This window comes from Sorex fumeus, unplaced genomic scaffold (genome assembly GCF_029834395.1).
Source record: "Sorex fumeus unplaced genomic scaffold, SorFum_2.1 ptg000043l, whole genome shotgun sequence".
Taxonomy (NCBI): domain Eukaryota; kingdom Metazoa; phylum Chordata; class Mammalia; order Eulipotyphla; family Soricidae; genus Sorex; species Sorex fumeus.
The window spans coordinates 6,904,153-7,048,331 of record NW_026606100.1 but is presented as its reverse complement, the minus strand read 5'-3'; the positions used below and the strand labels follow the sequence as shown (position 1 = coordinate 7,048,331).

The 144,179-nt window shown below is 40.6% G+C and overlaps 4 protein-coding genes across 5 annotated transcripts; all 4 read left to right on the top strand.

The window, feature by feature from the left end:
* The first annotated feature begins 1,861 nt into the window (after positions 1-1,861).
* LOC130029789 (interferon-induced protein with tetratricopeptide repeats 2-like) lies at positions 1,862-3,154 on the top strand. The gene has a single exon (XM_056120816.1). The coding sequence runs from the start codon at positions 2,003-2,005 to the stop codon at positions 3,152-3,154; it is 1,152 nt and encodes a 383-aa protein (XP_055976791.1). The 5' UTR covers positions 1,862-2,002.
* A 15,780-nt stretch (positions 3,155-18,934) lies between these two features.
* Positions 18,935-29,885, top strand: LOC130029923 (interferon-induced protein with tetratricopeptide repeats 1-like). Its single transcript, XM_056121030.1, has 2 exons — positions 18,935-19,036; positions 27,998-29,885. The coding sequence occupies exons 1-2, from the start codon at positions 19,032-19,034 to the stop codon at positions 29,433-29,435; spliced, it is 1,443 nt and encodes a 480-aa protein (XP_055977005.1). The 5' UTR covers positions 18,935-19,031; the 3' UTR covers positions 29,436-29,885.
* A 21,733-nt stretch (positions 29,886-51,618) lies between these two features.
* LOC130029806 (interferon-induced protein with tetratricopeptide repeats 2-like) lies at positions 51,619-53,040 on the top strand. The gene has a single exon (XM_056120833.1). The coding sequence runs from the start codon at positions 51,759-51,761 to the stop codon at positions 52,908-52,910; it is 1,152 nt and encodes a 383-aa protein (XP_055976808.1). The 5' UTR covers positions 51,619-51,758; the 3' UTR covers positions 52,911-53,040.
* Positions 53,041-68,779: 15,739 nt separating this feature from the next.
* On the top strand, positions 68,780-127,863 carry LOC130029805 (interferon-induced protein with tetratricopeptide repeats 1-like). Of its 2 annotated transcripts, none has more exons than XM_056120832.1 (2): positions 68,780-68,803; positions 125,845-127,862. In XM_056120832.1, the coding sequence occupies exons 1-2, from the start codon at positions 68,799-68,801 to the stop codon at positions 127,280-127,282; spliced, it is 1,443 nt and encodes a 480-aa protein (XP_055976807.1). In that variant the 5' UTR covers positions 68,780-68,798; the 3' UTR covers positions 127,283-127,862. The 2 variants fall into 2 exon arrangements, with proteins under 2 accessions (XP_055976807.1, XP_055976806.1); XM_056120831.1 differs by lacking the exon at positions 68,780-68,803 and adding an exon at positions 95,436-95,496 and having other exon boundaries at positions 125,845-127,863.
* The last annotated feature ends 16,316 nt before the right edge of the window (positions 127,864-144,179 follow it).

Here is a 144,179-nt window from a genome sequence, read left to right as displayed (position 1 = left end):
TGGTTTGGCCAACATGTACCCTAGTAATTTATTTCTCTAGACTTCTTTATAATTCAGTCTTGGTAGGGTGAATGCTTATAGAAATTTATCCACTTGTTCTAGTTTGCTCAACTTAATAGGGTATTATTTTTTTAAAGTTATAAATAAGTCTGCTGAGTGTCATTTATGTATCCTAGCCTTAATTTGATTTCCTCATGATGGAATTCTTACTTTATATCTGTATACCTTTGTAAAAAGTGGATAGAATTATTAGGTCAGAACTAGTTGGTAAATCCTAACTGGAGAGTTAAAACATTAGCAGCGTGGTGGTCTATCCAAAGGACCAGGAAGAGAATAATAAGGACTTGCAAGACATATATAAAGAGAACAACAACCTTGGCAATAGTCCCGCTCTTCTCCCTGGCTTTAGGTTCATTCCCTTGTCTCTAAAACTGACACAAAGCACTGAGTTATGGTGGGTGGGGGATAGTGGAATCAGTTCTCAAGGGACCCAAGAGATATATCCAGGGATACTACGCCTATTGGCTAGAAAGTTTGATGCTTGACATGCGGTACTTGGGATATTCCTAGGTAATTCCCAGCCTTGGGGGAGGGGGGGAAATCTACGGTTGGAGCTTTGCACATTTTCATTGTTATTACTACAGCAGAAATAAAATTCTCTTTCCTATAGCTGTGCACTGTCTCAGGGCTCTCAACTCCACACACTCTGTCTCAGGATCCTCCTAACAATAGTCCTTTCTGGCAGCACTGACCTTGGCAGCTCACTGCACTCTCCCTTTCTCTCTGTTTCTTTCCGCCCCCTCTCTTTCTTAGTTGCATGTATGCTGATCCGTTGCTTTGCAATCTGCTCACACTCTCTCTCAGGGATTGGGGCTTCAAGCCACCATCTCTCCCTCCTGGCCTCTCTAGCATCATCTTGGTGTCCAGGGGCAGCAGAAGTGTGAAGAATCCCTTAGCTCACTGCTTTTCACTTCCTACTAGTTTGCTCCCTCAGGGGTACCTCCTGTTATACAGAACAGAACAAAGAATACTTACAGATGTGTGTATGTTTGGATTGGTGTATGAGCCAAGGCCTAGGCACGCACACAAGACTTCAAGTTCTCCCTATTTTGGTCCCATTCCCAAGGTCCCACTATTAGGCCTAAACTAAGACCTCATCATTTTGCGTGAGTCAAGAACTCATTCCAGTCCTCGACTCCCAAAACATGATATTGAGCACAGGTATGACTGTGCTAAGGGTGGAGAAAAGTCTAACACATCTATCAAAATCCCAGAAAGCCACCAGCCTCATTCATCCACCAACCTCACAGTGTGAGGGAGCTTCTTTTTGAGTCTTTGTACAGAGCATATCTCTAGGAAAGAGAAAAGAAATGCATCTTAATTGATCTTTTGGAAAATGTTGGTGTGTGTTGTAGGCAGAGTTAGCTAGAAGATTGCCAATAAAGAAATACATAGGTATACAATTTATGACTCAATAAGCCTGTATTATAGTCCCACAAAGTCAGAAGATGTAAACTTGAGCACTGTGCTTTAACTTCCTATTGAGTGAGAAGAAACTATGTTCCAGCATCAGCAGCCCAGCGGCACTGATCCAGCCTTTCTCTGCCTTTGATTCTGCTCAGCCCCTCAACAAGTATCTGATAGCTGCTTTCCTTTCTCCCTTTAGTCCATTTGGGAACTAAGGGAGTGAATTCCCTTTGGCAAACTCCTCAATATTTACCAGAACAAATGCTTGACTAGATATCTGGGCATCCCATGGCCCAGCAGATTTGACACCAAATTAACCTGGAATTTCATCACATGTTGCAGTGCTTGGCAAGCGCATCACAGTAACCATGTTTATTTTCTTCATAGTGTGGCCAACCGTTCTCTGCAACAAATCCTTCTCCAGCTGAAATGTCATTTCACGTGGAATTTATTTAAGGAAAAGGATGTCCCAGAGGATCTGGAAGAGAGAGTGCGTGAGCAGATTGAATCTTCATACTCTGAGTCCAAAGGCACAATGTACAACTTGTTGGCCTACATGAAACACTTAGATGGTCGGGACGAGGAGGCCCTGGAATGCTTACAGCAGGCTGAAGAGTCACTCCAGCAAGAGCACTCTGACCAGGCAGAAGTCAGGAACCTGGTGACCTGGGGAAACTATGCCTGGGTCTACTATCACCTGGGCAGACTCCCAGAAGCTCAGGCTTATGTTGACAAGGTGAAACGGGTGTGTGAGAAGTTTTCAAATCCTTTCAGTCTGGAGTGTCCTGAGCTGGACACTGAGGAAGGGTGGGCACGGCTTAAGTGTGGCAACAGCCAATTAAAAAGGGCCATAGTGTGCTTTGAGAAGGCTCTGGAAAAACATCCACATGACCCAGAATTTGCCAGTGGACTGGCCATTGCAAGGCACCGTGAAAGTGAGTGTCCAGCACCTGTGAATGTCATGAATCTTCTGCGTGAATCCGTTGAACTGAATCCTGATAACATGTATGTTAAATTACTCCTGGCTCTGACGCTTCAGAAGATGAATAATGCTGAAGGAGAGAAGTTAGTTGAAGAATTTTTGGAGAAAGGACCATATGAAGCAGGTATGCTTCAAAAAGCAGCCAAGTTTTTTCGAACTAGAGGAGACCTGGACAAAGCTATAGAGCTGCTTGAAATGGCTTCAGAAATGTTGCCAAACAATACTCGCATACACTACAATATTGGTTCTTGCTACAAAGAAAAAGTCTTCAAAAAAGTTTGCGGAAATAATGAAATGTGTCAAGAAAGTGACAAATTATTACAGTACCAAATAGAACAAGGTATATATCATCTTAAGAAAGGTGATAACCACAGAAATCCCTCACAGGTCAACCTTCATCTTGCTTTCCTCTGTAGAATAGCAGGTGAGTACAATGAAGCAGAACATTACTTCCAACAAGAATTCAAAAAAGAACTTCCTCCTTTAGCTAAGCAAAATCTCCATTTACTATATGGCAACTTCCAGCTCTATGAAATGAAGTGTGAATATGCTGCCATCCACCAGTACATGGAGGGCATAAAAATAAACATTGAATCAAAGGAAAGAACACAGATGAAGAAGAAATTGCATAAAATTGCCGAAAGAAGGATTTCTAAAAATAGAACAGATTCTCAGGCTTTGCAAATTATGGAATTCCTTCAGTAGCAAAATGAACAAATATAGTCAGCAAGTAAAAGCTCTGAGAAGTTTGGTCCTTCAGTATCTTTAACTGAGAAAAGAATATGTGGGATATGATATCTCCAGAATAGTTAGAAGATAACCGAACACCACCCGCTCTATTTGATACTTGATATCTAATAAAAAAAAATTCAGCAAAGTCATAGACTAAGAAAATGGCTGCAAACCTGCTCGAAGATTGTGTGTTTATTATTTCCTATAAACAAATAATGATAACTGTATTAAATTATAGATAAATCATAATACATAAAAATAGGGAGTCAACATATTATATACCTTAAATTTACAAAAGGCTATGTATGAATTATATTTCAATTCACTTTACTGTATACAAACCTTTTATTATATAAAGAAAACTCTATGGAACAATTTAGTTTTTAAAATTATTTAATCATAGATTCTATAAAATAAGTTTTGCTCTTTTTCTTCACTAATAAATTATGCACCTGGGGCTGGGCGATAGTACAATGGGCAAGGTTTGTTTTGCATGCGGCCAACTGGGTTCTAATCCCAACATCTCATATAGTCCTCCGAGTACTGCCAGGAGTAATTCCTGAGTGCATGAGCCATGAATAACCCTTTGCATTGCTGGCTGTGACCCAGAAAGAAAAAAAAATAAAGAAATTATGCACCTGAGATTAACAGTAATCGTGTCTAGATATCATAAACAAGCCAAAGAATTCATTCATAAATAACTACAATGTCATGGAACATAGAGGAGTGATCTTCCTTTGTTGACACTTTTCTATACCATAAATCTTTCAGTTTCAATTACCAGAATTTTTTGAGACCTTTAGCACCCAACCAATTGGTATCTCTATGCTAAATCTGATCACCAATACGTACCTTGTCCTCCAATGTTCTGTTTCCCAAACCTTCCTAGAAAGAAAAGGGTAAAAAGGGCAAAGGGAGATATCTATGCAGATTACACTTGATATTTTTAAGGACTCTCAGTAAATAATTAGAAATTAAAATTAATGTACCTAGCTCTTGTTTCATGAAATCTCACTATCCAAGAGACAACAAAAGGAGATACATGAAGAATGATTTGTGAGTCCCTGGCTCTTAAGCATATCTCCCAATCCAAAATATTTGACTCTCCTTACACATTCACAAAGATCAATAACAACTCCCCTAAAGGTGTCTCCTTGCTGTTGATGAACACAACCGCAAACATTAACTGATAACAACATTATGTGTATTAATACAGTGCCAATATCCATCAGTGCCCACAAACCACTCCAGTACATCCTACCATTCTCTATATTCATTGCCACTATGTTATTATGAATATCTCATTAAAAACGATCCCATATGTATTAGCACTTAAGGAGGAATAAGAAAATAATCCTCATCACTGTCTAAATTCCAAGTAATACTAATAATTTCTCAGTCTCAGAGTTGTCCATGAAAGATCGGATCAGCCCCATTTTCCCAAGGAGCTCAAAACCATTCCTCAGGCAGTAGATTCAGGGTCTATTTCAGTTTCTCTACCCAACTCTGGTCAGTTGGTTTATACAATCTGTAAGTAGAGTTTCTTTAAAGACTATGCTCCTTTTTTCTTGTTTTCATTATCATTTCCTTTATTGATTTTCAATGGGAGTACTTGTTTTGTCTAATAAGAAAATTCTATGGCAATACTCAACTGGGCACTGTTGGTCTTCTTCAGGTTCCAGTAGTCAATTCAGTCTGATAGCTTTTTGGGTCACAACCAGCAATGCTCAGGGGTTACTCCAGGCGGTTCTCAGAGGACCATATGGGATGCTGGGAATCATACCTGATTTGGCCACATGCAAGGCAAAACCCTACCCACTGTACTATCCCTCCTGCCCCAATTCAGCTCCATGCCACTCGTGGTCCTCAAGTCAATCGACCACTGAATCTGCTGAGTGGAGGAGCAGCTATATTACAAACTTCAGGTCCAAAACCTCCAGAGCCTAGATCCAGAAGATGGACATCACACATTCTAACACCTGTGAAATAAAATTTGAGCATATAGTTAAATTTTTCAGAGTCAGCCATAAAAGAAGTCATAAAAGTAGTCACTTCTCTTTTCTTCTGACTGAAATAGTCCTTGGTAACCATGAAACAAGGATATGGATCAGGAAAATGAGTTATAATTAAAGAATAAATGAAGAAAAACAACATACAAGTCTTTCATAATATATATGACATATATAATATATCATAGTAAGTGGCAGGTAGATAAATGAGGAGAAAGAAAGGGAGATGTTTAATAAGCGAAAATGATGGATGAAAGTGTCATAAGAAAACCCTCACAGTCAGAAAGACAGGGACAGACATAGAATGACTGCACTCATTTGTGGAATATAAACTAACATAAAAATATGAGACTGACATTTAAGGACAGTAGAGACTGGGCCAGGAATATCACTCCATGGTTGGCAGCCTGCCTCATGAGCTGGGGGAGAAGGCAGCTGGAAGAGAGAAAGGATCACTAAGTCAATGATGGTTGGAGGGATCATTCCGGATGGGACACGTGTGCTGAAAGTAGATAAAGGACTAAACGTGATAGCCTCTCAGAATCTGTATTGCAAACAATAATTCCCCAAAGTAGAGAGAGTTTATGGGGGAAAATGTCTGCCATAGACTCAGGGGAAGGGTTAGAATGTTGGGGGGGTATATTTGGGACATTGGTGGTGGAAAATGTGCACTGTGGAGGGATGGGTGTTCGATCATTGTATGACTGAAATTCAAATATGAACACTTTGTAACTGTATATAATTATTCAAATTTTTTAAACAGGAAGACAATAAAACCCTCATATATTAATAAATGTTAAACAGCACACTGATTCATCAAAAGGCTGATTAGTGCCTGAATGAATGAAGACCAAAATCAAGGGACTGGAGCAATAGCACAGCAGGTAGGGAGCTTTTGATGCACTTAGCTGACTGGGGTACAACCTTTGGTACACCATCTTGTCCCCAGAGTCCACCAGGATTAATCCTTGAGCATAGAGGCAGGAGTTAGCCCTGAGCACATCAAAATGTGGCCCCCAAACAAACACACACATAAAAATAGGAACAAAACCCCGGACAAACCTGTAAGGCAAGTAGATTGAGCTGCAGAAAAAATTGAAACCTCTGGGTTCAGGGTGGGCATATTTCTTCATTATTGGGTCAACAAGGAGATTCTGACTATGAGTTGAAGAAGAGTGATCCTACAAAACAGCATACCTATTTAGGGCATTCTGTTCGGTTCTTCCCAGATGCAGATGATACTCTCATCACTGAATCACATTCAAGAAACCCTTCAAGTTTCTTGTGACCAAACATCCACATACAATTGCAGAACTCATTCCCTAAACATTCTTTAAAGCTCAGGTTTCTTATGTCTCCCAAGAAACTTTCCATAACCACGTTCTTCATTCTGTGGTCCTTGAAGTATTCTACCCTTGCTCTCTTTTTTCACTTTAGTTTTTGAATCTGCTTATATGATGCAATTGTGATAGCATCCTTTTTAAAAGCAACAAGTTTTGAATCTTCTCATATTTTGTATCATCACAGGGAGGACACCTGGCTATCAGGGCATCACCACAACATTTCCAGGTGTTCTTGGTAGATGAGAAGTCTTAGTTCTTATGCATAATTAAGAGGATGACACAGACAGGCTTGGTAGCAATGAAGCAAGTGAGCTTCAAGCACTCCAAAAGAGTAGGAGTGGGTTGACAGCGTAAGTTATAACCAACCCTGTCTTGCCTATAGAGTTCTGCCTTTATACTGTAACTTTAGAGTAAAATAGGTGACTATGTCACTTTGTGGAGGAATTTTAGGTGAAACTGAGGTTATTGCCTGACAGGTGCATGTGCATAATCAAATTGTATATGTGCATGTGATTACCCATAATGCACACATAAAAGCCCACTAAGGAGGCAAAACCAAAATGCCACTTGTATTATAATGACCAGTTAATGAGATGAGTAAACTGAAGACATCAGTTGGTCATGTCTGCACATGCTTGGGGTTCAAAGAGACTTTATTGATCTTAGTAGCCATTCCCATAAGGGGTTTCCCCAGACTCAACTCCACTCTTACTGGACCCTAAATACACTCCTAACTCCTCCATGATGTCTAGATGTCACTTTTCTATCTCACTGTCAGTACCAAATCCCTTCACTATTGCAACCAAATTACTGCCAACTGAGTTGGATGAATAAACAAATTTAAAGTAAAGAATAAGCCCTAACCATATGCTCTATCAAGAAACTCACCTAAAAGTTATAAGGACAATTATAGAGCAAAAGTAAAGATACAGAGGAAAGGTACAGCAAGCCAATAGGGAAAATCTTAAAACAGAACAACTATATTTCTATGAGGTAAAAATAGACTTTCAGACTTTTAAACTTTCAGTTTATATAACAATAGAAAAAATAAGCTTTACATATATATATAAAAGAATTAAAACATTAAGCTAACATAATTACCATTAGTGTATACATGACCAGTATGGGAGTATAAAATAAATGTATTAATATCAACATATCTAAAGAGAGGAACTAATGGCAACTGAGTTCTAAAATCCCACTTACATCATTGGACAGATCATACAGACAGAAAATTATCAAAGACACAATGGAACTAAATGGCAAATTATATTAGATGAATTTACTAGATAAACATCTTTATCTTTTATCTCTAGAATTTACTAGATATAAATCTTTCCAACTCATTACACTAAAACACACATTCTTCTCAGATACACTGAAAATATTCTCATACGTAGACCTTACATTGGTAAACAAAACAAAGGTCAGGAAATTAAAAAATGCTATTGAGACAACGTGATACACTGTAACAAAACTTTCATGTTTAATATTCAGCCATACAATCATCAATCACCTATCCCTCCACCAGTGCAAACTCTCCACTACCAATATCCCCGTTATCCCCTCCATTTCCATCTTAGTCCTTACCCTGCCCCTACAGCAGAAAACTGTTCAGATACTCTCTCTCTATAGTTAGGGGCATTTTGCTTGGATAATCTCATCAACCTCCCGTTGTTCATCGATTTGCTCGAGTGGGCCCAGTAACGTCTCCATTGGAGAATTTATTGTTACTGTGTTTGGCATATCGAATACGTCACGGGGAGCTTGCCAGGCTCTGCTGTGCGGGCGAGATACTCTCGGTAGCTTGCTGGGCTCTCCGAAAGGGGCGGAGGAATCGAATTCTGGTCAGCCATGTTGGCTGCTTGTAAGGCAGACGCCCTACCGCTGAGGTATCGCTCATCAATGACCCGAGTTCGATTTCTCCACCCCTCTCGGAGAGCCCGGCAAGTTACCGAGAGTATCTCACCCGCATGGCAGAGCCTGGCTAGCTCCCCGGGACGAATTCGATATGCCAAGCACAGTAACAACAAAGTCTCAAATGGAGACTTTACTGGGCCCGCTCGAGCAAATGGATGAACAACGGGAGGGCCTAATCTCATCAACATTCAAGCCTGCCTTCTAGGGGCAGACACTAGATTCTTTTCTATTGCTCACTTTCAAATCAGGAAAGGAGGAATAGTTTGGAGGAATAATCCTGTCATCCACATACTGGAGCCATGCTTGTAGAAGCTCCTGGTCACCAGGATTCCATCTGGAGGAGGCGGGGAGACTGCACCTGCTCCATCAGTCAATAATTTTTGAAAACTGAAGTCGAAGTCACGTCAAGTATCTTTTCAGATCACAATGGTATGAAGCTGGAAATTAAAATAAGGGATAGAACACAAATGTATCAAGCTAAAAATATGCATAGAAAAAAATTAGATCAACTTCAACATGATGTGTAACAGAACTAGAAAGGAAATCAAAAGATAAAGGCAGTTGGGAGACAGTAATAATAAAACTTAGACTAGAAATAAACAAGACCTACCCCAAAAGAAAAGGTGAGAAGTCGGATGAAACAATAAATACAGATCAACGTTCTTTTCCATTTCATATATAAAAACCAAAAACTTTGGACTTTGTTTTTATTCCTATGATAAGGGCTAATGACATAATAGTATTTCTCTCTAAAACATGATTGCCTAATCTCTTTGCTAATAATAATGTCATAAAATTTTGATGAAAATTTCTAATCTCTGGATATCAAAAGAAAAGTGATAGTTATTTCGAAATTGTGGGGAATGGGATTGTGGTTGAAAATGAAAAGAAAACAGGAAACTCTTTGAAGATAATACAAAGAGTCTAGAAGTTTTAAATATATAGGTTCATATATATAATATATCTGTCTATCTGCACTATATAATCACAATAGTCCTTTTCTTCTTACTGAGTTAGCTATAAAATGAAATTATTCAATTTTCTGCTATGTGGGTGGATCTAGAGAATTTCATGCTGAGGGAAGTTAGTCTGGAGAGGAACAGATACAGAATGATCTCTCTCATATGTGAGATATAAAAAATTGTAAAGAAATAATAATTGCCCTAAGGCAGCAGAAACTGAAAATAGATCTTTACTAGAAAGATTGATTACCTTGTTGGCAGGGGCTTGGTCAGAAATAGAATGGAGAACATGTGACATAGTGTAGGGAAGTAGACACTAGATGTGGTGCTGGAACATTTTTTGGGTATGAAACCTGACCATTAGTAGTATTGAAAATCATGGGTTAAAATATATCATTGCTGAAACTTTTCAAGAGGTGCACAATGCAGGCATCCAGATTCAAGGAGGCTGAACGGTGCCACCTAAAAGAGACCCTAACAAAAACACTCCAAGACATATCATAGTTAGAATGATGGATGCCACTGATAGAGACACAATACCGCAAGCAGCAAGGTCAAAGAAGGAAATCACATACAAAGGAGAACCCCTTAGTTTCACGGCAGAACTATCAGAGGAAACCCTCCAAGCCCAAAGGCAATGGTGGGATATAGTGAAGAAACTCGCTGAAATGAATGCTTCAACAAGAATATTCTATCTGGGTAAACTCAAACTCAAACTCGAAGGAAGGGTACACTATTTTGTACTCAGGAACTTCATAGACTAAAAACCAAACCTAAAAGAAGAGCTAAAGGGGCTACAGTAGGACAAGACAAACCCCTACAAGCTCAACAAACCCTTACAGAAAGATGACACAAAACCCCGTGAAAATAATCTCTCTCAACGTCTTGGCCTAAATTCACCAATTAAGAAACAGAAGTGGCAAAATTCATTCAGAGACAGAACCCAACATTCTGCTGCCTTCGGGAAACACATCTAAACAATCAGAACAAACACAGACTCAAAGTCAAAGGGTAGAAAACAACCCTGCAAGCAAACAACCCCTCAAAAAAGCTGGAGAGGCCTTACTAGTATCCAACAACATAGATTTCAGGTTGAAAAAGATTAAAAGGGACAGTGAAGGCCATTTTTATTAATCAGAGGATATGTACAGCAGGAAGAAATCACACTCCTAAACTTATACGCACCCAGTGAGGGACCAGTCAAATACCTACAACAACTGCTAACAGACCTTAAGAAGGACATTACAAGCAACACAATAGTAGTTGGAGACTTCAACACTGCCTTATCACCCCTAGATAGATCAAGAAGATTAAAACTCAGCAAGGAAATAATGACTCTGAAGGAAGAAATAGAAGACAGAGGGCTGATAGATCTATATGGGACTTTATACCTCCCCCCAACCCTCAAAATACACGTTCTTTTCCAGTGCACATGGAACATTTTCCAGAATAGACCATGCTCTGGGCCACACAGCATGCTTCAAGGAATCAGTATCCGGAGTCAAAGACATTGTATCAACGATCTTCTCAGACCACAATGCCCTGAAGATAGAAGTTAATCATGTACAGATGCAGAAAACCAAATCATACACTGGAAATTGAACAACTCAATGTTGGACAACGAGTGGGTCAAAAAAGAAATCAAGGAAAGAATCAAAAGATACCTGGAAACCAATAAGAATGAAGACACGAGCTATAAGAACCTATGGGAAGCAGGTAAAGCTGTGCTAAGGGAGAAAAGTATAGCTCTGCAAGCATTTCTCATTAAGGAAGAAAGGGATCACATAACCAACTTGACTTCACACTCAGGATCTTAGAAAAGGACCAACAAAAGGGGCCCAAACCAGGCAGAAGGAAAGAGATCATAAAGCTTAGAGCAGTAATAAACGACACAAAACCCAAAAAACAATCCGAAAGATCAATGAAACCAAGAGCTGGTTCTTTGAGAAAATAAAAAAGATAGATAAAACCACTAGAAAGACTCACAAAGATAGGGAGAGAGAACCGTAATAAACAGAATCAGAAATGAGAAGGGGGATATCACAACAGAAACCAAAGAAATTCAGGAGATCATCAGAGACTACTTTGAAAGTCTGTATGCCAGGAAACAAGATAACCAAGAAGGAATAGATAAATTCCTGGATTTCTATAATCTCCAAAGGCTGAATCAAGAAGATCTAGAATACCTGAATAGTCCTATTAATATCAAGGAAAATGAAAATGTAACCAAAAGTCTTCCAAAAAACAAAAGCCCAGGTCCAGATGGATTCACTAGCGAATTTTCCCAAACATTTAAAGAGGACCTACTGCCAGTTCTTCTCAAGATTTTCCAGGAAATTGGAGAAATAGAAACTCTCCCAAACAGTTCCTATGAAGCTCACATCTCTCGAATACCAAAAGGAAACAAAGACACCACAAGGAATGCGAAGATTCTCAACAAAATACTTGAAAATAGAATTCAACAACTCATCAAAAAGATCATACACCAGGACCAAGTGGGATTCATTCCAGAGATGCAAGGATGGTTTAACATTAGGAAATCAATCAACATAATCCATCATAACAAGAAAAGAAAAGATAAAAACAATATGATCATATCAATAGATGCAGTGAAAGCATTTGACAAGATCCAGCACTTGTTTTGTGATGAAAACCCTTGTCAAAAATGGGTATAAAAGGGACTTTCCTCAATATAGTTAAAGCCATCTACCACAAGCCTGTGGCAAGCATCATCCTCAATGGGGAAAAACTGAGTGCCTTTCCTCTAAGATCAGGGAGAAGCAAGGATACCCACTCTCTCCACTACTGTTCAATATAGTACTGGAAGTACTTGCAATAGCAGTTAGGCAAGAAAAAGATATTAAGGGCATTCAGGTAGGAAAGGAAGAAATCAAGCTCTCACTATTTGCAGATGATATGATACTATACTTAGAGAACCCTAAAACCTCTACCAAGAAACTCCTAGAAACAATAGACTTGTATAGTAAAGTTGCAGGCTATAAAATAAGTACACAAAAATCCATGGCTTTCCTATATGCAAATAATGAGAGAGAAGAAAGTGACATGAAAAAAATCCCGTTAACATGTACCCCAGAAAATCAAGCACCTAGGAATCCACTTAACTCAGAACATAAAAGACCTGTACAAAGAAAATTAAAAAACGCTACTTCACAAAATAAAAGAGGACACGAAGAAATGGAAAGATATCCCCTGCTCATGAATAGGGAGAATTAACATTGTAAAAATGGCAATACTCCCCAAAGTATTGTACAAATTCAATGCGATCCCTGTAACAATACCCATGACATTCTTCAAAGAAATGGAGCAAACACTCCTGAAATTCATACGGAACAATAAGAACCCATGAATAGCTAAAGCAACTCTTGGGGAAAAGAAAATGGGAAGAACCAAACTCCCCAACGTCAAATTCTACTACAAAGCAGGAATAATTAAAACATCATGGTACTGGAACAAAGGCAGAGCCACAGACCAATGGAACAGGGTTCAGTAAACTGACACCTCCCTCCAAATCTATGATCAGCTAATCTTTGATAAGGGAGCAAGAAATGTGAAGTGGAGCAAGGAAAGCCTCTTTAACAAATTGTGCTGCCAAAACTGGACGGCTACATGCAAAAAAACTGGGCTCATATCTCTGCCTAACACTATGTTCAAAAGTAAGATCAAAATGGATTAAATACCTCAACATCAGACCAGAATTCATAAGGTACATTGAAGACAAAGTTGGCAAAATCCTCCATGAAATCAAAGCCAATGGTATCTTCAAAGACATCACGCCAAAGGCCAATCAAATGAAAACAGAGATAGACAAATGGGACCATATTAAACTAAGAAGCTTCTGCACCTCTAAAGAAACAAAATACAGAATGGGAAAGGATATTTGCCCAATAGCCATCTGAAAAGTGTTTGATATGAAGGATATACAAAGCAATGGTTGAACTCCACAAGAAGAAAACATCCAACGCCGTCAAAAATGGGGCGATGAAATGAACAGAAACTTTCTCAAAGAAGAAATCCAAATGGCAAAACGGCACATGAGAAAATGCTCCACATCACTAATCATCAGAGAGATGCAGATCAAAACAACAATAAGATATCATCTCACAACACAGAGATTGTCCCACATCCGAAAGAACAAAAGCAACCAGTGCTGGCGCAGATGTGGCTAGAAAGGGACCCTCCTTGATTGCTGGTGGGAATGCCGACTGGTTCAGCCATTTTGGAAAACAGTATGGACAATTCTCAAAAAATTAGAAATTGAGCTCCCATTTGACCCAGCAATACCAATCCTGGGAATATATCTTGGAGAGGCAAAAAAGTACAGTTGAAATGACATCTGCACTTCTATGTTCATTGCTGCACTGTTCACAATAGCCAAAATTTGGAAAAAACCTAGGTGCCCGAGAACAGATGACTGGTTAAAGAAACTTTGGTACATCTGCACAATGGAATAATATGCAGCTGTTAGAAAAGATGAAGTCATGAATTTTACATACAATTGGTACTACATGGAAAGTATCATGCTAAGTGAAATGAGCCAGAAAAAGAGGGACAGATAGAGAAAAACTGCACTCATCTGGGGAATATAAAGTAACAGAACAGAAATCGAACAATCAAGAATAGTTGAGATAAGTACCAGGCGGTCTGCTCCAGGGCTTGGAAGCCAGCACTATGTGCTGGGGGGAAAAGCAGCTCAGATAGAGAAATGGAACACCAGTTGAAGGATGTTTGAGAACTGACTCGGGTTGCGAGATGCGTGCTGAAACTAGAATATAGACTGAACACAATGGACAATCAATACCTCTATTGCAAACTACAAGACTTTGAAGGAAAGAGTGAGCAAAAGGGAATGCCCTGCAACAGAGGCGGTGTGTGGTGGGGGTTGGGGGAAGGTGAAAGGGCTACGGGATCATTAGTGGTGGAGAATGGGCAGTGGCGGAGGGATGAGTACTCGATCATTGTATAACTGAAACCAAAGCATGAAAGTTTGTAAATCTACAACTGTACTTCATGGTGTTTAAATTAAAAAAAATTTAAAAAAATAAATAAAAAATGTTGATCTATGAAAAAAAAAAAGAAAATCACGGTGCCTAAAATTAAAAACAAATCTTTTCACAGGAACTTTTAAAAAAATAAGCCAAAACCCACTACTATTTAAGTTGAACCACAGGAGGTCTAGAATCTGTACTCTGCAAATAGCCAGGAGATAGCTCAGTGAATAAAGCAAGAGTGAGGCTATGAGTTGGATCTCAGTACTGCCACGTGAACTGAGTGTAGTCCTGGCAGCTCTCCTGTCTAAAATCCCCAGCATCACACGTCACATGACCACCTGCACTGAACCCAGGTGAGGGTGAACGAATGCCACAGTCAGGATTTGTGTAGGCCCTGATGCTAGAAGTAAAATTCCCATTTGCATAAATACTATTGATGGGTCATTGGGACTATTCAGAGAAATTGCCTCAGCATACTCAGGACTCAGTATCTTCTTCTTTTCCTTAACAATGTAGAGGTACTGCTATTTGTTCAGCCATTGAGTAAGCTGATTGAATTGGGCATGAACTCCACATTACGTTTTTTTAATTGTATCACCATGAGATAGAATTACAAAGCTTTCCTGTCTGAGATTCAGCCATAAAATGATGGAACACCTATCCCTCCACCAGTGCACATATTCCACTTCCCAGATCCCAGTCCTCACCCTGCCTCCATGGCAGACAATTTCCCCAATACTCTCTCTCTAATTTTTGGCATTATGTTTTGCTCAAAATTTCCCAGCACCATTCAAGTACCTGCCAGGGGCAGACACTAGATAATTTATTTTCCATTTCTCATTTTGACTATCAAGAGAGCTCTCAAGGCCGTGTTTATAAATGTAAATTTCCAGATTGTAAATGATTGAGTTCCAGAGATATCTTGGTATGGTACTCAGTAACTTCTTCAATTTCCCATCAACTAGAAAATAAAAGCATCTCAACAAAAAGAAAAGACAACTATAAGGAGACAAAAGGATTACATGGATATGTATTCATCATAATTTTTTTTCCTTTTTGAGTCACACCCGGCGATGCACAGGTGTTACTCCTGGCTCTGCACTCAGGAATTACCCCTGGCGGTGCTCAGAGAACCATATGGGATGCTGGGAACCAAACCTGGGTCCGCTGCGTGCATGGGAAATGAACTACCTGCTGTGCTATTGCTCCAGCCCCTGTATTTGTCATAATTTACCAACTCAAAAATGTGTATAAAGCATGACCTTTGTGAATTCCAATTTTAAAAATTCACAGAGGAGGCTGGATTCCTCCGCAGCTCTTGGAGAGCCCGGAAAGTTACCGAGAGTATCTCGCCTACACAGCAAAGCCTGGCAAGTTACCCATGACGTAGTAAATATGCCAAACACAGTAGCAACAAGTCCTAAGATGGAGACCTTTCTGGGCACACTTGAGCAAATCAATGAAAAACTGGAGGACACTGCTACAGTGATATATATATATATATATATATATATATATATATATATACACACACACACACACAACACACACATATACACACCCACCTATACAATATATACATATATATGGGTTTCCCATAATTTTCCCATGGAAAGGGATTGCAGAATAATTGCCTATGGAAGAGGGAATTTTAGTGACCATTTAGCAAGTGAGGAAAGGAGGACCCCAGGCTGAACAAACACTCTGCAGGGGTTATTTGAGAGAGAAGGATCCTGAGAGGAATTCACTGCCAAGTGTCTCAGGTTACCTTTTCCTACAGAACAGACAAGAGTAGTGTTAATTGTGTATACTTGGGAGGGGTTGTATACTTGAGAGGCAACCTGTTCCTACAGAACAGAGGAGTAGTGTTAATCTTGTATATTTGACTTCAGAAAGTTAAGCCAGGCTCAGTCCAGGTCTTGGTGGTCAGTCTTTTTAACAGGTTTTATTATGGAGACACCTTAGTTTACCTTCTTTATTATTATGGTAATAAGGCCTCAGTGCTCAGCCTGTGGCTCCCCAACTCAGCATAATAGCCCCAGAAAAGAGAAGCTATCATCACCAGCTTTGTTTTCTAGGTAAACAAAATGAAGATCAGAAGGACAAACTACTTGGCAAGAGGCCTCTGAAAGAGCATGTGTCAGAGCAGGGTCCTCTAAGGTTCTCACCCTCCTCAGTTTACCTCCAGACAATGGCTGTGGAGACACCCCAACCTGTGCTTGCACATCTCCAGCATCACTGTCTAGAGGAAGACCAAGGAAGGCTTTCAGCACTTACTTACTCAAACTCAAGTCCCCTCAAGCTCAGCCATTGTTTCCAAGAGGCTCTAGGGACAGAGGCAGCTCTGACTGCTAAGGGACTGAACTAAGGGACAGTCTTCAGCCTGTGCACAAACGCCCCAAAGACAAACTTCTCTCATGCTTTTAACACCTCACTTCAGAGAGGAAGAACAAGGCTTGGCAGGACGAGCTTCTCAAGGTCCCAAGTGGAGTGAGGACTTCGCTGATGGCTGCCCACTCCTTAGAGTAACCCAAGTCACATCTTAGACGAAATAAGATTTGGACCTACCCAGAGGGAGGCTCCCTATACATTAGAAGGAAAGGAAAAGAAAAGTGAATCCAGGCCATTTTCAAGGTAAGAAAATGAGTCTCAGTCATGTGATTCAAAAAGCCCAAAGTAGATCAACAAAAGAATCAGAATCTCGGGGTACTGAGGTTATTTTCCTCTGTCCCAGCTTGTGTGGCTTAATATTTAGAAGAGCTTAATATTTAGAGTGCTTCCAGGGGAATGAGAAAAGAGCTTTTATTTAAAATAAAATTCATTTATATTTTTCCCCGCTTTTTTCACTATTCCATTTATAAAATACTGGAATAGTGAAAAAAGAGGGGAAAATGTAAATGAATTTTATAAATGGAATAGAGAGATTTAAAAACTTTTTCCTCATTGTCTTTTTTCCTAGAGTAAAAATTAAGAAATTATGTACTAAATCTATGCATACTGTTTTGCATTGCATAGAATAAAATTTTTAAATATTTCCAGATTATAAGATGAAAGACTCATAACTTTTCCCATTTTTTTCTTCCTTTATTAAGTGGGGATTTATATTCTGAAATATTTTCTTCTTTCTTGTGAGTGTATTTATCCAGAAAGTAGAGAGTTTGTCTGGTTTAAATTTTAAAATGGGAGATCTGAAAAACAGGTCTCCAGTCTAGATTTAGAACCTATAATTTTAAAGAATTTTGCATAGCATTTAAAAACCTGTACATACGGCACAGCCAACTTTGATCTGTGGTTCTCAGTGTTTTCTTTTCAGGACCAGTGAGCTAACAGTTGTGTTTTCAATATTAAATGGTTGGAAACAGTTTTTCAAGACACTGAAAATTAATAGGAAATTCAGTCTCCATAAATAGAGGTTTTTGGAACACTGCCACACATTGTTTATGGCTATTTTCGTGCTACTTTGACAGAGTTGAATAGTTACTACAGAGACGGTAGATTATGAAATCTTAAATTATTTCCTCTCTGACCCTTTATAAAATTTACCAGCCCCTGTTCTACGGTATAGTATGACTAGTGTTCAACACATTGATGTTGTAGTTGATGAATTGTCATGTGGTTTTGTTTGTTTTATGTTTTCACGGATTTTTGTTTAAGAATATTTGTCTTAAGAGGAAAGAGGTTAAATCACCAAGCTCTTAGCCTTATGGTGTTAGCAAGGAAAGTAATTTTTAGTTTCAAATTACATCATATGATTTAAAAAAACAAATCCAGATAGTAGGGCGTTTGCCTTGCACACAGCCAACATGGCCGACCCGAGTTCGATTCCTCCGCCCCTCTCGGAGAGCCCGGCAAGCTACCGAGATTATTCGATATGCCAGACACAGTAACAACAAAGTCTCCAATGGAGACGTTACTGGGCCCGCTTGAGCAAATCAATGATCAACAGGAGGGCCTTTACTTTACTTTACTTTACTTTACTTTAATTTTTCACTATGGTTGTGACAACCAAGGGTCACACACACTTGGTTGTGATACTAACGGGGTCTCAATGTTGGGCAGTGCCAAGGACCTCAAAAGGCAGTGCCACCAGAGTCACAGTTACTGAGAGTGGCGCCAGGGATTGAACTTGCAGTTTTAGACATTTTTGCCACTGACCTTTTCAGGACCCTGGGCAAAATGCTGAACAAGGAAGCTCTAGAACAGTGCCTTTCAAAATACATAAAGGGACACCTACAATAGAAATTCGAGAGTGCTGTACAAATGCTGATTCTTGAGCCCACTGCCAAATTAGCTGCACCAGAATCTCTGGAAGCAGGGTCTGGGATCTGTGTCTATGAACCATTTCTCAAGCACAGTGCTCAGAGTCTGTGTGGAACCTGACTGCCAGTGGAGGGGAGGGGAGCCTCTCTCACTTTCAGTTTCTATTTCCCTTCATTTGGAAACTTGCTATTGCATAGGAAGTTTTGGTTTCCTTCTCCTGTTCATAAAAGCACAGACAGAACAGCCAGCATCCAAATGCAAGCTCTTCAGTATTTTCTCGTGATCCACAAGCAAAAGGTGAAATCAGCCTGAACATCAGCCTTCAAAGCTGCAGAGAAATAGTCACCATGAGGTAAAGGTTTCCTGCTTCTCTGTGAAAGAGTCTGATTTTCTGATAAAACAATTGAATCTTATCTGTGCATACAATTTCCTGAATAAGGCTGAATCTGAGTATGCTTATAGATGAACCTATATTTATCTAATCAGATCAGACTGTTTTACTAATCCATGCCTTTGTTTCCACCTTCCCTTCCCTTCCCTCTGTTGATGCATTTGTATTACCAAAGGTCTCACACTTTTGATTGTGGTGTCAGCACATATGGTTGTCTTTCTCACTGAAGTTTTGTGGTTTTGTGGTTCTTTTTAGTTGTGGTGTTCACACATGTACTGTCTGGAAGCTTTCAGGCCTGACTGGTGCTAGAATGTCGTTTTACTTGTGGTGCTTCCCCAGACTCTCACCCTTCAGTTAAGATGCTCACACACACACCCACACACACACACACACACACACACACACACACACCAGGCTGCATGCAGTTATAAATAATCGCAGCATCAGGATCTTGTAGCTGTAGCTGCCAGAACCTTGCCTGGCACATGGACGTTGCACCAGGGATCAAACTTGTGGCTTTACACTTGCAAGGTAGAAACTATTAGCCACCAAGCCACCTCGCTGCCCCCAACTCATGTACATGAATTTCTGTGGCTCTTTCTCATTTAGAACGCAATGAATGAGACAGCCACTGAGGGCAGAACTTCCAGCAGAACAGGATGGTGGCATCTGGGGAGGAGAGGAGCTTGTTGAGAACCCAGAGGGAGGGCATGCTAAAGTTCTTGCAGAAAAAATCTGACCAATGTGATCTGGGGTTTGGAAGAAAGAAACCAAAAATCTGCTTCTTTTGTTTCTCATATTTGAAAAGTTTAAATCAGATCTGGGACTCTTATTGTGATGGTGTGGTCATTTTCAAAACTGTACGCTTTTAAATTTAATTTACCATGATGAGTTTTATTGAATCACTGTGAATGACAAAGATACCAAGTTATTCCTGATTGCATTTCAGGTGTACAAAGTTCCAATATCACCGCCTTCACCAATGTCCACTTCCCTCCCCTGCATTCCCAATTACCCTCCCGCTCCCCAGCCTGCCTCTGTGGTAAGCACTTTAAACCTTCTTTCAGCATTCTGGTCTCCAGAGTGACCCCCTTACCTTTGCTAATAATGTCATAGTGTTCCCTTCCCTGACCTTTCTCCTCCACCCCCACCCCAACTAGTGGCAAGCTTTCTATTGATGAGATATCTTCTTCCTTGCAATTTGCTATAAGATTCAGAAGGTACATTTATTTGGGACCTCATATTGACCTGCTACATTTTCCTGTGAAGTGTATATAGGGAAAAGAGTGTGTGCCAAATGCCCTGTAGCACACCCAACCTGTGTGTTCTGTGCAAACAACTAGATGCTGAATCCTGGTGAGAACTGAACCGATCAGAGATATACTTTAGAATTAAAAATATTTCACAAGAATCACATGTATTTCCAAGACACACCAAAGTCTTCCTGCGTGGTTGTGTGTAAAATGAGTGAATGAAATTTGAACTGTGTGGACAAATGGATACGTTGGAAGTGTGTTGACATAAAGTGAGGTTTGCTTATTTGCAGGATACTTTGGGGACAAGAAAGTGGTTATTTGGAAATCACTGACCCCAAACGAAGTCTCCTTGGAGCCTTGCTCTTCGTAGTGTGGTTTGTTTCAGTATCCCTGAGTGACTGTTAGGCAGTACCTCACTCAGGCCAGAGAGATAGTCCATTCTTAGGACCAGAGGGCTAGGACAGGACTTAAGGCCCTTACTTTGCACACTGCCAATTCTGTTTGAGCCCCAGCACTGCATAAAGACCCAAGCACTGCCAAAAGTGATCCCGGAACACAGGCAGGAGGTAAGTTCTGAACACAGCTGGTTGTGATCATTGTTCCCTACCCTTTCCCCCGAATGAAAGGCATTATCCCAAATTTGTAATTTTCCTTCTTAAAGCTTTATTGAAACAATATTGCCTTACAATATTTTATAATCTTCAGGTGTGCACCTTTGTAAACCAACATCTGTATATAACGGATTATCTTCAAGTCTCCATTTGACTAGACGTCCCAGTACTTAGTGCGCTATGCAGATTAGCATAGCTTAATAAGCACTGATCTGGAGACTTCCTGGGCCGGCTCATTTCTGAAGCAATGAATTCTTAAGATGCTGTCTACTCTGACCCATGAACCAAGCCTGAGATCAGCCAGGCCCTTCACAGAAGCAACTGGGGCATAACCAGGGTGCATCTGTGGCACCCTGAGACTTCCCTGGAAATGTCACTCTCCTATTGCAGAGGGTCTTTTGAAAACCCCAGGATTCAACTCTTGTCATCTCTTTGACTAGAAGTGTGGTACCTGTCCAGGTGTTTATGGCATTAGGGTCACACATGGAGGTGCTTAGGGCTGGGGGAGGGGCCTGACATGCTGGGGAATTAACTTGAAAACTGACGCATCCTCCAGTCCTTTTACTATTCCTTGGCATCTGTAATAAAACTGTAAAGGGGCTTCAATCAAAAAAAATTTAAAGAAATGTAAGCAATAGCCTAGATATCGTATATAAAAGAAATAGTAGGCTAGATGTCTTATATAAATTATTTTATATAAAATAATTCTTAGGTGTGACATTTGTATTTGATATGTTTTATAGATAGTTTTCTTTTACAGAGACATGCTTTAATACACATGAAGATAATTTTTAATGAAAAATTAAGATTTGATAGGGGAAAATAGAGTATTTCATGCATGTAAGGAAATAAAATAAAAAGTGATAATTTAGTAAGGTAACGTACACTACTTTTATCTAAATATAATTATGTTACCTAACTAATTTAATTGCATCTTTATTATGATATTTGACACAAAACTGTAAGATATTTAAAGTATGCCTCTGAAAAAGTATAGTCAAAGTGACATCTGCACTTGTTTGTTCATTGCAGCACTCTTTACAATTGCTAGAACCTGGAAAAAACCTGAGTGCCCGATTAACATTTAGCAGATGACTGGTTAAAGAATCTTTGGTACATCTACACAATGGAGAACTATGTGGCTGTTAGAACTACATGGAAAGTATCATCCTAAGTGAAATGAGTCAGAAACAGAGGAACAGACATAAAAAGACTGCATTCATCTGGGGAACATAAAGTAACAAAATAGGAGACTAACACCCAAGAATAGCCAAGATAAGTACCAGGAGGTTTACTCCATGGCTTGGAGGCCAGCTGTACATGCTAGGGTAAAAGGCAGCTCAGAGAGAGAAGGGAGCACCAAATAAACGGTGTTGGGAGGACCCTCCCAGGATGGGAGATGCATGGTGAAAGTAGACTATAGACCAAATATGATTGCCACTCAATGCCTCTTTTGCAAACCACAGCACCCAAAAGGAGAGAGAGAACAAAAGTGAATGTCCTGCCACAGAGGCAGGGTGGGATAGGGGGCATGGGGGGGTGGGAGGGATACTGGGATCAGTGGTGGTGGAGAATGAGAGGGATGGGCACTCGATCATTGTATAACTGAAACTCAAGCACAAAAATTTGTAAGTGTACAAATGTACCTCATGGTGTTTCACTAATAAAAAAAAAGTATGCCTCTGGTAATTTTAAATGCATGCATTCTATGACTTTTAGGGTTTTTTTGTTTGTTTGTTTTGGGGCCACACCTTGTAATGCCCAAGGGTCACTCCTGGCTCTGCACCTAGGGACCACTCCTGATGGTGGTCAGGAAACTATTTGGGATGCCATGCATCGAACTCATCTAGGCTAGGTGCAAAGCAAATGCCTCCCAGCTGTCCTATATCCCCAGCCCCCCATATAGCACTGTCTGTCCTCCCATTGTTCATCGATTTGCTCGAACGGACCCAGTATTGTCTCCATTTTGAGACCTGTTGTTACTGTGTTTGGCAGATTGAATACATCACGGGTAGCTTGCCAGGTTTTGCCGTGCAGGTGCGATACTCTCAGTAGCTTGCTGGGATCTCCGAGAGGGGCAGAGGAATCAAACTTGGGTTGGCCGTGTGGGACGTGTGCAAGGCAAATGCCCTACCTACCGTGCTATCGCTCCAGCCAGCCCCCCATGCATACATTCTAAATACACTCCTTCCTCTTTGGGCAATTAACACATCTATCACATAACTTACATACACGTATGCATTTTAATGAAAACATTTAAGTTCTAAAAGTCCAAGCAAGACATTGACTCTGTGGGGTTAATTTTGGTTCCTAAAGCAGAATGTTTCTGATATTCCAAGTCAGAGCCTTAGTAATACAAACTGTTTTCAAATTAACTATTATAGACAGAAAAGCTTTCTTTCTAGGTTTATGAAGACAAATAGATTACTGCGAAGTAACGTTGCCAGGGAGAGAAAGAAACAAACATTTAAATTTGACTTACAATTAGACGTAGTCTACCAGGTTGCTGTATGAACGTCACAGCTCATAGAGGAAACACTTTTTAAATCTGACAAAAGTAAGATGAGCAGTTTCACAAAATAAACAAAAAGAATTTAATGACTTTTCATCCTCAATATTTAATTTAATTTCAGGTAGAAAATTTTAGTCTCATGCTGTTTTGGCGAATCCAATTTTTTATCTTCAAGTTCCGTGGCAACTCTTCTTTTTCAAACCTTTCCTGTACTCTTGACTGGACAAAACACAGTAGAGCAGTTCTTTAAATGGCAAAAGGCATAGGATATTCACAAGAATTTTATTATAACACATTTGGTAAAGTGATGTTCTCAACTTTTTGACATATAAATACCTACAATAATACCCTGAATTGATGAGACCATATTCGATTTTCCGGAGTTTCACATAATATTAAGTAAAGGTAAAGGCCCTCCCATTGTTCTTCGATTTGCTTGAGCGAGCCCAGTAACGTCTCCATTGGAGACTTTGTTGTTACTGTGTTTGGCATATCGAATGCATCACGGGGAGCTTGCCAGGCTCTGCCGTGCGGGCGAGATACTCTCGGTAGCTTGCCAGGTTCTCCGAGAAGGGCGGAGGAATCGAACTCGGGTCGGCCATGTTGGCTGCGGGAAAGGCAAACGCCCTACCGCTGTGCTATCGTCTCATTATGTGACAACGCTCACGAAGCACCATCATATCTAGTCCATGTGTGTGAGTCAAGTGCATGACGCATTTGGTGGATGAGCGCCACCTACGAGGCCACTCCAGCAGAGGAACAGAGAGACAGGGGACACAGATAGTCAAAATGTCCTGTTTATTATCTCCAAACAAATACTCTATATTGAGAATCTGAGGGGGTTCGAGGTACAGGACTGACCGTAGGTATTTTTAATCATTTACAGAGGTAAATCAGAGGCAATTCTTTGTGGGAATTTACTCAAGGAGACATTCTGAGACTATACTGAGAAATTCGCACAGGGCAACAAGCATCTATATTGCTTTTCTCTTTCCCTTACTAGTACATATTAAACAATTACGTTTACTTCTTATTAATATTTTCAGTTACTTGGATAAGCACTGTGAGAGATATAGATTCCAAAACTCAGTTCTCTAGGCTCCAGGGGCAGAACCGGTTGACTTTTACTACAACTCCCGTTTAACTTTTCTTACCCCATGGGGTCCTGTCTCTTAGGTCATCATGGCTCGTATCATACCACATTTTATGCTTTCTGAATTGTTCCATCAATGCCAGGGTTGCATTGCTGCTTGCTCTGGGACGATCCAGAAGTCCCTCGAGAGAACCCAGCTTTTGGAGGTGCTAGGAACCATGGCGACTAAAACCAGAGTCAAGTAATTATGACAGATGCCCAGGAGTGAATAGATTTCAGAGTCAATTAACTCCCAAATATCAGTAGCATAGCATTAGTATTCTTTCTGTGTTTAAGCAAAGAGCATTACTCTATAGTAAAATATGAAAAGGGAACAAGGGAAAGAGAAATGCAAGTAATCCACTAATACTAAATCCAGAGCCAACACAAGGTTTAACTTCATAAGTAACCAAGCCCAATAGTAGCTAACAATGAGAAGGAAAGCACAAAGGAAAGGTTAAAGAGAACCTCAGGGGATTAGGGGTGCTCATAAGAGCACTGTAAGCATTTCTTGCGGGAGTAACAGGGGCAATTCACTGATGAAGCCTAAAAAGTTTAGGATTATTACTCAACACATGTGTGTTTCAGTTTCCACAACAGAAAACTAAAGTTGTGGATACCTTAAGAGCCCTTTAAGATCTCCATATTATTTTCATTTTAATCAATTAAGATTTTATTCTTGAGAGCAAAGTGGTAGTACAGGAGTAAAGAACTTGATTTGCATGCAAATAATGGTGAGAACCTGGTTCCCAATACCACATAGGGTCTACTAAGCACACAGCCAAGAGCAGGCCCTGAGCACCACTAGGCATGACCCAAATCAAAACGAAACAAAACAGGATTGGGCTCTTTTCATAAAACTTTTATTTTCAGGAACTTTAACTCACAGATATTAAAGACATCAAATAGAAGACTAGAGCGATCGTACAGTGGGTAGGGCATTTGCCTTCAATGCGCCCTACCTGGGTTTGAGCTGCAGCACCACACAGAGTCCCGCTAGCATGGTCAGGAGCAATTCCTGAGTGCAGAGCCAGCAGTAACCCAGGGGATCATCAGGTGTGACGCCCTCCTCAAAAAAGGCTTTAAATTGTTACACATTGTATCACTGTAGCACTGTCCACCCCTTGTTCATGGATTTGCTTGAGCAGGCCCAGTAACATCTCATTTTGAGACTTGTTGTTACGGTGTTTGGCATTAGAATACATCACAGGCATTTCGCCAGACTTTGCCATGTGGGCAAGACACTCTCGGTAGCTTGCCAGGCTCTCTGAGGGGGCAGAGGAATCGAACCCTGCTCGGCAGGGCTGGATGCGCGCAAGGCAAATGCCCTACCACTGTGCTATCGCTCCAACCCACAGTTGTGCTATCACTCCAGCCCACACTGTGCTATCGCTCCAGTCTCCAGTTACATATTACCATGAAACAATATTTGTCATTTAGCCCCGTTACAAAAGATTGCTCAACTACAAATAAAACTTAGCTCCATTGAAATCAAGATTAAGCTTACTTTAAAAAATGATTTGCATGTCCCAAACTAAATTATAAATTCCAATTTAATTTTCCATAGACTAAAAGCATCTGGGTTAGGTAAATCATCATAAGTTGTATAATTTGCTTGTTTGTTTTTGGGTCACATCCAGCTGTGCTCGGAGATCACTCCTGAACACAAGCTGGACAAGTGCACTTAAGATCCCGATCTATTGTACAGTAGGATCAATTTTAATTATGCGATCCATAGCACCCAGAGGACAAAATAAAATATAAAGGAGAGTCATTCAGACCTAAAGAGGTTATATTAACTCACTAAACTTTATATATAGGTATAAGCTCCTCAGAAATATTTGGACCATAAACATTTATAAAAATATAAGAATTACCATTGATTTACGATTAGTTTTTAATTTTGCCCTTCAAGGGAAGGTTCTTTAACCATATGCCACATCTTAGGTTCCCTCCATTAAGAGTTTCCCTGGAAAGTAGAAGACATGAAAAGGTCCACACGTGGATGAATTGGTTCATAGTTTTCAGGCAAAAGTCCTGCAACTATAACCACTTTAAGAGAACACCCAGATTTTGAACATGTGAGACAGACTGCTCCGTGTTTCATAGGGGAAAGGGTGTCCCAAGAAGGGGAAGCGAATTTCCAGGCATGAACTTCAAGGCAAGCAGCCTAGATCAACACATGACACACAGCAGGAATGAAAGACATTGAAAAACAAGAAGATAAAGTCATAAAGGAAGAACTGGAGAGCAGAGCATTGCATAAGGTGTCACTGATCTCCTGAGAACCACATATATTCAGATCCCTGAGTGACTGCTCTGAGACTCCTTCGTGTATGAGACACACACACACACACACACACACACACACACAAACACACACAGCGCTCTGGGCCAGAGCGGCTTCTGCAAAGCACAGCTGGGCACACGAGTCCCCAAGAGCTGGCGAGGAGCCACAGCGTGGTAATGGCAGTGAAAGGTAAAGCTGCGATTGACAACTTACATGTATGCAGGCGTGCAGGTGGGCTGCTTGCAGAAAGCCTCTTAGAGCTTGGCACTAACTCATAGCAAGAGAGGAGAAGGGGTGGCCCCAACCTGGACCCAGCCTCTTGTCTCTCTCACCTGAGCAAGGCATGAGGGTGCAAGATTGATCCTTGACACTGCTCACATGCTGAGTGCCGGCCCAACAGTAGTATTGCTGTTTGTGATCGTTGGTGTCACAACAAAAGTATATGATATCGAGCACCCTGAAATGAACTGGTCATCATAGAAACAACAGAAACAACAGAGGAAAAGGAAGTGGGGAAAATAAAAACTTGTATACCTATGTTACTGGTAAGAGTGTGTATGTGGAAAAAAAGTAATAGTTCATTAAATAACTGTCACTGTCACTCTCCTCCCATTGTTCATCGATTTGCTCGAGCAGGTCCAGTAACGTCTCCATAGGAGATTTTGTTGTTACTGTGTTTGGCATATCGAATACATCACGGGTGGCTTGCCAGGCTTTGCCGTGTGGGTGAGATACTCTCGGTAGCTTGCCAGGCTCTCTGAGAGGGGCGGAGGAATTGAACCCAGCTCGGCCATGCCAGCTGCATGCAAGGCAAGTGCCCTACCCTCTATGCTATTGCTCCAGCACATTAAATTACTAAGTTTTCAAAATAAAATAAGCCTCGCCTGTCCTACCTCCTGACTCTATGAATTAGCATTAGCTCAGGAATTTTTAAAATTTTTTTTGTCATTGTGCTCTCTGTCCTAATGATATGAATACTGGAGGCACCTAAGAGGCACCAGATAATAAAGGGAGGGAGCACAAAACAAGTGAGGTGAAATATAGGACTTTTCACAGTGATGATTCCATTTCATTGGACTGAGCCCTCCTTTAAAAATTCTAATTCTTGTCTCTTTTCACAGCGACAAACCCAACGAGGATCTCATGAAAGAGCACCTGCTCCAGCTGAGATGCCACTTTACGTGGGGCTTGCAAATTGACCACACTGAAATACTGGATTTAGAAAACAGGGTCTTTGATCAGATTGAGTTCCTACATGTCCAGAACAATGCGAGAATGTACAACCTGCTGGCCTACGTGAAACACCTGGCAGGCCAGAATCAGGAAGCCCTGGAGACTTTGAAAGAAGCTGAAGATTTCCTGCTGCAAGAATTCGCTGACCAATCAGATGTGAGAGGTCTGGTCACCTGGGGCAACTATGCCTGGCTGTACCACCACATGGGGAGGCTGGGAGAAGCCCAGACTTACCTGGACAAGGTAGAGAAGACGTGCAAGAAGTTGGAAAGTCCCTTCAGATACAGGATGGAGTGTCCAGAGCTCAACTCTGAGGAAGGATGGGCCTTGCTGAAATGTGGACAAAATAACTATGAACGAGCCAAGGTTTGCTTTCAAAAGGCTTTGGAAGTGGACCCTGAAAGCCCTGAATTCAGTGTTGGGTATGCAATTGTCACCTACCGCCTGAACAACATTAAGAGCGTAGAAAGTATAAATAGTCTGTACCCCCTAGAACAGGCCATCAGATTGAATCCAGAAAATGAATATGTGAAAGTTCTCCTAGCGCTGTGTCTTCAGGACTTAGGACGAGAAGATGAAGGAGAAAAGTACATTGAAGAAGCGCTGGCCAGCAAGATCTCGCACACGTACATCCTTCGGTACGCAGCCAAGTTCCACCGCAGAAAGGGCTCTCTGGATAAAGCTCTTCAGCTCTTAAAAAAGGCCTTGAAGGACACGCCCTCCTCTGCCTTAGTGCATCACCAGCTGGCACTTTGCTACACAGCACAAATCAGCCAAAATAAAAAGGTCACACACTGGCAGCCCAGAGGGCAGAACAGAGAAAATATTGAAAGACTGGCTAGATTAGCTATAGATCATTTGGAGTGTGCTTTGAAACACAAGCCCACTTTTGTGATTGCTTACCTAACCCTGGCAGAAATTTACATAGAAGTACGTGAGCACAGTAAAGCTGAGGACATCTACCAAAAAGTGTTTGGCATGAAATCACTCACAGAAGAAGACCTGCAACAATTACATCTTCACTATGGCAAATTTCAGGAATTTCAGAGGAAATCTGAAGTAGATGCAATTGTTCATTATTTGAAAGTGGTGAAAATAGAGAAACCATCTTTTTCAAGAGAGAAAAGTATCAGTGCTTTGGAGAAATGCGCCTTAAAGAAACTTCGGAAAAATAAATTGGACGTGGAAGGCTTGACCCTCCTTGGGTTCGCGCAGAAGCAGAGAGGAGAAATCACGAAGGCCCTGGAGAGCTATGAGCGAGCCCTGGAGCTGGCTGCCGGCCAGGAGACATCTGTGGGACACGAACTCAAAGGTCCAAAGCCATGATGCCACCATTTGGCATTTCACAGTCTATTCCATTTTAGAATCACTGGACTAATCCAACCCAAGAGATGGCTTTTGAAACATGTAATTGAGTAGCTACTTGTGGCTCTCAATACCATATCATGTAATTCCCTGCAATGGTGTACATTCAGATAATAATTCAAACCTGATATATAGCAGCAATATGTAGAAGACAGGAAACAGAATGTGCATGTTTCTGTGTCAGAAGAGAGACAAATCATTTCTTTGTGAAGTCTCTCTAGAAAATGTAATTTGTTGAGTAGATTTGTAGCAAAGAAAACACTGGACTTACCTAAATTAAAATGCCTAATTAATTCATTTTAATCAGCAAAGAGTTTTCAATGTTCAATACCCACAATAGGATGGTGATATAGGGGAGAAAAAAACAGTTTTCCTCCTTCCACAGTAGATTTGGGACTGTAGTGTCCTGGACTCCACTGAGGGACATTATGAATAAAAGACGATCCCCAAAAGTTAACATGACAGACATTTATTGAGACATGCATCACACACATACCTAGCCACACACGTGGAGTATTACCATGAGACAGCTAATTTTTGAGTGTTGGGTCCTTGAGTCATACATCTAAAATTAGCATGTGAAACTAGAATTAGTATGCAAACTACTATGCCCATTAACCTGTCCATGAACTTCTGTGCACCTCTAATATCTAAGCTCATCGGTGATGGGATATAGTCTCTCTACACTCAAATTGCCAGTATTGAAAATACCCTGCAAAATCCCTGTCCTTCAGGAACTCGAGATCTATACTGAGAGGTCAAAACCAGCATGGACACTAAATAGTGGAAAGAAATTTCAGGGTCTAGATAGAGTGCACATTGAATAGTGTCTTGCAGCAGATCAGTTTGATCCTTAGCATCCCAAATAGTCCTTTGAGCCCTGCTAGGAATAATTCCTTAGCACAGAGCCAGGAATAAGTCTTGAGCACTGATGGTGTGGACCACCCCCTACCCCACAACAAACGAGCAAACAAAAAGTCCCAGCTCATTCCCTAGAAGCAGACCTGATAGTACACTAGGGGGTAATAGAGGTGTTATCTTTAAAATACAGAGGTATGTTATCTTTAACTTATCTTTAGGCTGAACTGGGTTTGATCTGACATCCTACACATTCCCCTGAGTCCTGCCATGAGTAATCCTTGAGCAAAGAGCCAAGAGTAAGCCCTGAGCACCACTGAATATGACACCCCCCAAAAGGAAAGGAAAGAAAAGGAGCAAATCATATATTGAAAATTGAGGGGGTCAGAGTGATCGTATAGCGGGTAGGGCATTTGCCTTGCATGCAGCCAACCCAGGTTCGATTCCAGCATCCCAGGTGGTCACTCAAGCACCACCAGGAGTAATTTCTGAGTGAGGATCCTGAAGTAACCCATGAGTATCACTAGGTGTGACCCAAAAAGTCCAAAAATGAAAGAAAATCTACTGTGTGCTATAAGGAGCATTACAACGGAGCACCAGGCTGCCAGGTGAGGCTGCACTGAAGTGATGTTTACAGTTCCAAGAGCATGACAAGAGGGGCTTGACCACCATAGGTCTGGGACATTTGGTTTAGAGAAGGCACACAGACCCGAGACATGAGACTGATGGATTTGGCCATGGGAAAACAGAGGCCAGTGTGACTTCAGGGAGTCTGAGAGAAGAGGACATAGGGAAAGGGACAGACAGGCCAGACCTAGGGCCAGGAGACTGCTGGAATATTTGTGTCCACTGCTGCTGACAAACTATCCCAGACTCTCACTTCAGCAACAAACCTTTCTTGCCTCACTTTCTGTGCTCCACAAATCAAGCAGGACTCTACTAGATGCTGGTGCCTTGGTTCCCCAGAAGGTTGGTGTCGGAGAGGAGGCTGCTGGATCCAGCAGGTGGGGTTTGTGCTCAGGGTCTGAATTAACATCAGGACATTGGCAAATGCCTTGGCACTGATGGCCTGAGCTCTTTCTGTCTGTCAGTCTCATTCCGGGTGTCATCTAAAATGACTCAGATACTTTTTCTTCAGTGAAATGCAGTGCACAGGGCTTGAGGGATAGAACAGAGTTAAGACACTTGCCTTGTACACAGTCAATTCAAGCATGATCCCCAGCACTACCAGAAGTCATTCGTGAGCACAAAGCCAGGAGCAAGCCCAGAGAACTGGCAAGCTTGTCTAAAAATCCAAAATCACAACAGCAACAGTAGGACTTGATAGTATAAGGATTAAGGTGTTTACCTTGAACGTGGCCAACCTGGTCCGGGTCCTGTTCCATGCACCACTTAAGGCCCCTCAAGCACCACCAGGCATCCTGAGCACAGAGTAAGGAGTTAAGCCCTGAGTACTGCCAGACTTGGCCAAAGATAAATAAATAAATACATGTTTTATTGTTTTTCACCATATCAGTGTATCACTATCATCCCGTTGATCGTTGATATATTCGATCAGGTGCCAGTAATATCTCTGTTCCTCCCAGTCCTGAGATTTTATCAGTCTCTTCTTACTCACATTTTCCAACGATTGGCTTTCATGGTCAGGGAAATATTATTATTACCCAATGAATAAATTTAAAAGCATTTGTAGAAATCTGATGTACATATATTTACTATTACCTATATTTACTAAAATAATAAATTAAATATAAAATAAGAATTGGTCCTTTCACCAATAAGTGATTGCTCCTGGCAAGTGGTTTGTCTTCCCAGTTCCTTCCTTTTAAATAAATTGGGAGGGGGGGCAGAGAGATAGTACAGAGGGTAGGATGTTTGTCTTGCATGCAGCAGTCCCAGGTTTGATTCCTGGCATCCCATATTGTTCCCTGAGCTCCGCCAGGCATAATTCCTGAGTGCAGATGACCCACGAGCATCCCCTGAGCATCACCAGGTGTGACCCAAAGAGACAAAAAAGAATAATAAATAAATATAAATGCAGTGGGGTTCTGGAGGTCAGAGCATAGGTTGGAGGGGCTGTGCTCTTCTGTGGGCCAATGTCCCCACAGATGGACACTCTATCTCCTTGTGCATTCTTAGTGGCCACGTAGCATAGTTTACTCTCAGCAATAACCAGTGGGATTAGTTTGCCATTTTTCACTGGCATGATTGTTCTGAAAGGTACCTCCATATCAGTCCATACTGTTTTAGAACTGATGCCTATCGCTAGAGTTCCTGAAACTACATAAAGATGCTGTACATAAAAATGGATGTAGTTTCTTGTGTCTGTGGTCCCACTGACAAATTTAAATGCATTGGGATAAAAGAGACACTGGGAAGGTTGACATGGGAGGGTTTGAAATATGAAAAGCCAATAATTGATGCCATCAGCACCCCTGAGAGTGACTCATGATCAAGGAAGGAAAGTGCCTCAAACTCCAGCATGACCACCTTTACCACACTCTTGTCCCATGATCTGGACAATATTTCTTTACTCCTGATCCATGATACACTCAGGCCCCAGTGAAAGTCCATAACTCTTTTTCTGGGCAAAGCATCCAGGCCCTGACCAGGAAAGAAGAAGAACCTCCAGACCATTCCTGCTCTAAGTCCAGAGTCCATTTCTCTCCACAGAAAAGCTCCTGTAAGGGCAGACTGACCCAGCAAAGGCTAAACATTGACTGTGTTCATGAACCTGAAGTTCTCAACTGCAACCACAAGACCCACATTTTTCTTTGTGACTAAACAATTGCCGATTACTTGAAAAGAATTTTTTGATTTTAGTTATTCATCTGTTCATGGATAATTGGGTTGATTGCACCTTTTGTCGAAAGGTGAACAATGTTGCTAGGATATTCATATTCAAGCATTTGTTTGAACACTTCTATACAATTCTTGTTTATGTACCATGGAATAGAATAACTGAACCAGGAACTTCATGCCTAACTATTTATGAGTTGTCAAATTGCATTGCACCTTGGTTATATCATTGCTCATTTCTGCAATTATGAGAATTACAATTCATTTATTTGCAAATAGTTGCGATTCTACCCTTTCTCACAATGAATGGTATCTCAGCATGGTTTTAATTTACATTTCCATAATACCTAATCTTACTTTGTCATCCATTGACCATCTTTGTGGTTCATTTGACTATCTTTTGTTGAAAAATGCCTGTCCAGGGCTTTTTTCTTTTTTTCTTGGCTTATGTATTCCTTCATTTGCTGCATTGTACCACTGTACATTCCGAGGAAAGACCCTTGTAATAGATATAAATTGTAAATATTTTCTAACATGTGGCTTGTCTCTACAAGCTACTTAGAGTATTCTTCAATGCACAATTTTTTCCATTTTGATTATGTCCAAGGTATTGATTTTTCTTTTGTTTATTTTGATGTTAATTTAAAGAAATTGATATCAAATCCAAGGCCATGAAGATATGCTATTTATTTTTTATTAATCTTATCATTTGTAGTACGAATTTTAGATCTTTAATACAGTTGCGTTAATTTTTACATGCTATTATTTAAGTCTACCTTCACTCAACTGTTTATAATTTTATCTGCATGTGTAGTAAGAAACTAGTTCCAGTGAGTAATTACCTTGGTTTGTTCCATATATAATTGCATAGATTTGAAATAAATTGAACAATAGACGCACATAAATATTCTTTTTTTTCTTTAGAAATTTAATACATAAGTACACACACACACACACACACACACACACACACACACACACACACACACAGACACTGCCCCCTGGTGACCACTGAGAAATGGCAAGAGTGTCCTATGCACCAAGGTTCTGACCCCGACTCATTCAAACTTAAACAATTTTAGATCTAAAATTGATCTAAATAGATCTAAAATAGATCTAAACAAATTCTGTGACATTAAATGTTCTATGGTGCTATAAGATGGAAGTCATATTATACCAAGTGTGGAATTTTGGTGACTACCTGAGTCAGTATCCTTGATTGTACAGCAGAAAATGGGAACAAGGTCTGCATCCTTCCCAGGTTACAGGGAGTAGAGAAGGAAAGTGTTAGTTCTCATCAAAGTTGTGTTTTTCTGGTTGAAGAAAATAGTATCTACAAACAAAGCATATTTATGGAATCTTTATGTAAGTAATAAAAATTTTTAGAAAATTGGAAAATGAACATATGTGTAGAATTGTATGGAATCATTCTATTTTTCTAGCAACTTTTTTCAATTTTTTGAGTAACTGTCCATGACAACAAATGACTTGATATATCATTTACGATTTCTTGAATTCCTTAATATATCCAACTTGCCAATACTTGAGTTTCAATTGCAACACAGAAGTATATTGCCAAGAAATACTATATTTTTCCTACCTCTTGCCTTTTAAACTTATCTTTATAAGAATTTCTCTTCAGATCTAAAAATTTTGACAATTTCATGTTTAGAGTCCTACTCCTGCATGTCATTGACGTCTAAGGACTTTGATTTTTATTTTCACTTGTTTAGCATGAAAATTTCAGAATAAATATGACTTCCATTTATTGAGCTCTAACTTACAAGACTTAATGTATTCTGCTGCATTCAAAACTTTTGGTCTACGAATTCCTTATAATAGCATTCTAGTATGTATTGAATTGAGTGGTTTATCATTTCATATTTAAAGAAGTCGGATTCCATGATATTTAAAGCTATCTTCATTTATATATTGGTTTTGGATCATACGGGGCTGTCTGTTCTCAGGAGTCACTCCTGGAAGGACCACACTCAGTGCTGGAGATAGAACCTGGGTCAGCTGCATGTCAGGCAAATATTTTACTCATTACTATGTCTCTAGTCCCAAGACTGTCTAACTTATTGAAGTATATTGACGTGACAATGATACTTGGAGGCTCAAGTGCTAAGTGCATACTTTGCATGCTTCAAGAAGCCCGGGTACAATCTGGGAGTCAGGTCCTCTGCATGGTCCACTGAGCATCACCAAGAGTGAACTCTTACCTCAAAGTTGGGAATACGTCCCGAGCACCACTCTGCCTTGAAAGGACTCATCTGGTGAACATCTGGTCCAGTTTCTGGTAACACAGAGGTGTGGAGACACACAGGAAGGTGTGGATGAAGGAGGAGCCACTGCTGGGGAAACAGGCACCAGATGTCAGACTGTGTTTTCTGTCTTGTACTGGTCTCATCATACAGGAATGACTCCCATGCATGTGGACTGCATGATTTTTTTTTGTTTTATTTTAATCTCTATCTAAAACTGCATGGTTCTGAGAAGGAGGATGAAAATGAAAAGCTGAGATCAAATCAAACTTTAAGCCCTCAGTGACTGATGACAAGATGTGGAGCATGAACACCCTCGGCAGGTAGAAGGTCACCGAAAAGGAGGTTGAAAAATAAACATGGTACCATGCTCACTCAAAGACCAGCTGTGATTTGCAGGAAGCCAGTCCCCCTTTTTGTGGCTAAGTTAGCTCCTCTAAGCAGTGAACTGATAGGTGAGGTCTTTCATGGAAAGTTCTTTCTGGGAGTCTGACTCTCAGCAAAAGTCTCTAAGCAGAGGGGTGGTTGTACTAATGGACCTTAAAATAAGTGAAGGAAAGAGGCTCATTGAAAAAACCTTAGAGAATGACCTATGTGCCCCAGATGTACTTGACCAGCCAGCCAAATTTTACCGAAACATGAAGGACCTGGATAAAGCTATAGATCTTCCTGAAAGGGTTTTAGAAGATAAACCAAGCAATACCCAACTGCATTAAAATATTGGGCTCTGCTGTAGATCAAAAGTCCTTCAAATAGTTATGGGAGTTAGTCCTTCAAATAGTAAGATGTATTGGGGAAGTGAGAAGTTCAAGTACCTATTAAGACAAGCTATAAGTCATTTTTTTAAATAATTTATTTATTTATTGAATCACTGTGGGTAAAGTTACAAAGCTTTCAGGATTAGGTCTCAGTAATGCAAATATCAAACACATTTCCCTTTACCAATACTTATTTTTTATCAACCCCAATAAAACCCCACCCCCCACCCCTCCCAATGCCTGCGAGGCAGATGAATTCTAGTTAACACTCTATCTGCTTTGATTAGATTCATTGTTTCAATAAAAGATGCACCACTATTATTTTGAGTTCCCCCCCACCCCCCGGCAATGAGACATGTTAAAAAAGCATTGTGAAATGATTTGCTTTCTACAGCTTGGTTCAAGAATTAAATGTTCGTTTTAGATTTCCACTATTTTACTTATTAACCCTGGAAGTATTTCTACTGAGAGTCAGATAATTAAGAGATTGGTTTCTGTGCTCTGGAGTCCTGGCCTTCCTGGAGAGCCGCTCGTGGGGGGCAACTGGTGACCTCAGTAGGGCGTGAAGGACGGACCAGAACGCCCCCCTTCCCATGAGGTTTTAGTCGCCCCCACACCCCTGGCTCATACCTGCTGTCCACAAGCCTCCCATGTGGCCGCCATCCTTCTTTCCAGAGAGGAGAAGGCAAATGGGGCAACATCCTTTCCCCTCCGGGCAGACATGATGGCCTGAATTAACGCATAGTCCATTCACTTTTCTGCTCCAAGCTGCTGGGTTCTGCATTAAGTCCTTGTGCTTCTGGGGCCGTGGCCGTGTTGGAGAACTGCTCGTGGGGGACAACTGGTGACCTCGGTAGGGCATGAAGGACAGACCGGAACTCCCCCCTTCCAATGAGGTTTTAGTCGCCCCCACATCCCCGGCTCATACCTGCTGTTCACAAGGCTCCCATGCGGCCACCATCTTTCTTGCTATAAGTCATTTTAAAAAGCTCATGGAAGAAGTAAAAATCTTTCCTGGGTCAATATCTATCTTGCTGGCCTCTATGCAATACCAGGTGAAAATGAAGAAGCAGATCATTATTATCAACAAGAGTTCAGCAACGAGCTTACTCCTTTAGCAGAACAAAAGCTTCATATACAATATGGCAGCTTTCAGTTCCATCAAATGAAGGGTGAAGATAAGGCCATCCACCACTATATGGAGGGTATAAAAATAAATCATGAATCAAAGGAAAAAGAAAAGATAAAAAGCAAACTGAATAAATGGCCCAATATAGGTGTAATGAAAATAGAACGAATTCTCAGACTTTGAACTTTTGGAATTCCTACAGCAGTAGAATGGACAAATGCAGTTACCAATAACCTGCTCTGAGAATGTTATGGACTCAGCATCTTTGTCTGAGAAATGACAATCTGGAATGCGATGTCTCCCGGACAGTTGGAAGGAAGCTTAAACTCTGCCAGTCAGTAGCATCAAGTATTTGAGTGATTTGGCACAGAGGTGACCAAAAGCCCCAGAAAAAGTACCAGATTTGGATTATGGAGGAACTCTAATGGGCCAAGTATTAACTTGACTTTTTCTTGGGGAGTGCTAGAAGACACATTTTTTTGCAACTACACATTAATAAATCTTATAATACTACATACAGAATAATGAATATAGATAACAATATCATTATAGAATCAGCTTGTTAAGAAGACTTAATTACTCCCACTTGAAAAAAAATCTAGTTACATTCCCTTGTAGAGGTGTTATTACCACCATGCCAACTGTATCACAATACAGAAATGTATAAAAATAACATGTAGTATATTCTGAAAATGCATAATCTATGTAAAACTTATTTTAATGTATTTAAGTATAGAATAACTTTTTTGTTATTGCTTTTGGTGTGAACCCAGAAGTGTTCAGGTAAGAGTGAGCTTATTCCTGGCTCTCTGCTCAGGGATCACTCCTGAGTGCTGAGGGAACCATATGTGGTGTAGGAGTTCGAATCCAGGTCTACCACAGGTAAGTAAAGCACCTTGACTCCTGTACTATCTTCTCTCTGGCCCAAGCACAGATTACTTGTTATGTGATTTTAAATATTATATAAAATTCAATGTTTTAACTTAAAACCACTGTAACAAAGTTCTCGTGCATTTTCATTAAAACTAACACTGTGTACACTTGCGATGATCAGTATGCATGTATGGATTTCTGAAAAATGGCATAGATTTGCAAGTGCCATGTAAACTCTTTCACCAGCAATGGTCCAGAGACTCAGAACTAAATTATTAAAAGGATCTACAGGTGGCAGAATTTCCCCCAGATCCCTCACAAGTCTGAGTCGACCCAAGGCAACCAGGAAGGGAGGGATGAGTCCCCCCTAACCCACCCAAGCAGAGCACCAGCAGCTGAAAACTTCCACATCCCACAATTGCCCCTGGGTTCCCAGCTAGACTCCGCTGCTCCGACAAGCCTCATCCAGAAATATCGCCATGTGATATCTCAGACTCTGTAACACTGATAAACCAGGACAGCATATCAGATTAGATGGGATGGAATATAGAAGGCAACCAATCTTAATTAACAAAATATAAACACAGTAGACTTAATGTGTAACAACACCTTAGTAATCTTTTACACAAGGGACCAAGAGGTCCATGGTGAGATACTTTGTTCTAAGGAAATACCTTTGGATCATCCTTTTAGCAAATTATAACAAGCAAAGTAAAATAAGTATTGAGGGCCTGCCATGGGGACAGCTCAAGGAGTGCTTGCAAAAATTGGAAATAATGAAGTTGAGAATGTGCAATGGTGGTGGGATTAGAGTTGGAATATTGAATGTCTGTAACTATACTAATGATTTAATGAAGTTACCTTTTTTTAAAAAAAAAAGGGATAGGTTTTATTTTAAAAATCTCTGTGATAGAATATAAATGGGTCTTTTGGCATTTCTAAAATTTTGTTGTACTTGTAATCTTTTACCTGCTGATAAATGAAACGTTAGCCTGGATATCAATTGACTCCATATAACCATATAATCATTGGTCTACCAATGAAACTACTGAATATTCCAATCTTTTTTTCTATAACTTTAAGAATTCAGGCATTCAACTTACACCTGTCACCTACCATCATGCACCCTTGGATACGTAAACACCAATCCCCACACTGACCACTGACCACTGATGCTGGATGGGCGATTGCACTTCTCTCTGTTCAATTCCTCACAACTTGTGCACCCATACACATTCTCTCTTCTGACCTCCATCCAAGAAAAGTGACTTGCCACTGATTCCTTTTTCTCATCCTGGAGGTGATCAACATGTAGACTGAAGATTTAAATAAGGAGTAAAAATGACAAGAAGTCATGAACCTGCTAGGTCAGTTGGCCTTGCTTTCTCCAATGCCAAATACCAGTTACAAAGGTAAACCAGTTTCGATGGACTGAAAGGACAAGAAGATGTCCCAAGGGAAGATTTACTTGACTTTGCATGAATAATTGATCATTAGATCTGGTACATACAGAAGAAATCACTGAGAGTGATGAGTAGAAATTTAGACTGAAAGGTACAGACACCTGGGAAAAGACCATTAACTTCAGTATACTAAAGTAAGTACCACACATGTAGCACTGTAGCACTGTCCTGTTGTTCATCGATTAGATTGAGCAGGCACCAGTAATGTCTCCACTGCGAGACTTGTTGTTACTGTTTTTGGCATATCGAATATGCCACAGGGAGCTTGCCAGGCTCTGCCGTGCAAGCTATTCTTGCACGGCAGAATATCCAGTTGGGATATTCTCAGTAGCTTGCGGGCTCTCCTAGAGGGATGGAGGAATCAAACGCGAGTCTACCCATTGTGCTATCGCTTCAACCACACATGTATGTAAACTTTTCATTCTCTGTCTGTCATTAAGACCTTCCAAAAAAAAGATTCTGAAAGTAAAAGTGTGGGAAAGATAGGAAAGACATGGGGTCACACAGCAGTTGGTGCGTGTAACTGTCTAGCTACTGGAAGATGGCGGAATCTGGATGGAGGAAGCCCAGTCCCGAACTGATCAGGCTTGGAGATCTCAGCCCCAGGTACCACACACCTGGGTTCCTTTGCCAGTTTCTTCATGTGTGAGGATCATCTCAGCGTGTGGAGAGTGGTCTCAGCATGGTTATGGCTGAGCCCTGGAGGTCTTCAGCCGCCGGGGTTCTGCTCAGTATGGAAAGGGAAACTCAACCCGCCATCCTCCAAGAGACCCCGGGGAAGATGGCCAGGCGTGGGGGCAGGAGACTCTACCATATGACATACAAACCTGAAAACATTATGCTAAGTAAGTCAGTGATAAATAAGAAAGTTACTTATCATATGATTCTATATACCTGATGTGTCCAGGGTAGAAAATTCTCAAGGACATGGAGGGTTTGATATGTAGAACTGGAGTGGTTGGGAGGATTGAAGGTGACAGCTAGAAGATATTGAAAGTTACTGAATTGTCCAGTTTGGGTTTTTTGTTTGTTTTTGTGTATAGAAATATAATTAAAAATAATGTAATCAAGAGGGGTGGAGAGAGAGTCCAGAGGGTACGGCATGTGCCTTGTATACTGTTGACCTGGGTTTGATCCTGGCACTTCACAGGGTTCTGAGCACGGAGTCAGAAGTAAGCCCTAAGCACAGCCGGGTGAGACTCCAAAACTGCAAAATTTCTCTAATATGTAAATATAGTTTCCCTGGTATGAAGCTATATACAAATGACATAACAAAGTATATCAGGGATGGCAAACATATTTAATAAGTCTGATATCCATCCTTGGGCTGGAGCGATAGCATAGCGGTAGGGTGTTTGCCTTTCACGCAGCCAACATGGCCAACCGGAGTTCGATTCCATCGCCCCTCTCAGAGAGCCCGGCAAGCTACCGAGAGTATCTCGCCCGCACGGTAGAGCCTGGCAAGCTCCCCGTGACGTATTCGATATGCCAAACACAGTAACAACAAAGTCTCCAATGGAGACATTACTGGGACCGCTCAAGCAAATCGTTGAACAATGGGAGGGCATTTACCTTATCCATCCTTATGGAATCTTGAGAAGCTATCCCCTCTCCCATTTTGGGAGATATTGTTTGGTTTCTGTGGTTGAGTTTTGAGAATGCTTTATATATCTTGGCTAATAGTTTTTTTCTGACGTGTTATGTATACATATTTTCTCCCAATCAGTAAAGAGATCTTTTTATGATAGCCCTTATTTTGTTTGCAAAAACTTTTGTAGTTTGGTATACTCCCATTTATTTACATTTGTTTTCCTCATTGGGAGATGTATTATTGAAGATTCCTCTGGGTCAAGATGTTAGGTCAAAAATCGCAAGAGTGACTTTTAAATGTTTTATGATATGCCAAATCCAGTAATAAATGGATCTCATTTCCCTAACCCTGAATATGCAGAGTCGAGAAGGATATGGAAGGAGAGGCTGATAAAACACCAAGGCAGACATAGGCTACCAAAACGCAGAAAAACAAAAATGATTGTCTGTACTTTTAATGCTCGTACCCTGGCATCTGCTGCATCCATTGAAGACCTTATGGTACAAGCACGAAAGATCAAGTACGACATCATTGGTCTGACCGAAACGAGAAGACATCAATTCCATCATGCTGTTTTCGACACTGGAGAAGAACTGTTCCTTGGAACATGTGATAAAAGAGGCGTCGGTGGTGTCGGTATCCTTGTCAACACAAACTTAGTCACGAGCATTGATTCATATGAATGCCTAACAACCCGAATCGGACGATTACACTTGAATAAATGTGGCTCACTACCGGCAGTTTCTATCTTTGTTGTCTATGCACCAACATCCAGTTATGGTGAAAGAGAAACTGAGAAATTCTACATGGAGCTAGAGAAGTTCTATAAAGAAGATCACACCTTCTACAAGATCATTGTCGGTGATTTTAATGCCAAGATAGGACCAAGAAGATCAGTCGATGAACTCCACATTGGAACCCATGGCCTGGAATGGAACGAACAGGGTGACAGACTGTCTGAGTTCATCATGTCAACCAAAACCTTCCATGGTAACTCACAATTCCAAAAGGCTGAATCTAAACGTTGGACATGGGAGTCTCCCGATGGACGGTTCCACAATGAAATAGACCACATCATATTCAATCGGCGGTTTTGCCTAACCGATGTTGCTGTTGTCCCAAAATTCCAAACGGGATCAGACCACCGTCTTCTTCGTGCAAAATTCTACCTCACAGAACGAGGAGAAAAGAATGCAAGGTTTAAGAAGAGGACTCCCAGAACAACCACGAACTGGGAACTCTTTGGCTCTGTTGCGGCAACATGGGAAGATGCCGTCATTGACAACATTGATGAGGAATACGATCGAATGATTCAGCACCTCCATGATTGTGCAAGGAATGCCAAGAGAGAGATAACCACAAAAAACCGTCTTTCTTCGAACACTCTTGAACTTATTCGCCAACGTGGCTTGGCACGTGCCTCAGGCAACTACAAGCAAACGTCCGAACTGGCAAAACAGTGCAGAGAAGCCATCAAGGATGACCTCAAAAACAGGAGAGCAGCAGTACTGGTAGATGCAGCAGAAGCTGGAAAAAACATTCGTAATGCCCGCCTGTCCTTCACCAACTACAAAACCAAGATGACTGCCCTCCGACATCATGATGGATCTATCACATCTTCCAGAAGGGCACTGGAGAAGATTATTCATGACTTCTACTCAGATCTCTTTAATAGCCACATCCACTTGCCCACATACCACATACCACATCATGGATATGTCGTTCCCAATGTTCTCCCTTCCGAAATCCAACATGCCATCTCGTCTGTAAAGAAACAAAGAGCACCTGGCCCAGACAAGATCAGACCTGAACACCTGAAGAACTTACCATCAGTACTCATCAATACATTGGCTCGACTCTTCACACGCTACCTGTCTGAATGCAAGGTTCCATCCCAATGGAAAACCAGCAAGACTGTACTACTATACAAGAAAGGAGACATCCACGACATTGGCAACTATCGCCCAATCTGCCTATTGTCTGTCATCTACAAACTATTCACTCGAGTCATCCTGAATAGGATTAGCAGAACACTAGATGAAGGACAACCATGTGAACAAGCTGGATTCCGAAAAGGATTCAGTACCATCGACCATATCCACACAGTAACCAAGCTCATTGAGGTATCTCGGGAGTTCAAGATGCCACTCTGTCTAACGTTCATTGATTTAAAGAAGGCCTTTGATTCTGTTGAGACGGAAGCGGTCATAGAAGCCCTAGCCAATCAGGGTGTACAAACTCAATACATCAGGATCCTTCATGAGCTCTATTGCGGATTCACTACCAAGATCTCACCATTCTACAAAGAAGTAATAATTGATGTCAAGAGAGGGGTTCGACAGGGTGATACCATTTCACCAAAACTCTTCAGTGCCACCCTTGAGAACATCATGCGACGGCTGGAATGGGAAAACATGGGAGTGAAGATAGATGGTCGGCAACTACACCACCTCCGCTTTGCTGATGACATCGTTCTAATAACACCAAACATCAACCAAGCGGCACAAATGCTGAACGACTTTGACCGTGAATGTGGAAAGGTCGGACTACAGCTGAATCTTGCGAAGACAATGTTTATGAGAAACAGCCTTGTTCCTGACGCTCCATTTGCTCTCAACGGAACCACCATCTCCGAATGCAACAGTTATATATACCTAGGTCGAGAAATCAACATGATGAATGACCTGGCACCTGAGTTGCGCAGGAGGAAGAGAGTAGCTTGGAATGCCTTCAAGAGCATTGAAGAAATAACTAAAAGGACAAAGAACCTCCAGCTACGAGCACATCTCTTTGATTCCACTATTCTTCCTGCATTAACATATGCCTCAGAGACCTGGACCCTACGAAAACAGGATGAGAACACTATTCGGGTCTCTCAAAGAGGAATCGAAAGAACTATGCTTGGAATATCACGATTCACTCAAATGAGAGATAGAATCCGGAGTTCTGATCTTCGTCAACGCTCAAGAATCAGGGACGCTGTCTCATTTGCCAAGACATCAAAAATCAGATGGGCTGGACACGTAATGAGGTTTACAGACAACCGCTGGACTAGAGCCATTACTGATTGGATTCCACGAGACATCAAAAGATCACGTGGACGCCCACCTATAAGATGGTCAGACTTCTTCGTCAAGACCCTAAATGATCAGTTTGAGGCTCTACATGTTCCTAAAACGAACAGATACCATTGGGCTACGCTAGCACGCAACCGGGATGAATGGAGACGTTACTGGCACCCGCTCGAATAAATCGATGAATAACGGGGATTAAGTGATTAAGTGATTAAGTGATGGTTTCTGTTACTCCCCCACCTTACTCCATCGAATCAGGCAGCAGCCAGAAGCAGTAGTCACTAGTTAGAACTGACCCTGGCTGGGAAGGCATAAAAGCCTGCTGACACCATGCCCTTGTGTGAAGCTTACCCTTTATTGCCTGAGTGAACCATGGTCTCGCTTTCTCCTCTGCAAATATCTATGTCGCGTTGGCTTAGAGAAATAAACCCTACTTTTGAAAAATCAGCTTGGTTGCCTAAAACCTTTATTTATTTATTTAATCAAAGATTTTATTTTGAATCACTCTGAGGTAGATCTTTACAAAACTGTTCATAATTTGGTTTCAGTCATACAGTGTTCCAACGCCCATCTCTCCACCACTATATTTTCCCAGTACCTGTCACACCGCTTTCCCTCCCATCACAATACCCCCACCCTCAGAACCTCTTGAGCCCCCATTAAATAATAGTATAATAATCAACATTAATAACAAGAGAAAAAATAACATTAATCTGTACACTTAAAGATAATGAGTGGATTTGATTCTTCTCTCCTATTTTCAACTTCGAGTTTAATTTTAAATGGTAAAATCTCCATAACAAGGTTTCCTAGCCAAATTTTCCTCACCCTCGTTAGTGATTGGAAATCTGCATATCCTCTGTGTGAAACACCCATATCAAACCATGGTGGAGGCAAAAAGAAAGGGAGGGGATGAAAGAGAAAAGTAGAAGAGGAGAAATAGAGAGAAAAGCAAACAACGGATTAATGTACATCACTTAGAGCAAAAAAGAACACATTTTGTTGAGTTAGCCTTCAATAATAGAAGGTTCCAAGAAATCTACTTCTTTGCGAGTAACACACTATGATGATAAAAAGGGGTCAGAAAAGGATTTACTCTACAATGAGTTTCTCCAGACGATTTTAATTTTTGTGTTGGAGCCACACTTGGCAATGCTCTGAGGTTCCTCCTGATTCTGTATTCACAAATAATTCATGCCAAGTTCAGGGGACTAGATAGAATGTCAGCAACTGAACCTCAGTTTCCCACTGTTTTATCACGTCATCCTTCTCCAAAATATTTTCACATGACTCCAATTGTTTTTCTTTACACGTTGGTGGTGACTTTCCCTGGACACAACAACAATCCCAAACACCAAGTATTATAAGAATCTCCCTGTGGTTGGAGAACTACATGACTGTTTTGCTACACAGGACTATGACTGCTGAAGGAATGAAGGAACCCCTTGACCTGTCTGACCAATCAGCATTAAGAAATATGCCATCTAGATTTATGTGAATATCTACACCATGATTGAGCGTTTTTGAAAACTAAAAGAAAATCTGTCAGGGTAAATATAACTCTTTCAAAACTCAAAGCGCAGATACCAGAATCTATGAGCTATGTCATTAAACAACACTACTTGCTATCCTATGTCCTATTCTTCCCCTAGGAAAAATAAATGATCCTGTCAGACCTTGGAGATCTAAATGCTAGTGTTTTTCTCCAGACTTAGCTTCCTATATTTAGTGTGGGGCAAAAATAAAATTTAAATCACTAAACAAGGAGTCCAAACACATCCAAATGGGTAACCTTGACAAGGCAACTGAGCACACAAACTTAGTTCCAAGTTTTTGGATGCAAATTGTTTCCCACAAATAAGTTCACTGGAAGTGAACAACTTTTTAAAATTTTTATCTTGAACAAGATCTCCTATGGACTTTATGAAACATGCTGACTATTGAAATCCATCTCAGGTTTAAGGTCAAAGTCCTAGGCTACTTTCATGTGCTACCAGTCATTTCAGAATATTTATAACAATATGCTTGGGATGAATCATCACACACATCAGCCTAGTTTTGTTTTTCTCCCCTTCATTTTCAAGTTTCAATTTCCATTCCCAGTCCCCTTTCATAAATCAGCTAATATTCATAACAGATAAGAAGCAACACCAGGTTCACCTTGCCACAGCCACACCTACCACCTCCTTTATATTGCTCCTTGGGGAGTAGATTCAGGCAGACTAGCGAGATTTCCAAAGAAGAAATCAGCCGGAACCTAGTCTTCCAGAATAAGAGAAGCAATCGCCATCATGAGGTCAGTGAGACAGGAAGGTTTAGTAATCCTGATTTGGGGACACATTGTAAACAGCTTCTGGGGGGCAGTGAGATGTGTTGTCTTAGAGATGAAACATTCCTTTATTAATTTGGGCATTTTGTTTCTGTGGCTGTTTGTGGTAGGCTCATTCAGGTTTCTAAATTCTTCAGTGAGTGGAGCTGGGCACCAGGGTCTGGATGGGTGAGGCTTCACAGGAGTAGCCCGTGGTTGCTGACTTAGAGTTACACCTGAGAGTACTCTTTATGGGCTTTTATGTTGTGGTTTTATTTAAACAGAGAAGGAAAATGCTTTTTCAAAATTTATAATTATTAAAGGAAGTGTTTCTTTTATCATGTATTATCAAAGATGGATTGGTGTTGTAAATTTAATTCATGTTCATTGGAGCTTTGCCCTGCAATGTTTGATCACTTTAAATTGAAGAACTTCTATACATAGATAATTTCTAAATTCTATGTGAAAAATAATACCAAAATTCAGACTTTATTTTTATTGATGTGCTAAGAGTTGGTGAGCATCAACAATGCTATCTTTTCCACTCTATTCTACGATGAACTGTTTAGTATCTTGGAATGAGCAGAGTGTGTTTAGGATTGATTAGGAAGTATAGAGGAAAAACTTTACAGATAACACAAGGAGTCTAAGGTGAGTGGATGTTGGGTGGTATCTGGATAAATATATTTGTCAAAACTCAGCACTGTAACACTGTCCTCCCTTTGTTCATCGATTTCCTCGAGCGGGCCCAGTAATGTCTCCATTGTGAGACTTGTTGTTACTGTTTTGGGCATATTGAATATATCACGGATAGCTTGTCAGGGTTTGCCATGCGAGCAAGATACTCTTGTTAGCTTGCCAGGCTCTCTAAGAGGGGCTTAGGAATCAAACTCGGGTTGGCCAGGCCAGTCGCATATAAGGCAAATGCCCTACATGCTCTGCTATCGCTCCAGTCCTTATAATAAGTGCATTTGTTTTTAGACAAAATAAAACCTTAGTGAACCTCAATTTTTAGTGCATAGTTACATGCTAAAAGTCATCACCAGAGAGAGCCTTGGGAAAAGGAGACTTGAGTAAAAATAAAGCCTTACCCAACCAAATGTCTCTAAAGACATGTTGAGAGATTGACCATGTAAAGAAATGGGTCCAAGTGATACTCAGGGCCTTAGGAAAGGAAGATCACGATTCTCAAATATTTTGCTGGTTCATAACTGCGTTGAGGCAAGGAATCCAGTACTACTTACCTCAGGTTTCCCTTTGCCCTGATTCAGGCTCCTGGACATGAGTGACATTAACTGGGTCTGTAGGAATGGGTTGATCAGAGAACAAGACCTTGTCTGTCGGAGACCTTGAAATCCAACTTACCCAAAAGTTTTTGCAGAAGTCCATGTTTGCATGTGTCTGTAGCAATTGGGAATGTCAGCAGAAGGCTTTCATAACTATGCTGAGATCTGAAATTCATGAAAGCCATATTCACCACTGTTACTGGACGATGGGGCTAGAACGATAGCACAGTGGAAAGGCGTTTGCCTTGCACGCAGCCAATATGGCCGACTCGAGTTCGATTCCTCTGTCCCTCTCGGAGAGCCCTGCAAGCTACCGAGAGTATCTCGCCCGCATGGCAGAGCTTGGCAAGCTCCCCATGACGTACTCGATATGCCAAAAACAATAACAAAAAGTCTCATGATGGAGACGTTACTGGGCCCACTCCAGCAAATCGATGAACATCAGGAAGACCGTTATGGTGAACACTGGAGGATGAGTAGATAGGAGTGGTTTGAGCTATGCTTCTAATGCAGTGATTTTAAAAATATGCAAAATTGAGAGAGAGTGAGAAGGATGAGGAGAAGAAGAAGGAGGAGGAGGAGGAGGAGGAGGAGGAGGAGGAGGAGGAGGAAGGAGGAGGAAGGAGGAGGAGGAGGAAAGAGGAGGAGGAGGAGGAGAAATGGATACTGGTGGAGGGATGGGTATTGGAATACTGTATGACTGAAATTCGATCATGAACAGATTGTAGGGATCTATCTCACAGTGATTCAATAAAAATGTTTAAAAAGTCTAAAAATATGCCAGATTTAGAAATACATTTGCTGAGAATGAGTGAAATTATTTTCCCCTAAAGTACTGTTAAAAGAATTTTATGGTTTGGAGTCTTTCATTTAAATCCATTTAGAGTTAATTTTGTATTTAGACTAAGGTAAGTGTTCATTCTGCAATAATCCCAATTTATCTATTGAAAAGACTTTTCTCTTCTTTTAGTAAAATTCTGGCTCCATAAATTTAAGAAATATCTATCTAGCTATGTATGCATGTGTGTGCATGCATTTCTGGGATTCTTACACTGCTTCAAACATTTATGCTTTTTTTTTACACAAAGATCATTCCATTTTGACGATTATGACTTTTAAAAAAATTAGTTTGAAAACAGAAATATGATGCCCTCAGCTTTGGATTCTCCTCAGATTTCTTGGTGTATTGGGAATTTGATAGTGATTTCATTAAATCTGTTGATTGCTTTGGGTGGTATGGCTATTTTAACAATAGTAATTCTTCTAATTTATCGATAAGGTTATCTTTCCTTTTTTGTGTGTTTTCTTGTGTTTCTAAGAGGTTCCAAATTTATCTGACATGCTACGCCCATCTCGGAAAAAAATTAACTCAGCAACCACTGGAAATCTACCTTTTTTCAAGTGAGCAAATAGAAAGCACTCTGTGATTGCATTTGTGGGTACAACAGCCCTCTGATCATTCCAGTGCCTCGTAGAAAATAGCACTTCCAATTTTCTGAAAGAGTGAAATATCTAGTACCTTTTAACGTATATATCTTTCATGAATTGGTTAGATTTACCCCTTGGAATTTATTAATTAGATTCTGTTATGAGTGGCACTGTTTGCTTGTGAGGAAATTTTCTTTTTCTGATAGTTATTAACTCAAAGAATGTAGTTTGTTTTTATACTTTAATATTCTGCCCTATGATTTTATTAAATTTTTTTCTTAGAATGTCCTCATTGGTGTTGATATTAGCCTGACACTGGCCCTGTAAAATGAGTTTTATGCGTTCCATCCTATTCTATTATTTGCAAAAGTTTAAGAAGTATTGCTATCAATTCTTTAATATTTCATAGTTCACCATAAAACCTCTGGTATAGAGTTTTTTTAATCTATGTGGTTTGGCCAACATGTACCCTAGTAATTTATTTCTCTAGACTTCTTTATAATTCAGTCTTGGTAGGGTGAATTCTTATAGAAATGTATCCACTTGTTCTAGTTTGCTCAACTTAATAGGGTATTATTTTTTTAAAGTTATAAATAAGTCTGCTGAGTGTCATTTATGTATCCTAGCCTTAATTTGATTTCCTCATGATGGAATTCTTACTTTATATCTGTATACCTTTGTAAAAGGTGGATAGAATTATTAGGTCAGAACTAGTTGGTAAATCCTAACTGGAGAGTTAAAACATTAGCAGCGTGGTGGTCTATCCAAAGGACCAGGAAGAGAATAATAAGGACTTGCAAGACATATATAAAGAGAACAACAACCTTGGCAATAGTCCCGCTCTTCTCCCTGGCTTTAGGTTCATTCCCTTGTCTCTAAAACTGACACAAAGCACTGAGTTATGGTGGGTGGGGGATAGTGGAATCAGTTCTCAAGGGACCCAAGAGATATATCCAGGGATACTACGCCTATTGGCTAGAAAGTTTGATGCTTGACATGCGGTACTTGGGATATTCCTAGGTAATTCCCAGCCTTGGGGGAGGGGAGGAAATCTACGGTTGGAGCTTTGCACATTTTCATTGTTATTACTACAGCAGAAATAAAATTCTCTTTCCTATAGCTGTGCACTGTCTCAGGGCTCTCAACTCCACACACTCTGTCTCAGGATCCTCCTAACAATAGTCCTTTCTGGCAGCACTGACCTTGGCAGCTCACTGCACTCTCCCTTTCTCTCTGTTTCTTTCCGCCCCCTCTCTTTCTTAGTTGCATGTATGCTGATCCGTTGCTTTGCAATCTGCTCACACTCTCTCTCAGGGATTGGGGCTTCAAGCCACCATCTCTCCCTCCCTGGCCTCTCTAGCATCATCTTGGTGTCCAGGGGCAGCAGAAGTGTGAAGAATCCCTTAGCTCACTGCTTTTCACTTCCTACTAGTTTGCTCCCTCAGGGGTACCTCCTGTTATACAGAACAGAACAAAGAATACTTACAGATGTGTGTATGTTTGGATTGGTGTATGAGCCAAGGCCTAGGCACGCACACAAGACTTCAAGTTCTCCCTATTTTGGTCCCATTCCCAAGGTCCCACTATTAGGCCTAAACTAAGACCTCATCATTTTGCGTGAGTCAAGAACTCATTCCAGTCCTCGACTCCCAAAACATGATATTGAGCACAGGTATGACTGTGCTTAGGGTGGAGAAAAGTCTAACACTTCTATCAAAATCCCAGAAAGCCACCAGCCTCATTCATCTACCAACCTCACAGTGTGAGGGAGCTTCTTTGTGAGTCTTTGTACAGAGCATATCTCTAGGAAAGAGAAAAGAAATGCATCTTAATTGATCTTTTGGAAAATGTTGGTGTGTGTTGTAGGCAGAGTTAGCTAGAAGATTGCCAATAAAGAAATACATAGGTATACAATTTATGACTCAATAAGCCTGTATTATAGTCCCACAAAGTCAGAAGATGTAAACTTGAGCACTGTGCTTTAACTTCCTATTGAGTGAGAAGAAACTATGTTCCAGCATCAGCAGCCCAGCGGCACTGATCCAGCCTTTCTCTGCCTTTGATTCTGCTCAGCCCCTCAACAAGTATCTGATAGCTGCTTTCCTTTCTCCCTTTAGTCCATTTGGGAACTAAGGGAGTGAATTCCCTTTGGAAAACTCCTCAATATTTACCAGAACAAATGCTTGACTAGATATCTGGGCATCCCATGGCCCAGCAGAGTTGACACCAAATTAACCTGGAATTTCATCACATGTTGCAGTGCTTGGCAAGCGCATCACAGTGACCATGTTTATTTTCTTCATAGTGTGGCCAACTGTTCTCTGCAACAAATCCTTCTCCAGCTGAAATGTCATTTCACGTGGAATTTATTTAAGGAAAAGGATGTCCCAGAGGATCTGGAAGAGAGAGTGCGTGAGCAGATTGAATCTTCATACTCTGAGTCCAAAGGTACAATGTACAACTTGTTGGCCTACATGAAACACTTAGATGGTCGGGACGAGGAGGCCCTGGAATGCTTACAGCAGGCTGAAGAGTCACTCCAGCAAGAGCACTCTGACCAGGCAGAAGTCAGGAACCTGGTGACCTGGGGAAACTATGCCTGGGTCTACTATCACCTGGGCAGACTCCCAGAAGCTCAGGCTTATGTTGACAAGGTGAAACGGGTGTGTGAGAAGTTTTCAAATCCTTTCAGTCTGGAGTGTCCTGAGCTGGACACTGAGGAAGGGTGGGCACGGCTTAAGTGTGGCAACAGCCAATTAAAAAGGGCCATAGTGTGCTTTGAGAAGGCTCTGGAAAAACATCCACATGACCCAGAATTTGCCAGTGGACTGGCCATTGCAAGGCACCGTGAAAGTGAGTGTCCAGCACCTGTGAATGTCATGAATCTTCTGCGTGAATCCGTTGAACTGAATCCTGATAACATGTATGTTAAATTACTCCTGGCTCTGACGCTTCAGAAGATGAATAATGCTGAAGGAGAGAAGTTAGTTGAAGAATTTTTGGAGAAAGGACCATATGAAGCAGGTATGCTTCAAAAAGCAGCCAAGTTTTTTCGAACTAGAGGAGACCTGGACAAATCTATAGAGCTGCTTGAAATGGCTTCAGAAATGTTGCCAAACAATACTCGCATACACTACAATATTGGTTCTTGCTACAAAGAAAAAGTCTTCAAAAAAGTTTGCGGAAATAATGAAATGTGTCAAGAAAGTGACAAATTATTACAGTACCAAATAGAACAAGGTATATATCATCTTAAGAAAGGTGATAACCACAGAAATCCCTCACAGGTCAACCTTCATCTTGCTTTCCTCTGTAGAATAGCAGGTGAGTACAATGAAGCAGAACATTACTTCCAACAAGAATTCAAAAAAGAACTTCCTCCTTTAGCTAAGCAAAATCTCCATTTACTATATGGCAACTTCCAGCTCTATGAAATGAAGTGTGAATATGCTGCCATCCACCAGTACATGGAGGGCATAAAAATAAACATTGAATCAAAGGAAAGAACACAGATGAAGAAGAAATTGCATAAAATTGCCGAAAGAAGGATTTCTAAAAATAAAACAGATTCTCAGGCTTTGCAAATTATGGAATTCCTTCAGTAGCAAAATGAACAAATATAGTCAGCAAGTAAAAGCTCTGAGAAGTTTGGTCCTTCAGTATCTTTAACTGAGAAAAGAATATGTGGGATATGATATCTCCAGAATAGTTAGAAGATAACCGAACACCACCCGCTCTATTTGATACTTGATATCTAATAAAAAAAATTCAGCAAAGTCATAGACTAAGAAAATGGCTGCAAACTTGCTCGAAGATTGTGTTTATTATTTCCTATAAACAAATAATGATAACTGTGTTAAATTATAGATAAATCATAATACATAAAAATAGGGAGTCAACATATTATATACCTTAAATTTACAAAAGGCTATGTATGAATTATATTTCAATTCACTTTGCTGTATACAAACCTTTTATTATATAAAGAAAACTCTACGTAACAATTTAGTTTTTAAAATTATTTAATCATAGATTCTATAAAATAAGTTTTGCTCTTTTTCTTCACTAATAAATTATGCACCTGGGGCTGGGCGATAGTACAATGGGCAAGGTTTGTTTTGCATGCGGCCAACTGGGTTCTAATCCCAACATCTCATATAGTCCTCCGAGTACTGCCAGGAGTAATTCCTGAGTGCATGAGCCATGAATAACCCTTTGCATTGCTGGCTGTGACCCAGAAAGAAAAAAAAATAAAGAAATTATGCACCTGAGATTAACAGTAATCGTGTCTAGATATCATAAACAAGCCAAAGAATTCATTCATAAATAACTACAATGTCATGGAACATAGAGGAGTGATCTTCCTTTGTTGACACTTTTCTATACCATAAATCTTTCAGATTCAATTACCAGAATTTTTTGAGACCTTTAGCACCCAACCAATTGGTATCTCTATGCTAAATCTGATTACCAATACGTACCTTGTCCTCCAATGTTCTGTTTCCCAAACCTTCCTAGAAAGAAAAGGGTAAAAAGGGCAAAGGGAGATATCTATGCAGATTACACTTGATATTTTTAAGGACTCTCAGTAAATAATTAGAAATTAAAATTAATGTACCTAGCTCTTGTTTCGTGAAATCTCACTATCCAAGAGACAACAAAAGGAGATACATGAAGAATGATTTGTGAGTCCCTGGCTCTTAAGCATATCTCCCAATCCAAAATATTTGACTCTCCTTACACATTCACAAAGATCAATAACAACTCCCCTAAAGGTGTCTCCTTGCTGTTGATGAACACAACCGCAAACATTAACTGATGACAACATTATGTGTATTAATACAGTGCCAATATCCATCAGTGCCCACAAACCACTCCAGTACATCCTACCATTCTCTATATTCATTGCCACTATGTTATTATGAATATCTCATTAAAAACGATCCCATATGTATTAGCACTTAAGGAGGAATAAGAAAATAATCCTCATCACTGTCTAAATTCCAAGTAATACTAATAATTTCTCAGTCTCAGAGTTGTCCATTAAAGATCGGATCGGCCCCATTTTCCCAAGGAGCTCAAAACCATTCCTCAGGCAGTAGATTCAGGGTCTATTTCAGTTTCTCTACCCAACTCTGGTCAGTTGGTTTATACAATCTGTAAGTACAGTTTCTTTAAATACAATGCTCCTTTTTTCTTATTTTCATTATCATTTCCTTTATTGATTTTCAATGGGAGTACTTGTTTTGTCTAATAAGAAAATTCTATGGCAATACTCAACTGGGCACTGTTGGTCTTCTTCAGGTTCCAGTAGTCAATTCAGTCTGATAGCTTTTTGGGTCACAACCAGCAATGCTCAGGGGTTACTCCAGGCGGTTCTCAGAGGACCATATGGGATGCTGGGAATCATACCTGATTTGGCCACATGCAAGGCAAAACCCTACCCACTGTACTATCCCTTCTGCCCCAATTCAGCTCCATGCCACTCGTGGTCCTCAAGTCAATCGACCACTGAATCTGCTGAGTGGAGGAGCAGCTATATTACAAACTTCAGGTCCAAAACCTCCAGAACCTAGATCCAGAAGATGGACATCACACATTCTAACACTTGTGAAATAAAATTTGAGCATATAGTTAAATTTTTTCAGAGTCAGCCATAAAAGAAGTCATAAAAGTAGTCACTTCTCTTTTCTTCTGACTGAAATAGTCCTTGGTAACCATGAAACAAGGATATGGATCAGGAAAGTGAGTTATAATTAAAGAATAAATGAAGAAAAACAACATACAAGTCTTTCATAATATATATGACATATATAATATATCATAGTAAGTGGCAGGTAGATAAATGAGGAGAAAGAAAGGGAGATGTTTAATAAGCGAAAATGATGGATGAAAGTGTCATAAGAAAACCCTCACAGTCAGAAAGACAGGGACAGACATAGAATGACTGCACTCATTTGTGGAATATAAAATAACATAAAAATATGAGACTGACATTTAAGGACAGTAGAGACTGGGCCAGGAATATCACTCCATGGTTGGCAGCCTGCCTCATGAGCTGGGGGAGAAGGCAGCTGGAAGAGAGAAAGGATCACTAAGTCAATGATGGTTGGAGGGATCATTCCGGATGGGACACGTGTGCTGAAAGTAGATAAAGGACTAAACGTGATAGCCTCTCAGAATCTGTATTGCAAACAATAATTCCCCAAAGTAGAGAGAGTTTATGGGGGAAATTGTCTGCCATAGACTCAGGGGAAGGGTTAGAATGTTGGGGGGGTATATTTGGGACATTGGTGGTGGAAAATGTGCACTGTGGAGGGATGGGTGTTCGATCATTGTATGACTGAAATTCAAATATGAACACTTTGTAACTGTATATAATGATTCAAATTTTTTAAACAGGAAGACAATAAAACCCTCATATATTAATAAATGTTAAACAGCACACTGATTCATCAAAAGGCTGATTAGTGCCTGAATGAATGAAGACCAAAATCAAGGGACTGGAGCAATAGCACAGCAGGTAGGGAGCTTTTGATGCACTTAGCTGACTGGGGTACAACCTTTGGTACACCATCTTGTCCCCAGAGTCCACCAGGATTAATCCTTGAGCATAGAGGCAGGAGTTAGCCCTGAGCACATCAAAATGTGGCCCCCAAACAAACACACACATAAAAATAGGAACAAAACCCCGGACAAACCTGTAAGGCAAGTAGATTGAGCTGCAGAAAAAATTGAAACCTCTGGGTTCAGGGTGGGCATATTTCTTCATTATTGGGTCAACAAGGAGATTCTGACTATGAGTTGAAGAAGAGTGATCCTACAAAACAGCATACCTATTTAGGGCATTCTGTTTGGTTCTTCCCAGATGCAGATGATACTCTCATCACTGAATCACATTCAAGAAACCCTTCAAGTTTCTTGTGACCAAACATCCACATACAATTGCAGAACTCATTCCCTAAACATTCTTTAAAGCTCAGGTTTCTTATGTCTCCCAAGAAACTTTCCATAACCACGTTCTTCATTCTGTGGTCCTTGAAGTATTCTACCCTTGCTCTCTTTTTTCACTTTAGTTTTTGAATCTGCTTATATGATGCAATTGTGATAGCATCCTTTTTAAAAGCAACAAGTTTTGAATCTTCTCATATTTTGTATCATCACAGGGAGGACACCTGGCTATCAGGGCATCACCACAACATTTCCAGGTGTTCTTGGTAGATGAGAAGTCTTAGTTCTTATGCATAATTAAGAGGATGACACAGACAGGCTTGGTAGCAATGAAGCAAGTGAGCTTCAAGCACTCCAAAAGAGTAGGAGTGGGTTGACAGCGTAAGTTATAACCAACCCTGTCTTGCCTATAGAGTTCTGCCTTTATACTGTAACTTTAGAGTAAAATAGGTGACTATGTCACTTTGTGGAGGAATTTTAGGTGAAACTGAGGTTATTGCCTGACAGGTGCATGTGCATAATCAAATTGTATATGTGCATGTGATTACCCATAATGCACACATAAAAGCCCACTAAGGAGGCAAAACCAAAATGCCACTTGTATTATAATGACCAGTTAATGAGATGAGTAAACTGAAGACATCAGTTGGTCATGTCTGCACATGCTTGGGGTTCAAAGAGACTTTATTGATCTTAGTAGCCATTCCCATAAGGGGTTTCCCCAGACTCAACTCCACTCTTACTGGACCCTAAATACACTCCTAACTCCTCCATGATGTCTAGATGTCACTTTTCTATCTCACTGTCAGTACCAAATCCCTTCACTATTGCAACCAAATTACTGCCAACTGAGTTGGATGAATAAACAAATTTAAAGTAAAGAATAAGCCCTAACCATATGCTCTATCAAGAAACTCACCTAAAAGTTATAAGGACAATTATAGAGCAAAAGTAAAGATACAGAGGAAAGGTACAGCAAGCCAATAGGGAAAATCTTAAAACAGAACAACTATATTTCTATGAGGTAAAAATAGACTTTCAGACTTTTAAACTTTCAGTTTATATAACAATAGAAAAAATAAGCTTTACATATATACATAAAAGAATTAAAACATTAAGCTAACATAATTACCATTAGTGTATACATGACCAGTATGGGAGTATAAAATAAATGTATTAATATCAACAGATCTAAAGAGAGGAACTAATGGCAACTGAGTTCTAAAATCCCACTTACATCATTGGACAGATCACACAGACAGAAAATTATCAAAGACACAATGGAACTAAATGGCAAATTAGATTAGATGAATTTACTAGATAAACGTCTTTATCTTTTATCTCTAGAATTTACTAGATATAAATCTTTCCAACTCATTACACTAAAACACACATTCTTCTCAGATACACTGAAAATATTCTCATACGTAGACCTTACATTGGTAAACAAAACAAAGGTCAGGAATTTTTTTTAAAAAATGCTATTGAGACAACGTGATACACTGTAACAAAACTTTCATGTTTAATATTCAGCCATACAATCATCAATCATCTATCCCTCCACCAGTGCAAACTCTCCACTACCAATATCCCCGTTATCCCCTCCATTTCCATCTCAGTCCTTACCCTGCCCCTACAGCAGAAAACTGTTCAGATACTCTCTCTCTATAGTTAGGGGCATTTTGCTTGGATAATCTCATCAACCTCCCGTTGTTCATCGATTTGCTCGAGTGGGCCCAGTAACGTCTCCATTGGAGAATTTATTGTTACTGTGTTTGGCATATCGAATACGTCACGGGGAGCTTGCCAGGCTCTGCTGTGCGGGCGAGATACTCTCGATAGCTTGCTGGGCTCTCCGAAAGGGGCGGAGGAATCGAATTCTGGTCAGCCATGTTTGCTGCTTGTAAGGCAGATGCCCTACCACTGAGGTATCGCTCATCAATGACCCGAGTTCGATTTCTCCGACCCTCTCGGAGAGCCCGGCAAGTTACCGAGAGTATCTCACCCGCATGGCAGAGCCTGGCTAGCTCCCCGGGACGAATTCGATATGCCAAGCACAGTAACAACAAAGTCTCAAATGGAGACTTTACTGGGCCCGCTCGAGCAAATGGATGAACAACGGGAGGGCCTAATCTCATCAACATTCAAGCCTGCCTTCTAGGGGCAGACACTAGATTCTTTTCTATTGCTCACTTTCAAATCAGGAAAGGAGGAATAGTTTGGAGGAATAATCCTGTCATCCACATACTGGAGCCATGCTTGTAGAAGCTCCTGGTCACCAGGATTCCATCTGGAGAAGGCGGGGAGACTGCACCTGCTCCATCAGTCAATAATTTTTGAAAACTGAAGTCATGTCAAGTATCTTTTCAGATCACAATGGTATGAAGCTGGAAATTAAAATAAGGGATAGAACACAAATGTATCAAGCTAAAAATATGCATAGAAAAAAATTAGATCAACTTCAACATGATGTGTAACAGAACTAGAAAGGAAATCAAAAGATAAAGGCAGTTGGGAGACAGTAATAATAAAACTTAGACTAGAAATAAACAAGACCTACCCCAAAAGAAAAGGTGAGAAGTCGGATGAAACAATAAATACAGATCAACGTTCTTTTCCATTTCATATATAAAAACCAAAAACTTTGGACTTTGTTTTTATTCCTATGATAAGGGCTAATGACATAATAGTATTTCTCTCTAAAACATGATTGCCTAATCTCTTTGCTAATAATAATGTCATAAAATTTTGATGAAAATTTCTAATCTCTGGAGATCAAAAGAAAAGTGATAGTTATTTCAAAATTGTGGGGAATGGGATTGTGGTTGAAAATGAAAAGAAAACAGGAAACTCTTTGAAGATAATACAAAGAGTCTAGAAGTTTTAAATATATAGGTTCATATATATAATATATCTGTCTATCTGCACTATATAATCACAATAGTCCTTTTCTTCTTACTGAGTTAGCTATAGAATGAAATTATTCAATTTTCTGCTATGTGGGTGGATCTAGAGAATTTCATGCTGAGGGAAGTTAGTCTGGAGAGGAACAGATACAGAATGATCTCTCTCATATGTGAGATATAAAAAATTGTAAAGAAATAATAATTGCCCTAAGGCAGCAGAAACTGAAAATAGATCTTTACTAGAAAGATTGATTACCTTGTTGGCAGGGGCTTGGTCAGAAATAGAATGGAGAACATGTGACATAGTGTAGGGAAGTAGACATTAGTAGAGGATGTGGTGCTGGAACATTTTTTGGGTATGAAACCTGACCATTAGTAGTATTGAAAATCATGGGTGTAAAATATATCATTGCTGAAACTTTTCAAGAGGTGCACAATGCAGGCGTCCAGATTCAAGGAGGCTGAACGGTGCCACCTAAAAGAGACCCTAACAAAAACACTCCAAGACATATCATAAATAGAATGATGGATGCCACTGATAGAGACACAATACCGCAAGCAGCAAGGTCAAAGAAGGAAATCACATACAAAGGAGCACCCCTTAGTTTCACAGCAGAACTATCAGAGGAAACCCTCCAAGCCCAAAGGCAATGGTGGGATATAGTGAAGAAACTCGCTGAAATGAATGCTTCAACAAGAATATTCTATCTGGGTAAACTCAAACTCAAACTCGAAGGAAGGGTACACTATTTTGTACTCAGGAACTTCATAGACTAAAAACCAAACCTAAAAGAAGAGCTAAAGGGGCTACAGTAGGACAGGACAAACCCCTACAAGCTCAACAAACCCTTATAGAAAGATGACACAAAACCCCGTGAAAATAATCTCTCTCAACGTCTTGGCCTAAATTCACCAATTAAGAGACAGAAGTGGCAAAATTCATTCAGAGACAGAACCCAACATTCTGCTGCCTTCGAGAAACACATCTGAACAATCAGAACAAACACAGATTCAAAGTCAAAGGGTAGAAAACAACCCTGCAAGCAAACAACCCCTCAAAAAAGCTGGAGAGGCCTTACTAGTATCCAACAACATAGATTTCAGGTTGAAAAAGATTAAAAGGGACAGTGAAGGCCATTTTTATTAATCAGAGGATATGTACAGCAGGAAGAAATCACACTCCTAAACTTATACGCACCCAGTGAGGGACCAGTCAAATACCTACAACAACTGCTAACAGACCTTAAGAAGGACATTACAAGCAACACAATAGTAGTTGGAGACTTCAACACTGCCTTATCACCCCTAGATAGATCAAGAAGATTAAAACTCAGCAAGGAAATAATGACTCTGAAGGAAGAAATAGAAGACAGAGGGCTGATAGATCTATATGGGACTTTATACCTCCCCCCAACCCTCAAAATACACATTCTTTTCCAGTGCACATGGAACATTTTCCAGAATAGACCATGCTCTGGGCCACACAGCATGCTTCAAGGAATCAGTATCCGGAGTCAAAGACATTGTATCAACGATCTTCTCAGACCACAATGCCCTGAAGATAGAAGTTAATCATGTACAGATGCAGAAAACCAAATCATACACTGGAAATTGAACAACTCAATGTTGGACAACGAGTGGGTCAAAAAAGAAATCAAGGAAAGAATCAAAAGATGCCTGGAAACCAATAAGAATGAAGACACGAGCTATAAGAACCTATGGGAAGCAGGTAAAGCTGTGCTAAGGGAGAAAAGTATAGCTCTGCAAGCATTTCTCATTAAGGAAGAAAGGGATCACATAACCAACTTGACTTCACACTCAGGATCTTAGAAAAGGACCAACAAAAGGGGCCCAAACCAGGCAGAAGGAAAGAGATCATAAAGCTTAGAGCAGTAATAAACGACACAAAACCCAAAAAACAATCCGAAAGATCAATGAAACCAAGAGCTGGTTCTTTGAGAAAATAAAAAAGATAGATAAAACCACTAGAAAGACTCACAAAGATAGGGAGAGAGAACCGTAATAAACAGAATCAGAAATGAGAAGGGGGATATCACAACAGAAACCAAAGAAATTCAGGAGATCATCAGAGACTACTTTGAAAGTCTGTATGCCAGGAAACAAGATAACCAAGAAGGAATAGATAAATTCCTGGATTTCTATAATCTCCAAAGGCTGAATCAAGAAGATCTAGAATACCTGAATAGTCCTATTAATATCAAGGAAAATGAAAATGTAACCAAAAGTCTTCCAAAAAACAAAAGCCCAGGTCCAGATGGATTCACTAGCGAATTTTTCCAAACATTTAAAGAGGACCTACTGCCAGTTCTTCTCAAGATTTTCCAGGAAATTGGAGAAATAGAAACTCTCCCAAACAGTTCCTATGAAGCTCACATCTCTCGAATACCAAAAGGAAACAAAGACACCACAAGGAATGCGAAGATTCTCAACAAAATACTTGAAAATAGAATTCAACAACTCATCAAAAAGATCATACACCAGGACCAAGTGGGATTCATTCCAGAGATGCAAGGATGGTTTAACATTAGGAAATCAATCAACATAATCCATCATAACAAGAAAAGAAAAGATAAAAACAATATGATCATATCAATAGATGCAGTGAAAGCATTTGACAAGATCCAGCACTTGTTTTGTGATGAAAACCCTTGTCAAAAATGGGTATAAAAGGGACTTTCCTCAATATAGTTAAAGCCATCTACCACAAGCCTGTGGCAAGCATCATCCTCAATGGGGAAAAACTGAGTGCCTTTCCTCTAAGATCAGGGAGAAGCAAGGATACCCACTCTCTCCACTACTGTTCAATATAGTACTGGAAGTACTTGCAATAGCAGTTAGGCAAGAAAAAGATATTAAGGGCATTCAGGTAGGAAAGGAAGAAATCAAGCTCTCACTATTTGCAGATGATATGATACTATACTTAGAGAACCCTAAAACCTCTACCAAGAAACTCCTAGAAACAATAGACTTGTATAGTAAAGTTGCAGGCTATAAAATAAGTACACAAAAATCCATGGCTTTCCTATATGCAAATAATGAGAGAGAAGAAAGTGACATGAAAAAAATCCCGTTAACATGTACCCCAGAAAATCAAGCACCTAGGAATCCACTTAACTCAGAACATAAAAGACCTGTACAAAGAAAATTAAAAAACGCTACTTCACAAAATAAAAGAGGACACGAAGAAATGGAAAGATATCCCCTGCTCATGAATAAGGAGAATTAACATTTAAAAATGGCAATACTCCCCAAAGTATTGTACAAATTCAATGCGATCCCTGTAACAATACCCATGACATTCTTCAAAGAAATGGAGCAAACACTCCTGAAATTCATACGGAACAATAAGAACCCATGAATAGCTAAAGCAACTCTTGGGGAAAAGAAAATGGGAAGAACCAAACTCCCCAACGTCAAATTCTACTACAAAGCAGGAATAATTAAAACATCATGGTACTGGAACAAAGGCAGAGCCACAGACCAATGGAACAGGGTTCAGTAAACTGACACCTCCCTCCAAATCTATGATCAGCTAATCTTTGATAAGGGAGCAAGAAATGTGAAGTGGAGCAAGGAAAGCCTCTTTAACAAATTGTGCTGCCAAAACTGGACGGCTACATGCAAAAAAACTGGGCTCATATCTCTGCCTAACACTATGTTCAAAAGTAAGATCAAAATGGATTAAATACCTCAACATCAGACCAGAATTCATAAGGTACATTGAAGACAAAGTTGGCAAAATCCTCCATGAAATCAAAGCCAATGGTATCTTCAAAGACATCACGCCAAAGGCCAATCAAATGAAAACAGAGATAGACAAATGGGACCATATTAAACTAAGAAGCTTCTGCACCTCTAAAGAAACAAAATACAGAATGGGAAAGGATATTTGCCCAATAGCCATCTGAAAAGTGTTTGATATGAAGGATATACAAAGCAATGGTTGAACTCCACAAGAAGAAAACATCCAACGCCGTCAAAAATGGGGCGATGAAATGAACAGAAACTTTCTCAAAGAAGAAATCCAAATGGCAAAACGGCACATGAGAAAATGCTCCACATCACTAATCATCAGAGAGATGCAGATCAAAACAACAATAAGATATCATCTCACAACACAGAGATTGTCCCACATCCGAAAGAACAAAAGCAACCAGTGCTGGCGCAGATGTGGCTAGAAAGGGACCCTCCTTGATTGCTGGTGGGAATGCCGACTGGTTCAGCCATTTTGGAAAACAGTATGGACAATTCTCAAAAAATTAGAAATTGAGCTCCCATTTGACCCAGCAATACCAATCCTGGGAATATATCTTGGAGAGGCAAAAAAGTACAGTTGAAATGACATCTGCACTTCTATGTTCATTGCTGCACTGTTCACAATAGCCAAAATTTGGAAAAAACCTAGGTGCCCGAGAACAGATGACTGGTTAAAGAAACTTTGGTACATCTGCACAATGGAATAATATGCAGCTGTTAGAAAAGATGAAGTCATGAATTTTACATACAATTGGTACTACATGGAAAGTATCATGCTAAGTGAAATGAGCCAGAAAAAGAGGGACAGATAGAGAAAAACTGCACTCATCTGGGGAATATAAAGTAACAGAACAGAAATCGAACAATCAGGAATAGTTGAGATAAGTACCAGGCGGTCTGCTCCAGGGCTTGGAAGCCAGCACTATGTGCTGGGGGGAAAAGCAGCTCAGATAGAGAAATGGAACACCAGTTGAAGGATGTTTGAGAACTGACTCGGGTTGCGAGATGCGTGCTGAAACTAGAATATAGACTGAACACAATGGACAATCAATACCTCTATTGCAAACTACAAGACTTTGAAGGAAAGAGTGAGCAAAAGGGAATGCCCTGCAACAGAGGCGGTGTGTGGTGGGGGTTGGGGGAAGGTGAAAGGGCTACGGGATCATTGGTGGTGGAGAATGGGCAGTGGCGGAGGGATGAGTACTCGATCATTGTATAACTGAAACCAAAGCATGAAAGTTTGTAAATCTACAACTGTACTTCATGGTGTTTAAATTAAAAAAAATTTAAAAAAATAAATAAAAAATGTTGATCTATGAAAAAAAAAAAGAAAATCACGGTGCCTAAAATTAAAAACAAATCTTTTCACAGGAACTTTTAAAAAAATCAGCCAAAACCCACTACTATTTAAGTTGAACCACAGGAGGTCTAGAATCTGTACTCTGCAAATAGCCAGGAGATAGCTCAGTGAATAAAGCAAGAGTGAGGCTATGAGTTGGATCTCAGTACTGCCACGTGAACTGAGTGTAGTCCTGGCAGCTCTCCTGTCTAAAATCCCCAGCATCACACGTCACATGACCACCTGCACTGAACCCAGGTGAGGGTGAACGAATGCCACAGTCAGGATTTGTGTAGGCCCTGATGCTAGAAGTAAAATTCCCATTTGCATAAATACTATTGATGGGTCATTGGGACTATTCAGAGAAATTGCCTCAGCATACTCAGGACTCAGTATCTTCTTCTTTTCCTTAACAATGTAGAGGTACTGCTATTTGTTCAGCCATTGAGTAAGCTGATTGAATTGGGCATGAACTCCACATTACGTTTTTTTAATTGTATCACCATGAGATAGAATTACAAAGCTTTCCTGTCTGAGATTCAGCCATAAAATGATGGAACACCTATCCCTCCACCAGTGCACATATTCCACTACCCAGATCCCAGTCCTCACCCTGCCTCCATGGCAGACAATTTCCCCAATACTCTCTCTCTAATTTTTGGCATTATGTTTTGCTCAAAATTTCCCAGCACCATTCAAGTACCTGCCAGGGGCAGACACTAGATAATTTATTTTCCATTTCTCATTTTGACTATCAAGAGAGCTCTCAAGGCCGTGTTTATAAATGTAAATTTCCAGATTGTAAATGATTGAGTTCCAGAGATATCTTGGTATGGTACTCAGTAACTTCTTCAATTTCCCATCAACTAGAAAATAAAAGCATCTCAACAAAAAGAAAAGACAACTATAAGGAGACAAAAGGATTACATGGATATGTATTCATCATAATTTTTTTTCCTTTTTGAGTCACACCCGGCGATGCACAGGTGTTACTCCTGGCTCTGCACTCAGGAATTACCCCTGGCGGTGCTCAGAGAACCATATGGGATGCTGGGAACCAAACCTGGGTCCGCTGCGTGCATGGGAAATGAACTACCTGCTGTGCTATTGCTCCAGCCCCTGTATTTGTCATAATTTACCAACTCAAAAATGTGTATAAAGCATGACCTTTGTGAATTCCAATTTTAAAAATTCACAGAGGAGGCTGGATTCCTCCGCAGCTCTTGGAGAGCCCGGAAAGTTACCGAGAGTATCTCGCCTACACAGCAAAGCCTGGCAAGTTACCCATGACGTAGTAAATATGCCAAACACAGTAGCAACAAGTCCTAAGATGGAGACCTTTCTGGGCACACTTGAGCAAATCAATGAAAAACTGGAGGACACTGCTACAGTGATATATATATATATATATATATATATATATATATATATATATATATACACACACACACACACAACACACACATATACACACCCACCTATACAATATATACATATATATGGGTTTCCCATAATTTTCCCATGGAAAGGGATTGCAGAATAATTGCCTATGGAAGAGGGAATTTTAGTGACCATTTAGCAAGTGAGGAAAGGAGGACCCCAGGCTGAACAAACACTCTGCAGGGGTTATTTGAGAGAGAAGGATCCTGAGAGGAATTCACTGCCAAGTGTCTCAGGTTACCTTTTCCTACAGAACAGACAAGAGTAGTGTTAATTGTGTATACTTGGGAGGGGTTGTATACTTGAGAGGCAACCTGTTCCTACAGAACAGAGGAGTAGTGTTAATCTTGTATATTTGACTTCAGAAAGTTAAGCCAGGCTCAGTCCAGGTCTTGGTGGTCAGTCTTTTTAACAGGTTTTATTATGGAGACACCTTAGTTTACCTTCTTTATTATTATGGTAATAAGGCCTCAGTGCTCAGCCTGTGGCTCCCCAACTCAGCATAATAGCCCCAGAAAAGAGAAGCTATCATCACCAGCTTTGTTTTCTAGGTAAACAAAATGAAGATCAGAAGGACAAACTACTTGGCAAGAGGCCTCTGAAAGAGCATGTGTCAGAGCAGGGTCCTCTAAGGTTCTCACCCTCCTCAGTTTACCTCCAGACAATGGCTGTGGAGACACCCCAACCTGTGCTTGCACATCTCCAGCATCACTGTCTAGAGGAAGACCAAGGAAGGCTTTCAGCACTTACTTACTCAAACTCAAGTCCCCTCAAGCTCAGCCATTGTTTCCAAGAGGCTCTAGGGACAGAGGCAGCTCTGACTGCTAAGGGACTGAACTAAGGGACAGTCTTCAGCCTGTGCACAAACGCCCCAAAGACAAACTTCTCTCATGCTTTTAACACCTCACTTCAGAGAGGAAGAACAAGGCTTGGCAGGACGAGCTTCTCAAGGTCCCAAGTGGAGTGAGGACTTCGCTGATGGCTGCCCACTCCTTAGAGTAACCCAAGTCACATCTTAGACGAAATAAGATTTGGACCTACCCAGAGGGAGGCTCCCTATACATTAGAAGGAAAGGAAAAGAAAAGTGAATCCAGGCCATTTTCAAGGTAAGAAAATGAGTCTCAGTCATGTGATTCAAAAAGCCCAAAGTAGATCAACAAAAGAATCAGAATCTCGGGGTACTGAGGTTATTTTCCTCTGTCCCAGCTTGTGTGGCTTAATATTTAGAAGAGCTTAATATTTAGAGTGCTTCCAGGGGAATGAGAAAAGAGCTTTTATTTAAAATAAAATTCATTTATATTTTTCCCCGCTTTTTTCACTATTCCATTTATAAAATACTGGAATAGTGAAAAAAGAGGGGAAAATGTAAATGAATTTTATAAATGGAATAGAGAGATTTAAAAACTTTTTCCTCATTGTCTTTTTTCCTAGAGTAAAAATTAAGAAATTATGTACTAAATCTATGCATACTGTTTTGCATTGCATAGAATAAAATTTTTAAATATTTCCAGATTATAAGATGAAAGACTCATAACTTTTCCCATTTTTTTCTTCCTTTATTAAGTGGGGATTTATATTCTGAAATATTTTCTTCTTTCTTGTGAGTGTATTTATCCAGAAAGTAGAGAGTTTGTCTGGTTTAAATTTTAAAATGGGAGATCTGAAAAACAGGTCTCCAGTCTAGATTTAGAACCTATAATTTTAAAGAATTTTGCATAGCATTTAAAAACCTGTACATACGGCACAGCCAACTTTGATCTGTGGTTCTCAGTGTTTTCTTTTCAGGACCAGTGAGCTAACAGTTGTGTTTTCAATATTAAATGGTTGGAAACAGTTTTTCAAGACACTGAAAATTAATAGGAAATTCAGTCTCCATAAATAGAGGTTTTTGGAACACTGCCACACATTGTTTATGGCTATTTTCGTGCTACTTTGACAGAGTTGAATAGTTACTACAGAGACGGTAGATTATGAAATCTTAAATTATTTCCTCTCTGACCCTTTATAAAATTTACCAGCCCCTGTTCTACGGTATAGTATGACTAGTGTTCAACACATTGATGTTGTAGTTGATGAATTGTCATGTGGTTTTGTTTGTTTTATGTTTTCACGGATTTTTGTTTAAGAATATTTGTCTTAAGAGGAAAGAGGTTAAATCACCAAGCTCTTAGCCTTATGGTGTTAGCAAGGAAAGTAATTTTTAGTTTCAAATTACATCATATGATTTAAAAAAACAAATCCAGATAGTAGGGCGTTTGCCTTGCACACAGCCAACATGGCCGACCCGAGTTCGATTCCTCCGCCCCTCTCGGAGAGCCCGGCAAGCTACCGAGATTATTCGATATGCCAGACACAGTAACAACAAAGTCTCCAATGGAGACGTTACTGGGCCCGCTTGAGCAAATCAATGATCAACAGGAGGGCCTTTACTTTACTTTACTTTACTTTACTTTAATTTTTCACTATGGTTGTGACAACCAAGGGTCACACACACTTGGTTGTGATACTAACGGGGTCTCAATGTTGGGCAGTGCCAAGGACCTCAAAAGGCAGTGCCACCAGAGTCACAGTTACTGAGAGTGGCGCCAGGGATTGAACTTGCAGTTTTAGACATTTTTGCCACTGACCTTTTCAGGACCCTGGGCAAAATGCTGAACAAGGAAGCTCTAGAACAGTGCCTTTCAAAATACATAAAGGGACACCTACAATAGAAATTCGAGAGTGCTGTACAAATGCTGATTCTTGAGCCCACTGCCAAATTAGCTGCACCAGAATCTCTGGAAGCAGGGTCTGGGATCTGTGTCTATGAACCATTTCTCAAGCACAGTGCTCAGAGTCTGTGTGGAACCTGACTGCCAGTGGAGGGGAGGGGAGCCTCTCTCACTTTCAGTTTCTATTTCCCTTCATTTGGAAACTTGCTATTGCATAGGAAGTTTTGGTTTCCTTCTCCTGTTCATAAAAGCACAGACAGAACAGCCAGCATCCAAATGCAAGCTCTTCAGTATTTTCTCGTGATCCACAAGCAAAAGGTGAAATCAGCCTGAACATCAGCCTTCAAAGCTGCAGAGAAATAGTCACCATGAGGTAAAGGTTTCCTGCTTCTCTGTGAAAGAGTCTGATTTTCTGATAAAACAATTGAATCTTATCTGTGCATACAATTTCCTGAATAAGGCTGAATCTGAGTATGCTTATAGATGAACCTATATTTATCTAATCAGATCAGACTGTTTTACTAATCCATGCCTTTGTTTCCACCTTCCCTTCCCTTCCCTCTGTTGATGCATTTGTATTACCAAAGGTCTCACACTTTTGATTGTGGTGTCAGCACATATGGTTGTCTTTCTCACTGAAGTTTTGTGGTTTTGTGGTTCTTTTTAGTTGTGGTGTTCACACATGTACTGTCTGGAAGCTTTCAGGCCTGACTGGTGCTAGAATGTCGTTTTACTTGTGGTGCTTCCCCAGACTCTCACCCTTCAGTTAAGATGCTCACACACACACCCACACACACACACACACACACACACACACACACACACCAGGCTGCATGCAGTTATAAATAATCGCAGCATCAGGATCTTGTAGCTGTAGCTGCCAGAACCTTGCCTGGCACATGGACGTTGCACCAGGGATCAAACTTGTGGCTTTACACTTGCAAGGTAGAAACTATTAGCCACCAAGCCACCTCGCTGCCCCCAACTCATATACATGAATTTCTGTGGCTCTTTCTCATTTAGAACGCAATGAATGAGACAGCCACTGAGGGCAGAACTTCCAGCAGAACAGGATGGTGGCATCTGGGGAGGAGAGGAGCTTGTTGAGAACCCAGAGGGAGGGCATGCTAAAGTTCTTGCAGAAAAAATCTGACCAATGTGATCTGGGGTTTGGAAGAAAGAAACCAAAAATCTGCTTCTTTTGTTTCTCATATTTGAAAAGTTTAAATCAGATCTGGGACTCTTATTGTGATGGTGTGGTCATTTTCAAAACTGTACGCTTTTAAATTTAATTTACCATGATGAGTTTTATTGAATCACTGTGAATGACAAAGATACCAAGTTATTCCTGATTGCATTTCAGGTGTACAAAGTTCCAATATCACCGCCTTCACCAATGTCCACTTCCCTCCCCTGCATTCCCAATTACCCTCCCGCTCCCCAGCCTGCCTCTGTGGTAAGCACTTTAAACCTTCTTTCAGCATTCTGGTCTCCAGAGTGACCCCCTTACCTTTGCTAATAATGTCATAGTGTTCCCTTCCCTGACCTTTCTCCTCCACCCCCACCCCAACTAGTGGCAAGCTTTCTATTGATGAGATATCTTCTTCCTTGCAATTTGCTATAAGATTCAGAAGGTACATTTATTTGGGACCTCATATTGACCTGCTACATTTTCCTGTGAAGTGTATATAGGGAAAAGAGTGTGTGCCAAATGCCCTGTAGCACACCCAACCTGTGTGTTCTGTGCAAACAACTAGATGCTGAATCCTGGTGAGAACTGAACCGATCAGAGATATACTTTAGAATTAAAAATATTTCACAAGAATCACATGTATTTCCAAGACACACCAAAGTCTTCCTGCGTGGTTGTGTGTAAAATGAGTGAATGAAATTTGAACTGTGTGGACAAATGGATACTTTGGAAGTGTGTTGACATAAAGTGAGGTTTGCTTATTTGCAGGATACTTTGGGGAAAAGAAAGTGGTTATTTGGAAATCACTGACCCCAAACGAAGTCTCCTTGGAGCCTTGCTCTTCGTAGTGTGGTTTGTTTCAGTATCCTTGAGTGACTGTTAGGCAGTACCTCACTCAGGCCAGAGAGATAGTCCATTCTTAGGACCAGAGGGCTAGGACAGGACTTAAGGCCCTTACTTTGCACACTGCCAATTCTGTTTGAGCCCCAGCACTGCATAAAGACCCAAGCACTGCCAAAAGTGATCCCGGAACACAGGCAGGAGGTAAGTTCTGAACACAGCTGGTTGTGATCATTGTTCCCTACCCTTTCCCCCGAATGAAAGGCATTATCCCAAATTTATAATTTTCCTTCTTAAAGCTTTATTGAAACAATATTGCCTTACAATATTTTATAATCTTCAGGTGTGCACCTTTGTAAACCAACATCTGTATATAACGGATTATCTTCAAGTCTCCATTTGACTAGACGTCCCAGTACTTAGTGCGCTATGCAGATTAGCGTAGCGTAATAAGCACTGATCTGGAGAGTTCCTGGGCCGGCTCATTTCTGAAGCAATGAATTCTTAAGATGCTGTCTACTCTGACCCATGAACCAAGCCTGAGATCAGCCAGGCCCTTCACAGAAGCAACTGGGGCATAACCAGGGTGCATCTGTGGCACCCTGAGACTTCCCTGGAAATGTCACTCTCCTCTTGCAGAAGGTCTTTTGAAAACCCCAGGATTCAACTCTTGTCATCTCTTTGACTAGAAGTGTGGTACCTGTCCAGGTATTTATGGCATTAGGGTCACACATGGAGGTGCTTAGGGCTGGGGGAGGGGCCTGACATGCTGGGGAATTAACTTGAAAACTGACGCATCCTCCAGTCCTTTTACTATTCCTTGGCATCTGTAATAAAACTGTAAAGGGGCTTCAATCAAAAAAAATTTAAAGAAATGTAAGCAATAGCCTAGATATCGTATATAAAAGAAATAGTAGGCTAGATGTCTTATATAAATTATTTTATATAAAATAATTCTTAGGTGTGACATTTGTATTTGATATGTTTTATAGATAGTTTTCTTTTACAGAGACATGCTTTAATACACATGAAGATAATTTTTAATGAAAAATTAAGATTTGATAGGGGAAAATAGAGTATTTCATGCATGTAAGGAAATAAAATAAAAAGTGATAATTTAGTAAGGTAACATACACTACTTTTATCTAAATATAATTATGTTACCTAACTAATTTAATTGCATCTTTATTATGATATTTGACACAAAACTGTAAGATATTTAAAGTATGCCTCTGAAAAAGTATAGTCAAAGTGACATCTGCACTTGTTTGTTCATTGCAGCACTCTTTACAATTGCTAGAACCTGGAAAAAACCTGAGTGCCCGATTAACATTTAGCAGATGACTGGTTAAAGAATCTTTGGTACATCTACACAATGGAGAACTATGTGGCTGTTAGAACTACATGGAAAGTATCATCCTAAGTGAAATGAGTCAGAAACAGAGGAACAGACATAAAAAGACTGCATTCATCTGGGGAACATAAAGTAACAAAATAGGAGACTAACACCCAAGAATAGCCAAGATAAGTACCAGGAGGTTTACTCCATGGCTTGGAGGCCAGCTGTACATGCTAGGGTAAAAGGCAGCTCAGAGAGAGAAGGGAGCACCAAATAAAGGGTGTTGGGAGGACCCTCCCAGGATGGGAGATGCATGGTGAAAGTAGACTATAGACCAAATATGATTGCCACTCAATGCCTCTTTTGCAAACCACAGCACCCAAAAGGAGAGAGAGAACAAAAGTGAATATCCTGCCACAGAGGCAGGGTGGGATAGGGGGCATGGCGGGTGGGAGGGATACTGGGATCAGTGGTGGTGGAGAATGAGAGGGATGGGCACTCGATCATTGTATAACTGAAACTCAAGCACAAAAATTTGTAAGTGTACAAATGTACCTCATGGTGTTTCACTAATAAAAAAAAGTATGCCTCTGGTAATTTTAAATGCATGCATTCTATGACTTTTAGGGTTTTTTTGTTTGTTTGTTTTGGGGCCACACCTTGTAATGCCCAAGGGTCACTCCTGGCTCTGCACCTAGGGACCACTCCTGATGGTGGTCAGGAAACTATTTGGGATGCCATGCATCGAACTCATCTAGGCTAGGTGCAAAGCAAATGCCTCCCAGCTGTCCTATATCCCCAGCCCCCCATATAGCACTGTCTGTCCTCCCATTGTTCATCGATTTGCTCGAACGGACCCAGTATTGTCTCCATTTTGAGACTTGTTGTTACTGTGTTTGGCAGATTGAATACATCACGGGTAGCTTGCCAGGTTTTGCCGTGCAGGTGCGATACTCTCGGTAGCTTGCTGGGATCTCCGAGAGGGGCAGAGGAATCAAACTTGGGTTGGCCGTGTGGGACGTGTGCAAGGCAAATGCCCTACCTACCGTGCTATCGCTCCAGCCAGCCCCCCATGCATACATTCTAAATACACTCCTTCCTCTTTGGGCAATTAACACATCTATCACATAACTTACATACACGTATGCATTTTAATGAAAACATTTAAGTTCTAAAAGTCCAAGCAAGACATTGACTCTGTGGGGTTAATTTTGGTTCCTAAAGCAGAATGTTTCTGATATTCCAAGTCAGAGCCTTAGTAATACAAACTGTTTTCAAATTAACTATTATAGACAGAAAAGCTTTCTTTCTAGGTTTATGAAGACAAATAGATTACTGCGAAGTAACGTTGCCAGGGAGAGAAAGAAACAAACATTTAAATTTGACTTACAATTAGATGTAGTCTACCAGGTTGCTGTATGAACGTCACAGCTCATAGAGGAAACACTTTTTAAATCTGACAAAAGTAAGATGAGCAGTTTCACAAAATAAACAAAAAGAATTTAATGACTTTTCATCCTCAATATTTAATTTAATTTCAGGTAGAAAATTTTAGTCTCATGCTGTTTTGGCGAATCCAATTTTTTATCTTCAAGTTCCGTGGCAACTCTTCTTTTTCAAACCTTTCCTGTACTCTTCACTGGACAAAACACAGTAGAGCAGTTCTTTAAATGGCAAAAGGCATAGGATATTCACAAGAATTTTATTATAACACATTTGGTAAAGTGATGTTCTCAACTTTTTGACATATAAATACCTACAATAATACCCTGAATTGATGAGACCATATTCGATATTCAGGAGTTTCACATAATATTAAGTAAAGGTAAAGGCCCTCCCATTGTTCTTCGATTTGCTTGAGCGAGCCCAGTAACGTCTCCATTGGAGACTTTGTTGTTACTGTGTTTGGCATATCGAATGCATCACGGGGAGCTTGCCAGGCTCTGCCGTGCGGGCGAGATACTCTCGGTAGCTTGCCAGGTTCTCCGAGAAGGGCGGAGGAATCGAACTCGGGTCGGCCATGTTGGCTGCGGGAAAGGCAAACGCCCTACCGCTGTGCTATCGTCTCATTATGTGACAACGCTCACGAAGCACCATCATATCTAGTCCATGTGTGTGAGTCAAGTGCATGACGCATTTGGTGGATGAGCGCCACCTACGAGGCCACTCCAGCAGAGGAACAGAGAGACAGGGGACACAGATAGTCAAAATGTCCTGTTTATTATCTCCAAACAAATACTCTATATTGAGAATCTGAGGGGGTTCGAGGTACAGGACTGACCGTAGGTATTTTTAATCATTTACAGAGGTAAATCAGAGGCAATTCTTTGTGGGAATTTACTCAAGGAGACATTCTGAGACTATACTGAGAAATTCGCACAGGGCAACAAGCATCTATATTGCTTTTCTCTTTCCCTTACTAGTACATATTAAACAATTACGTTTACTTCTTATTAATATTTTCAGTTACTTGGATAAGCACTGTGAGAGATATAGATTCCAAAACTCAGTTCTCTAGGCTCCAGGGGCAGAACCGGTTGACTTTTACTACAACTCCCGTTTAACTTTTCTTGCCCCATGGGGTCCTGTCTCTTAGGTCATCATGGCTCGTATCATACCACATTTTATGCTTTCTGAATTGTTCCATCAATGCCAGGGTTGCATTGCTGCTTGCTCTGGGACGATCCAGAAGTCCCTCGAGAGGACCCAGCTTTTGGAGGTGCTAGGAACCATGGCGACTAAAACCAGAGTCAAGTAATTATGACAGATGCCCAGGAGTGAATAGATTTCAGAGTCAATTAACTCCCAAATATCAGTAGCATAGCATTAGTATTCTTTCTGTGTTTAAGCAAAGAGCATTACTCTATAGTAAAATATGAAAAGGGAACAAGGGAAAGAGAAATGCAAGTAATCCACTAATACTAAATCCAGAGCCAACACAAGGTTTAACTTCATAAGTAACCAAGCCCAATAGTAGCTAACAATGAGAAGGAAAGCACAAAGGAAAGGTTAAAGAGAACCTCAGGGGATTAGGGGTGCTCATAAGAGCACTGTAAGCATTTCTTGCGGGAGTAACAGGGGCAATTCACTGATGAAGCCTAAAAAGTTTAGGATTATTACTCAACACATGTGTGTTTCAGTTTCCACAACAGAAAACTAAAGTTGTGGATACCTTAAGAGCCCTTTAAGATCTCCATATTATTTTCATTTTAATCAATTAAGATTTTATTCTTGAGAGCAAAGTGGTAGTACAGGAGTAAAGAACTTGATTTGCATGCAAATAATGGTGAGAACCTGGTTCCCAATACCACATAGGGTCTACTAAGCACACAGCCAAGAGCAGGCCCTGAGCACCACTAGGCATGACCCAAATCAAAACGAAACAAAACAGGATTGGGCTCTTTTCATAAAACTTTTATTTCCAGGAACTTTAACTCACAGATATTAAAGACATCAAATAGAAAACTAGAGCGATCGTACAGTGGGTAGGGCATTTGCCTTCAATGGGCCCTACCTGGGTTTGAGCTGCAGCACCACACAGAGTCCCGCTAGCATGGTCAGGAGCAATTCCTGAGTGCAGAGCCAGCAGTAACCCAGGGGATCATCAGGTGTGACGCCCTCCTCAAAAAAGGCTTTAAATTGTTACACATTGTATCACTGTAGCACTGTCCACCCCTTGTTCATGGATTTGCTTGAGCAGGCCCAGTAACATCTCATTTTGAGACTTGTTGTTACGGTGTTTGGCATTAGAATACATCACAGGCATTTCGCCAGACTTTGCCATGTGGGCAAGACACTCTCGGTAGCTTGCCAGGCTCTCTGAGGGGGCAGAGGAATCGAACCCTGCTCGGCAGGGCTGGATGCGCGCAAGGCAAATGCCCTACCACTGTGCTATCGCTCCAACCCACAGTTGTGCTATCACTCCAGCCCACGCTGTGCTATCGCTCCAGTCTCCAGTTACATATTACCATGAAACAATATTTGTCATTTAGCCCCGTTACAAAAGATTGCTCAACTACAAATAAAACTTAGCTCCATTGAAATCAAGATTAAGCTTACTTTAAAAAATGATTTGCATGTCCCAAACTAAATTATAAATTCCAATTTAATTTTCCATAGACTAAAAGCATCTGGGTTAGGTAAATCATCATAAGTTGTATAATTTGCTTGTTTGTTTTTGGGTCACATCCAGCTGTGCTCGGAGATCACTCCTGAACACAAGCTGGACAAGTGCACTTAAGATCCCGATCTATTGTACAGTAGGATCAATTTTAATTATGCGATCCATAGCACCCAGAGGACAAAATAAAATATAAAGGAGAGTCATTCAGACCTAAAGAGGTTATATTAACTCACTAAACTTTATATATAGGTATAAGCTCCTCAGAAATATTTGGACCATAAACATTTATAAAAATATAAGAATTACCATTGATTTACGATTAGTTTTTAATTTTGCCCTTCAAGGGAAGGTTCTTTAACCATATGCCACATCTTAGGTTCCCTCCATTAAGAGTTTCCCTGGAAAGTAGAAGACATGAAAAGGTCCACACGTGGATGAATTGGTTCACAGTTTTCAGGCAAAAGTCCTGCAACTATAACCACTTTAAGAGAACACCCAGATTTTGAACATGTGAGACAGACTGCTCCGTGTTTCATAGGGGAAAGGGTGTCCCAAGAAGGGGAAGCGAATTTCCAGGCATGAACTTCAAGGCAAGCAGCCTAGATCAACACATGACACACAGCAGGAATGAAAGACATTGAAAAACAAGAAGATAAAGTCATAAAGGAAGAACTGGAGAGCAGAGCATTGCATAAGGTGTCACTGATCTCCTGAGAACCAAATATATTCAGATCCCTGAGTGACTGCTCTGAGACTCCTTCGTGTATGAGACACACACACACACACACACACAAACACACACAGCGCTCTGGGCCAGAGCGGCTTCTGCAAAGCACAGCTGGGCACACGAGTCCCCAAGAGCTGGCGAGGAGCCACAGCGTGGTAATGGCAGTGAAAGGTAAAGCTGCGATTGACAACTTACATGTATGCAGGCGTGCAGGTGGGCTGCTTGCAGAAAGCCTCTTAGAGCTTGGCACTAACTCATAGCAAGAGAGGAGAAGGGGTGGCCCCAACCTGGACCCAGCCTCTTGTCTCTCTCACCTGAGCAAGGCATGAGGGTGCAAGATTGATCCTTGACACTGCTCACATGCTGAGTGCCGGCCCAACAGTAGTATTGCTGTTTGTGATCGTTGGTGTCACAACAAAAGTATATGATATCGAGCACCCTGAAATGAACTGGTCATCATAGAAACAACAGAAACAACAGAGGAAAAGGAAGTGGGGAAAATAAAAACTTGTATACCTATGTTACTGGTAAGAGTGTGTATGTGGAAAAAAAGTAATAGTTCATTAAATAACTGTCACTGTCACTGTCCTCCCATTGTTCATCGATTTGCTCGAGCAGGTCCAGTAACGTCTCCATAGGAGATTTTGTTGTTACTGTGTTTGGCATATCGAATACATCACGGGTGGCTTGCCAGGCTTTGCCGTGTGGGTGAGATACTCTCGGTAGCTTGCCAGGCTCTCTGAGAGGGGCGGAGGAATTGAACCCAGCTCGGCCATGCCAGCTGCATGCAAGGCAAGTGCCCTACCCTCTATGCTATTGCTCCAGCACATTAAATTACTAAGTTTTCAAAATAAAATAAGCCTCGCCTGTCCTACCTCCTGACTCTATGAATTAGCATTAGCTCAGGAATTTTTAAAATTTTTTTTGTCATTGTGCTCTCTGTCCTAATGATATGAATACTGGAGGCACCTAAGAGGCACCAGATAATAAAGGGAGGGAGCACAAAACAAGTGAGGTGAAATATAGGACTTTTCAAAGTGATGATTCCATTTCATTGGACTGAGCCCTCCTTTAAAAATTCTAATTCTTGTCTCTTTTCACAGCGACAAACCCAAAGAGGATCTCATGAAAGAGCACCTGCTCCAGCTGAGATGCCACTTTACGTGGGGCTTGCAAATTGACCACACTGAAATACTGGATTTAGAAAACAGGGTCTTTGATCAGATTGAGTTCCTACATGTCCAGAACAATGCGAGAATGTACAACCTGCTGGCCTACGTGAAACACCTGGCAGGCCGGAATCAGGAAGCCCTGGAGACTTTGAAAGAAGCTGAAGATTTCCTGCTGCAAGAATTCGCTGACCAATCAGATGTGAGAGGTCTGGTCACCTGGGGCAACTATGCCTGGCTGTACCACCACATGGGCAGGCTGGGAGAAGCCCAGACTTACCTGGACAAGGTAGAGAAGACGTGCAAGAAGTTGGAAAGTCCCTTCAGATACAGGATGGAGTGTCCAGAGCTCAACTCTGAGGAAGGATGGGCCTTGCTGAAATGTGGACAAAATAACTATGAACGAGCCAAGGTTTGCTTTCAAAAGGCTTTGGAAGTGGACCCTGAAAGCCCTGAATTCAGTGTTGGGTATGCAATTGTCACCTACCGCCTGAACAACATTAAGAGCGTAGAAAGTATAAATAGTCTGTACCCCCTAGAACAGGCCATCAGATTGAATCCAGAAAATGAATATGTGAAAGTTCTCCTAGCGCTGTGTCTTCAGGACTTAGGACGAGAAGATGAAGGAGAAAAGTACATTGAAGAAGCGCTGGCCAGCAAGATCTCGCACACTTACATCCTTCGGTACGCAGCCAAGTTCCACCGCAGAAAGGGCTCTCTGGATAAAGCTCTTCAGCTCTTAAAAAAGGCCTTGAAGGACACGCCCTCCTCTGCCTTAGTGCATCACCAGCTGGCACTTTGCTACAAAGCACAAATCAGCCAAAATAAAAAGGTCACACACTGGCAGCCCAGAGGGCAGAACAGAGAAAATATTGAAAGACTGGCAAGATTAGCTATAGATCATTTGGAGTGTGCTTTGAAACACAAGCCCACTTTTGTGATTGCTTACCTAACCCTGGCAGAAATTTACATAGAAGTATGTGAGCACAGTAAAGCTGAGGACATCTACCAAAAAGTGTTTGGCATGAAATCACTCACAGAAGAAGACCTGCAACAGTTACATCTCCACTATGGCAAATTTCAGGAATTTCAGAGGAAATCTGAAGTAGATGCAATTGTTCATTATTTGAAAGTGGTGAAAATAGAGAAACCATCTTTTTCAAGAGAGAAAAGTATCAGTGCTTTGGAGAAATGCGCCTTAAAGAAACTTCGGAAAAATAAATTGGACGTGGAAGGCTTGACCCTCCTTGGGTTCGCGCAGAAGCAGAGAGGAGAAATCACGAAGGCCCTGGAGAGCTATGAGCGAGCCCTGGAGCTGGCTGCCGGCCAGGAGACATCTGTGGGACACGAACTCAAAGGTCCAAAGCCATGATGCCACCATTTGGCATTTCACAGTCTATTCCATTTTAGAATCACTGGACTAATCCAACCCAAGAGATGGCTTTTGAAACATGTAATTGAGTAGCTACTTGTGGCTCTCAATACCATATCATGTAATTCCCTGCAATGGTGTACATTCAGATAATAATTCAAACCTGATCTATAATAGCCATATGTAGAAGACAGGAAACAGAATGTGCATGTTTCTGTGTCAGAAGAGAGACAAATCATTTCTTTGTGAAGTCTCTCTAGAAAATGTAATATGTTGAGTAGATTTGTAGCAAAGAAAACACTGGACTTACCTAAATTAAAATGCCTAATTAATTCATTTTAATCAGCAAAGAGTTTTCAATGTTCAATACCCACAATAGGATGGTGATATAGGGGAGAAAAAAACAGTTTTCCTCCTTCCACAGTAGATTTGGGACTGTAGTGTCCTGGACTCCACTGAGGGACACTATGAATAAAAGACGATCCCCAAAAGTTAACATGACAGACATTTATTTAGACATGCATCACACACATACCTAGCCACACACGTGGAGTATTACCATGAGACAGCTAATTTTTGAGTGTTGGGTCCTTGAGTCATACATCTAAAATTAGCATGTGAAACTAGAATTAGTATGCAAACTACTATGCCCATTAACCTGTCCATGAACTTCTGTGCACATCCACCTCTAATATCTAAGCTCATCGGTGATGGGATATAGTCTCTCTACACTCAAATTGCCAGTATTGAAAATACCCTGCAAAATCCCTGCCCTTCAGGAACTCGAGATCTATACTGAGAGGTCAAAACCAGCATGGACACTAAATAGTGGAAAGAAATTTCAGGGTCTAGATAGAGTGCACATTGAATAGTGTCTTGCAGCAGATCAGTTTGATCCTTAGCATCCCAAATAGTCCTTTGAGCCCTGCTAGGAATAATTCCTTAGCACAGAGCCAGGAATAAGTCTTGAGCACTGATGGTGTGGACCACCCCCTACCCCACAACAAACGAGCAAACAAAAAGTCCCAGCTCATTCCCTATAAGCGGACCTGATAGTACATTAGGGGGTAATAGAGGTGTTATCTTTAAAATACAGAGGTATGTTATCTTTAACTTATCTTTAGGCTGAACTGGGTTTGATCTGACATCCTACACATTTCCCTGAGTCCTGCCATGAGTAATCCTTGAGCAAAGAGCCAAGAGTAAGCCCTGAGCACCACTGAATATGACACCCCCCAAAAGGAAAGGAAAGAAAAGGAGCAAATCATATATTGAAAATTGAGGGGGTCAGAGTGATCGTATAGCGGGTAGGGCATTTGCCTTGCATGCAGCCAACCCAGGTTCGATTCCAGCATCCCAGGTGGTCACTCAAGCACCACCAGGAGCAATTCCTGAGTGAGGATCCTGAAGTAACCCATGAGTATCACTAGGTGTGACCCAAAAAGTCCAAAAATGAAAGAAAATCTACTGTGTGCTATAAGGAGCATTACAACGGAACACCAGGCTGCCAGGTGAGGCTGCACTGAAGTGATGTTTACAGTTCCAAGAGCATGACAAGAGGGGCTTGACCACCATAGGTCTGGGACATTTGGTTTAGAGAAGGCACACAGACCCGAGACATGAGACTGATGGATTTGGCCATGGGAAAACAGAGGCCAGTGTGACTTCAGGGAGTCTGAGAGAAGAGGACATAGGGAAAGGGACAGACAGGCCAGACCTAGGGCCAGGAGACTGCTGGAATATTTGTGTCCACTGCTGCTGACAAACTATCCCAGACTCTCACTTCAGCAACAAACCTTTCTTGCCTCACTTTCTGTGCTCCACAAATCAAGCAGGACTCTACTAGATGCTGGTGCCTTGGTTCCCCAGAAGGTTGGTGTCGGAGAGGAGGCTGCTGGATCCAGCAGGTGGGGTTTGTGCTCAGGGTCTGAATTAACATCAGGACATTGGCAAATGCCTTGGCACTGAAGGCCTGAGCTCTTTCTGTCTGTCAGTCTCATTCCGGGTGTCATCTAATATGACTCAGATACTTTTTCTTCAGTGAAATGCAGTGCACAGGGCTTGAGGGATAGAACAGAGTTAAGACACTTGCCTTGTACACAGTCAATTCAAGCATGATCCCCAGCACTACCAGAAGTCATTCGTGAGCACAAAGCCAGGAGCAAGCCCAGAGAACTGGCAAGCTTGTCTAAAAATCCAAAATCACAACAGCAACAGTAGGACTTGTTTGTATAAGGATTAAGGTGTTTACCTTGAACTTCTGTGGCCAACCTGGTCCGGGTCCTGTTCCATGTACCACTTAAGGCCCCTCAAGCACCACCAGGCATCCTGAGCACAGAGTAAGGAGTTAAGCCCTGAGTACTGCCAGACTTGGCCAAAGATAAATAAATACATGTTTTATTGTTTTTCACCATATCAGTGTATCACTATCATCCCGTTGATCGTTGATATATTCGATCAGGTGCCAGTAATATCTCTGTTCCTCCCAGTCCTGAGATTTTATCAGTCTCTTCTTACTCACATTTTCCAACGATTGGCTTTCATGGTCAGGGAAATATTATTATTACCCAATGAATAAATTTAAAAGCATTTGTAGAAATCTGATGTACATATATTTACTATTACCTATATTTACTAAAATAATAAATTAAATATAAAATAAGAATTGGTCCTTTCACCAATAAGTGATTGCTCCTGGCAAGTGGTTTGTCTTCCCAGTTCCTTCCTTTTAAATAAATTGGGAGGGGGGGCAGAGAGATAGTACAGAGGGTAGGATGTTTGTCTTGCATGCAGCAGTCCCAGGTTTGATTCCTGGCATCCCATATTGTTCCCTGAGCTCCGCCAGGCATAATTCCTGAGTGCAGATGACCCATGAGCATCCCCTGAGCATCACCAGGTGTGACCCAAAGAGACAAAACAGAATAATAAATAAATATAAATGCAGTGGGGTTCTGGAGGTCAGAGCATAGGTTGGAGGGGCTGTGCTCTTCTGTGGGCCAATGTCCCCACAGATGGACACTCTATCTCCTTGTGCATTCTTAGTGGCCACGTAGCATAGTTTACTCTCAGCAATAACCAGTGGGATTAGTTTGCCATTTTTCACTGGCATGATTGTTCTGAAAGGTACCTCCATATCAGTCCATACTGTTTTAGAACTGATGCCTATCGCTAGAGTTCCTGAAACTACATAAAGATGCTGTACATAAAAATGGATGTAGTTTCTTGTGTCTGTGGTCCCACTGACAAATTTAAATGCATTGGGATAAAAGAGACACTGGGAAGGTTGACATGGGAGGGTTTGAAATATGAAAAGCCAATAATTGATGCCATCAGCACCCCTGAGAGTGACTCATGATCAAGGAAGGAAAGTGCCTCAAACTCCAGCATGACCACCTTTACCACACTCTTGTCCCATGATCTGGACAATATTTCTTTACTCCTGATCCATGATACACTCAGGCCCCAGTGAAAGTCCATAACTCTTTTTCTGGGCAAAGCATCCAGGCCCTGACCAGGAAAGAAGAAGAACCTCCAGACCATTCCTGCTCTAAGTCCAGAGTCCATTTCTCTCCACAGAAAAGTTCCTGTAAGGGCAGACTGACCCAGCAAAGGCTAAACTTTGACTGTGTTCATGAACCTGAAGTTCTCAACTGCAACCACAGGACCCACATTTTTCTTTGTGACTAAACAATTGCCCATTACTTGAAAAGAATTTTTTGATTTTAGTTATTCATCTGTTCATGGATAATTGGGTTGATTGCACCTTTTGTCGAAAGGTGAATAATGTTGCTAGGATATTCATATTCAAGCATTTGTTTGAACACTTCTATACAATTCTTGTTTATGTACCATGGAATAGAATAACTGAACCAGGAACTTCATGCCTAACTATTTATGAGTTGTCAAATTGCATTGCACCTTGGTTATATCATTGTTCATTTCTGCAATTATGAGAATTACAATTCATTTATTTACAAATAGTTGCGATTCTACCCTTTCTCACAATGAGTGGTATCTCAGCATGGTTTTAATTTACATTTCCATAATACCTAATCTTACTTTGTCATCCATTGACCATCTTTGTGGTTCATTTGACTATCTTTTGTTGAAAAATGCCTGTCCAGGGCTTTTTTCTTTTTTTCTTGGCTTATGTATTCCTTCATTTGCTGCATTGTACCACTGTACATTCCGAGGAAAGACCCTTGTAATAGATATAAATTGTAAATATTTTCTAACATGTAGCTTGTCTCTACAAGCTACTTAGAGTATTCTTCAATGCACAATTTTTTCCATTTTGATTATGTCCAAGGTATTGATTTTTCTTTTGTTTATTTTGATGTTAATTTAAAGAAATTGATACCAAATCCAAGGCCATGAAGATATGCTATTTATTTTTTATTAATCTTATCATTTGTAGTACGAATTTTAGATCTTTAATACAGTTGTGTTAATTTTTACATGCTATTATTTAAGTCTACCTTCACTCAACTGTTTATAATTTTATCTGCATGTGTAGTAAGAAACTAGTTCCAGTGAGTAATTACCTTGGTTTGTTCCATATATAATTGCATAGATTTGAAATAAATTGAACAATAGAAGCAAATAAATATTCTTTTTTTTTAGAAATTTAATACATAAGTACACACACACACACACACACACACACACACACACACACAGACACTGCCCCCTGGTGACCACTGAGAAATGGCAAGAGTGTCCTATGCACCAAGGTTCTGACCCCGACTCATTCAAACTTAAACAATTTTAGATCTAAAATTGATCTAAATAGATCTAAAATAGATCTAAACAAATTCTGTGACATTAAATGTTCTATGGTGCTATAAGATGGAAGTCATATTATACCAAGTGTGGAATTTTGGTGACTACCTGAGTCAGTATCCTTGATTGTACAGCAGAAAATGGGAACAAGGTCTGCATCCTTCCCAGGTTACAGGGAGTAGAGAAGGAAAGTGTTAGTTCTCATCAAAGTTGTGTTTTTCTGGTTGAAGAAAATAGTATCTACAAACAAAGCATATTTATGGAATCTTTATGTAAGTAATAAAAATTTTTAGAAAATTGGAAAATGAACATATGTGTAGAATTGTATGGAATCATTCTATTTTTCTAGCAACTTTTTTCAATTTTTTGAGTAACTGTCCATGACAACAAATGACTTGATATATCATTTACGATTTCTTGAATTCCTTAATATATCCAACTTGCCAATACTTGAGTTTCAATTGCAACACAGAAGTATATTGCCAAGAAATACTATATTTTTCCTACCTCTTGCCTTTTAAACTTATCTTTATAAGAATTTCTCTTCAGATCTAAAAATTTTGACAATTTCATGTTTAGAGTCCTTCTCCTGCATGTCATTGACGTCTAAGGACTTTGATTTTTATTTTCACTTGTTTAGCATGAAAATTTCAGAATAAATATGACTTCCATTTATTGAGCTCTAACTTACAAGACTTAATGTATTCTGCTGCGTTCAAAACTTTTGGTCTACGAATTCCTTATAATAGCATTCTAGTATGTATTGAATTGAGTGGTTTATCATTTCATATTTAAAGAAGTCGAATTCCATGATATTTAAAGCTATCTTCATTTATATATTGGTTTTGGATCATACGGGGCTGTCTGTTCTCAGGAGTCACTCCTGGAAGGACCACACTCAGTGCTGGAGATAGAACCTGGGTCAGCTGCATGTCAGGCAAATATTTTACTCATTACTATGTCTCTAGTCCCAAGACTGTCTAACTTATTGAAGTATATTGACGTGACAATGATACTTGGAGGCTCAAGTGCTAAGTGCATACTTTGCATGCTTCAAGAAGCCCGGGTGCAATCTGGGAGTCAGGTCCTCTGCATGGTCCACTGAGCATCACCAAGAGTGAACTCTTACCTCAAAGTTGGGAATACGTCCCGAGCACCACTCTGCCTTGAAAGGACTCATCTGGTGAACATCTGGTCCAGTTTCTGGTAACACAGAGGTGTGAAGACACACAGGAAGGTGTGGATGAAGGAGGAGCCACTGCTGGGGAAACAGGCACCAGATGTCAGACTGTGTTTTCTGTCTTGTACTGGTCTCATCATACAGGAATGACTCCCATGCATGTGGACTGCATGATTTTTATGGTGAAAGAGAAACTGAGAAATTCTACATGGAGCTAGAGAAGTTCTATAAAGAAGATCACACCTTCTACAAGATCATTGTCGGTGATTTTAATGCCAAGATAGGACCAAGAAGATCAGTCGATGAACTCCACATTGGAACCCATGGCCTGGAATGGAACGAACAGGGTGACAGACTGTCTGAGTTCATCATGTCAACCAAAACCTTCCATGGTAACTCACAATTCCAAAAGGCTGAATCTAAACGTTGGACATGGGAGTCTCCCGATGGACGGTTCCACAATGAAATAGACCACATCATATTCAATCGGCGGTTTTGCCTAACCGATGTTGCTGTTGTCCCAAAATTCCAAACGGGATCAGACCACCGTCTTCTTCGTGCAAAATTCTACCTCACAGAACGAGGAGAAAAGAATGCAAGGTTTAAGAAGAGGACTCCCAGAACAACCACGAACTGGGAACTCTTTGGCTCTGTTGCGGCAACATGGGAAGATGCCGTCATTGACAACATTGATGAGGAATACGATCGAATGATTCAGCACCTCCATGATTGTGCAAGGAATGCCAAGAGAGAGATAACCACAAAAAACCGTCTTTCTTCGAACATTCTTGAACTTATTCGCCAACGTGGCTTGGCACGTGCCTCAGGCAACTACAAGCAAACGTCCGAACTGGCAAAACAGTGCAGAGAAGCCATCAAGGATGACCTCAAAAACAGGAGAGCAGCAGTACTGGTAGATGCAGCAGAAGCTGGAAAAAACATTCGTAATGCCCGCCTGTCCTTCACCAACTACAAAACCAAGATGACTGCCCTCCGACATCATGATGGATCTATCACATCTTCCAGAAGGGCAATGGAGAAGATTATTCATGACTTCTACTCAGATCTCTTTAATAGCCACATCCACTTGCCCACATACCACATACCACATCATGGATATGTCGTTCCCAATGTTCTCCCTTCCGAAATCCAACATGCCATCTCGTCTGTAAAGAAACAAAGAGCACCTGGCCCAGACAAGATCAGACCTGAACACCTGAAGAACTTACCATCAGTACTCATCAATACATTGGCTCGACTCTTCACACGCTACCTGTCTGAATGCAAGGTTCCATCCCAATGGAAAACCAGCAAGACTGTACTACTATACAAGAAAGGAGACATCCACGACATTGGCAACTATCGCCCAATCTGCCTATTGTCTGTCATCTACAAACTATTCACTCGAGTCATCCTGAATAGGATTAGCAGAACACTAGATGAAGGACAACCATGTGAACAAGCTGGATTCCGAAAAGGATTCAGTACCATCGACCATATCCACACAGTAACCAAGCTCATTGAGGTATCTTGGGAGTTCAAGATGCCACTCTGTCTAACGTTCATTGATTTAAAGAAGGCCTTTGATTCTGTTGAGACGGAAGCGGTCATAGAAGCCCTAGCCAATCAGGGCATACAAACTCAATACATCAGGATCCTTCATGAGCTCTATTGCGGATTCACTACCAAGATCTCACCATTCTACAAAGAAGTAATAATTGATGTCAAGAGAGGGGTTCGACAGGGTGATACCATTTCACCAAAACTCTTCAGTGCCACCCTTGAGAACATCATGCGACGGCTGGAATGGGAAAACATGGGAGTGAAGATAGATGGTCGGCAACTACACCACCTCCGTTTTGCTGATGACATCGTTCTAATAACACCAAACATCAACCAAGCGGCACAAATGCTGAACGACTTTGACCGTGAATGTGGAAAGGTCGGACTACAGCTGAATCTTGCGAAGACAATGTTTATGAGAAACAGCCTTGTTCCTGACGCTCCATTCGCTCTCAACGGAACCACCATCTCCGAATGCAACAGTTATATATACCTAGGTCGAGAAATCAACATGATGAATGACCTGGCACCTGAGTTGCGCAGGAGGAAGAGAGCGGCTTGGAATGCCTTCAAGAGCATTGAAGAAATAACTAAAAGGACAAAGAACCTCCAGCTACGAGCACATCTCTTTGATTCCACTATTCTTCCTGCATTAACATATGCCTCAGAGACCTGGACCCTACGAAAACAGGATGAGAACACTATTCGGGTCTCTCAAAGAGGAATCGAAAGAACTATGCTTGGAATATCACGATTCACTCAAATGAGAGATAGAATCCGGAGTTCTGATCTTCGTCAACGCTCAAGAATCAGGGACGCTGTCTCATTTGCCAAGACATCAAAAATCAGATGAGCTGGACACGTAATGAGGTTTACAGACAACCGCTGGACTAGAGCCATTACTGATTGGATTCCACGAGACATCAAAAGATCACGTGGACGCCCACCTATAAGATGGTCAGACTTCTTCGTCAAGACCCTAAATGATCGGTTTGAGGCTCTACATGTTCCTAAAACGAACAGATACCATTGGGCTACGCTAGCACGCAACCGGGATGAATGGAGACGTTACTGGCACCCGCTCGAATAAATCGATGAATAACGGGGATTAAGTGATTAAGTGATTAAGTGATGGTTTCTGTTACTCCCCCACCTTACTCCATCGAATCAGGCAGCAGCCAGAAGCAGTAGTCACTAGTTAGAACTGACCCTGGCTGGGAAGGCATAAAAGCCTGCTGATACCATGCCCTTGTGTGAAGCTTACCCTTTATTGCCTGAGTGAACCATGGTCTCGCTTTCTCCTCTACAAATATCTATGTCGCGTTGGCTTAGAGAAATAAACCCTACTTTTGAAAAATCAGCTTGGTTGCCTAAAACCTTTATTTATTTATTTAATCAAAGATTTTATTTTGAATCACTCTGAGGTAGACCTTTACAAAACTGTTCATAATTTGGTTTCAGTCATACAGTGTTCCAACGCCCATCTCTCCACCACTATATTTTCCCAGTACCTGTCACACCGCTTTCCCTCCCATCACAATACCCCCACCCTCAGAACCTCTTGAGCCCCCATTAAATAATAGTATAATAATCAATATTAATAAGGTAAAGGTAAAGGTAAAGGCCCTCCCGTTGATCGTCGATTTGCTCGAGCGGGCCCAGTAACGTCTCCATTGGAGATTTTGTTGTCACTGTGTCTGGCATATCGAATACTCTCGGTAGCTTGCCGGGCTCTCCGAGAGGGGCGGAGGAATCGAACTCGGGTCGGCCATGTTGGCCGCTTGTAAGGCGAACGCCCTACCCGCTGTGCTATCGCTCCAGCCCTGTACACTTAAAGATAATGAGTGGATTTGATTCTTCTCTCCTATTTTCAACTTCGAGTTTAATTTTAAATGGTAAAATCTCCATAACAAGGTTTCCTAGCCAAATTTTCCTCACCCTCGTTAGTGATTGGAAATCTGCATATCCTCTGTGTGAAACACCCATATCAAACCATGGTGGAGGCAAAAAGAAAGGGAGGGGATGAAAGAGAAAAGTAGAAGAGGAGAAATAGAGAGAAAAGCAAACAACGGATTAATGTACATCACTTAGAGCAAAAAAGAACACATTTTGTTGAGTTAGCCTTCAATAATAGAAGGTTCCAAGAAATCTTCTTCTTTGCGAGTAACACACTATGATGATAAAAAGGGGTCAGAAAAGGATTTACTCTACAATGAGTTTCTCCAGACGATTTTAATTTTTGTGTTGGAGCCACACTTGGCAATGCTCTGAGGTTCCTCCTGATTCTGTATTCACAAATAATTCATGCCAAGTTCAGGGGACTAGATAGAATGTCAGCAACTGAACCTCAGTTTCCCACTGTTTTATCACGTCATCCTTCTCCAAAATATTTTCACATGACTCCAATTGTTTTTCGTTACACGTTGGTGGTGACTTTCCCTGGACACAACAACAATCCCAAACACCAAGTATTATAAGAATCTCCCTGTGGTTGGAGAACGACATGACTGTTTTGCTACACAGGACTATGACTGCTGAAGGAATGAAGGAACCCCTTGACCTGTCTGACCAATCAGCATTAAGAAATATGCCATCTAGATTTATGTGAATATCTACACCATGATTGAGCGTTTTTGAAAACTAAAAGAAAATCTGTCAGGGTAAATATAACTCTTTCAAAACTCAAAGCGCAGATACCAGAATCTATGAGCTATGTCATTAAACAACACTACTTGCTACCCTATGTCCTATTCTTCCCCTAGGAAAAATAAATGATCCTGTCAGACCTTGGAGATCTAAATGCTAGTGTTTTTCTCCAGACTTAGCTTCCTATATTTAGTGTGGGGCAAAAATAAAATTTAAATCACTAAACAAGGAGTCCAAACACATCCAAATGGGTAACCTTGACAAGGCAACTGAGCACACAAACTTAGTTCCAAGTTTTTGGATGCAAATTGTTTCCCACAAATAAGTTCACTGGAAATGAACAACTTTTTAAAATTTTTATCTTGAACAAGATCTCCTATGGACTTTATGAAACATGCTGACTATTGAAATCTATCTCAGGTCTAAGGTCAAAGTCCTAGGCTACTTTCATGTGCTACCAGTCATTTCAGAATATTTATAACAATATGCTTGGGATGAATCATCACAGACATCAGCCTAGTTTTGTTTTTCTCCCCTTCATTTTCAAGTTTCAATTTCCATTCCCAGTCCCCTTTCATAAATCAGCTAATATTCATAACAGATAAGAAGCAACACCAGGTTCACCTTGCCACAGCCACACCTACCACCTCCTTTATATTGCTCCTTGGGGAGTAGATTCAGGCAGACTAGCGAGATTTCCAAAGAAGAAATCAGCCGGAACCTAGTCTTCCAGAATAAGAGAAGCAATCGCCATCATGAGGTCAGTGAGACAGGAAGGTTTAGTAATCCTGATTTGGGGACACATTGTAAACAGCTTCTGGGGGGCAGTGAGATGTGTTGTCTTAGAGATGAAACATTCCTTTATTAGTTTGGGCATTTTGTTTCTGTGGCTGTTTGTGGTAGGCTCATTCAGGTTTCTAAATTCTTCAGTGAGTGGAGCTGGGCACCAGGGTCTGGATGGGTGAGGCTTCACAGGAGTAGCCCGTGGTTGCTGACTTAGAGTTACACCTGAGAGTACTCTTTATGGGCTTTTATGTTGTGGTTTTATTTAAACAGACAAGGAAAATGCTTTTTCAAAATTTATAATTATTAAAGGAAGTGTTTCTTTATCATGTATTATCAAAGATGGATTGGTGTTGTAAATTTAATTCATGTTCATTGGAGCTTTGCCCTGCAATGTTTGATCACTTTAAATTGAAGAACTTCTATACATAGATAATTTCTAAATTCTATGTGAAAAATAATACCAAAATTCAGACTTTATTTTTATTGATGTGCTAAGAGTTGGTGAGCATCAACAATGCTATCTTTTCCACTCTATTCTACGATGAACTGTTTAGTATCTTGGAATGAGCAGAGTGTGTTTAGGATTGATTAGGAAGTATAGAGGAAAAACTTTACAGATAACACAAGGAGTCTAAGGTGAGTGATGTTGGGTGGTATCTGGATAAATATATTTGTCAAAACTCAGCACTGTAACACTGTCCTCCCTTTGTTCATCGATTTCCTCGAGCGGGCCCAGTAATGTCTCCATTGTGAGATTTGTTGTTACTGTTTTGGGCATATTGAATATATCACGGATAGCTTGTCAGGGTTTGCCATGCGAGCAAGATACTCTTGGTAGCTTGCCAGGCTCTCTAAGAGGGGCTTAGGAATCAAACTCGGGTTGGCCAGGCCAGTCGCATATAAGGCAAATGCCCTACATGCTCTGCTATCGCTCCAGTCCTTATAATAAGTGCATTTGTTTTTAGACAAAATAAAACCTTAGTGAACCTCAATTTTTAGTGCATAGTTACATGCTAAAAGTCATCACCAGAGAGAGCCTTGGGAAAAGGAGACTTGAGTAAAAATAAAGCCTTACCCAACCAAATGTCTCTAAAGACATGTTGAGAGATTGACCATGTAAAGAAATGGGTCCAAGTGATACTCAGGGCCTTAGGAAAGGAAGATCACGATTCTCAAATATTTTGCTGGTTCATAACTGCGTTGAGGCAAGGAATCCAGTACTACTTACCTCAGGTTTCCCTTTGCCCTGATTCAGGCTCCTGGACATGAGTGACATTAACTGGGTCTGTAGGAATGGGTTGATCAGAGAACAAGACCTTGTCTGTCCGAGACCTTGAAATCCAACTTACCCAAAAGTTTTTGCAGAAGTCCATGTTTGCATGTGTCTGTAGCAATTGGGAATGTCAGCAGAAGGCTTTCATGACTATGCTGAGATCTGAAATTCATGAAAGCCATATTCACCACTGTTACTGGACGATGGGGCTAGAACGATAGCACAGCGGAAAGGCGTTTGCCTTGCACGCAGCCAATATGGCCGACTCGAGTTCGATTCCTCTGTCCCTCTCGGAGAGCCCTGCAAGCTACCGAGAGTATCTCGCCCGCATGGCAGAGCTTGGCAAGCTCCCCGTGACGTACTCGATATGCCAAAAACAATAACAAAAAGTCTCATGATGGAGACGTTACTGGGCCCACTCCAGCAAATCGATGAACATCAGGAAGACCGTTATGGTGAACACTGGAGGATGAGTAGATAGGAGTGGTTTGAGCTATGCTTCTAATGCAGTGATTTTAAAAATATGCAAAATTGAGAGAGAGTGAGAAGGATGAGGAGAAGAAGAAGAAGGAGGAGGAGGAGGAGGAGGAGGAGACGGAGACGGAGGAGGAGGAGGAAGGAGGAGGAGGAGGAAAGAGGAGGAGGAGGAGGAGAAATGGATACTGGTGGAGGGATGGGTATTGGAATACTGTATGACTGAAATTCGATCATGAACAGTTTGTAGGGATCTATCTCACAGTGATTCAATAAAAATGTTTAAAAAGTCTAAAAATATGCCAGATTTAGAAATACATTTGCTGAGAATGAGTGAAATTATTTTCCCCTAAAGTACTGTTAAAAGAATTTTATGCTTTGGAGTCTTTCATTTAAATCCATTTAGAGTTAATTTTGTATTTAGACTAAGGTAAGTGTTCATTCTGCAATAATCCCAATTTATCTATTGAAAAGACTTTTCTCTTCTTTTAGTAAAATTCTGGCTCCATAAATTTAAGAAATATCTATCTAGCTATGTATGCATGTGTGTGCATGCATTTCTGGGATTCTTACACTGCTTCAAACATTTATGCTTTTTTTTACACAAAGATCATTCCATTTTGACGATTATGACTTTTAAAAAAATTAGTTTGAAAACAGAAATATGATGCCCTCAGCTTTGGATTCTCCTCAGATTTCTTGGTGTATTGGGAATTTGATAGTGATTTCATTAAATCTGTTGATTGCTTTGGGTGGTATGGCTATTTTAACAATAGTAATTCTTCTAATTTATCGATAAGGTTATCTTTCCTTTTTTGTGTGTTTTCTTGTGTTTCTAAGAGGTTCCAAATTTATCTGACATGCTACGCCCATCTCAGAAAAAAATTAACTCAGCAACCACTGGAAATCTACCTTTTTTCAAGTGAGCAAATAGAAAGCACTCTGTGATTGCATTTGTGGGTACAACAGCCCTCTGATCATTCCAGTGCCTCGTAGAAAATAACACTTCCAATTTTCTGAAAGAGTGAAATATCTAGTACCTTTTAACGTATATATCTTTCATGAATTGGTTAGATTTACCCCTTGGAATTTATTAATTAGATTCTGTTATGAGTGGCACTGTTTGCTTGTGAGGAAATTTTCTTTTTCTGATAGTTATTAACTCAAAGAATGTAGTTTGTTTTTATACTTTAATGTTCTGCCCTATGATTTTATTAAATTTTTTTCTTAGAATGTCCTCATTGGTTTTGATATTAGCCTGACACTGGCCCTGTAAAATGAGTTTTATGCGTTCCATCCTATTCTATTATTTGCAAAAGTTTAAGAAGGATTGCTATCAATTCTTTAATATTTCATAGTTCACCATAAAACCTCTGGTATAGAGTTTTTTTAATCTATGTGGTTTGGCCAACATGTACCCTAGTAATTTATTTCTCTAGACTTCTTTATAATTCAGTCTTGGTAGGGTGAATGCTTATAGAAATGTATCCACTTGTTCTAGTTTGCTCAACTTAATAGGGTATTATTTTTTTAAAGTTATAAATAAGTCTGCTGAGTGTCATTTATGTATCCTAGCCTTAATTTGATTTCCTCATGATGGAATTCTTACTTTATATCTGTATACCTTTGTAAAAGTTGGATAGAATTATTAGGTCAGAACTAGTTGGTAAATCCTAACTGGAGAGTTAAAACATTAGCAGCGTGGTGGTCTATCCAAAGGACCAGGAAGAGAATAATAAGGACTTGCAAGACATATATAAAGAGAACAACAACCTTGGCAATAGTCCCGCTCTTCTCCCTGGCTTTAGGTTCATTCCCTTGTCTCTAAAACTGACACAAAGTACTGAGTTATGGTGGGTGGGGGATAGTGGAATCAGTTCTCAAGGGACCCAAGAGATATATCCAGGGATAATACGCCTATTAGCTAGAAAGTTTGATGCTTGACATGCGGTACTTGGGATATTCCTAGGTAATTCCCAGCTCTGGGGGGGGAAATCTACGGTTGGAGCCTCGCACATTTTCATTGTTATTACTACAGCAGAAATAAAATTCTCTTTCCTATAGCTGTGCACTGTCTCAGGGCTCTCAACTCCACACACTCTGTCTCAGGATCCTCCTAACAATAGTCCTTTCTGGCAGCACTGACCTTGGCAGCTCACTGCACTCTCCCTTTCTCTCTGTTTCTTTTCGCCCCCTCTCTTTCTTAGTTGCATGTATGCTGATCCGTTGCTTTGCAATCTGCTCACACTCTCTCTCAGGGATTGGGGCTTCAAGCCACCATCTCTCCCTCCCTGGCCTCTCTAGCATCATCTTGGTGTCCAGGGGCAGCAGAAGTGTGAAGAATCCCTTAGCTCACTGCTTTTCACTTCCTACTAGTTTGCTCCCTCAGGGGTACCTCCTGTTATACAGAACAGAACAAAGAATACTTACAGATGTGTGTATGTTTGGATTGGTGTATGAGCCAAGGCCTAGGCACGCACACAAGACTTCAAGTTCTCCCTATTTTGGTCCCATTCCCAAGGTCCCACTATTAGGCCTAAACTAAGACCTCATCATTTTGCGTGAGTCAAGAACTCATTCCAGTCCTCGACTCCCAAAACATGATATTGAGCACAGGTATGACTGTGCTTAGGGTGGAGAAAAGTCTAACACATCTATCAAAATCCCAGAAAGCCACCAGCCTCATTCATCCACCAACCTCACAGTGTGAGGGAGCTTCTTTGTGAGTCTTTGTACAGAGCATATCTCTAGGAAAGAGAAAAGAAATGCATCTTAATTGATCTTTTGGAAAATGTAGGTGTGTGTTGTAGGCAGAGTTAGCTAGAAGATTGCCAATAAAGAAATACATAGGTATACAATTTATGACTCAATAAGCCTGTGTTATAGTCCCACAAAGTCAGAAGACTTAAGAACTTGAGCACTGTGCTTTAACTTCCTATTGAGTGAGAAGAAACTATGTTCCAGCATCAGCAGCCCAGCGGCACTGATCCAGCCTTTCTCTGCCTTTGATTCTGCTCAGCCCCTCAACAAGTATCTGATAGCTGCTTTCCTTTCTCCCTTTAGTCCATTTGGGAACTAAGGGAGTGAATTCCCTTTGGCAAACTCCTCAATATTTACCAGAACAAATGCTTGACTAGATATCTGGGCATCCCATGGCCCAGCAGAGTTGACACCAAATTAACCTGGAATTTCATCACATGTTGCAGTGCTTGGCAAGCGCATCACAGTGACCATGTTTATTTTCTTCATAGTGTGGCCAACCGTTCTCTGCAACAAATCCTTCTCCAGCTGAAATGTCATTTCACGTGGAATTTATTTAAGGAAAAGGATGTCCCAGAGGATCTGGAAGAAAGAGTGCGTGAGCAGATTGAATCTTCATACTCTGAGTCCAAAGGCACAATGTACAACTTGTTGGCCTACATGAAACACTTAGATGGTCGGGACGAGGAGGCCCTGGAATGCTTACAGCAGGCTGAAGAGTCACTCCAGCAAGAGCACTCTGACCAGGCAGAAGTCAGGAACCTGGTGACCTGGGGAAACTATGCCTGGGTCTACTATCACCTGGGCAGACTCCCAGAAGCTCAGGCTTATGTTGACAAGGTGAAACGGGTGTGTGAGAAGTTTTCAAATCCTTTCAGTCTGGAGTGTCCTGAGCTGGACACTGAGGAAGGGTGGGCACGGCTTAAGTGTGGCAACAGCCAATTAAAAAGGGCCATAGTGTGCTTTGAGAAGGCTCTGGAAAAACATCCACATGACCCAGAATTTGCCAGTGGACTGGCCATTGCAAGGCACCGTGAAAGTGAGTGTCCAGCACCTGTGAATGTCATGAATCTTCTGCGTGAATCCGTTGAACTGAATCCTGATAACATGTATGTTAAATTACTCCTGGCTCTGACGCTTCAGAAGATGAATAATGCTGAAGGAGAGAAGTTAGTTGAAGAATTTTTGGAGAAAGGACCATATGAAGCAGGTATGCTTCAAAAAGCAGCCAAGTTTTTTCGAACTAGAGGAGACCTGGACAAAGCTATAGAGCTGCTTGAAATGGCTTCAGAAATGTTGCCAAACAATACTCGCATACACTACAATATTGGTTCTTGCTACAAAGAAAAAGTCTTCAAAAAAGTTTGCGGAAATAATGAAATGTGTCAGGAAAGTGACAAATTATTACAGTACCAAATAGAACAAGGTATATATCATCTTAAGAAAGGTGATAACCACAGAAATCCCTCACAGGTCAACCTTCATCTTGCTTTCCTCTGTAGAATAGCAGGTGAGTACAATAAAGCAGAACATTACTTCCAACAAGAATTCAAAAAAGAACTTCCTCCTTTAGCTAAGCAAAATCTCCATTTACTATATGGCAACTTCCAGCTCTATGAAATGAAGTGTGAATATGCTGCCATCCACCAGTACATGGAGGGCATAAAAATAAACATTGAATCAAAGGAAAGAACACAGATGAAGAAGAAATTGCATAAAATTGCCGAAAGAAGGATTTCTAAAAATAGAACAGATTCTCAGGCTTTGCAAATTATGGAATTCCTTCAGTAGCAAAATGAACAAATATAGTCAGCAAGTAAAAGCTCTGAGAAGTTTGGTCCTTCAGTATCTTTAACTGAGAAAAGAATATGTGGGATATGATATCTCCAGAATAGTTAGAAGATAACCGAACACCACCCGCTCTATTTGATACTTGATATCTAATAAAAAAAAATTCAGCAAAGTCATAGACTAAGAAAATGGCTGCAAACCTGCTCGAAGATTGTGTGTTTATTATTTCCTATAAACAAATAATGATAACTGTATTAAATTATAGATAAATCATAATACATAAAAATAGGGAGTCAACATATTATATACCTTAAATTTACAAAAGGCTATGTATGAATTATATTTCAATTCACTTTACTGTATACAAACCTTTTATTATATAAAGAAAACTCTATGTAACAATTTAGTTTTTAAAATTATTTAATCATAGATTCTATAAAATAAGTTTTGCTCTTTTTCTTCACTAATAAATTATGCACCTGGGGCTGGGCGATAGTACAATGGGCAAGGTTTGTTTTGCATGCGGCCAACTGGGTTCTAATCCCAACATCTCATATAGTCCTCCGAGTACTGCCAGGAGTAATTCCTGAGTGCATGAGCCATGAATAACCCTTTGCATTGCTGGCTGTGACCCAGAAAGAAAAAAAAATAAAGAAATTATGCACCTGAGATTAACAGTAATCGTGTCTAGATATCATAAACAAGCCAAAGAATTCATTCATAAATAACTACAATGTCATGGAACATAGAGGAGTGATCTTCCTTTGTTGACACTTTTCTATACCATAAATCTTTCAGTTTCAATTACCAGAATTTTTTGAGACCTTTAGCACCCAACCAATTGGTATCTCTATGCTAAATCTGATTACCAATACGTACCTTGTCCTCCAATGTTCTGTTTCCCAAACCTTCCTAGAAAGAAAAGGGTAAAAAGGGCAAAGGGAGATATCTATGCAGATTACACTTGATATTTTTAAGGACTCTCAGTAAATAATTAGAAATTAAAATTAATGTACCTAGCTCTTGTTTCATGAAATCTCACTATCCAAGAGACAACAAAAGGAGATACATGAAGAATGATTTGTGAGTCCCTGGCTCTTAAGCATATCTCCCAATCCAAAATATTTGACTCTCCTTACACATTCACAAAGATCAATAACAACTCCCCTAAAGGTGTCTCCTTGCTGTTGATGAACACAACCGCAAACATTAACTGATAACAACATTATGTGTATTAATACAGTGCCAATATCCATCAGTGCCCACAAACCACTCCAGTACATCCTACCATTCTCTATATTCATTGCCACTATGTTATTATGAATATCTCATTAAAAACGATCCCATATGTATTAGCACTTAAGGAGGAATAAGAAAATAATCCTCATCACTGTCTAAATTCCAAGTAATACTAATAATTTCTCAGTCTCAGAGTTGTCCATGAAAGATCGGATCGGCCCCATTTTCCCAAGGAGCTCAAAACCATTCCTCAGGCAGTAGATTCAGGGTCTATTTCAGTTTCTCTACCCAACTCTGGTCAGTTGGTTTATACAATCTGTAAGTAGAGTTTCTTTAAAGACTATGCTCCTTTTTTCTTGTTTTCATTATCATTTCCTTTATTGATTTTCAATGGGAGTACTTGTTTTGTCTAATAAGAAAATTCTATGGCAATACTCAACTGGGCACTGTTGGTCTTCTTCAGGTTCCAGTAGTCAATTCAGTCTGATAGCTTTTTGGATCACAACCAGCAATGCTCAGGGGTTACTCCAGGCGGTTCTCAGAGGACCATATGGGATGCTGGGAATCATACCTGATTTGGCCACATGCAAGGCAAAACCCTACCCACTGTACTATCCCTCCTGCCCCAATTCAGCTCCATGCCACTCGTGGTCCTCAAGTCAATCGACCACTGAATCTGCTGAGTGGAGGAGCAGCTATATTACAAACTTCAGGTCCAAAACCTCCAGAGCCTAGATCCAGAAGATGGACATCACACATTCTAACACCTGTGAAATAAAATTTGAGCATATAGTTAAATTTTTCAGAGTCAGCCATAAAAGAAGTCATAAAAGTAGTCACTTCTCTTTTCTTCTGACTGAAATAGTCCTTGGTAACCATGAAACAAGGATATGGATCAGGAAAATGAGTTATAATTAAAGAATAAATGAAGAAAAACAACATACAAGTCTTTCATAATATATATGACATATATAATATATCATAGTAAATGGCAGGTAGATAAATGAGGAGAAAGAAAGGGAGATGTTTAATAAGCGAAAATGATGGATGAAAGTGTCATAAGAAAACCCTCACAGTCAGAAAGACAGGGACAGACATAGAATGACTGCACTCATTTGTGGAATATAAAAGGTAAAGGTAAAGGTAAAGGCCCTCCCGTTGATCGTCGATTTACTCGAGCGGGCCCAGTAACGTCTCCATTGGAGACTTTGTTGTTACTGTGTCTGGCATATCGACTACTCTCGGTAGCTTGCCGGGCATAAAAATATGAGACTGACATTTAAGGACAGTAGAGACTGGGCCAGGAATATCACTCCATGGTTGGCAGCCTGCCTCATGAGCTGGGGGAGAAGACAGCTGGAAGAGAGAAGGGATCACTAAATCAATGATGGTTGGAGGGATCATTCCGGATGGGACACGTGTGCTGAAAGTAGATAAAGGACTAAACGTGATAGCCTCTCAGAATGTGTATTGCAAACAATAATTCCCCAAAGTAGAGAGAGTTTATGGGGGAAATTGTCTGCCATAGACTCAGGGGAAGGGTTAGAATGTTGGGGGGGGTATATTTGGGACATTGGTGGTGGAAAATGTGCACTGTGGAGGGATGGGTGTTCGATCATTGTATGACTGAAATTCAAATATGAACACTTTGTAACTGTATATAATTATTCAAATTTTTTAAACAGGAAGACAATAAAACCCTCATATATTAATAAATGTTAAACAGCACACTGATTCATCAAAAGGCTGATTAGTGCCTGAATGAATGAAGACCAAAATCAAGGGACTGGAGCAATAGCACAGCAGGTAGGGAGCTTTTGATGCACTTAGCTGACTGGGGTACAACCTTTGGTACACCATCTTGTCCCCAGAGTCCACCAGGATTAATCCTTGAGCATAGAGGCAGGAGTTAGCCCTGAGCACATCAAAATGTGGCCCCCAAACAAACACACACATAAAAATAGGAACAAAACCCCGGACAAACCTGTAAGGCAAGTAGATTGAGCTGCAGAAAAAATTGAAACCTCTGGGTTCAGGGTGGGCATATTTCTTCATTATTGGGTCAACAAGGAGATTCTGACTATGAGTTGAAGAAGAGTGATCCTACAAAACAGCATACCTATTTAGGGCATTCTGTTTGGTTCTTCCCAGATGCAGATGATACTCTCATCACTGAATCACATTCAAGAAACCCTTCAAGTTTCTTGTGACCAAACATCCACATACAATTGCAGAACTCATTCCCTAAACATTCTTTAAAGCTCAGGTTTCTTATGTCTCCCAAGAAACTTTCCATAACCACGTTCTTCATTCTGTGGTCCTTGAAGTATTCTACCCTTGCTCTCTTTTTTCACTTTAGTTTTTGAATCTGCTTATATGATGCAATTGTGATAGCATCCTTTTTAAAAGCAACAAGTTTTGAATCTTCTCATATTTTGTATCATCACAGGGAGGACACCTGGCTATCAGGGCATCACCACAACGTTTCCAGGTGTTCTTGGTAGATGAGAAGTCTTACTTCTTATGCATAATTAAGAGGATGACACAGACAGGCTTGGTAGCAATGAAGCAAGTGAGCTTCAAGCACTCCAAAAGAGTAGGAGTGGGTTGACAGCGTAAGTTATAACCAACCCTGTCTTGCCTATAGAGTTCTGCCTTTATACTGTAACTTTAGAGTAAAATAGGTGACTATGTCACTTTGTGGAGGAATTTTAGGTGAAACTGAGGTTATTGCCTGACAGGTGCATGTGCATAATCAAATTGTATATGTGCATGTGATTACCCATAATGCACACATAAAAGCCCACTAAGGAGGCAAAACCAAAATGCCACTTGTATTATAATGACCAGTTAATGAGATGAGTAAACTGAAGACATCAGTTGGTCATGTCTGCACATGCTTGGGGTTCAAAGAGACTTTATTGATCTTAGTAGCCATTCCCATAAGGGGTTTCCCCAGACTCAACTCCACTCTTACTGGACCCTAAATACACTCCTAACTCCTCCATGATGTCTAGATGTCACTTTTCTATCTCACTGTCAGTACCAAATCCCTTCACTATTGCAACCAAATTACTGCCAACTGAGTTGGATGAATAAACAAATTTAAAGTAAAGAATAAGCCCTAACCATATGCTCTATCAAGAAACTCACCTAAAAGTTATAAGGACAATTATAGAGCAAAAGTAAAGATACAGAGGAAAGGTACAGCAAGCCAATAGGGAAAATCTTAAAACAGAACAACTATATTTCTATGAGGTAAAAATAGACTTTCAGACTTTTAAACTTTCAGTTTATATAACAATAGAAAAAATAAGCTTTACATATATATATAAAAGAATTAAAACATTAAGCTAACATAATTACCATTAGTGTATACATGACCAGTATGGGAGTATAAAATAAATGTATTAATATCAACATATCTAAAGAGAGGAACTAATGGCAACTGAGTTCTAAAATCCCACTTACATCATTGGACAGATCATACAGACAGAAAATTATCAAAGACACAATGGAACTAAATGGCAAATTATATTAGTTGAATTTACTAGATAAACATCTTTATCTTTTATCTCTAGAATTTACTAGATATAAATCTTTCCAACTCATTACACTAAAACACACATTCTTCTCAGATACACTGAAAATATTCTCATACGTAGACCTTACATTGGTAAACAAAACAAAGGTCAGGAATTTTTTTTAAAAAATGCTATTGAGACAACGTGATACACTGTAACAAAACTTTCATGTTTAATATTCAGCCATACAATCATCAATCACCTATCCCTCCACCAGTGCAAACTCTCCACTACCAATATCCCCGTTATCCCCTCCATTTCCATCTTAGTCCTTACCCTGCCCCTACAGCAGAAAACTGTTCAGATACTCTCTCTCTATAGTTAGGGGCATTTTGCTTGGATAATCTCATCAACCTCCCGTTGTTCATCGATTTGCTCGAGTGGGCCCAGTAACGTCTCCATTGGAGAATTTATTGTTACTGTGTTTGGCATATCGAATACGTCACGGGGAGCTTGCCAGGCTCTGCTGTGCGGGCGAGATACTCTCGGTAGCTTGCTGGGCTCTCCGAAAGGGGCGGAGGAATCGAATTCTGGTCAGCCATGTTGGCTGCTTGTAAGGCAGACGCCCTACCGCTGAGGTATCGCTCATCAATGACCCGAGTTCGATTTCTCCACCCCTCTCGGAGAGCCCGGCAAGTTACCGAGAGTATCTCACCCGCATGGCAGAGCCTGGCTAGCTCCCCGGGACGAATTCGATATGCCAAGCACAGTAACAACAAAGTCTCAAATGGAGACTTTACTGGGCCCGCTCGAGCAAATGGATGAACAACGGGAGGGCCTAATCTCATCAACATTCAAGCCTGCCTTCTAGGGGCAGACACTAGATTCTTTTCTATTGCTCACTTTCAAATCAGGAAAGGAGGAATAGTTTGGAGGAATAATCCTGTCATCCACATACTGGAGCCATGCTTGTAGAAGCTCCTGGTCACCAGGATTCCATCTGGAGGAGGCGGGGAGACTGCACCTGCTCCATCAGTCAATAATTTTTGAAAACTGAAGTCGAAGTCATGTCAAGTATCTTTTCAGATCACAATGGTATGAAGCTGGAAATTAAAATAAGGGATAGAACACAAATGTATCAAGCTAAAAATATGCATAGAAAAAAATTAGATCAACTTCAACATGATGTGTAACAGAACTAGAAAGGAAATCAAAAGATAAAGGCAGTTGGGAGACAGTAATAATAAAACTTAGACTAGAAATAAACAAGACCTACCCCAAAAGAAAAGGTGAGAAGTCGGATGAAACAATAAATACAGATCAACGTTCTTTTCCATTTCATATATAAAAACCAAAAACTTTGGACTTTGTTTTTATTCCTATGATAAGGGCTAATGACATAATAGTATTTCTCTCTAAAACATGATTGCCTAATCTCTTTGCTAATAATAATGTCATAAAATTTTGATGAAAATTTCTAATCTCTGGATATCAAAAGAAAAGTGATAGTTATTTCGAAATTGTGGGGAATGGGATTGTGGTTGAAAATGAAAAGAAAACAGGAAACTCTTTGAAGATAATACAAAGAGTCTAGAAGTTTTAAATATATAGGTTCATATATATAATATATCTGTCTATCTGCACTATATAATCACAATAGTCCTTTTCTTCTTACTGAGTTAGCTATAAAATGAAATTATTCAATTTTCTGCTATGTGGGTGGATCTAGAGAATTTCATGCTGAGGGAAGTTAGTCTGGAGAGGAACAGATACAGAATGATCTCTCTCATATGTGAGATATAAAAAATTGTAAAGAAATAATAATTGCCCTAAGGCAGCAGAAACTGAAAATAGATCTTTACTAGAAAGATTGATTACCTTGTTGGCAGGGGCTTGGTCAGAAATAGAATGGAGAACATGTGACATAGTGTAGGGAAGTAGACACTAGATGTGGTGCTGGAACATTTTTTGGGTATGAAACCTGACCATTAGTAGTATTGAAAATCATGGGTGTAAAATATATCATTGCTGAAACTTTTCAAGAGGTGCACAATGCAGGCATCCAGATTCAAGGAGGCTGAACGGTGCCACCTAAAAGAGACCCTAACAAAAACACTCCAAGACATATCATAGTTAGAATGATGGATGCCACTGATAGAGACACAATACCGCAAGCAGCAAGGTCAAAGAAGGAAATCACATACAAAGGAGCACCCCTTAGTTTCACAGCAGAACTATCAGAGGAAACCCTCCAAGCCCAAAGGCAATGGTGGGATATAGTGAAGAAACTCGCTGAAATGAATGCTTCAACAAGAATATTCTATCTGGGTAAACTCAAACTCAAACTCGAAGGAAGGGTACACTATTTTGTACTCAGGAACTTCATAGACTAAAAACCAAACCTAAAAGAAGAGCTAAAGGGGCTACAGTAGGACAGGACAAACCCCTACAAGCTCAACAAACCCTTACAGAAAGATGACACAAAACCCCGTGAAAATAATCTCTCTCAACGTCTTGGCCTAAATTCACCAATTAAGAGACAGAAGTGGCAAAATTCATTCAGAGACAGAACCCAACATTCTGCTGCCTTCGAGAAACACATCTGAACAATCAGAACAAACACAGATTCAAAGTCAAAGGGTAGAAAACAACCCTGCAAGCAAACAACCCCTCAAAAAAGCTGGAGAGGCCTTACTAGTATCCAACAACATAGATTTCAGGTTGAAAAAGATTAAAAGGGACAGTGAAGGCCATTTTTATTAATCAGAGGATATGTACAGCAGGAAGAAATCACACTCCTAAACTTATACGCACCCAGTGAGGGACCAGTCAAATACCTACAACAACTGCTAACAGACCTTAAGAAGGACATTACAAGCAACACAATAGTAGTTGGAGACTTCAACACCGCCTTATCACCCCTAGATAGATCAAGAAGATTAAAACTCAGCAAGGAAATAATGACTCTGAAGGAAGAAATAGAAGACAGAGGGCTGATAGATCTATATGGGACTTTATACCTCCCCCCAACCCTCAAAATACACATTCTTTTCCAGTGAACATGGAACATTTTCCAGAATAGACCATGCTCTGGGCCACACAGCATGCCTCAAGGAATCAGTATCCGGAGTCAAAGACATTGTATCAACGATCTTCTCAGACCACAATGCCCTGAAGATAGAAGTTAATCATGTACAGATGCAGAAAACCAAATCAAACACTGGAAATTGAACAACTCAATGTTGGACAACGAGTGGGTCAAAAACGAAATCAAGGAAGAAATCAAAAGATACCTGGAAACCAATAAGAATGAAGACACGAGCTATAAGAACCTATGGGAAGCAGGTAAAGCTGTGCTAAGGGGGAAAAGTATAGCTCTGCAAGCACTTCTCATTAAGGAAGAAAGGGATCACATAACCAACTTGACTTCACACTCAAGAACTTAGAAAAGGACCAACAAAAGGCGCCCAAACCAGGCAGAAGGAAAGAGATCATAAAGCTTAGAGCAGTAATAAACGACACAAAACCCAAAAAACAATCCGAAAGATCAATGAAACCAAGAGCTGGTTCTTTGAGAAAATAAAAAAGATAGATAAACCACTAGAAAGACTCACAAAGATAGAGAGAGAGAACCATAATAAACAGAATCAGAAATGAGAAGGGAGATATCACAACAGAAACCAAAGAAATTCAGGAGATCATCAGAGACTACTTTGAAATTCAGGAGATCATCAGAGACTACTTTCTGTATGCCATGAAACAAGATAACCAAGAAGGAATAGATAAATTCCTGGATTTCTATAATCTCCCAAGGCTGAATCAAGAAGATCTAGAATACCTGAATAGTCCTATCAATATCAAGGAAAATGAAACTGTAATCAAAAATCTTCCCAAAAGCCCAGGTCCAGATGGATTCACTAGCTAATTTTCCCAAACATTTAAAGAGGACATACTGCCAGTTCTTCTCAAGCTTTTCCAGGAAATTGGAGAAACAGAAACTCTCCCAAACAGTTCCTATGAAGCTCACATCTCTCGAATACCAAAAGGAAACAAAGACACCACAACGAATGCGAAGATTCTCAATAAAACACTGCAAATAGAATTCAACAACTCATCAAAAAGATCATACACCAGGACCAAGTGGGATTCATTCCAGAGATGCAAGGATGGTTTAACATTAGGAAATCAATCGACATAATCCATCATAACAAGAAAAGAAAAGAAAAGATAAAAACAATATGATCATATCAATAGATGCAGAGAAAGCATTTGACAATATCCAGCACTTGTTTTGTGATGAAAACCCTTGTCAAAAATGGGTATAAAAGGGACTTTCCTCAATATAGTTAAAGCCATCTACCACAAGCCTGTGACAAGCATCATCCTCAATGGGGAAAAACTGAGTGCCTTTCCTCTAAGATCAGGGAGAAGCAAGGATGCCCACTCTCTCCACTACTGTTCAATATAGTACTGGAAGTACTTGCAATAGCAGTTAGGCAAGAAAAAGATATTGAGGGCATTCAGGTAGGAAAGGAAGAAATCAAGCTCTCACTATTTGCACATGATATGATACTATACTTAGAGAACCCTAAAACCTCTACCAAGAAACTCCTAGAAACAATAGACTTGTATAGTAAAGTTGCAGGCTATAAAATAAATACACAAAAATCCATGGCTTTCCTATATGCAAAAAATGAGACAGAAGAACGTGACATGAAAAAAATCCCGTTAACATGTGCCCCAGAAAATCAAGCACCTAGGAATCCACTTAACTAAGAACATAAAAGACCTGTACAAAGAAAATTAAAAAACACTACTTCACAAAATAAAAGAGGACACGAAGAAATGGAAAGATATCACCTGCTCATGAATAGGGAGAATTAACATTGTAAAAATGGCAATACTCCCCAAAGTATTGTACAAATTCAATGCGATCCCTGTAACGATACCCATGACATTCTTCAAAGAAATGGAGCAAACACTCCTGAAATTCATATGGAACAATAAGCACCCATGAATAGCTAAAGCAACTCTTGGGGAAAAGAAAATGTGAAGAATCAACCTTCCCAACGTCAAACTCTAATACAAAGCAGGAATAATTAAAACATCATGGTACTGGAACAAAGGCAGAGGCACAGACCAATGGAGCAGTGTTCAGTAAACTGACACCTCCCTCCAAATCTATGATCAGCTAATCTTTGATAAGGGGGCAAGAAATGTGAAGTGGAGCAAGGAAAGCCTCTTTAACAAATTGTGCTGCCAAAACTGGACGGCTACATGCAAAAAAACTGGGCTCATATCTCTGCCTAACACTATGTTCAAAAGTAAGATCAAAATGGATTAAATACCTCAACATCAGACCAGAATTCATAAGGTACATTGAAGACAAAGTTGGCAAAATCCTCCATGAAATCAAAGCCAATGGTATCTTCAAAGACATCACGCCAAAGGCCAATCAAATGAAAACAGAGATAGACAAATGGGACCATATTAAACTAAGAAGCTTCTGCACCTCTAAAGAAACAAAATACAGAATGGGAAAGGATATTTGCCCAATAGCCATCTGAAAACTGTTTGATATGCAGGATATACAAAGCAATGGTTGAACTCCACAAGAAGAAAACATCCAACCCCGTCAAAAATGGGGCAATGAAATGAATAGAAACTTTCTCAAAGAAAAAATCCAAATGGCAAAACGGCACATGAGAAAATGCTCCACATCACTAATCATCAGAGAGATGCATATCAAAACAACAATAAGATATCATCTCACACCACAGAGATTGTCCCACATCCAAAAGAACAAAAGCACCCAGTGCTGGCGCAGATGTGGCTAGAAAGGGACCCTCCTTGACTGCTGGTGGGAATGCAGACTGTTTCAGCCCTTTTGGAAAACAGTATGGACAATTCTCAAAAAATTAGAAATTGAGCTCCCATTTGACCCAGCAATACCACTCCTGGGAATATATCTTGGAGAGGCAAAAAAGTACAATTGAAATGACATCTGCACTTCTATGTTCATTGCTGCACTGTTCACAATAGCCAAAATTTGGAAGAAACCTAAGTGCCCGAGAACAGATGACTGGTTAAAGAAACTATGATACATTACACAATGGAATACTATGCAGCTGTTAGAAAAGATGAAGTCATGAATTTTACATACAATTGGTACTACATGGAAAGTATCATGCTAAGTGAAATGAGCCAGAAAAAGAGGGACAGATAGAGAAAAACTGCACTCATCTGGGGAATATAAAGTAACAGAACAGAAATCGAACAATCAAGAATAGTTGAGATAAATACCAGGCGGTCTGCTCCAGGGCTTGGAAGCCAGCACCATGTGCTGGGGGAAAAAGCAGCTCAGATAGAGAATGGATCACCAGTTGAAGGATGTTTGAGAACTGACTCGGGTTGCAAGATGCGTGCTGAAACTAGAATATAGACTGAACACAATGGACAATCAATACCTCTATTGCAAACTACAAGACTTTGAAGGAAAGAGTGAGCAAAAGGGAATGCCCTGCAACAGAGGCGGGGTGTGGTGGGGGTTGGGGGAAGGTGAAAGGGCTACTGGGATCATTGGTGGTGGAGAATGGGCAGTGGTGGAGGGATGAGTACTCGATCATTGTATAACTGAAACCAAAGCATGAAAGTTTGTAAATCTACAACTGTACTTCATGGTGTTTAAATTAAAAAAAAATTTTTAAAAATAAATAAAAAATGTTGATCTATGAAAAAAAAGGAAATCAGAGTGCCTAAAATTAAAAACAAATCTTTTGACAGGAACCTTTTTAAAAAATCAGCCAAAACCCATTACCATTTAAGTTGAACCACAGGAGGTCTAGAATCTGTACTCTGCAAATAGCCAGGAGATAGCTCAGTGAATAAAGCAAGAGTGAGGCTATGAGTTGGATCTCAGTACTGCCACATGAACTGAGTGTAGTCCTGGCAGCTCTCCTGTCTAAAATCCCCAGCATCACACGTCACATGACCACCTGCACTGAACCCAGGTGAGGGCGAACGAATGCCACAGTCAGGATTTGTGTAGGCCCTGATGCTAGAAGTAAAATTCCCATTTGCTTAAATACTATTGATGGGTCATTGGGACTATTCAGAGAAATTGCCTCAGCATACTCAGGACTCAGTATCTTCTTCTTTTTCTTAACAATGTAGAAGTACTGCTATTTGTTCAGCCATTGAGTAAGCTGATTGAATTGGGCATGAACTCCACATTACTTTTTTTTAATTGTATCACCATGAGATAGAATTACAAAGCTTTCCTGTCTGAGATTCAGCCATAAAATGATGGAACACCTATCCCTCCACCCGTGCACATATTCCACTACCCAGATCCCAGTCCTCACCCTGCCTCCATGGCAGACAATTTCCCCAATACTCTCTCTCTAATTTTTGGCATTATGTTTTGTTCAAAATTTCCCAGCACCATTCAAGTACCTGCCAGGGGCAGACACTAGATAACTTATTTTCCATTTCTCATTTTGACTATCAAAAGAGCTCTCAAGGCCGTGTTTGTAAATGTAAATTTCCAGATTGTAAATGATTGAGTTCCAGAGATATCTTTGTATGGTACTCAGTAACTTCTTCAATTTCCCATCAACTAGAAAATAAAAGCATCTCCACAAAAAGAAAAGACAACTATATGGAGACAAAAGGAATACATGAATGTATTCGTCATAATTTTTTTTATTTTGGGGTCACACCTGGCGATGCACAGGTGTTACTCCTGGCTCTGCACTCAGGAATTACCCCTGGCGGTGCTCAGAGAACCATATGGGATGCTGGGAACCAAACCTGGGTCCGCTGCGTGCATGGCAAATGAACTACCTGCTGTGCTATTGCTCCAGCCCCTGTATTTGTCATAATTTACCAACTCAAAAATGTGTATAAAGCATGACCTTTGTGAATTCCAATTTTAAAAATTTGCAGAGGGGGCTGGATTCCTCCGCCACTCTCAGAGAGCCCTGAAAGCTACTGAGAGTATCTCGCCTACACAGCAAAGCCTGGCAAGTATCTGTGACGTAGTAAATATGCCAAACACAGTAGCAACAAGTCCTAAGATGGAGACCTTACTGGGCGCACTCGAGCAAATCAATGAAAAACTGGAGGACACTGCTACAGTGATATATATATATATATATATATATATATATATATATATATATACACACACACACACACACAACACACACATATACACACCCACCTATACAATATATACATATATATGGGTTTCCCATAACTTTCCCATGGAAAGGGATTGCAGAATAATTGCCTATGGAAGAGGGAATTTTAGTGACCATTTAGCAAGTGAGGAAAGGAGGACCTCAGGCTGAACAAACACTCTGCAGGGGTTATTTGAGAGAGAAGGATCCTGAGAGGAATTCACTGCCAAGTGTCTCAGGTTACCTTTTCCTACAGAACAGACAAGAGTAGTGTTAATTGTGTATACTTTGGAGGGGTTGTATACTTGAGAGGCAACCTGTTCCTACAGAACAGAGGAGTAGTGTTAATCTTATATATTTGACTTCAGAAAGTTAAGCCAGGCTCAGTCCAGGTCTTGGTGGTCAGTCTTTTTAACAGGTTTTATTATGGAGACACCTTAGTTTACCTTCTTTATTATTATGGTAATAAGGCCTCAGTGCTCAGCCTGTGGCTCCCCTGCTCAGCACAATAGCCCCAGAAAAGAGAAGCTATCACCACCAGCTTTGTTATCTAGCTAAACAAAATGAAGATCAGAAGGGCAAACTACTTGGCAAGAGGCCTCTGAAAGAGCATGTGTCAGAGCAGGGTCCTCTAAGGTTCTCACCCTCCTCACCCTCCTCAGTTTACCTCCAGACAATGGAAAAGAAAAGGTGAGAAGTCGGATGAAACAATAAATACAGATCAACGTTCTTTTCCATTTCATATATAAAAACCAAAAACTTTGGACTTTGTTTTTATTCCTATGATAAGGGCTAATGACATAATAGTATTTCTCTCTAAAACATGATTGCCTAATCTCTTTGCTAATAATAAAGTCATAAAATTTTGATGAAAATTTCTAATCTCTGGAGATCAAAAGAAAAGTGATAGTTATTTCAAAATTGTGGGGAATGGGATTGTGGTTGAAAATGAAAAGAAAACAGGAAACTCTTTGAAGATAATACAAAGAGTCTAGAAGTTTTAAATATATAGGTTCATATATATAATATATCTGTCTATCTGCACTATATAATCACAATAGTCCTTTTCTTCTTACTGAGTTAGCTATAGAATGAAATTATTCAATTTTCTGCTATGTGGGTGGATCTAGAGAATTTCATGCTGAGGGAAGTTAGTCTGGAGAGGAACAGATACAGAATGATCTCTCTCATATGTGAGATATAAAAAATTGTAAAGAAATAATAATTGCCCTAAGGCAGCAGAAACTGAAAATAGATCTTTACTAGAAAGATTGATTACCTTGTTGGCAGGGGCTTGGTCAGAAATAGAATGGAGAACATGTGACATAGTGTAGGGAAGTAGACATTAGTAGAGGATGTGGTGCTGGAACATTTTTTGGGTATGAAACCTGACCATTAGTAGTATTGAAAATCATGGGTGTAAAATATATCATTGCTGAAACTTTTCAAGAGGTGCACAATGCAGGCGTCCAGATTCAAGGAGGCTGAACGGTGCCACCTAAAAGAGACCCTAACAAAAACACTCCAAGACATATCATAAATAGAATGATGGATGCCACTGATAGAGACACAATACCGCAAGCAGCAAGGTCAAAGAAGGAAATCACATACAAAGGAGCACCCCTTAGTTTCACAGCAGAACTATCAGAGGAAACCCTCCAAGCCCAAAGGCAATGGTGGGATATAGTGAAGAAACTCGCTGAAATGAATGCTTCAACAAGAATATTCTATCTGGGTAAACTCAAACTCAAACTCGAAGGAAGGGTACACTATTTTGTACTCAGGAACTTCATAGACTAAAAACCAAACCTAAAAGAAGAGCTAAAGGGGCTACAGTAGGACAAGACAAACCCCTACAAGCTCAACAAACCCTTACAGAAAGATGACACAAAACCCCGTGAAAATAATCTCTCTCAACGTCTTGGCCTAAATTCACCAATTAAGAGACAGAAGTGGCAAAATTCATTCAGAGACAGAACCCAACATTCTGCTGCCTTCGAGAAACACATCTGAACAATCAGAACAAACACAGATTCAAAGTCAAAGGGTAGAAAACAACCCTGCAAGCAAACAACCCCTCAAAAAAGCTGGAGAGGCCTTACTAGTATCCAACAACATAGATTTCAGGTTGAAAAAGATTAAAAGGGACAGTGAAGGCCATTTTTATTAATCAGAGGATATGTACAGCAGGAAGAAATCACACTCCTAAACTTATACGCACCCAGTGAGGGACCAGTCAAATACCTACAACAACTGCTAACAGACCTTAAGAAGGACATTACAAGCAACACAATAGTAGTTGGAGACTTCAACACCGCCTTATCACCCCTAGATAGATCAAGAAGATTAAAACTCAGCAAGGAAATAATGACTCTGAAGGAAGAAATAGAAGACAGAGGGCTGATAGATCTATATGGGACTTTATACCTCCCCCCAACCCTCAAAATACACATTCTTTTCCAGTGAACATGGAACATTTTCCAGAATAGACCATGCTCTGGGCCACACAGCATGCCTCAAGGAATCAGTATCCGGAGTCAAAGACATTGTATCAACGATCTTCTCAGACCACAATGCCCTGAAGATAGAAGTTAATCATGTACAGATGCAGAAAACCAAATCAAACACTGGAAATTGAACAACTCAATGTTGGACAACAAGTGGGTCAAAAACGAAATCAAGGAAGAAATCAAAAGATACCTGGAAACCAATAAGAATGAAGACACGAGCTATAAGAACCTATGGGAAGCAGGTAAAGCTGTGCTAAGGGGGAAAAGTATAGCTCTGCAAGCACTTCTCATTAAGGAAGAAAGGGATCACATAACCAACTTGACTTCACACTCAAGAACTTAGAAAAGGACCAACAAAAGGCGCCCAAACCAGGCAGAAGGAAAGAGATCATAAAGCTTAGAGCAGTAATAAACGACACAAAACCCAAAAAACAATCCGAAAGATCAATGAAACCAAGAGCTGGTTCTTTGAGAAAATAAAAAAGATAGATAAACCACTAGAAAGACTCACAAAGATAGAGAGAGAGAACCATAATAAACAGAATCAGAAATGAGAAGGGAGATATCACAACAGAAACCAAAGAAATTCAGGAGATCATCAGAGACTACTTTGAAATTCAGGAGATCATCAGAGACTACTTTCTGTATGCCATGAAACAAGATAACCAAGAAGGAATAGATAAATTCCTGGATTTCTATAATCTCCCAAGGCTGAATCAAGAAGATCTAGAATACCTGAATAGTCCTATCAATATCAAGGAAAATGAAACTGTAATCAAAAATCTTCCCAAAAGCCCAGGTCCAGATGGATTCACTAGCGAATTTTCCCAAACATTTAAAGAGGACATACTGCCAGTTCTTCTCAAGCTTTTCCAGGAAATTGGAGAAACAGAAACTCTCCCAAACAGTTCCTATGAAGCTCACATCTCTCGAATACCAAAAGGAAACAAAGACACCACAACGAATGCGAAGATTCTCAATAAAACACTGCAAATAGAATTCAACAACTCATCAAAAAGATCATACACCAGGACCAAGTGGGATTCATTCCAGAGATGCAAGGATGGTTTAACATTAGGAAATCAATCGACATAATCCATCATAACAAGAAAAGAAAAGAAAAGATAAAAACAATATGATCATATCAATAGATGCAGAGAAAGCATTTGACAATATCCAGCACTTGTTTTGTGATGAAAACCCTTGTCAAAAATGGGTATAAAAGGGACTTTCCTCAATATAGTTAAAGCCATCTACCACAAGCCTGTGACAAGCATCATCCTCAATGGGGAAAAACTGAGTGCCTTTCCTCTAAGATCAGGGAGAAGCAAGGATGCCCACTCTCTCCACTACTGTTCAATATAGTACTGGAAGTACTTGCAATAGCAGTTAGGCAAGAAAAAGATATTAAGGGCATTCAGGTAGGAAAGGAAGAAATCAAGCTCTCACTATTTGCACATGATATGATACTATACTTAGAGAACCCTAAAACCTCTACCAAGAAACTCCTAGAAACAATAGACTTGTATAGTAAAGTTGCAGGCTATAAAATAAATACACAAAAATCCATGGCTTTCCTATATGCAAAAAATGAGACAGAAGAACGTGACATGAAAAAAATCCCGTTAACATGTGCCCCAGAAAATCAAGCACCTAGGAATCCACTTAACTAAGAACATAAAAGACCTGTACAAAGAAAATTAAAAAACACTACTTCACAAAATAAAAGAGGACACGAAGAAATGGAAAGATATCACCTGCTCATGAATAGGGAGAATTAACATTGTAAAAATGGCAATACTCCCCAAAGTATTGTACAAATTCAATGCGATCCCTGTAACGATACCCATGACATTCTTCAAAGAAATGGAGCAAACACTCCTGAAATTCATATGGAACAATAAGCACCCATGAATAGCTAAAGCAACTCTTGGGGAAAAGAAAATGTGAAGAATCAACCTTCCCAACGTCAAACTCTAATACAAAGCAGGAATAATTAAAACATCATGGTACTGGAACAAAGGCAGAGGCACAGACCAATGGAGCAGTGTTCAGTAAACTGACACCTCCCTCCAAATCTATGATCAGCTAATCTTTGATAAGGGGGCAAGAAATGTGAAGTGGAGCAAGGAAAGCCTCTTTAACAAATTGTGCTGCCAAAACTGGACGGCTACATGCAAAAAAACTGGGCTCATATCTCTGCCTAACACTATGTTCAAAAGTAAGATCAAAATGGATTAAATACCTCAACATCAGACCAGAATTCATAAGGTACATTGAAGACAAAGTTGGCAAAATCCTCCATGAAATCAAAGCCAATGGTATCTTCAAAGACATCACGCCAAAGGCCAATCAAATGAAAACAGAGATAGACAAATGGGACCATATTAAACTAAGAAGCTTCTGCACCTCTAAAGAAACAAAATACAGAATGGGAAAGGATATTTGCCCAATAGCCATCTGAAAACTGTTTGATATGCAGGATATACAAAGCAATGGTTGAACTCCACAAGAAGAAAACATCCAACCCCGTCAAAAATGGGGCAATGAAATGAATAGAAACTTTCTCAAAGAAAAAATCCAAATGGCAAAACGGCACATGAGAAAATGCTCCACATCACTAATCATCAGAGAGATGCATATCAAAACAACAATAAGATATCATCTCACACCACAGAGATTGTCCCACATCCAAAAGAACAAAAGCACCCAGTGCTGGCGCAGATGTGGCTAGAAAGGGACCCTCCTTGACTGCTGGTGGGAATGCAGACTGTTTCAGCCCTTTTGGAAAACAGTATGGACAATTCTCAAAAAATTAGAAATTGAGCTCCCATTTGACCCAGCAATACCACTCCTGGGAATATATCTTGGAGAGGCAAAAAAGTACAATTGAAATGACATCTGCACTTCTATGTTCATTGCTGCACTGTTCACAATAGCCAAAATTTGGAAGAAACCTAAGTGCCCGAGAACAGATGACTGGTTAAAGAAACTATGATACATTACACAATGGAATACTATGCAGCTGTTAGAAAAGATGAAGTCATGAATTTTACATACAATTGGTACTACATGGAAAGTATCATGCTAAGTGAAATGAGCCAGAAAAAGAGGGACAGATAGAGAAAAACTGCACTCATCTGGGGAATATAAAGTAACAGAACAGAAATCGAACAATCAAGAATAGTTGAGATAAATACCAGGCGGTCTGCTCCAGGGCTTGGAAGCCAGCACCATGTGCTGGGGGAAAAAGCAGCTCAGATAGAGAATGGATCACCAGTTGAAGGATGTTTGAGAACTGACTCGGGTTGCAAGATGCGTGCTGAAACTAGAATATAGACTGAACACAATGGACAATCAATACCTCTATTGCAAACTACAAGACTTTGAAGGAAAGAGTGAGCAAAAGGGAATGCCCTGCAACAGAGGCGGGGTGTGGTGGGGGTTGGGGGAAGGTGAAAGGGCTACTGGGATCATTGGTGGTGGAGAATGGGCAGTGGTGGAGGGATGAGTACTCGATCATTGTATAACTGAAACCAAAGCATGAAAGTTTGTAAATCTACAACTGTACTTCATGGTGTTTAAATTAAAAAAAAATTTTTAAAAATAAATAAAAAATGTTGATCTATGAAAAAAAAGGAAATCAGAGTGCCTAAAATTAAAAACAAATCTTTTGACAGGAACCTTTTTAAAAAATCAGCCAAAACCCATTACCATTTAAGTTGAACCACAGGAGGTCTAGAATCTGTACTCTGCAAATAGCCAGGAGATAGCTCAGTGAATAAAGCAAGAGTGAGGCTATGAGTTGGATCTCAGTACTGCCACATGAACTGAGTGTAGTCCTGGCAGCTCTCCTGTCTAAAATCCCCAGCATCACACGTCACATGACCACCTGCACTGAACCCAGGTGAGGGCGAACGAATGCCACAGTCAGGATTTGTGTAGGCCCTGATGCTAGAAGTAAAATTCCCATTTGCTTAAATACTATTGATGGGTCATTGGGACTATTCAGAGAAATTGCCTCAGCATACTCAGGACTCAGTATCTTCTTCTTTTTCTTAACAATGTAGAAGTACTGCTATTTGTTCAGCCATTGAGTAAGCTGATTGAATTGGGCATGAACTCCACATTACTTTTTTTTAATTGTATCACCATGAGATAGAATTACAAAGCTTTCCTGTCTGAGATTCAGCCATAAAATGATGGAACACCTATCCCTCCACCCGTGCACATATTCCACTACCCAGATCCCAGTCCTCACCCTGCCTCCATGGCAGACAATTTCCCCAATACTCTCTCTCTAATTTTTGGCATTATGTTTTGTTCAAAATTTCCCAGCACCATTCAAGTACCTGCCAGGGGCAGACACTAGATAACTTATTTTCCATTTCTCATTTTGACTATCAAAAGAGCTCTCAAGGCCGTGTTTGTAAATGTAAATTTCCAGATTGTAAATGATTGAGTTCCAGAGATATCTTTGTATGGTACTCAGTAACTTCTTCAATTTCCCATCAACTAGAAAATAAAAGCATCTCCACAAAAAGAAAAGACAACTATATGGAGACAAAAGGAATACATGAATGTATTCGTCATAATTTTTTTTATTTTGGGGTCACACCTGGCGATGCACAGGTGTTACTCCTGGCTCTGCACTCAGGAATTACCCCTGGCGGTGCTCAGAGAACCATATGGGATGCTGGGAACCAAACCTGGGTCCGCTGCGTGCATGGCAAATGAACTACCTGCTGTGCTATTGCTCCAGCCCCTGTATTTGTCATAATTTACCAACTCAAAAATGTGTATAAAGCATGACCTTTGTGAATTCCAATTTTAAAAATTTGCAGAGGGGGCTGGATTCCTCCGCCACTCTCAGAGAGCCCTGAAAGCTACTGAGAGTATCTCGCCTACACAGCAAAGCCTGGCAAGTATCTGTGACGTAGTAAATATGCCAAACACAGTAGCAACAAGTCCTAAGATGGAGACCTTACTGGGCGCACTCGAGCAAATCAATGAAAAACTGGAGGACACTGCTACAGTGATATATATATATATATATATATATATATATATATATATATACACACACACACACACACAACACACACATATACACACCCACCTATACAATATATACATATATATGGGTTTCCCATAACTTTCCCATGGAAAGGGATTGCAGAATAATTGCCTATGGAAGAGGGAATTTTAGTGACCATTTAGCAAGTGAGGAAAGGAGGACCTCAGGCTGAACAAACACTCTGCAGGGGTTATTTGAGAGAGAAGGATCCTGAGAGGAATTCACTGCCAAGTGTCTCAGGTTACCTTTTCCTACAGAACAGACAAGAGTAGTGTTAATTGTGTATACTTTGGAGGGGTTGTATACTTGAGAGGCAACCTGTTCCTACAGAACAGAGGAGTAGTGTTAATCTTATATATTTGACTTCAGAAAGTTAAGCCAGGCTCAGTCCAGGTCTTGGTGGTCAGTCTTTTTAACAGGTTTTATTATGGAGACACCTTAGTTTACCTTCTTTATTATTATGGTAATAAGGCCTCAGTGCTCAGCCTGTGGCTCCCCTGCTCAGCACAATAGCCCCAGAAAAGAGAAGCTATCACCACCAGCTTTGTTATCTAGCTAAACAAAATGAAGATCAGAAGGGCAAACTACTTGGCAAGAGGCCTCTGAAAGAGCATGTGTCAGAGCAGGGTCCTCTAAGGTTCTCACCCTCCTCAGTTTACCTCCAGACAATGGCTGTGGAGACACCCCAACCTGTGCTTGCACATCTCCAGCATCACTGTCTAGAGGAAGACCATCTGCTTCTTTTGTTTCTCATATTTGAAAAGTTTAAATCAGATCTGGGACTCTTATTGTGATGGTGTGGTCATTTTCAAAACTGTATGCTTTTAAATTTAATTTACCATGATGAGTTTTATTGAATCACTGTGAATGACAAAGATACCAAGTTATTCCTGATTGCATTTCAGGTGTACAAAGTTCAAATATCACCGCCTTCACCAGTGTCCACTTCCCTCCCCTGCATCCCCAATTACCCTCCCGCTCCCCAGCCTGCCTCTGTGGTAAGCACTTTAAACCTTCTTTCAGCATTCTGGTCTCCAGAGTGACCCCCTTACCTTTGCTAATAATGTCATAGTGTTCCCTTCCCTGACTTTTCTCCTCCACCCCCACCCCAACTAGTGGCAAGCTTTCTATTGATGAGATATCTTCTTCCTTGCAATTTGCTATAAGTTTCAGAAGGTACATTTATTTGGGACCTCATATTGACCTGCTACATTTTCCTGTGAAGTGTATATAGGGAAAAGAGTGTGTGCCAAATGCCCTGTAGCACACCCAACCTGTGTGTTCTGTGCAAACAACTAGATGCTGAATCCTGGTGAGAACTGAACCGATCAGAGATATACTTTAGAATTAAAAATATTTCACAAGAATCACATGTATTTCCAAGACACACCAAAGTCTTCCTGCGTGGTTGTGTGTAAAATGAGTGAATGAAATTTGAACTGTGTGGACAAATGGATACGTTGGAAGCGTGTTGACATAAAGTGAGGTTTGCTTATTTGCAGGATACTTTGGGGACAAGAAAGTGGTTATTTGGAAATTACTGACCCCAAACGAAGTCTCCTTGGAGCCTTGCTCTTCGTAGTGTGGTTTGTTTCAGTATCCCTGAGTGACTGTTAGGCAGTACCTCACTCAGGCCAGAGAGATAGTCCATTCTTAGGACCAGAGGGCTAGGACAGGACTTAAGGCCCTTACTTTGCACACTGCCAATTCTGTTTGAGCCCCAGCACTGCATAAAGACCCAAGCACTGCCAAAAGTGATCCCTGAGCACAGGCAGGAGTTAAGTTCTGAGCTCAGCTGGTTGTGATCATTGTTCCCTACCCTTTCCCCCGAATGAAAGGCATTATCCCAAATTTGTAATTTTCCTTCTTAAAGCTTTATTGAAACAATATTGCCTTACAATATTTTATAATCTTCAGGTGTGCACCTTTGTAAACCAACATCTGTATATAACGGATTATCTTCAAGTCTCCATTTGACTAGACGTCCCAGTACTTAGTGCGCTATGCAGATTAGCATAGCTTAATAAGCACTGATCTGGAGACTTCCTGGGCCGGCTCATTTCTGAAGCAATGAATTCTTAAGATGCTGTCTACTCTGACCCATGAACCAAGCCTGAGATCAGCCAGGCCCTTCACAGAAGCAACTGGGGCATAACCAGGGTGCATCTGTGGCACCCTGAGACTTCCCTGGAAATGTCACTCTCCTCTTGCAGAGGGTCTTTTGAAAACCCCAGGATTCAACTCTTGTCATCTCTTTGACTAGAAGTGTGGTACCTGTCCAGGTGTTTATGGCATTAGGGTCACACATGGAGGTGCTTGGGGCTGGGGGAGGGGCCTGACATGCTGGGGAATTAACTTGAAAACTGACGCATCCTCCAGTCCTTTTACTATTCTTTGGCATTTGTAATAAAACTGTAAAGGGGCTTCAATCAAAAAAAATTTAAAGAAATGTAAGCAATAGCCTAGATATCGTATATAAAAGAAACAGTAGGCTAGATGTCTTATATAAATTATTTTATATAAAATAATTCTTAGGTGTGACATTTGTATTTGATATGTTTTATAGATAGTTTTCTTTTACAGAGACATGCTTTAATACACATGAAGATAATTTTTAACGAAAAATTAAGATTTGATAGGGGAAAATAGAGTATTTCATGCATGTAAGGAAATAAAATAAAAAGTGATAATTTAGTAAGGTAACGTACACTACTTTTATCTAAATATAATTATGTTACCTACTAATTTAATTGCATCTTTATTATGATATTTGACACAAAACTGTAAGATATTTAAAGTATGCCTCTGAAAAAGCATAGTCAAAGTGACATCTGCACTTGTTTGTTCATTGCAGCACTCTTTACAATTGCTAGAACCTGGAAAAAACCTGAGTGCCCGATTAACATTTAGCAGATGACTGGTTAAAGAATCTTTGGTACATCTACACAATGGAGTACTACGTAGCTGTTAGAACTGTATGGAAAGTATCATGCTAAGTGAAATGAGTCAGAAACAGAGGAACAGACATAAAAAGACTGCATTCATCTGGGGAACATAAAGTAACAAAATAGGAGACTAACACCCAAGAATAGCCAAGATAAGTACTAGGAGGTTTCCTCCATGGCTTGGAGGCCAGCTGCACATGCTAGGGCAAAAGGCAGCTCAGAGAGAGAAGGGAGCACCAAATAAAGGGTGTTGGGAGGACCCTCCCAGGATGGGAGATGCATGGTGAAAGTAGACTATAGACCAAATATGATTGCCACTCAATGCCTCTTTTGCAAACCACAGCACCCAAAAGGAGAGAGAGAACAAAAGTGAATATCCTGCCACAGAGGCAGGGTGGGATAGGGGGCATGGCGGGTGGGAGGGATACTGGGATCAGTGGTGGTAGAGAATGAGAGGGATGGGTACTCGATCATTGTATAACTGAAACTCAAGCACAAAAATTTGTAAGTGTACAAATGTACCTCATGGTGTTTCACTAATAAAAAAAAGTATGCCTCTGGTAATTTTAAATGCATGCATTCTATGACTTTTAGGGTTGCTTTGTTTGTTTGTTTTGGGGCCACACCTTGTAATGCCCAAGGGTCACTCCTGGCTCTGCACCTAGGGACCACTCCTGATGGTGGTCAGGAAACTATTTGGGATGCCATGCATCGAACTCGTCTAGGCTAGGTGCAAAGCAAATGCCTCCCAGCTGTCCTATATCCCCAGCCCCCCATATAGCACTGTCTGTCCTCCCATTGTTCATCGATTTGCTCGAATGGGCCCAGTAATGTCTCCATTTTGAGACTTGTTGTTACTGTGTTTGGCAGATTGAATACATCACGGGTAGCTTGCCAGGTTTTGCCGTGCAGGTGCGATACTCTCGGTAGCTTGCTGGGATCTCCGAGAGGGGCAGAGGAATCAAACTTGGGATGGCTGTGTGGGCCGTGTGCAAGGCAAATGCCCTACCTACCGTGCTATCGCTCCAGCCAGCCCCCCATGCATATATTCTAAATACACTCCTTCCTCTTTGGGGAATTAACACATCTATCACATAACTTACATACACGTATGCATTTTAATGAAAACATTTAAGTTCTAAAAGTCCAGGCAAGACATTGACTCTGTGGGGTTAATTTTGGTTCCTAAAGCAGAATGTTTCTGATATTCCAAGTCAGAGCCTTAGTAAAAAAAACTGTTTTCAAATTAACTATTAGAGACAGAAAAGCTTTCTTTCTAGGTTTATGAAGACAAATAGATTACTGCGAAGTAACGTTGCCAGGGAGAGAAAGAAACAAACATTTAAATTTGACTTACAATTAGATGTAGTCTACCAGGTTGCTGTATGAACATCACAGCTCATAGAGGAAACACTTTTTAAATCTGACAAAAGTAAGATGAGCAGTTTCACAAAATAAACAAAAAGAATTTAATGACTTTTCATCCTCAATATTTAATTTAATTTCAGGTAGAAAATTTTAGTCTCATGCTGCTTTGGCGAATCCAATTTTTTATCTTCAAGTTCCGTGGCAACTCTTCTTTTTCAAACCTTTCCTGTACTCTTCACTGGACAAAACACAGTAGAGCAGTTCTTTAAATGGCAAAAGGCATAGGATATTCACAAGAATTTTATTATAACACATTTGGTAAAGTGATGTTCTCAACTTTTTGACATATAAATACCTACAATAATACCCTGAATTGATGAGACCATATTCGATTTTCCGGAGTTTCACATAATATTAAGTAAAGGTAAAGGCCCTCCCATTGTTCTTCGATTTGCTTGAGCGAGCCCAGTAACGTCTCCATTGGAGACTTTGTTGTTACTGTGTTTGGCATATCGAATGCATCACGGGGAGCTTGCCAGGCTCTGCCGGGCGGGCGAGATACTCTCGGTAGCTTGCCAGGTCTCCGAGAAGGGCGGAGGAATCGAACTCGGGTCGGCCATGTTGGCTGCGTGAAAGGCAAACGCCCTACCACTGTGCTATCATCTCATTATGTGACAACGCTCACGAAGCACCATCATATCTAGTCCATGTGTGTGAGTCAAGTGCATGACGCATTTGGTGGATGAGCGCCACCTACGAGGCCACTCCAGCAGAGGAACAGAGAGACAGGGGACACAGATAGTCAAAATGTCCTGTTTATTATCTCCAAACAAATACTCTATATTGAGAATCTGAGGGGGTTCGAGGTACAGGACTGACCGTAGGTATTTTTAATCATTTACAGAGGTAAATCAGAGGCAATTCTTTGTGGGAATTTACTCAAGGAGACATTCTGAGACTATACTGAGAAATTCGCACAGGGCGACAAGCATCTATATTGCTTTTCTCTTTCCCTTACTAGTACATATTAAACAATTACGTTTACTTCTTATTAATATTTTCAGTTACTTGGATAAGCACTGTGAGAGATATAGATTCCAAAACTCAGTTCTCTAGGCTCCAGGGGCAGAACCGGTTGACTTTTACTACAACTCCCGTTTAACTTTTCTTACCCCATGGGGTCCTGTCTCTTAGGTCATCATGGCTCGTATCATACCACATTTTATGCTTTCTGAATTGTTCCATCAATGCCAGGGTTGCATTGCTGCTTGCTCTGGGACGATCCAGAAGTCCCTCGAGAGGACCCAGCTTTTGGAGGTGCTAGGAACCATGGCGACTAAAACCAGAGTCAAGTAATTATGACAGATGCCCAGAAGTGAATAGATTTCAGAGTCAATTAACTCCCAAATATCAGTAGCATAGCATTAGTATTCTTTCTGTGTTTAAGCAAAGAGCATTACTCTATAGTAAAATATGAAAAGGGAACAAGGGAAAGAGAAATGCAAGTAATCCACTAATACTAAATCCAGAGCCACCACAAGGCTTAACTTCATAAGTAACCAAGCCCAATAGTAGCTAACAATGAGAAGGAAAGCACAAAGGAAAGGTTAAAGAGAACCTCAGGGGATTAGGGGTGCTCATAAGAGCACTGTAAGCATTTCTTGCGGGAGTAACAGGGGCAATTCACTGATGAAGCCTAAAAAGTTTAGGATTATTACTCAACACATGTGTGTTTCAGTTTCCACAACAGAAAACTAAAGTTGTGGATACCTTAAGAGCCCTTTAAGATCTCCATATTATTTTCATTTTAATCAATTAAGATTTTATTCTTGAGAGCAAAGTGGTAGTACAGGAGTAAAGAACTTGATTTGCATGCAAATAATGGTGAGAACCTGGTTCCCAATACCACATAGGGTCTACTAAGCACACAGCCAAGAGCAGGCCCTGAGCACCACTAGGCATGACCCAAATCAAAACGAAACAAAACAGGATTGGGCTCTTTTCATAAAACTTTTATTTTCAGGAACTTTAACTCACAGATATTAAAGACATCAAATAGAAGACTAGAGCGATCGTACAGTGGGTAGGGCATTTGCCTTCAATGCGCCCTACCTGGGTTTGAGCTGCAGCACCACACAGAGTCCCGCTAGCATGGTCAGGAGCAATTCCTGAGTGCAGAGCCAGCAGTAACCCAGGGGATCATCAGGTGTGACGCCCTCCTCAAAAAAGGCTTTAAATTGTTACACATTGTATCACTGTAGCACTGTCCACCCCTTGTTCATGGATTTGCTTGAGCAGGCCCAGTAACATCTCATTTTGAGACTTGTTGTTACGGTGTTTGGCATTAGAATACATCACAGGCATTTCGCCAGACTTTGCCATGTGGGCAAGACACTCTCGGTAGCTTGCCAGGCTCTCTGAGGGGGCAGAGGAATCGAACCCTGCTCGGCAGGGCTGGATGCGCGCAAGGCAAATGCCCTACCACTGTGCTATCGCTCCAACCCACAGTTGTGCTATCACTCCAGCCCACGCTGTGCTATCGCTCCAGTCTCCAGTTACATATTACCATGAAACAATATTTGTCATTTAGCCCCGTTACAAAAGATTGCTCAACTACAAATAAAACTTAGCTCCATTGAAATCAAGATTAAGCTTACTTTAAAAAATGATTTGCATGTCCCAAACTAAATTATAAATTCCAATTTAATTTTCCATAGACTAAAAGCATCTGGGTTAGGTAAATCATCATAAGTTGTATAATTTGCTTGTTTGTTTTTGGGTCACATCCAGCTGTGCTCGGAGATCACTCCTGAACACAAGCTGGACAAGTGCACTTAAGATCCCGATCTATTGTACAGTAGGATCAATTTTAATTATGCGATCCATAGCACCCAGAGGACAAAATAAAATATAAAGGAGAGTCATTCAGACCTAAAGAGGTTATATTAACTCACTAAACTTTATATATAGGTATAAGCTCCTCAGAAATATTTGGACCATAAACATTTATAAAAATATAAGAATTACCATTGATTTACGATTAGTTTTTAATTTTGCCCTTCAAGGGAAGGTTCTTTAACCATATGCCACATCTTAGGTTCCCTCCATTAAGAGTTTCCCTGGAAAGTAGAAGACATGAAAAGGTCCACACGTGGATGAATTGGTTCACAGTTTTCAGGCAAAAGTCCTGCAACTATAACCACTTTAAGAGAACACCCAGATTTTGAACATGTGAGACAGACTGCTCCGTGTTTCATAGGGGAAAGGGTGTCCCAAGAAGGGGAAGCGAATTTCCAGGCATGAACTTCAAGGCAAGCAGCCTAGATCAACACATGACACACAGCAGGAATGAAAGACATTGAAAAACAAGAAGATAAAGTCATAAAGGAAGAACTGGAGAGCAGAGCATTGCATAAGGTGTCACTGATCTCCTGAGAACCAAATATATTCAGATCCCTGAGTGACTGCTCTGAGACTCCTTCGTGTATGAGACACACACACACACACACACACAAACACACACAGCGCTCTGGGCCAGAGCGGCTTCTGCAAAGCACAGCTGGGCACACGAGTCCCCAAGAGCTGGCGAGGAGCCACAGCGTGGTAATGGCAGTGAAAGGTAAAGCTGCGATTGACAACTTACATGTATGCAGGCGTGCAGGTGGGCTGCTTGCAGAAAGCCTCTTAGAGCTTGGCACTAACTCATAGCAAGAGAGGAGAAGGGGTGGCCCCAACCTGGACCCAGCCTCTTGTCTCTCTCACCTGAGCAAGGCATGAGGGTGCAAGATTGATCCTTGACACTGCTCACATGCTGAGTGCCGGCCCAACAGTAGTATTGCTGTTTGTGATCGTTGGTGTCACAACAAAAGTATATGATATCGAGCACCCTGAAATGAACTGGTCATCATAGAAACAACAGAAACAACAGAGGAAAAGGAAGTGGGGAAAATAAAAACTTGTATACCTATGTTACTGGTAAGAGTGTGTATGTGGAAAAAAAGTAATAGTTCATTAAATAACTGTCACTGTCACTGTCCTCCCATTGTTCATCGATTTGCTCGAGCAGGTCCAGTAACGTCTCCATAGGAGATTTTGTTGTTACTGTGTTTGGCATATCGAATACATCACGGGTGGCTTGCCAGGCTTTGCCGTGTGGGTGAGATACTCTCGGTAGCTTGCCAGGCTCTCTGAGAGGGGCGGAGGAATTGAACCCAGCTCGGCCATGCCAGCTGCATGCAAGGCAAGTGCCCTACCCTCTATGCTATTGCTCCAGCACATTAAATTACTAAGTTTTCAAAATAAAATAAGCCTCGCCTGTCCTACCTCCTGACTCTATGAATTAGCATTAGCTCAGGAATTTTTAAAATTTTTTTTGTCATTGTGCTCTCTGTCCTAATGATATGAATACTGGAGGCACCTAAGAGGCACCAGATAATAAAGGGAGGGAGCACAAAACAAGTGAGGTGAAATATAGGACTTTTCAAAGTGATGATTCCATTTCATTGGACTGAGCCCTCCTTTAAAAATTCTAATTCTTGTCTCTTTTCACAGCGACAAACCCAACGAGGATCTCATGAAAGAGCACCTGCTCCAGCTGAGATGCCACTTTACGTGGGGCTTGCAAATTGACCACACTGAAATACTGGATTTAGAAAACAGGGTCTTTGATCAGATTGAGTTCCTACATGTCCAGAACAATGCGAGAATGTACAACCTGCTGGCCTACGTGAAACACCTGGCAGGCCGGAATCAGGAAGCCCTGGAGACTTTGAAAGAAGCTGAAGATTTCCTGCTGCAAGAATTCGCTGACCAATCAGATGTGAGAGGTCTGGTCACCTGGGGCAACTATGCCTGGCTGTACCACCACATGGGCAGGCTGGGAGAAGCCCAGACTTACCTGGACAAGGTAGAGAAGACGTGCAAGAAGTTGGAAAGTCCCTTCAGATACAGGATGGAGTGTCCAGAGCTCAACTCTGAGGAAGGATGGGCCTTGCTGAAATGTGGACAAAATAACTATGAACGAGCCAAGGTTTGCTTTCAAAAGGCTTTGGAAGTGGACCCTGAAAGCCCTGAATTCAGTGTTGGGTATGCAATTGTCACCTACCGCCTGAACAACATTAAGAGCGTAGAAAGTATAAATAGTCTGTACCCCCTAGAACAGGCCATCAGATTGAATCCAGAAAATGAATATGTGAAAGTTCTCCTAGCGCTGTGTCTTCAGGACTTAGGACGAGAAGATGAAGGAGAAAAGTACATTGAAGAAGCGCTGGCCAGCAAGATCTCGCACACTTACATCCTTCGGTACGCAGCCAAGTTCCACCGCAGAAAGGGCTCTCTGGATAAAGCTCTTCAGCTCTTAAAAAAGGCCTTGAAGGACACGCCCTCCTCTGCCTTAGTGCATCACCAGCTGGCACTTTGCTACAAAGCACAAATCAGCCAAAATAAAAAGGTCACACACTGGCAGCCCAGAGGGCAGAACAGAGAAAATATTGAAAGACTGGCAAGATTAGCTATAGATCATTTGGAGTGTGCTTTGAAACACAAGCCCACTTTTGTGATTGCTTACCTAACCCTGGCAGAAATTTACATAGAAGTACGTGAGCACAGTAAAGCTGAGGACATCTACCAAAAAGTGTTTGGCATGAAATCACTCACAGAAGAAGACCTGCAACAGTTACATCTCCACTATGGCAAATTTCAGGAATTTCAGAGGAAATCGGAAGTAGATGCAATTGTTCATTATTTGAAAGTGGTGAAAATAGAGAAACCATCTTTTTCAAGAGAGAAAAGTATCAGTGCTTTGGAGAAATGCGCCTTAAAGAAACTTCGGAAAAATAAATTGGACGTGGAAGGCTTGACCCTCCTTGGGTTCGCGCAGAAGCAGAGAGGAGAAATCACGAAGGCCCTGGAGAGCTATGAGCGAGCCCTGGAGCTGGCTGCCGGCCAGGAGACATCTGTGGGACACGAACTCAAAGGTCCAAAGCCATGATGCCACCATTTGGCATTTCACAGTCTATTCCATTTTAGAATCACTGGACTAATCCAACCCAAGAGATGGCTTTTGAAACATGTAATTGAGTAGCTACTTGTGGCTCTCAATACCATATCATGTAATTCCCTGCAATGGTGTACATTCAGATAATAATTCAAACCTGATCTATAATAGCCATATGTAGAAGACAGGAAACAGAATGTGCATGTTTCTGTGTCAGAAGAGAGACAAATCATTTCTTTGTGAAGTCTCTCTAGAAAATGTAATATGTTGAGTAGATTTGTAGCAAAGAAAACACTGGACTTACCTAAATTAAAATGCCTAATTAATTCATTTTAATCAGCAAAGAGTTTTCAATGTTCAATACCCACAATAGGATGGTGATATAGGGGAGAAAAAAACAGTTTTCCTCCTTCCACAGTAGATTTGGGACTGTAGTGTCCTGGACTCCACTGAGGGACACTATGAATAAAAGACGATCCCCAAAAGTTAACATGACAGACATTTATTGAGACATGCATCACACACATACCTAGCCACACACGTGGAGTATTACCATGAGACAGCTAATTTTTGAGTGTTGGGTCCTTGAGTCATACATCTAAAATTGGCATGTGAAACTAGAATTAGTATGCAAACTACTATGCCCATTAACCTGTCCATGAACTTCTGTGCACATCCACCTTTAATATCTGAGCTCATCGGTGATGGGATATAGTCTCTCTACACTCAAATTGCCAGTATTGAAAATACCCTGCAAAATCCCTGCCCTTCAGGAACTCGAGATCTATACTGAGAGGTCAAAACCAGCATGGACACTAAATAGTGGAAAGAAATTTCAGGGTCTAGATAGAGTGCACATTGAATAGTGTCTTGCAGCAGATCAGTTTGATCCTTAGCATCCCAAATAGTCCTTTGAGCCCTGCTAGGAATAATTCCTTAGCACAGAGCCAGGAATAAGTCTTGAGCACTGATGGTGTGGACCACCCCCTACCCCACAACAAACGAGCAAACAAAAAGTCCCAGCTCATTCCCTATAAGCGGACCTGATAGTACATTAGGGGGTAATAGAGGTGTTATCTTTAAAATACAGAGGTATGTTATCTTTAACTTATCTTTAGGCTGAACTGGGTTTGATCTGACATCCTACACATTCCCCTGAGTCCTGCCATGAGTAATCCTTGAGCAAAGAGCCAAGAGTAAGCCCTGAGCACCACTGAATATGACACCCCCCCAAAAGGAAAGGAAAGAAAAGGAGCAAATCATATATTGAAAATTGAGGGGGTCAGAGTGATCGTATAGCGGGTAGGGCATTTGCCTTGCATGCAGCCAACCCAGGTTCGATTCCAGCATCCCAGGTGGTCACTCAAGCACCACCAGGAGTAATTCCTGAGTGAGGATCCTGAAGTAACCCATGAATATCACTAGGTGTGACCCAAAAAGTCCAAAAATGAAAGAAAATCTACTGTGTGCTATAAGGAGCATTACAACGGAACACCAGGCTGCCAGGTGAGGCTGCACTGAAGTGATGTTTACAGTTCCAAGAGCATGACAAGAGGGGCTTGACCACCATAGGTCTGGGACATTTGGTTTAGAGAAGGCTCACAGACCCGAGACATGAGACTGATGGATTTGGCCATGGGAAAACAGAGGCCAGTGTGACTTCAGGGAGTCTGAGAGAAGAGGACATAGGGAAAGGGACAGACAGGCCAGACCTAGGGCCAGGAGACTGCTGGAATATTTGTGTCCACTGCTGCTGACAAACTATCCCAGACTCTCACTTCAGCAACAAACCTTTCTTGCCTCACTTTCTGTGCTCCACAAATCAAGCAGGACTCTACTAGATGCTGGTGCCTTGGTTCCCCAGAAGGTTGGTGTCGGAGAGGAGGCTGCTGGATCCAGCAGGTGGGGTTTGTGCTCAGGGTCTGAATTAACATCAGGACATTGGCAAATGCCTTGGCACTGAAGGCCTGAGCTCTTTCTGTCTGTCAGTCTCATTCCGGGTGTCATCTAATATGACTCAGATACTTTTTCTTCAGTGAAATGCAGTGCACAGGGCTTGAGGGATAGAACAGAGTTAAGACACTTGCCTTGTACACAGTCAATTCAAGCATGATCCCCAGCACTACCAGAAGTCATTCGTGAGCACAAAGCCAGGAGCAAGCCCAGAGAACTGGCAAGCTTGTCTAAAAATCCAAAATCACAACAGCAACAGTAGGACTTGATAGTATAAGGATTAAGGTGTTTACCTTGAACTTCTGTGGCCAACCTGGTCCGGGTCCTGTTCCATGCACCACTTAAGGCCCCTCAAGCACCACCAGGCATCCTGAGCACAGAGTAAGGAGTTAAGCCCTGAGTACTGCCAGACTTGGCCAAAGATAAATAAATACATGTTTTATTGTTTTTCACCATATCAGTGTATCACTATCATCCCGTTGATCGTTGATATATTCGATCAGGTGCCAGTAATATCTCTGTTCCTCCCAGTCCTGAGATTTTATCAGTCTCTTCTTACTCACATTTTCCAACGATTGGCTTTCATGGTCAGGGAAATATTATTATTACCCAATGAATAAATTTAAAAGCATTTGTAGAAATCTGATGTACATATATTTACTATTACCTATATTTACTAAAATAATAAATTAAATATAAAATAAGAATTGGTCCTTTCACCAATAAGTGATTGCTCCTGGCAAGTGGTTTGTCTTCCCAGTTCCTTCCTTTTAAATAAATTGGGAGGGGGGGCAGAGAGATAGTACAGAGGGTAGGATGTTTGTCTTGCATGCAGCAGTCCCAGGTTTGATTCCTGGCATCCCATATTGTTCCCTGAGCTCCGCCAGGCATAATTCCTGAGTGCAGATGACCCATGAGCATCCCCTGAGCATCACCAGGTGTGACCCAAAGAGACAAAACAGAATAATAAATAAATATAAATGCAGTGGGGTTCTGGAGGTCAGAGCATAGGTTGGAGGGGCTGTGCTCTTCTGTGGGCCAATGTCCCCACAGATGGACACTCTATCTCCTTATGCATTCTTAGTGGCCACGTAGCATAGTTTACTCTCAGCAATAACCAGTGGGATTAGTTTGCCATTTTTCACTGGCATGATTGTTCTGAAAGGTACCTCCATATCAGTCCATACTGTTTTAGAACTGATGCCTATCGCTAGAGTTCCTGAAACTACATAAAGATGCTGTACATAAAAATGGATGTAGTTTCTTGTGTCTGTGGTCCCACTGACAAATTTAAATGCATTGGGATAAAAGAGACACTGGGAAGGTTGACATGGGAGGGTTTGAAATATGAAAAGCCAATAATTGATGCCATCAGCACCCCTGAGAGTGACTCATGATCAAGGAAGGAAAGTGCCTCAAACTCCAGCATGACCACCTTTACCACACTCTTGTCCCATGATCTGGACAATATTTCTTTACTCCTGATCCATGATACACTCAGGCCCCAGTGAAAGTCCATAACTCTTTTTCTGGGCAAAGCATCCAGGCCCTGACCAGGAAAGAAGAAGAACCTCCAGACCATTCCTGCTCTAAGTCCAGAGTCCATTTCTCTCCACAGAAAAGTTCCTGTAAGGGCAGACTGACCCAGCAAAGGCTAAACTTTGACTGTGTTCATGAACCTGAAGTTCTCAACTGCAACCACAGGACCCACATTTTTCTTTGTGACTAAACAATTGCCCATTACTTGAAAAGAATTTTTTGATTTTAGTTATTCATCTGTTCATGGATAATTGGGTTGATTGCACCTTTTGTCGAAAGGTGAATAATGTTGCTAGGATATTCATATTCAAGCATTTGTTTGAACACTTCTATACAATTCTTGGTCATGTACCATGGAATAGAATAACTGAACCAGGAACTTCATGCCTAACTATTTATGAGTTGTCAAATTGCATTGCACCTTGGTTATATCATTGTTCATTTCTGCAATTATGAGAATTACAATTCATTTATTTACAAATAGTTGCGATTCTACCCTTTCTCACAATGAGTGGTATCTCAGCATGGTTTTAATTTACATTTCCATAATACCTAATCTTACTTTGTCATCCATTGACCATCTTTGTGGTTCATTTGACTATCTTTTGTTGAAAAATGCCTGTCCAGGGCTTTTTTCTTTTTTTCTTGGCTTATGTATTCCTTCATTTGCTGCATTGTACCACTGTACATTCCGAGGAAAGACCCTTGTAATAGATATAAATTGTAAATATTTTCTAACATTGTCTCTACAAGCTACTTAGAGTATTCTTCAATGCACAATTTTTTCCATTTTGATTATGTCCAAGGTATTGATTTTTCTTTTGTTTATTTTGATGTTAATTTAAAGAAATTGATACCAAATCCAAGGCCATGAAGATATGCTATTTATTTTTTATTAATCTTATCATTTGTAGTACGAATTTTAGATCTTTAATACAGTTGTGTTAATTTTTACATGCTATTATTTAAGTCTACCTTCACTCAACTGTTTATAATTTTATCTGCATGTGTAGTAAGAAACTAGTTCCAGTGAGTAATTACCTTGGTTTGTTCCATATATAATTGCATGGATTTGAAATAAATTGAACAATAGAAGCAAATAAATATTCTTTTTTTTTAGAAATTTAATACATAAGTACACACACACACACACACACACACAGACACTGCCCCCTGGTGACCACTGAGAAATGGCAAGAGTGTCCTATGCACCAAGGTTCTGACCCCGACTCATTCAAACTTAAACAATTTTAGATCTAAAATTGATCTAAATAGATCTAAAATAGATCTAAACAAATTCTGTGACATTAAATGTTCTATGGTGCTATAAGATGGAAGTCATATTATACCAAATGTGGAATTTTGGTGACTACCTGAGTCAGTATCCTTGATTGTACAGCAGAAAATGGGAACAAGGTCTGCATCCTTCCCAGGTTACAGGGAGTAGAGAAGGAAAGTGTTAGTTCTCATCAAAGTTGTGTTTTTCTGGTTGAAGAAAATAGTATCTACAAACAAAGCATATTTATGGAATCTTTATGTAAGTAATAAAAATTTTTAGAAAATTGGAAAATGAACATATGTGTAGAATTGTATGGAATCATTCTATTTTTCTAGCAACTTTTTTCAATTTTTTGAGTAACTGTCCATGACAACAAATGACTTGATATATCATTTACGATTTCTTGAATTCCTTAATATATCCAACTTGCCAATACTTGAGTTTCAATTGCAACACAGAAGTATATTGCCAAGAAATACTATATTTTTCCTACCTCTTGCCTTTTAAACTTATCTTTATAAGAATTTCTCTTCAGATCTAAAAATTTTGACAATTTCATGTTTAGAGTCCTACTCCTGCATGTCATTGACGTCTAAGGACTTTGATTTTTATTTTCACTTGTTTAGCATGAAAATTTCAGAATAAATATGACTTCCATTTATTGAGCTCTAACTTACAAGACTTAATGTATTCTGCTGCGTTCAAAACTTTTGGTCTACGAATTCCTTATAATAGCATTCTAGTATGTATTGAATTGAGTGGTTTATCATTTCATATTTAAAGAAGTCAGATTCCATGATATTTAAAGCTATCTTCATTTATATATTGGTTTTGGATCATACGGGGCTGTCTGTTCTCAGGAGTCACTCCTGGAAGGACCACACTCAGTGCTGGAGATAGAACCTGGGTCAGCTGCATGTCAGGCAAATATTTTACTCATTACTATGTCTCTAGTCCCAAGACTGTCTAACTTATTGAAGTATATTGACGTGACAATGATACTTGGAGGCTCAAGTGCTAAGTGCATACTTTGCATGCTTCAAGAAGCCCGGGTGCAATCTGGGAGTCAGGTCCTCTGCATGGTCCACTGAGCATCACCAAGAGTGAACTCTTACCTCAAAGTTGGGAATACGTCCCGAGCACCACTCTGCCTTGAAAGGACTCATCTGGTGAACATCTGGTCCAGTTTCTGGTAACACAGAGGTGTGGAAACACACAGGAAGGTGTGGATGAAGGAGGAGCCACTGCTGGGGAAACAGGCACCAGATGTCAGACTGTGTTTTCTGTCTTGTACTGGTCTCATCATACAGGAATGACTCCCATGCATGTGGACTGCATGATTTTTTTTTGTTTTATTTTAATCTCTATCTAAAACTGCATGGTTCTGAGAAGGAGGATGAAAATGAAAAGCTGAGATCAAATCAAACTTTAAGCCCTCAGTGACTGATGACAAGATGTGGAGCATGAACACCCTCGGCAGGTAGAAGGTCACCGAAAAGGAGGTTGAAAAATAAACATGGTACCATGGTCACTCAAAGACCAGCTGTGATTTGCAGGAAGCCAGTCCCCCTTTTTGTGGCTAAGTTAGCTCCTCTAAGCAGTGAACTGATAGGTGAGGTCTTTCATGGAAAGTTCTTTCTGGGAGTCTGACTCTCAGCAAAAGTCTCTAAGCAGAGGGGTGGTTGTACTAATGGACCTTAAAATAAGTGAAGGAAAGAGGCTCATTGAAAAAACCTTAGAGAATGACCTATGTGCCCCAGATGTACTTGACCAGGCAGCCAAATTTTACTGAAACATGAAGGACCTGGATAAAGCTATAGATCTTCCTGAAAGGGTTTTAGAAGATAAACCAAGCAATACCCAACTGCATTAAAATATTGGGCTCTGCTGTAGATCAAAAGTCCTTCAAATAGTTATGGGAGTTAGTCCTTCAAATAGTAAGATGTATTGGGGAAGTGAGAAGTTCAAGTACCTATTAAGACAAGCTATAAGTCATTTTTTTAAATAATTTATTTATTTATTGAATCACTGTGGGTAAAGTTACAAAGCTTTCAGGATTAGGTCTCAGTAATGCAAATATCAAACACATTTCCCTTTACCAATACTTATTTTTTATCACGAAGAACCCCAATAAAACCCCACCCCCCACCCCTCCCAATGCCTGCGAGGCAGATGAATTCTAGTTAACACTCTATCTGCTTTGATTAGATTCATTGTTTCAATAAAAGATGCACCACTATTATTTAGAGTTCCCCCCCACCCCCCGCCAATGAGACATGTTAAAAAAGCATTGTGAAATGATTTGCTTTCTACAGCTTGGTTCAAGAATTAAATGTTGGTTTTAGATTTCCACTATTTTACTTATTAACCCTGGAAGTATTTCTACTGAGAGTCAGATAATTAAGAGATTGGTTTCTGTGCTCTGGAGTCGTGGCCTTCCTGGAGAGCCGCTCGTGGGGGGCAACTGGTGACCTCAGTAGGGCGTGAAGGACGGACCGGAACGCCCCCCTTCACATGAGGTTTTAGTCGCCCCCACACCCCTGGCTCATACCTGCTGTCCACAAGCCTCCCATGTGGCCGCCATCCTTCTTTCCAGAGAGGAGAAGGCAAATGGGGCAACACCCTTTCCCCTCCGGGCAGACATGATGGCCTGAATTAACGCATAGTCCATTCACTTTTCTGCTCCAAGCTGCTGGGTTCTGCATTAAGTCCTTGTGCTTCTGGGGCCGTGGCCGTGTTGGAGAACTGCTCGTGGGGGACAACTGGTGACCTCGGTAGGGCATGAAGGACAGACCGGAACTCCCCCCTTCCCATGAGGTTTTAGTCGCCCCCACATCCCCGGCTCATACGTGCTGTTCACAAGGCTCCCATGCGGCCACCATCTTTCTTGCTATAAGTCATTTTAAAAAGCTCATGGAAGAAGTAAAAATCTTTCCTGGGTCAATATCTATCTTGCTGGCCTCTATGCAATACCAGGTGAAAATGAAGAAGCAGATCATTATTATCAACAAGAGTTCAGCAACGAGCTTACTCCTTTAGCAGAACAAAAGCTTCATATACAATATGGCAGCTTTCAGTTCCATCAAATGAAGGGTGAAGATAAGGCCATCCACCACTATATGGAGGGTATAAAAATAAATCATGAATCAAAGGAAAAAGAAAAGATAAAAAGCAAACTGAATAAATGGCCCAATATAGGTGTAATGAAAATAGAACGAATTCTCAGACTTTGAACTTTTGGAATTCCTTCAGCAGTAGAATGGACAAATGCAGTTACCAATAACCTGCTCTGAGAATGTTATGGACTCAGCATATTTGTCTGAGAAATGACAATCTGGAATGCGATGTCTCCCGGACAGTTGGAAGGAAGCTTAAACTCTGCCAGTCAGTAGCATCAAGTATTTGAGTGATTTGACACAGAGGCGACCAAAAGCCCCAGATAAAGTACCAGATTTGGATTATGGAGGAACTCTAATGGGCCAAGTATTAACTTGACTTTTGCTTGGGGAGTGCTAGAAGACACATTTTTTTGCAACTACACATTAATAAATCTTATAATACTACATACAGAATAATGAATATAGATAACAATATCATTATAGAATCAGCTTGTTAAGAAGACTTAATTACTCCCACTTGAAAAAATACCTAGTTACATTCCCTTGTAGAGGTGTTATTACCACCATGCCAACTGTATCACAATACAGAAATGTATAAAAATAACATGTAGTATATTCTGAAAATGCATAATCTATGTAAAACTTATTTTAATGTATTTAAGTATAGAATAACTTTTTTGTTATTGCTTTTGGTGTGAACCCAGAAGTGTTCAGGTAAGAGTGAGCTTATTCCTGGCTCTTTGCTCAGGGATCACTCCTGAGTGCTGAGGGAACCATATGTGGTGTAGGAGTTCGAATCCAGGTCTACCACAGGTAAGTAAAACACCTTGACTCCTGTACTATCTTCTCTCTGGCCCAAGCACAGATTACTTGTTATGTGATTTTAAATATTATATAAAATTCAATGTTTTAACTTAAAACCACTGTAACAAAGTTCTCGTGCATTTTCATTAAAACTAATACTGTGTACACTTGCGATGATCAGTATGCATGTATGGATTTCTGAAAAATGGCATAGATTTGCAAGTGCCATGTAAACTCTTTCACCAGCAATGGTCCAGAGACTCAGAACTAAATTATTAAAAGGATCTACAGGTGGCAGAATTTCCCCCAGATCCCTCACAAGTCTGAGTCGACCCAAGGCAACCAGGAAGGGAGGGATGAGTCCCCCCTAACCCACCCAAGCAGAGCACCAGCAGCTGAAAACTTCCACATCCCACAATTGCCCCTGGGTTCCCAGCTAGACTCCGCTGCTCCGACAAGCCTCATCCAGAAATATCGCCATGTGATATCTCAGACTCTGTAACACTGATAAACCAGGACAGCATATCAGATTAGATGGGATGGAATATAGAAGGCAACCAATCTTAATTAACAAAATATAAACACAGTAGACTTAATGTGTAACAACACCTTAGTAATCTTTTACACAAGGGACCAAGAGGTCCATGGTGAGACACTTTGTTCTAAGGAAATACCTTTGGATCATCCTTTTAGCAAATTATAACAAGCAAAGTAAAATAAGTATTGAGGGCCTGCCATGGGGGCAGCTCAAGGAGTGCTTGCAAAAATTGGAAATAATGAAGGTGAGAAGGTGCAATGGTGGTGGGATTAGTGTTGCAATATTGAATGTCTGTAACTAAACTAATGATTTAATGAAGTTACCTTTTTTTAAAAAAAAAGGAATAGGTTTTATTTTAAAAATCTCTGTGATAGAATATAAATGGGTCTTTTGGCATTTCTAAAATTTTGTTGTACTTGTAATCTTTTACCTGCTGATAAATGAAACGTTAGCCTGGATATCAATTGACTCCATATAACCATATAATCATTGGTCTACCAATGAAACTACTGAATATTCCAATCTTTTTTTCTATAACTTTAAGAATTCAGGCATTCAACTTACACCTGTCACCTACCATCATGCACCCTTGGATACGTAAACACCAATCCCCACACTGACCACTGACCACTGATGCTGGATGGGCGATTGCACTTCTCTCTGTTCAATTCCTCACAACTTATGCACCCATACACATTCTCTCTTCTGACCTCCATCCAAGAAAAGTGACTTGCCACTGATTCCTTTTTCTCATCCTGGAGGTGATCAACATGTAGACTGAAGATTTAAATAAGGAGTAAAAATGACAAGAAGTCATGAACCTGCTAGGTCAGTTGGCCTTGCTTTCTCCAATGCCAAATACCAGTTACAAAGGTAAACCAGTTTCGATGGACTGAAAGGACAAGTAGATGTCCCAAGGGAAGATTTACTTGACTTTGCATGAATAATTGATCATTAGATCTGGTACATACAGAAGAAATCACTGAGAGTGATGAGTAGAAATTTAGACTGAAAGGTACAGACACCTGGGAAAAGACCATTAACTTCAGTATAATAAAGTAAGTACCACACATGTAGCACTGTAGCACTGTCCTGTTGTTCATCGATTAGATTGAGCAGGCACCAGTAATGTCTCCACTGCGAGACTTGTTGTTACTGTTTTTGGCATATAGAATATGCCACAGGGAGCTTGCCAGGCTCTGCCGTGCAAGCTATTCTTGCACGGCAGAATATCCAGTTGGGATATTCTCAGTAGCTTGCGGGCTCTCCTAGAGGGATGGAGGAATCAAACGCGAGTCTACCCATTGTGCTATCGCTTCAACCACACATGTATGTAAACTTTTCATTCTCTGTCTGTCATTAAGACCTTCCAAAAAAAAGATTCTGAAAGTAAAAGTGTGGGAAAGATAGGAAAGACATGGGGTCACACAGCAGTTGGTGCGTGTAACTGTCTAGCTACTGGAAGATGGCGGAATCTGGATGGAGGAAGCCCAGTCCCGAACTGATCAGGCTTGGAGATCTCAGCCCCAGGTACCACACACCTGGGTTCCTTTGCCAGTTTCTTCATGTGTGAGGATCATCTCAGCGTGTGGAGAGTGGTCTCAGCATGGTTATGGCTGAGCCCTGGAGGTCTTCAGCCGCCGGGGTTCTGCTCAGTATGGAAAGGGAAACTCAACCCGCCATCCTCCAAGAGACCCCGGGGAAGATGGCCAGGCGTGGGGGCAGGAGACTCTACCATATGACATACAAACCTGAAAACATTATGCTAAGTAATTCAGTGATAAATAAGAAAGTTACTTATCATATGATTCTATATACCTGATGTGTCCAGGGTAGGAAATTCTCAAGGACATGAAGGGTTTGATATGTAGAACTGGAGTGGTTGGGAGGATTGAAGGTGACAGCTAGAAGATATTGAAAGTTACTGAATTGTCCAGTTTGGGTTTTTTGTTTGTTTTTGTGTATAGAAATATAATTAAAAATAATGTAATCAAGAGGGGTGGAGAGAGAGTCCAGAGGGTACGGCACATGCCTTCTATACTGTTGACCTGGGTTTGATCCCGGCACTTCACAGGGTTCTGAGCACGGAGTCAGAAGTAAGCCCTAAGCACAGCCGGGTGAGACTCCAAAACTGCAAAATTTCTCTAATATGTAAATATAGTTTCCCTGGTATGAAGCTATATACAAATGACATAACAAAGTATATCAGGGATGGCAAACATATTTAATAAGTCTGATATCCATCCTTGGGCTGGAGCGATAGCATAGCGGTAGGGTGTTTGCCTTTCACGCAGCCAACATGGCCAACCGGAGTTCGATTCCATCGCCCCTCTCAGAGAGCCCGGCAAGCTACCGAGAGTATCTCGCCCGCACGGTAGAGCCTGGCAAGCTCCCTGTGACGTATTCGATATGCCAAACACAGTAACAACAAAGTCTCCAATGGAGACATTACTGGGACCGCTCAAGCAAATCGTTGAACAATGGGAGGGCCTTTACCTTATCCATCCTTATGGAATCTTTGAGAAGCTATCCCCTCTCCCATTTTGGGAGATATTGTTTGGTTTCTGTGGTTGAGTTTTGAGAATGCTTTATATATCTTGGCTAATAGTTTTTTTCTGACGTGTTATGTATACATATTTTCTCCCAATCAGTAAAGAGATCTTTTTATGATAGCCCTTATTTTGTTTGCAAAAACTTTTGTAGTTTGGTATACTCCCATTTATTTACATTTGTTTTCCTCATTGGGAGATGTATTATTGAAGATTCCTCTGAGGTCAAGATGTTAGGTCAAAAATCGCAAGAGTGACTTTTAAATGTTTTATGATATGCCAAATCCAGTAATAAATGGATCTCATTTCCCTAACCCTGAATATGCAGAGTCGAGAAGGATATGGAAGGAGAGGCTGATAAAACACCAAGGCAGACATAGGCTACCAAAACGCAGAAAAACAAAAATGATTGTCTGTACTTTTAATGCTCGTACCCTGGCATCTGCTGCATCCATTGAAGACCTTATGGTACAAGCACGAAAGATCAAGTACGACATCATTGGTCTGGCCGAAACGAGAAGACATCAATTCCATCATGCTGTTTTCGACACTGGAGAAGAACTGTTCCTTGGAACATGTGATAAAAGAGGCGTCGGTGGTGTCGGTATCCTTGTCAACACAAACTTAGTCACGAGCATTGATTCATTTGAATGCCTAACAACCCGAATCGGACGATTACACTTGAATAAATGTGGCTCACTACCGGCAGTTTCTATCTTTGTTGTCTATGCACCAACATCCAGTTATGGTGAAAGAGAAACTGAGAAATTCTACATGGAGCTAGAGAAGTTCTATAAAGAAGATCACACCTTCTACAAGATCATTGTCGGTGATTTTAATGCCAAGATAGGACCAAGAAGATCAGTCGATGAACTCCACATTGGAACCCATGGCCTGGAATGGAACGAACAGGGTGACAGACTGTCTGAGTTCATCATGTCAACCAAAACCTTCCATGGTAACTCACAATTCCAAAAGGCTGAATCTAAACGTTGGACATGGGAGTCTCCCGATGGACGGTTCCACAATGAAATAGACCACATCATATTCAATCGGCGGTTTTGCCTAACCGATGTTGCTGTTGTCCCAAAATTCCAAACGGGATCAGACCACCGTCTTCTTCGTGCAAAATTCTACCTCACAGAACGAGGAGAAAAGAATGCAAGGTTTAAGAAGAGGACTCCCAGAACAACCACGAACTGGGAACTCTTTGGCTCTGTTGCGGCAACATGGGAAGATGCCGTCATTGACAACATTGATGAGGAATACGATCGAATGATTCAGCACCTCCATGATTGTGCAAGGAATGCCAAGAGAGAGATAACCACAAAAAACCGTCTTTCTTCGAACATTCTTGAACTTATTCGCCAACGTGGCTTGGCACGTGCCTCAGGCAACTACAAGCAAACGTCCGAACTGGCAAAACAGTGCAGAGAAGCCATCAAGGATGACCTCAAAAACAGGAGAGCAGCAGTACTGGTAGATGCAGCAGAAGCTGGAAAAAACATTCGTAATGCCCGCCTGTCCTTCACCAACTACAAAACCAAGATGACTGCCCTCCGACATCATGATGGATCTATCACATCTTCCAGAAGGGCAATGGAGAAGATTATTCATGACTTCTACTCAGATCTCTTTAATAGCCACATCCACTTGCCCACATACCACATACCACATGATGGATATGTCGTTCCCAATGTTCTCCCTTCCGAAATCCAACATGCCATCTCGTCTGTAAAGAAACAAAGAGCACCTGGCCCAGACAAGATCAGACCTGAACACCTGAAGAACTTACCATCAGTACTCATCAATACATTGGCTCGACTCTTCACACGCTACCTGTCTGAATGCAAGGTTCCATCCCAATGGAAAACCAGCAAGACTGTACTACTATACAAGAAAGGAGACATCCACGACATTGGCAACTATCGCCCAATCTGCCTATTGTCTGTCATCTACAAACTATTCACTCGAGTCATCCTGAATAGGATTAGCAGAACACTAGATGAAGGACAACCATGTGAACAAGCTGGATTCCGAAAAGGATTCAGTACCATCGACCATATCCACACAGTAACCAAGCTCATTGAGGTATCTCGGGAGTTCAAGATGCCACTCTGTCTAATGTTCATTGATTTAAAGAAGGCCTTTGATTCTGTTGAGACGGAAGCGGTCATAGAAGCCCTAGCCAATCAGGGCATACAAACTCAATACATCAGGATCCTTCATGAGCTCTATTGCGGATTCACTACCAAGATCTCACCATTCTACAAAGAAGTAATAATTGATGTCAAGAGAGGGGTTCGACAGGGTGATACCATTTCACCAAAACTCTTCAGTGCCACCCTTGAGAACATCATGCGACGGCTGGAATGGGAAAACATGGGAGTGAAGATAGATGGTCGGCAACTACACCACCTCCGCTTTGCTGATGACATCGTTCTAATAACACCAAACATCAACCAAGCGGCACAAATGCTGAACGACTTTGACCGTGAATGTGGAAAGGTCGGACTACAGCTGAATCTTGCGAAGACAATGTTTATGAGAAACAGCCTTGTTCCTGACGCTCCATTCGCTCTCAACGGAACCACCATCTCCGAATGCAACAGTTATATATACCTAGGTCGAGAAATCAACATGATGAATGACCTGGCACCTGAGTTGCGCAGGAGGAAGAGAGCGGCTTGGAATGCCTTCAAGAGCATTGAAGAAATAACTAAAAGGACAAAGAACCTCCAGCTACGAGCACATCTCTTTGATTCCACTATTCTTCCTGCATTAACATATGCCTCAGAGACCTGGACCCTACGAAAACAGGATGAGAACACTATTCGGGTCTCTCAAAGAGGAATCGAAAGAACTATGCTTGGAATATCACGATTCACTCAAATGAGAGATAGAATCCGGAGTTCTGATCTTCGTCAACGCTCAAGAATCAGGGACGCTGTCTCATTTGCCAAGACATCAAAAATCAGATGAGCTGGACACGTAATGAGGTTTACAGACAACCGCTGGACTAGAGTCATTACTGATTGGATTCCACGAGACATCAAAAGATCACGTGGACGCCCACCTATAAGATGGTCAGACTTCTTCGTCAAGACCCTAAATGATCGGTTTGAGGCTCTACATGTTCCTAAAACGAACAGATACCATTGGGCTACGCTAGCACGCAACCGGGATGAATGGAGACGTTACTGGCACCCGCTCGAATAAATCGATGAATAACGGGGATTAAGTGATTAAGTGATTAAGTGATGGTTTCTGTTACTCCCCCACCTTACTCCATCGAATCAGGCAGCAGCCAGAAGCAGTAGTCACTAGTTAGAACTGACCCTGGCTGGGAAGGCATAAAAGCCTGCTGATACCATGCCCTTGTGTGAAGCTTACCCTTTATTGCCTGAGTGAACCATGGTCTCGCTTTCTCCTCTACAAATATCTATGTCGCGTTGGCTTAGAGAAATAAACCCTACTTTTGAAAAATCAGCTTGGTTGCCTAAAACCTTTATTTATTTATTTATTTAATCAAAGATTTTATTTTGAATCACTCTGAGGTAGACCTTTACAAAACTGTTCATAATTTGGTTTCAGTCATACAGTGTTCCAACGCCCATCTCTCCACCACTATATTTTCCCAGTACCTGTCACACCGCTTTCCCTCCCATCACAATACCCCCACCCTCAGAACCTCTTGAGCCCCCATTAAATAATAGTATAATAATCAATATTAATAAGGTAAAGGTAAAGGTAAAGGCCCTCCCGTTGATCGTCGATTTGCTCGAGCGGGCCCAGTAACGTCTCCATTGGAGATTTTGTTGTCACTGTGTCTGGCATATCGAATACTCTCGGTAGCTTGCCGGGCTCTCCGAGAGGGGCGGAGGAATCGAACTCGGGTCGGCCATGTTGGCCGCTTGTAAGGCGAATGCCCTACCCGCTGTGCTATCGCTCCAGCCCTGTACACTTAAAGATAATGAGTGGATTTGATTCTTCTCTCCTATTTTCAACTTCGAGTTTAATTTTAAATGGTAAAATCTCCATAACAAGGTTTCCTAGCCAAATTTTCCTCACCCTCGTTAGTGATTGGAAATCTGCATATCCTCTGTGTGAAACACCCATATCAAACCATGGTGGAGGCAAAAAGAAAGGGAGGGGATGAAAGAGAAAAGTAGAAGAGGAGAAATAGAGAGAAAAGCAAACAACGGATTAATGTACATCACTTAGAGCAAAAAAGAACACATTTTGTTGAGTTAGCCTTCAATAATAGAAGGTTCCAAGAAATCTTCTTCTTTGCGAGTAACACACTATGATGATAAAAAGGGGTCAGAAAAGGATTTACTCTACAATGAGTTTCTCCAGACGATTTTAATTTTTGTGTTGGAGCCACACTTGGCAATGCTCTGAGGTTCCTCCTGATTCTGTATTCACAAATAATTCATGCCAAGTTCAGGGGACTAGATAGAATGTCAGCAACTGAACCTCAGTTTCCCACTGTTTTATCACTTCATCCTTCTCCAAAATATTTTCACATGACTCCAATTGTTTTTCGTTACACGTTGGTGGTGACTTTCCCTGGACACAACAACAATCCCAAACACCAAGTATTATAAGAATCTCCCTGTGGTTGGAGAACGACATGACTGTTTTGCTACACAGGACTATGACTGCTGAAGGAATGAAGGAACCCCTTGACCTGTCTGACCAATCAGCATTAAGAAATATGCCATCTAGATTTATGTGAATATCTACACCATGATTGAGCGTTTTTGAAAACTAAAAGAAAATCTGTCAGGGTAAATATAACTCTTTCAAAACTCAAAGCGCAGATACCAGAATCTATGAGCTATGTCATTAAACAACACTACTTGCTACCCTATGTCCTATTCTTCCCCTAGGAAAAATAAATGATCCTGTCAGACCTTGGAGATCTAAATGCTAGTGTTTTTCTCCAGACTTAGCTTCCTATATTTAGTGTGGGGCAAAAATAAAATTTAAATCACTAAACAAGGAGTCCAAACACATCCAAATGGGTAACCTTGACAAGGCAACTGAGCACACAAACTTAGTTCCAAGTTTTTGGATGCAAATTGTTTCCCACAAATAAGTTCAC

Coding starts and splice junctions, on each gene's coding strand:
- LOC130029789 (XM_056120816.1), top strand. CDS start 2,003: ATGTACAACTTGTTGGCCTACATGAAACACTTAGATGGTCGGGACGAG.
- LOC130029806 (XM_056120833.1), top strand. CDS start 51,759: ATGTACAACTTGTTGGCCTACATGAAACACTTAGATGGTCGGGACGAG.
- LOC130029805 (XM_056120831.1), top strand. CDS start 95,438: ATGCCTGGGTCTACTATCACCTGGGCAGACTCCCAGAAGCTCAGGCTT. Junction 95,497..125,844: donor CTCAGGCTTATGTTGACAAG/GTGAAACGGGTG, acceptor CTCTTTTCACAG/CGACAAACCCAACGAGGATC.